The 115557-nt window shown below is 49.6% G+C and overlaps 3 protein-coding genes and 1 pseudogene across 5 annotated transcripts; 2 read left to right on the plus strand and 2 right to left on the minus strand.

Annotated features, from left to right (window-relative positions):
- Positions 1-1641: 1641 nt before the first annotated feature.
- LOC127576403 (zinc finger protein 850-like) lies at positions 1642-86500 on the minus strand. The gene is made up of 10 exons (XM_052026914.1): positions 86220-86500; positions 83303-85316; positions 78113-78226; positions 64759-64931; positions 43762-44033; positions 42620-42702; positions 40030-40911; positions 9399-9526; positions 7088-7354; positions 1642-3231 (listed from the first exon to the last, which is right to left on the minus strand). The coding sequence occupies exons 2-10, from the start codon at positions 84791-84793 to the stop codon at positions 2166-2168; spliced, it is 4476 nt and encodes a 1491-aa protein (XP_051882874.1). The 5' UTR covers positions 84794-85316; positions 86220-86500; the 3' UTR covers positions 1642-2165.
- LOC127576598 (zinc finger protein 383-like) lies at positions 10835-13523 on the plus strand (annotated as a pseudogene).
- Positions 55454-62763, plus strand: LOC127576543 (gastrula zinc finger protein XlCGF57.1-like). Of its 2 annotated transcripts, none has more exons than XM_052027063.1 (2): positions 55454-55500; positions 59929-62763. In XM_052027063.1, exon 2 carries the CDS (start codon positions 60169-60171, stop codon positions 62146-62148), a length of 1980 nt encoding a protein of 659 aa, XP_051883023.1. In that variant the 5' UTR covers positions 55454-55500; positions 59929-60168; the 3' UTR covers positions 62149-62763. The 2 variants fall into 2 exon arrangements, with proteins under 2 accessions (XP_051883023.1, XP_051883024.1); XM_052027064.1 differs by lacking the exon at positions 55454-55500 and adding an exon at positions 56325-56529.
- Positions 86501-93336: 6836 nt separating the features above from the next.
- LOC127576590 (zinc finger protein 239-like) lies at positions 93337-106942 on the minus strand. 2 transcript variants are annotated; one of them, XM_052027161.1, is made up of 4 exons: positions 106922-106942; positions 103240-104485; positions 99560-99701; positions 93337-94638 (listed from the first exon to the last, which is right to left on the minus strand). In XM_052027161.1, the coding sequence occupies exons 2-3, from the start codon at positions 103911-103913 to the stop codon at positions 99635-99637; spliced, it is 741 nt and encodes a 246-aa protein (XP_051883121.1). In that variant the 5' UTR covers positions 103914-104485; positions 106922-106942; the 3' UTR covers positions 93337-94638; positions 99560-99634. The 2 variants fall into 2 exon arrangements, with proteins under 2 accessions (XP_051883121.1, XP_051883122.1); XM_052027162.1 differs by lacking the exon at positions 93337-94638 and adding an exon at positions 101905-102041 and having other exon boundaries at positions 99576-99701; positions 103020-104485.
- Positions 106943-115557: the final 8615 nt, after the last annotated feature.

Consider the following 115557-nt stretch of genomic DNA (forward strand, 5'->3'; position numbering starts at 1 on the left):
AATGGAGGCATGTGGGCATTGTACAGGCAGAAGGGACTCTTTCAGAAGGCTTTTAATTCCTGGTTCAATTAGTTGGCACAGCCTGGCAGGCCGAAGGGCCTGTTGCTGTGCTGTACTGTTCTATGTCTAGGGTGAGTCTCATTGCCGCACTGGCCCCTTCCCTGAACCAAAGCACATGAGCATCCGTTGTTTCCCATCCGAAGGTCGGTGACCTCAGGATCTGGTGAACCCTGCGCAGTGCGTCCATTGCGATCAACAAACAGCGGCCGAGCGGCATCTGGGGGGGGGGGGGGGGGAAACGGAATTTGTCGAACGTTCGGGTTGAAACCCCGCGTCGGGGTGAGCGGGGAGACGGCCGGCACCGAGGGCAGGGGGTGAGACACGAGCCTGATGCGACTGGTGGTCCGAGGCAGGGTGAGGGGCGGGCTGGGCTGGGGAGGGGCGGAGCTTGCAGACAGAGGCAGACCAATAGGAGAGGCAGGTGGAGCGAGGGGGGTGGGGGTTGTGGAGATGGCTGCGGGAGGGAGGCACACATGAACACAAGGGGCTGCCAGTGCTGGACTCTGATGGAGGAGGTGGGCGTGATACTGGGAATCATTGGGGGTGGGTGGGGGCAGTGGGTGAGCTGTGTGTGTGCGGGGGGTGGGGGGGGAGGTGGGGGTTGGGATGATGGGTGATTGGGAGCTGGGTGGGGAACGAGACCGACACGGAAGGTCGGCAGGAGGATTGGGAAACCACACCGGAGGTGAGGTTCGCCGACGCCGGGAAATGTTCGACATTCACGCCGTTGGGTTGGAGACGACCCAGGTGGAGGCGTTTGGTTCCTCCCGTGTGCGAGAGGCCTCGAGCCCAGCGGACTGCAGCGGAGAAGGCCGAGGGTTTGGAGCAGGTCGGTGTGGGGAACGGGAAAGGGGAGTTGAAATGGCGGGTTCAATCCCGGATGTGAGGAACGGGGTTAACAACAGTGAGATCCAACCCCTGGAGTTACCTGTGAACTCACTGGTGCCTGTGCAGACTGGATGAACAGCAGAATCCCCTCCCACACACGGAGCAGGTGAACAGCCCCTCTACAGAGCAGTGAACACACAAAATAGGAGGAATCGGCCCGCCTCGTCCCTCAAGACTCCCCACCCACCCCTCACTGACCCTCCCCTGGCGCTTTCCCCTGAAACCCCAGGAGGTGTGACACTTGTCCCTCACCACCATCCCGGGACCGAAACAGCCCTCCCCTGTGAGGCAACGGTTCATCTGCACCCTCTCCAACACCACCCCCCCCCCCCCCCCGACAATCCGGTGCCCCCGACGTGGCCTCCTCTACGTGGGCGAGGCCAGGCGGGGACTGGGCGATCGTTTTGCAGAGCACCTCCGCTTGCTCTGCGGTGGCCGCCCCAAGCTCCCAGTTGCCCTCAACTTGTCTGACAGATATCCCTTTCGTCCCATCCGCCCCTCCCTCACAACCCCTGCAACTTGAAACTAATGACTTTATTTCTCATCCCCAGTTCAGATGAAGGATTTTCTCCCTGAAACATCAATAGATTCTGCCTGTCAAGTTACCTTCAAGAAAAGCCACAAACACGACAGTCAAATCTTCCATTAAATATCTAAGTATAACACCAGCCATTAAATAGACAAAACACTGTGTTCAAGATCAAGATGATTTATTTATTGTTAGTCAAGAACATTAAATCTACCCCAGTTATAGGGACTATAGACATCAGCAGAAGGAGCCCAGGCTGGGCCAGTGAACACAGTCCAACCCTGGATATATTATCAGAAGTAACAACAGGAGAATCCAGCTCCTGCAGTCACTTGTGGGCTCGCTGGTGATTCCACAGACCGGCTGACAGAGAGAATCCCTCCCCGCACTCGGAGCGGGTGAACGGCTTCGCCACTGAATGAATTTACTGGTGCGCCTTCCTGCTGGATGACCGAGCCGATCCCTTCCCACACCCAAGGGAACGATGCCTCCCGAGTGTGAACATGCTGGTGTTTTATTAGCACGTTAGACCGAATGAATCCCTTCCCGCACTCGGAGCAGGTGAATAACGTCTTTACAGGAGGAAGTTGCTGGTGCGTCATTAGGCTGGATGATCAAAAAATCCTTTCCCAAACCCAGAAGGGAAGAGCCCTCCTTGGTGTGAACTCATTGGTGTTCCATGAGGCTCTCAAGACTTCCCACACACAGAGCAGACAGGCGGCCTCTCCCCAGAGTGAACGAGCACGTGCTTCTTCAGGCCAGATGAATAAGCGAAACCTTTTCCGCACTTGGAGCAGGTGAACGGCCTCTCGTCAGTGTGAACTCGCTGGTGATTCCTCAGGCTGGAAACACGAGTGAAACACTTTCCGCACTTGGAGCAGGTGAACAGCTCCTCCCCGGTGTGAACTACCTGGTGCTTCCTCAGGCCGGATGAATAAGCAAAACATTTTCCGCACTCGGAGCAGGTGAACGGCCTCTCGTCGGTGTGAACTCGCTGGTGATTTCTCAGGCTGGAAGCACGAGTGAAACATTTTCCGCACTCGGAGCAGGTGAACAGCTTCTCCCTGGTGTGAACTACCTGGTGCTTCCTCAGGCCGGATGAAAGAGCGAAACATTTTCCGCACTCGGAGCAGGTGAACGGCCTCTCCTTAGTATGAACGAACTTGTGCTTCCTCAGGCTGGAACGGCAAGCAAAACCTTTTCCACACTCGGAGCAGGTGAACGGCTTCTCCCCGGTGTGAATGAACTTGTGCTCCTTCAGGCTGGAACGGCAAGTAAAACCTTTTCCACACTCGGAGCAGGTGAACGGCTTCTCCCTGGTGTGAACGAACGTGTGCTCCTTCAGGCTGGAACGGCAAGTAAAACCTTTTCCACACTCGGAGCAGGTGAACGGCTTCTCCCTGGTGTGAACGAACCTGTGCTCCTTCAGGCTGGAACGGCAAGCAAAACCTTTTCCACACTCGGAGCAGGTGAACGGCTTCTCCCCGGTGTGAACGAACTTGTGCTCCTTCAGGCCGCATGCGCGACTGAACCCCTTCCCGCACACACAGCAGACAAACGGCCTCTCCCCGGTGTGACTGCGGCGATGAATATCCAGCTGGCACGGGTAACTGAATCCCCTCCCGCAGTCTGCACATTCCCACCGCTTCTCCCCGACGTGCCGGCGTCTCCGCAGTCTGGGCGCTGGGCTGAAGCCTCGCCCACACTCAGGATCACGTGCTGTTTGGTTTGAAATTCCGATCATTGCTGAGATCCTGTGAAATGAATTTAGAACAGAAAGAGACGGGGCAAGAAAAAATGGAGGGAAAGGCAAAACAAGGAAGAAAGGCAGGTTGTGAAATTTGGAAAATTGTGTATCGGTGCATCAGCATACAGCCCAACTGGTTCACTTTCGGGAGCAGCGACCTCACTCTGTGCAGGAGAGCCAAGTACGATCTCTGTAAAGCTATCAGGGACACCAGGTGAGAACACCAGAGCAAGACAGATGCTCCATTCAATCAGGCAGATGCCCTGTGGCAGGGCCTGAATAACATCACGGGCTAGAACCAAAATCAGGGCTGATCTCCAGTAATGATGCAGCTCCTCTGGATGTTCTGAAATCGTGCGCTAATCACCTGGCCTGACATCGTCAACCTCTCACTTCAACGGGCTACTGTCCCCATCTGCTTCAAGGGGACCTCCGTCATTCCAATCCCCAAGTATCCTCATTGACTACCAACTCTAATGTTGACTATGACGAAGTGCTTCGAGAAATCATCAATGGCCCACATCAGCCCCAGCTTCGCAAGTCAGAACACCTGCAATTTGCATATAGGGAAAATAAGTCTCTGGAGGACATCATGTCTCAAGGTGGGGGCTGCGGGGAGACCTGATAGAGGTTTACAAGATTACGCGAGGCATAGATAGGCAGCCGGGATCTTTCTCGCAGGGTTGAAGTGTCTAGTACCAGAGGGCATGCATTTAAGGTGAGGGGGGGTAAGTTCAAAGGAGATGTGTGGGGCATGATAGTTAACACAGGGAGGGGTGGGTGCCTAGAAACGTGCTGCCTGGGGTGGTGGTGGAGGCAGATACAAAGAGGTGTGCAAAAGGCTCTTAGATAGGCACATGAATGTGCAGAGAACGGAGGGATGTGGGCATTGTGTAGGCAGAAGGGATTAGTTTAGTTAGGCGTTTAATTATGTTTAATAAGTTCGGCACAACATCGTGGGCTGAAGGGCCTGTTTGTACTGTTCTGTGTTCTAGCACGGTCAGGGATGCCGACACCCTGGACATGCCTCTCACCCCCTTCTTGGAGAAGATACAGGAGCTTGGAAGCCCAAGACACCCAGACTCAAGAACAGCTTCTACCCCACTGCTGTCAGCCTTCTGAACCAGTCACCTCTTTCGCACCCCCCTTCCCGGAGGTGGTTCCACGTTCTTGGTTACTGTTATTGTCACGTTAGCGTGGCTTTTTGCACTACTTCAGATGGCAATGACTGCACTTCCCACCGTTCTGTTACTTTGCGCTCCCCATTATATTATTATTTATGCACCGTTTACTCTCTCACCTGCATTCAAGGAATTTCTTTGCACCCTGGTATATGTGATAGTAAACTAATCCAAAACTGAAACTAATCTGAATCTAATGTCCTTCAGGGAAGGGAGCTTGTCTCCTGGTCTGGCCCACACTGGACTCATCTCCTGTGGCAGAAGAGAGGAAGGTGGGTGGTTGGGGACGGAGCTGGTACAGTAGGGGCTTTCATCCTTATCATGGCTATTCTCGCTCTGGTTCACTGCCTCAATCCTTCTGCACATACAAACTCTCCGGCCCATATTCACCGGCACCCCCTCCATCACTCTCTGCTCATTTTCCCCTCCCGGTCCCCTCTAAACGTGACCTTTTTCTGGTGTCCGTCCCTGGAAAATCTCTCTGTGTGTCTCTCCCTCCCTCTGCCAACCTCTGTGCCCCTCTCCCTCCCTCTATCCCCCAGACCCCCCCTCTCTCCCCGAGACCCCCCTCTCTCTCCCCGCCCCCCTCTCCCCTTCTCTCTCCCCTGCCCCCCTCCCCTCACCCCCTTCCAGCCCCTCTCCCCCTCCTCCCCTACCCTGACTCTCTCCCCTCTCCCCCAGCCCCCCCTTTCCCCCTGGCCCTCTCTCTCCCCCTCTCTCCTCTCTCCCCACAGACCCCATTCTCTCTTCCCCCCCGACCCCCTCTCTCTCCCCGCCCCCCTCTCCCTACTCCCGCCCCCTCCCCTTCTCACCCCCTTCCAGCCCCTCTCCCCCCTCCTCCCCTACCCCCACTCTCTCCCCACTCCCCCCAGACTCCCCTCTCTCTCCCCGCCCCCTCTCCCCTGCCCCCCTCTCCCCTTCTCTCTCCCCTGCCCCCCTCTCCCCTTCTCACCCCCTTCCAGCCCCTCTCCCCACTCCCCCCAGACCCCCCTCTCTCTCCCTGCCCCCTCCCTACTCCCGCCCCCTCCCCTTCTCTCTCCCCTGCCCCCCCTCCCCTTACCCCCTTCCAGCCCCTCTCCCCCCTCCTCCCCTACCCCCACTCTCTCCCCACTCCCCCCAGACCCCCTCTCTCTCCCCGCCCCCCTCTCCCTACTCCCGCCCCCTCCCCTTCTCACCCCCTTCCAGCCCCTCTCCCCCCTCCTCCCCTACCCCCACTCTCTCCCCTCTCCCCCAGCCCCCCCTTTCCCCCTGGCCCTCTCCCTCCCCCTCTCTCCTCTCTCCCCCCAGACCCCATTCTCCCCCCCCCAGCCCACCCTCTCTCCCCCCCACCACCCCTTCTCTCTCCCTGGCCTCCCCCCTCCCACTGCCGCCCCCTCTCTCTCCCCCCGCCGCCCCCCTCTCTCCCCCCTCTCTGCCCCCCTTCCTCTCAAACTCCTAACCACCGCACTTTCAAATTTCCAAAGTCCTCCAGGGATTGATTTGTCCTGACGCTTCTGTGGCGACTGATCCGCGATATCGCACCTTTTCCAATATCTTTGGCCAGTGAAGCAACACACAAAGGTGCTGGAGTATGAAAAGGCGGTGGGGGGCAGTGCGGTGAAGCAAGAACTGGCAAATGATAGGATCCAGGTTTTTTTGGGGTAGGGGTTGATTGGCAGTTGGGTGGTGGGGGATGTGGGAGAGTGGGAACGATGCAAGCTGGGAGAGGACATTCTGGAAAAGAAAAGACATCTTGGACGTCCTGGAGTGGAAAGCCTCATCGTGAGAGCAACGCAGCCGAGCAAAGAAGGGGACGGCATCCTTGCAAGCGACGGGGTGGGAAGAGGTGTAGTCGAGGTCACTGTGAGAGTCAGTGGGTTTGTAGAAGATGTCAGTGTCTCCCTCTGTCCCCCGAGATGGAGGCAGAGAGATCAAGAGAGGGGAGAGAGATGTCGGAGATGGACAGAGTGAATCTGAGGGCGGGGTGGAAGTTGGAGGCCAAGTTGATGAAATTGATGAGCTCAGCATGGGTGCAGGAAGCAGCCCCAATGCAGTCGTCAATGCAGCGGAGAAAGAATTGGGGAGCATTACTGATGTAGGCTTGGAACCTGGACTGTTCCAGGTAGCCGACAAAGAGGCCGGCACAGCTGGGGCCCCATGCGAGTGCCCACGGCCACACCTTTAGTTTGGAGAAAGTGGGAGGTGTCAGAAGAGAAGTGGTTGAGGGCGAGAACCAGTTCTGCCAGACGGAGGAGGGTGGTGGGGGAGGGGAACTGGTTGGGTCTGGTCTCCAGAACAAAGCAGAGAGCCCCGAGGCCTTCCTGATGCGGGATAGGAGCGTACGGGGACTGGACGCCCACGGTGAAACTGAGGCGGTGGGGGCCACGGAACCAAAAGTTGTGGAAAGCACATGAAACGTCACGGACGTAGATGAGGAGTCACTGAACCAAAGTGGACCAGATGAAGCAGGCAGAAACATTGGGCTAAGTCCACCGCTGGCTGAACCCACCACTCTCACTGTCTCACACTAATCATTTCCCCCTCGTTTACCTTCATTGGATTCTGGGTTTTGTGCCAATTCACCCTCAAGTCCGAATCGATGTGATTTTAACCCACCTTGACGTTTTATTCAGAGCCACCACGTCCTGACACGTTCCAGTGTCCCAACCGCGGTGAACAAGAGCCCGGCGTGTGTTTCATTACCTGTGGTCCCGGGGTGGGAATGGTAATCTCCGCAGGACCACCCGCGGCCTCAGTGCCCCGGACAATTTTGGATTAGTCGGCATGTCCCGTGAGCACAATCTCCGCAGGACCACCCGCGGCCTCAGTGCCCCGGACAACTTTGGATCGGTCCCCGTTTCCCGGGAGATCCTCCAGCCGCCCATTTTCGCTTCAGCTGCTTTCTCGCTCTCACGACGTCTGCTGGCGTGTCCCAATCCCGTGTCTCTGCGCAGTTCCCTCCCCGGGACTCTGGTTTACTTCCACTCCTCGGCGGCAGGTCGCCGGGAAGACAGTTCACCCAATCAGAAGCTTCCATAACCATCCATGATTTTTCACTCTCCAATTACAGGGAGAAGCAGACCCCCCCACGCCCCGCCCACGCCAACCCTGTGACTCTGACCCCATCTGTTCCCGCCATCATCAGCATTTCAAAGAGGGTGTACCGACCCGGCGGGAACACATTGTCCTGGGTCACCAGCATTCCCCCCCCCCACCTCCCTCTCCCGTCCCCCCTCTCTCTCCCCACCTTTCCCTCCTCCCCTCCTCCCTCCTCCCCCCTCCCCTCTCTCCCCCTCCCTCATCTCCCTGCCCCCGCCCACTCCGCCCCTCTCCCTCCCCCCACCCCTCCCCCTCTCCCTCCTCTCCCCTCCCCATCTCCTTCCCCTCCTCTCCTCCTCCCCCTCTTCCCCACCCCCTCTCTCTCCCCCTTTCCCCCTCTCTCTCCTCCCCTCCCTCCCCATCTCCCTGCCCCCACCCCCTCCTCTCCCCACCCCCATCTCCCCCTCCCCTCTCCTCCCCCTCCCTCCTCCCCTCTCTCCCCCACCCTCTCTCTCTCCCCCACCCCCTCTCCCTCCTCCCCTTCCCTCTCCCTCCTCCCCTTCCGCTCCCTCCTCCGCCTCTCCCCCTCCCTCCCCCATCTCCCTGCCTCCCACCCCCTCCGCCCCTCTCCCTCCCCTCCCTCCTCCCCTCTCCCTCCTCTCCCCTCCCCTCCCCTCCCCTTCTCTCCTCCTCCCCCTCCCTCCCCATCTCCCTGCCCCCCCTCCTCCCCCTCTCCCCCTCCCTCCCCCACCCCGTCTCTCTCCCCCGCCCCTCTCCCTCCTCCCCTTCCCCTCCCTCCTCCCCCTCTCCCCCATCTCCCTGCCCTCCACCCCCTCAGCCCCTCTCCCTCCCCCCACCCCTCCCCCTCTCCCTCCTCCCCCTCTCCCTCCTCTCCACTCCCCCTCTCCTCCCCCTCCCCTCCTCCCCCTCCCTCCTCCCCCTCTCCCTCCTCCCCGCCCCCATCTCTCCCCCTCTCTCCCCTGCCCCCCTCCCTCCCCCCTCCTCCCCCCTCCCTAGCCCCTCCCTCCACCCTCCTCACCCACCCGGACCCCGGGAAACCTCCCGTTTCCCACCGCAGGCGCGAGTCCCATCGCCGGGCCGCGGCCACACCTCCGTACATCAAACTTGGCAGAAGTGGCCTCGATGTAAGGAGAGGGGAAAGGACGTAGAGGGAACTGAGAGGAAACTTTTCCACACAGGGGGCGGCGAGTTTATGGAACGAGCTGCCAGAGGAAGTGGTAGAGGCGGGTACAATTACAGTGTTTGCAAGACATTTGGACAGGCACATGGATGGGAAAGATTTCAGAATCATTGTCTTATCTGACGTGAAATCTGTTGTTTTGCAGCAGCAGTACAGTGCAAAGGCATAAAAAGCTATTAATTACAAACTACATACATTACGGAAAAAAAAGAATAATGAGGTAGTGTTCTTGGGTTCATGGACCGTTCAGAAATCTGATGGCAGAGGGGAAGAAGCTGTTCCCGAATCGCTGAGTGTGGGTCTTCAGGCTCCTGTACCCCCTCCCCGATGGTGGTAGCGAGAAGAGGGCATGTCCCGCATTTAGTGAGAAACGGACTAAATGCAGGCAAATGGGACTGATTTAGGTAGGCAACTTGGCGGGCATGGACGAGTTGGGCCGAAGGGCCTGATTCTGCGCTTCATAACTCTATTAACGGGGAAAGAGTTTGATGTTCTGGGTACTGGGTGTATAAACGTCGGGGGAAAGGACCGAGAGTTGTGAGATTGCGAGTGTGATCTCTGTAAAGCAACCAGGGACGCCAGGGGATGACCAGAGCAAGAGGCTCGATTCTATCAGGCAGATGCCAGGCGACTGTGGCGAGATTATCTCCAGTGGCTTGCCGCAGGACTCGCATGTGGAGACAGATCGAGGGAGAGTCGGAAGCACCGAACGATGGAGAGATAGAAGTGGCAAAGGTTGAAATCCCCAGACATGAGCCCCCTTTTTTTTCTTACAAGCTCTTTCCCCACCCTCGGAAGCCTCTTTCACTGTTCGCATAGCGCCGATAGGGCGCTTTCTGAGGCCCAGGGGCTTCTGGGTAACGCTGGACGCCATGGGCGGTCTTATGGCGAAGCAGAAGATCCTGCAGATGCCGGAATCTGGAGCAACGCACACAAAATGCTGGAGGAACTCAGCAGGTCGGACAGCATCTATAGACGCTGTCTGATCTGCTGAGGTTCCTCCAGCATCGACGGTATTATAAAGTTTTTTTAATGCTCTTTTTGCCGTCTGATAGTATCTCTACTTGTTTTATAGCTGACGAAGAACCTTTCAATTCTGGGCACTGATTCCGCTGTTATCACTGCTCCTCGTTCTATCCAGATTTCTGTGCACTGCTGCGGTTTATTTCTGCTGGTGTCAACAACACGTATCTGTGTCAAGTAAATCAGTTCTGCTTTAAATTCAGTGTGTTCAAAGCCCTTCGTGTGTTCATTGCCACCAGCTATTTCCAAAGTTCTCGGCCGTCTTCTGCCTCTGGACCACGAGTCCAGTCACAGCCCCAGTGAACCAGCGCTCCTTCGTCTTGTGAACTTCGATTCTGCTGCGGGCTCGGACTGGCGTTGACTGAGTGCTGCACTTGGCCTCAGTTTAGCCGGGCAGACTCAGTCCGGGGCGACCGCCGTGCATTGACCAACAGCTGTCGGCGCGCCCTATCGGCCAACAACCCGGTTGGCTCCCAGCACGGGGTCCGGACTGGGGCCGAACACCCACGGTCGGAGCCGAACCCGGATTTCAAATGGCCGAGGCTGTGGGGAGGCAGAGGGTGCGAGGGGCGGGGGGTGGGGGGGGGTGGTGCGGGTTAAACTCCAGTGGGGCGGTAGGCAGGAACGTCCCGGAACCGGTCTGTAGAATCCCGGGAGACGTGATAAACAGGGGAGAGTCCAGCTTCAGACGAGCTCGCCAGCGTCCCGTGTCTGTCCCTGGATCCCCCCTGTTGACCCAGGACAGTGTGTTCCCGCCGGGTCGCTGCACCCCCCTTTGGTTTGCTGATTGCAGCGGGAACAGACGGGGGTCAGGGTCACAGGGTTTACCCGGCCTGGGTGGGCGGGGTCAGTGTCCCCACTGTAATTGGTCGATGTAAATCACGGATGGGTTATGGAAGCTTCTGATTGGCTGAACTCGAGATCTGCCACCGAGGGTCCCGGGTGAGGGAGGTGCACAGGGCAGCAGGTTTGGGACGCTGCGAAGGACTTCGCCAGAAAGAAGCGGGGAGGTTGGACGGCTGGAGGTTCTGACGGGACACCCCGACTGATCCAAAAGTTGTGCGGGGCACAGCAGCCGCGGGTGGTCCTGCGGAGATTGAGATTCCCACCCCGGGACCACAGGTAATGAAACAGACGCCGGGCTCCTGGTCACCGCGGCTCGGCCCATCACAAGGGGCGGGGTGACTGCACTGTCTATTTCCCAGGGAAAGGAAACCAATAACGAGAGGGCACAGGTTTAAGGTGAGAGGGGAAAAATTTAAAAGGGAGCGGAGGGGCAACTTTTTCACGCAAGGAGGGTGGCGTGTATAAGAAATGAGCTGCCAGAGGAGGTGGTTGAGGCAGGTACCTTAACAACACTTAGAAGACATTCGGACCGGGAAATGGATCGAAAAAGGCTGAGAGGGATATGGGCCGAATGCGGGCAAATGGGACCATCTTCGGATCTTGGTCGGCACGGATGAATTGGACGGAAGGGCCAGTTTCCAGGCTGCGTTACTCTATTTGGAGAGAAACTGAGGGGTGATTTGAGGCAGTGGACTGAAAGAGGGTGGGGAAGGAGAGAAAGAGAGAGTTGAGTTGTGATGAAGGTTGAAATCGCCCTTCGTTTTCAAGCCCACCCGCTCACCCCTCATGCGGCACGGTAGCGTAGCGGTTAGCGCAACGTTATTACAGCGCCAGCGATCGGGGTTCTATTCCCGCCGCTGTCTGTAAGGAGTTTGTACGTTCTCCCCGTGTGTCTGCGTGGGTTTCCTCCGGGTGCTCCGGTTTCATCCCACATTCCAAAGACGTATGGGGAGGTTAATTTGGGGGGTTAAAATGGGCGGTGCGGACTCGTTGGGCCGGAAGGGCCTGTTACCGCGCTGTAAATAAAATTTAAAAAACATACAGAAGTTTATTCACTAAAAGCACTAAAAAATGACATCCAGTGTCAAAACTACAGCAAATTACACAAGAAAAAAAAACTACATACACTCCAAAGCAGACATACATTAACTACATAGCTACAGCAGAGAATGCTAACTAAGCCCGCCGCTAAACGCACTGGGTCAGATAAGAATCTAGTCCACACTGTCCATGACACACGCGATCTCCCGCGCCCGCGGATACCATGTGCTCCCTCTCCAAGGGCACCCGGGTGTGGACGTGAGCCCGGGAGAGGGGCGGGCAGGCAGACAGACCGGAACCCTCGTCCGTCCGCCCACACCCACCACCCCCAACCGGACCCACGGATGACCAGCTTGGCCAGGCCCAGGGGAAGAGCCACCAGGAGATGCCCCAAACGACCCGGGGGTCAGAGTGTGAAAGTCAACCCATGCTGTAATAAAGCAGACAACAGCAGAACCAAGGAAAGTACAATTAGTGCTTTATTGTTTAACACTAGTGGGAGTCGCTAGCGGGAGTGAGGGATACAGAGAAAGAGTAAACAGTGTAACCTGAGCTCTGTACTGATCCCCACTCAGATTTACATGTTTGTGTCCCTCCTTTTATACTTAATTTAAAGATGCCTACGTGTGGAGCTGCACATACTTGGGCAGTTGCTTACGGCAAACTTTTAGCAAAACAAGATCTGCCCTAAACACACCCAAGCACCTGCACATCTTGCAGTCATAACTATAGTCACGCCCTTGTTGAAGCAATAACAGCCATACATTATTAACCCTTACATATCCAGTTACTTTTACAAGAGTCCAGTGTGGGCCAACCCACATGACAATCTCCCTTCCCTGAAGGATATCAGTGATCCAGTTGGGATGTAGGACGAACCGTTAGTTTTAGCTTTACTTTACTCTCGGGCTGGACTCACAATTTTCCAAATTTCACAACCTGATTTACTTTCCCTCTCCCCGTTTTAAAATTATTTGGCAGTGTCTCCGCAGTGAAAGGAAGTTCAAACCAAGCAGCACGTCAAGGTCGGCCAGAGTCACTCGACCCACCGGGATCGGAACATCAGCAGCTTTTGGACGTGGTAGCAAAAAGCCCCATGCACAGTGGCGAGAGATGGTTCATGGGTCCAGAGTGCGGGCAAGGCTTCAGCTGGGGTTCCAATCTGTCAAGACGCTGGCGCACTTGTGCCGGGGAGAAACGGTGGGAGTGCGGGGACTGCGGGAAGGGGTTCAGTTACCTGTCCCAGCTGATCATCCACTGCTGCAGTCACACTGGGGAGAGGCCATTCACCTGCCCCGTGTGCGGGCAAGGGTTTTTGAAGTCATCCACGCTGGTGACCCACCAGTGGGCTCACACCGGGGAGAGGCTGTTTGTCTGCTCCCTGTGCGGGAAGGGGTTCACCCAGACATCCAACCTGCAGAATCACTGATGGGTCCACAGCGGGGAGAGGCCGTTCACCTGCTCCGAGTGCGGGAAAGAATTCTGTCAGCCGTCCAACCTGCTGACGCACCAGCGGTTTCACACCAGTGAGAGGCCATTCACCTGCCCTGAGTGCGGGAAAGGTTTCATTCAAACCTCCAGCCTGATGAAACACCAGCGGATTCACTCTGGGGAGAAGCCGTTTGTCTGCACTCGGTGTGGGAAGAGATCCACCCAATCTGACGTGCTAGTGACACACCAGCGAGTTCACACCAGGGAGAGACCTTCCCTGTAGGAAGGGATTAACCCACCAGCAAATTCACTTGATAGAGGAACCATTCACCTGCTCTGAGTGCGGGGAGGGATTCTCTCCGTCAGCCGGTCTGTGGAATCACCAGCGAGCCCACAAGTGACCGCAGCAGCTGGATTCTCCTGCCATTGCTTCTGATAATATATCCAGGGTTGGACTGTGGTCACTGGCCCAGCCTGGGCTCCTTCTGCTGATATTTACAGTCACTGTAGCTGGGCTGGAGTTTAATGTTCTTCACAAATGCTGAATAAATCATCTTGATCTTGAACACCCAGTGTGACATCTATTTATTGGTTGTACTCTTCAGAATATAGATATCTAATGGAAAATTTTTTGAAATGTTTAAGGGTAGTGTAGCGGTTAGCGTAAAGCTATTACAGTGCCAGCAACCCAGGTTCAATTCCAGCCACTGTCTGTAAGGAGTTTGTACGTTCTCCCCATGTGTCTGTGTGGGTTTCCTCCGGATGCTCCAGTTTCCTAACACATTTCAAAGACGTACGGTTTAGGAAGTTGTGGGCATGCTATGTTGGCGCCGGAAGTGTGGCGACACTTGCGGGCTGCACACCAGCACATTCTTAGTGATGCAAAAGGATGTGATTTCACTGTGTGTCGTGATGTACATGTGACTAATAAAAAAATCTTATAACCAAAAGGCAGAATCTGTTCTGCTGGTGTGGTCAGGACCAGGGAGGCGGACCTTTCAGGAGCAGAGTGGTGAAAAATTGGTATCGGTTTATTATTGCCACTCGTACAGTGAAAAACTTGTCTTGCATACTGTTCAAACAGATCATTACACAGTGCATTGAGGTAGTACAGGGTAAAACAATACAGAATACAGAGTGAAGTGTCACAGCTACAGAGGAAGTGCATTGCAGGTAGACAATAAGATGTAAAGTAAATACTTAGTGACATAGAATTTAAATTTGAACGGGTAGAACGATTACCGTAAAAGTAATGCGTAGATCTGCAGAGAGCAGCTTGCAATGAATCGCCACACTTCACACTCCTGTGTGATACAAGTCTGGCAGTCTTCCAGAAGTAGGAATTACGTTGGGCAGTGTACATTTGGAAGGCAAGATTTAGGAAATGACAGAAATTAAATTCTCCAGATGCTGGAACTCTCAGAAGCAGGACTTTGAATATTTGGACAGACTGCAGAAGTTGAGTCGTTCCTGTCTGTGCTGATGTTCAGGGGAATTCTGACCAAGGAGTTAAATGTCATGAAGAATGGGAACAAAGGAGATGAGGAGAAGAGTTTCCATCGGCAGGAGAGCCAAGAACCAGAGGACCTGGAATGACGGTGGTTTGGAGACAAAATGATGCAGGGGAGGGGCTGTGACTGTCCCGGGGGAGGGGTTGTGACGGTCCCGGGGGAGGGGCAGTGAGGGTCCCGAGGAGGGGGTGTGAGGGTCCCGGGGAGAGGGAGTGAGGGTCCCGGGGAGGGGGTGTTGACGGTCCCGGGGGAGAGGCAGTGAGGGTCCCGAGGAGGGGGTGTGAGGGTCCCGGGGAGGGGGTGTTGACGGTCCCGGGGGAGGGGCAGTGAGGGTCCCGAGGAGGGGGTGTGAGGGTCCCGGGGAGGGGGAGTGAGGGTCCCGGGGAGGGGGTGTTGACATTCCCGGGGGAGGGGGTGTGACGGTCCCGGGGGAAGGGCAGTGAGGGTCCCGAGGAGGGGGTGTGAGGGTCCCGGGGAGAGGGAGTGAGGGTCCCGGGGAGGGGGTGTTGACGGTCCCGGGGGAGAGGCAGTGAGGGTCCCGAGGAGGGGGTGTGAGGGTCCCGGGGAGGGGGTGTTGACGGTCCCGGGGGAGGGGCAGTGAGGGTCCCGAGGAGGGGGTGTGAGGGTCCCGGGGAGGGGGAGTGAGGGTCCCGGGGAGGGGGTGTTGACATTCCCGGGGGAGGGGGTGTGACGGTCCCGGGGGAAGGGCAGTGAGGGTCCCGAGGAGGGGGTGTGAGGGTCCCGGGGAGGGGGAGTGAGGGTCCCAGGGAGGGGGTGTTGACGGTCCCGGGGGAGAGGCAGTGAGGGTCCCGAGGAGGGGGTGTGAGGGTCCCGGGGAGGGGGTGTGAGGGTCCCGGGGAGGGGGTGTTGACATTCCCGGGGGAGGGGGTGTGACGGTCCCGGGGGAAGGGCAGTGAGGGTCCTGAGGAGGGGGTGTGAGGGTCCCGGGGAGGGGGTGTGAGGGTCCCGGGGAGGGGCAGTGAGGGTCCCGGGGAGGGGGTGTTGACGGTCCCGGGGGAGGGGGTGTGACGGTCCCGGGGGAAGGGCAGTGAGGGTCCTGAGGAGGGGGTGTGAGGGTCCCGGGGAGGGGGTGTGAGGGTCCCGGGGAGGGGGAGTGAGGGTCCCGGGGAGGGGGTGTTGACGGTCCCGGGGGAGGGGGTGTGACGGTCCCGGGGGAAGGGCAGTGAGGGTCCTGAGGAGGGGGTGTGAGGGTCCCGGGGAGGGGGAGTGAGGGTCCCGGGGAGGGGGTGTTGACGGTCCCGGGGGGGCAGTGACGGTCCCGGGGAGGGGCAGTGTCTCGGGGGAGGGGCTGTGATAGTCCCGGGGAGGGGCAGTGAGGGTCTCGGGGGAGGGGCAGTGAGGGTCCCGGGGGAGGGGCAGTGAGGGTCTCGGGGAGGGGCAGTGAGGGTCTCGGGGGAGGGGGTGTGAGGGTCCCGGGGGAAGGGCAGTGAGGGTCTCGGGGAGGGGCAGTGAGGGTCCCGGGGGAGGGGCAGTGAGGGTCCCGGGGAGGGGCAGTGAGGGTCTCGGGGGAGGGGGTGTGAGGGTCCCGGGGGAGGGGCAGTGAGGGTCTCGGGGGAGGGGCAGTGAGGGTCCCGGGGGAGGGGCAGTGAGGGTCTCGGGGAGGGGCAGTGAGGGTCTCGGGGGAGGGGGTGTGAGGGTCCCGGGGGAGGGGCAGTGAGGGTCCCGGGGAGGGGCAGTGAGGGTCCCGGGGGAGGGGCAGTGAGGGTCCCGGGGAGGGGCAGTGAGGGTCTCGGGGGAGGGGGTGTGAGGGTCCCGGGGGAGGGGCAGTGAGGGTCTCGGGGGAGGGGCAGTGAGGGTCCCGGGGTGGGGCAGTGAGGGTCTCGGGGGAGGGCCAGTGACTGTCCCAGGAAACTTCCACGTTGCGTAGTTTTGCCTTACGTCGTTACGTCCAAAAGATTGGCCCATAATATTTGGAGTAATGGTCACCTTGGGGCATTTTCCTGATGTCCGGTCACATTTCTCGTCCTGTCGTGAAATGCCCTCGCCCCACAGCCCGGAGGTGGGATGGGACGAGCGAAATGTTGGCTGTGCCCCGATCGAAGGGCGGCCACACCACTTGCAGACACCGAGGCCGTTGCCCTTTCTAGACACCAGAGGTTAACCCGGTCAGTGGAATGACACCAGAAAACGCTGGAAATACTCAGCAGGTCCGTTAGTATCTGTGTGTGTGTGGTGGTGGGGGGGGGGGGGGGGGGGGGAGAGAGGGACAGAGAGCCGGTCTGTGGAACCACTGGAGGTGACATTGAAAACAAAGGAAGGGTCCAGTTTCGGGCAAGGCTGGCGAAGGGCCTGCGCCGCATTCACTCTGGAAATGCCCACGTCCACGCAGGGTCACGGCAGCCGCTCTGAGCTGCTAAATGAACGCACAGGGGGGTGGTGGAGGCAGAGGTCGCAGCCGGCCTGGGGGTTACTCGGTCTGGCTGGGTGGGGAATGGTGTGTCCTTCCCCTGCAATCGGATAAAGGAGGAATTGGAGACAAACTTCTCATTGGATCAAGCCCCTCACCACAGAACTTGCAGGTGAAGGAATATATTGGTCTTGGTTTATTATTGTCACTTGTACTGAGGTACAGTGAAAAACTTGTCTTGCAAACCGATCGTACAGGTCAATTCATTACACAGTGCAGTTACATTGAGTTAGTACAGAGTGCATTGATGTAGTACAGGTAAAAACAATAACAGTACAGAGTAAAGTGTCACAGCTACAGAGAAAGTGCAGTGCAATAAGGTGCAAGGTCACAACAAGGTAGATCGTGAGGTCAGAGTCCATCTCATCGTAGAAGGGAACCGTTCAATAGTCTTATCACAGTGGGGTAGAAGCTGTCCTTGAGCCTGTGGTACGTGCCCTCAGGCTCCTGTATCTTCTACCTGATGGGAGAAGAGAGAATAACCCGGGTGGGTGAGTTCTTCAATTATGACAGACGACTCGGGGCAGGGGGGAGAGGTCCAAGGTGTAGGCGGGGGCATGGGACCATCTGATGGACTTTGAGAGAGAGAGAGAGAGAGCGAGAGAGACAGAGAGAAAGTAAATGGGCAGCTGTCAGGTCACATCCGATAAAGTGACTACCCGGCTAAATCAATACAACATAAGCAAACGTAATTGGCGCAGGTTTTTTTTTTGTAATTTGAGTTAGTCTTCATATTAAAAGTAACATTTATTTACGATTTCGCTTGTCTGTTTCATTGCAAATATTTCACCAGGCTTCTTATTGCCGCTCATCTCCGTGTAACGAAACCATCTAAAAGCATGAATGTGAATGTTAGTTGCCTTTTTTTTGGTTGGGTGACAAGTGCAGCGGTTAGCGTAACGCTATCACAGCGCCAGCGACTCGGGTTCAATTCCCGCCACTGTCTGTACGTTCTCCCCGTATCTGCGTGGGTTTCCTCCGGGTGCTCCGGTTTCCTCCCACATTGTAAAGACGTACGGGTTGGGAAGCTGTGGGCGTGCTGTGTTGGCGCTGGAAACGTGGCGACACTTGCGGGCTGCCCCCCAGCACACTCTACGCAAAGGATGCATTTCACTGTGTGTTTCGCTGTCCATCAAATCTTATGCAATTAGTCAGTCTGAGAGATAAATGGGGAAAGGGCCAGTGGGTGGGTGCTCACTGGGGACCAGTGATGAGAACGGGTAGACTGGGAGGTACCGGCCCGTGAAGCTGACAAGCGGGAACGTGTCAGCAAACGCGAGGGGAGGCCAGAAATGCCCATCAGGATGGCACCTGTCGTGGTCAGACAACGGCAGAGCCTGCCTCTGACACTGACTACGGCAATCCGGCACTTTTTGTGTATAGCGTCTGAAGACAGCCTGCATGGGAGTCAACGCAAATGAGCTGCATCCTTTCAGTGGTTGGGTCAGTCAGCGACAGGACAGTCCAGGAAGTTGGTGGTGGGGGTGGGGGGAGGGAACCATTGGAGTGAGGTCCTTACAGCCATTCAGATAGAGACCACTCTAAACCCTCCTGTGGACGGACCAGAGAGACTTGTATTGGTCTATTATTGTCACATGTACCGAGGTACAGTGAAAAACTTGTCCTGCATACCGATCGTACAGGTCAATTCATTACACAGTGCAGTTACATTGAGTTAGTACAGAGTGCATTGATGTAGTACAGGTAAAAACAATAACAGTACAGAGGAAAGTGTCACAGCTACAGAGAAAGGGCAGTGCAATAAGGTGCAAGGTCACAACAAGGTAGATCATGAGGTCAGAGAGTCCATCTCATCGTATAAGGGAACCATTCAGTAGTCTTATCACAGTGGGGTAGAAGCTGTCCTTGAGCCTGGTGGTACGTGCCCTCAGGCTCCTGTATCTTCTGCCCAATGGAAGAGGGGAGAAGAGAGAATGACCCGGGTGGGTGGGGTCTCTGATTATGCTGGCTGCTTTGCCAAGGCAGCGAGAGGTAAAGACAAGAGTCCAAGGAGGGGAGGCTGTTGTCCGTGACGCGCTGGGCTGTGTCCACAACTCTCTGCAGTTTCTTGCGGTCCTGGTTATTCTTACAATCTCCTGTCACAGCAGGGAACATGAACTGTTGCCGGTGATACTGAGATGAGTTAAGTTACTCAGCTGGTGCCCCTTGCCCACACAGTAACTACTGGTGGCCACGCCTGGGCAAGGGTAATGATGTGATGCATACTACAGTGGGGCCAGCGGGGAAGGAGGCAGCAAGCAAAGTGTCACGAACAACAAAGCCACGTTTTTAAACATGGGTTGAAATCATCGAGGATAAATGTATCCAAGAAGAGAATATAGTCAAACGTCTGGCACGTTTTATTGCCATCACTGCTAACATCTTGCAGAGAGCCGTTCCGGGATGATAGATAGTTTAGGTGTATATCCACATGTGATAGCTGAGTAACTAAGCAGCCAACATCATTGAGGACCCCACCCAACTGGGTCATTCTCTCTTCTCTCCTCTCCCATCAGGCAGAAGATACAGGAGCCTGAGGGCACGTACCACCAGGCTCAAGGACAGCTTCTATAACATGGTGATAAGACTATTGAATGGTTTGCTTATATGAAGAGATGGACTCTGACCTCACGATCTACCTTGTTGTGACCTCGCACCTTATTGTCTACCTGCAATGCACTTCATCTGTAGCTGCGACACTTTACTCAGTACTGTTATTGTTTTTACCTGTACTACCTCAATGCACTCTGTACTAACCCAATGTAACTGCACTGTGTAATGAATTGACCTGTACGATCGGTATGCAAGACAAGTTTTTCGCTGTACCTCTGTACAAGTGACAATAATAAACCAATACCAATCGGATGGGATTCTTAGCGAAGGGCATTTTGGCTGCCCTACATAATCAGAACCTCCTTAAAGTTTGGCCTTCCGGGGACCGATTTCTGTCCAGAGTCCATCAGCGTGGTATGGAACATAGAACACTACAGCACAGCACAGGCCCTTCAGTCCACGATGTAGTGCCAACATTTTATCCTGCTAAAATCTATCTAACCCTTCCCTCCCACATAACCCCCTCCCCCATTTCTCTATCATTCGTGTGGCTATCTAAGAGTCTCTTAAATGTCCTTAGTGTATGTTTGGGATTATTCTGGAGTTATGAAATTACGGGTAGCAGATATTAATTAAAATGAGAACCAGTCTTCGGGGAACAAAACCTGTTCACAATTTAACTGATGCTTTGGGGTCATTGAAACCAATCATTGGGTGTGGGACATTCTGACTGTGCACCATTGAAACTATGCAGGGGAAGACAATCGATGAATGATCCTGTTAATTGTTGCTCATTGAAGACTTCAGGATGAGATCAGGAAAGGTATTAAGTGGCCATCCCCTGTTAAAGGTGTATCCCTGCCACTGAATGCACAGTTCAGCACAGGTCTGTTTTGTTACTTAATCTTCTGGCTTGTTGTATAGTTAAGGAGCCGCCCCCCAACGCGGTAACAAAAGAGGTGTATTTTGGATGTCTGCAGTTTGTGCTCAGAAGCTTTTGGACCAACTGCCCGTACTGAATAGTCAAGGTCTGCTAATTGCGACGTGCTCCCATTGTAAATATATAATTCTGCACAGTTACTTGTCTATAATTCAAAATGTTAAAGTTAAGTAGGTGATTATAACCATTGAAACTGTCGTTAAAAACACGATGATACTGGAGGAACTCAGCAGGCCAGGCAACATCCGAGGAGGAAAGCAGGTGGTCAACCTTTCGGGTCAGGGCCCTTCTTCAGGACCCTTCAGAAACTGTAGTTAATTGTTCATTGGAGACACAAGAGATTCTGCAGATGCTGGGATCTGGAGCAACACACACACACCAAATGCTGGAGGAACTCAGCAGGTCAGGCAGCATCCATGGAGGGAAGTAAACAGTCGATGTTTCGGGCCGAGACCCTTCATCAGGACCGGAAAGGAAGAGGGCAGAAGCCAGAATAAGAAGGTGGGGGGACGGGGCAGACAGGGGAGAGGTAAGTTCAGGTGAGAGGGGGGAAGGTAGTGGGTGGGGGTGAGGGAGGGGGAGAAGATGTAATAAGCTGAGAGGTGAGAGGTAAAAAAGGCAAAGTGCTGAAGAAGGGGGAATCCGATAGGAGAGGGCAGCGGACCATGGAATAAAGGATGGAAGACGGAAGGAGAATTTATTGTTGTTTAGAGTTTGTTGTTGACTTTGTGTAAAACATTGTCTGAGGAGACCATCACCGCAGTCAGACCGGGGAGAAACCGTTCACCTGCTCAGTGTGTGGGAGAGAATTCTCCCAGTCATACAACCTTCGTAAATACCTGGAGGTTCACAGTGGGGAGAGGCCGTTCACCTGCTCCTCGTGTGGAGAGAGGGTCAATCATGCACCCAATCTTCAGTGGCATCAGTGCATGTGTTGTGACTGACAAAACGGAGTCATACTGAAGCCGAGTCACAGAGCAGATCTATTGGATTGTACAAACTCCTTACAGACAGCGGCCGGAACTGAACCCGGGTCGCTGGCTCTGTAAAGCGCTACCCTACCGTGCCTGCCCGGACCCATATCTCCTAGCAGACGGCTCAAAACCACGGATGTAAATTTAGAATAATTAGTGGAAGAATGAGAGGCAAGATGGGAGAGGGGTTTTTGACCCAGAGGGTAATAGGGTCTTGGGAGTCACTGCCTGAGAGTGCGGTTGAGGCAGCAACTCACTGGACAGTCAGAGACTTTTTCCCAGGGCGACAATGGCTAACAGGAGGGGGCATAATTTTAAGGTGATTGGAGGAAGGGGGATGTCAGAGGTAAGTTCTTTACACAGAGAGTGGTGGGTGCGTGGAACGCACTGCCGGTAGAGGTTGTGGGGGCAGATACATTGGGGGCATTTAAGAGATTCTTAAACACATGAATGATAGAGAAATTGGGGGGGGGGCGATGTGGGAGGGAAGGGTTAGATAGATCTTAGAGCAGGATAAAATGTCGGCACAACATTGTGGGCTGAAGGGCCTGTACTGTGCTGCAGTGTTCTATGTTCTATATTTTAACAGTACTCAGATGTGTCCTTGAAGAACTGTAACCTGCAGCGTTGGGGGGGGGGGGGGGGGGGGTGGATATGAACCTAATGTTGGAATCTTCCTTTTTTCAATGATTTATACGTGCAAGGTAACACAATTGTGTGGGACGGGCCGTATGGGCCAGAGGTCTTTTATATTTCTCTCGTTTTTTTACTTTCTCCCTGTTTCTTAATACTGTATCCAAAACGATTGCATACAATTGGACAAATCAGCTGCGGCATGGAAACTGGGTTTGCTTCAGTCACGTTGCTCTCCTTTGTTCCCTCTCCCTCGCAAAGGCATCAAGAAGCTGTCCACCATTGCTTTGGCTCTGGGTGTCGAGCAGAACACGAGACAAACTTTGAACCATTTGAAGCTCCAGAGGAAACAGGAAGGTTCCCTGGGGGCCCTGTGTTTCAAATATCAAACGCTTTGCTTTGAGTTGATTCCCATCTATGATGGTGGAATGGTTCAAGGCAGCATGTAAGAACGTAAGAAATAGGGGCAGGAGTCGGCCATCTGGCCCGTCGATCCTGCTCTGCCATTCAATAAGGTCACGGCTGATCTGGCCGTGGACTCAGATCCATCGACCTGCCTTTTCCCCATAACCCTTAATTTGCCTACTGTGCAAAAATCTAACTGTGTCTTAACTATATTTAATGATGTAGCCTCCGCTGCTTCCCTGGGCAGAGAATTCCACAGGTTCACTCCTCTCTGAGAAAAGCAGTTTCTTCATCTATTGCCCTGAATCTTGAGGCCATGTCCCCTGGTCCTACCAGTGGAAACAACCTTCCTGCCTCCATCTTATCTATCCCTTTCATAGTTTTATATAAGATTCCCTCTCATTCTTCTGAATTCCAGCGAGTATAGTCCCAGGTGACCATCTCTCCTCATAGGCTGATCCCCTCATCTCCGGAATCAACCTGGTGACCTCCTCTGCACCACCTCCAAAACCAGTACATCTTTCCTCAGGTCAGGAGGCCAGAACTGCACGCAGTACTCCGGGTGCAGCCTCACCAGTACCCTGTACAGTTGCAGCGTAACCTCCCTGCTCTTAAATTCAATCCCTCTGGCAATGAGGGCCAACATTCCATTTGCGTTCTTGATAACTCGTTGCACCTGCAGACCAATCTTTTGCGATTCATGCACAAGCACTCCCAAGTCCCTCTGCACAACAGCATGCTGCAATCTTTCTTAAAAAGAAGACGGCCATAACCAGCGGGCAGCGTTTGGAGCGGGCAGTGGAGTAAGAGGTAGCAGAGTGATTGGGTTTTGGCTCAACGGGCTTAGGCAGAAATGGGGCGAGGCAGGATCCACTTACCTATTATTCTCTTCGGCATCAAGAGGCGCAGGCCATCTGTGACAGGACTGGTGAGTAGCTGGTAAGTAAAGGTAAGGTTTACTGTTATTGTTATACCTTTTAAGTAGAAAACAACTAGGTAGGGAAAAAATAGTTCAGATGGAGGGCAAGGTGATGTGCTGCAGCTGCTTGATGTGGGAGCTAGTGGACCCTGCTGTGGTGCACGGTGACCACGTCTGCAGTAAGTGCTTGAGGTTGGAGGAACTTCGGCTCAGAGTTGATGAGCTGGAGTCAACAGCTTCAAACGCTGCGGAGCATCAGGGAGGGAGAGAGATATGTAGATGCTGTGCTTCAGGAGGCAGTCACCCCCCCCCCCCCTACCAACTTAGACCAGGTACTTCTATGGTCCAGGTGTTGAATCCGGTCGGAGAGAAGCCTCAAAAGACCACTGCTCTCGTTCAATCTCTTTATTATTTGATCCGAGGAGAGAGCACCAAGCCAAGCACCTACATTGATCTACATACATTCTTATACTTTTTCAGAGGTGCAAACAATTACCATTCAAGGAATGATCATGCATTAGTCAGGCAGCATGGCACTTACTGTCTACATTGTGATTGGTTACAGACAAAGGAATTTACTTAAAGAAAAGTTACTAAAGCTATGTTCCTTAATCTTTTCAGACCATCTTGTTCCACCGGTTATCTTTGTATACATAAGGTTTCTCATGGTGGCCTCAGGGTCAGTTTAGTGGAGCAAGAGTCAATTGTGCAGACTTGTTGAGACAGGAACTGATTGCACTTGGTATTATCACCCCTCGAGGCTGAAGAAAACGAGCTGAAGCTGCAAAATCTCTGAAGAAAGGCACTGCAAAGCAAAGCACAGCTATTTCAAGCAGTCTATGACGGCCAGAGTGATGTACCCTTTAATTCTCGTTTCAGGGCTCACAATCTTTTACTCTCCTAACCTTTCATTATACACATTCTCACAGGAAGCAAAAGGGTGGTCAGGGGAGAGAAGAAGAAAAGTAGACAGTGCAGAGGACCCCGGAGGCTGTTACCCTCAGTAAAAGGTTTTCTACTTTCCGCTCTGGCACTGGGACTGGTCCTGCTGCTCAGAAGGGAAGGGAGGAGAAGAGGAGGGCAATAATGATAGGGGACTCGATAGTGAGGGGAACAGACAGGAGGTTCTGTGGACGTGAGCAAGAATCCCGGATGGTATGTTGCCTCCCAGGTGCCAGGGTCCGGGATGTCACTGATCGGGTCCACAGAATTCTTGAGCAGGAGGGAACGCAGCCAGAAGTCGTGGTACATGTTGGTACCAACGACATAGGTAGGAAGGGGGGATGAGGTCCTGAGAAGGGAGTTTAGGGAGCTAGGTAGAAGGCTGAAGAACAGGACCTCAAGAGTAGCAATCTCAGGATTGCTGCCAGTGCCACGTGATAGTGAAGGTAAGAATAGGAGGAGATGGCAGATGAATGTGTGGCTGAGGAGTTGGTGCAGGGGGCAAAGATTTAGATTTTTGGATCATTGGGATCTCTTCTGGGGAAGGTGGGACCTGTACAGAGTGGATGGGTTACACCTGAACTCGAGGGGGACCAATATCCTTGCAGGCAGGTTTGCTAGTGTGGTTCGGGAGGGTTTAAACTAGTTTGCAAGGGGGATGGGAACCAGAGGGATAGGTCAGTGGAAAAAATGCATGGAGTAAAGTCAGATCTAACATATGGAGAGGCTTTGAGGAAGGAGAAGCAGAGTATAGGGTATAAAAGTAGTAAGGTAGATGGGCTAAAGTGCATTTACTTAAATGCAAGAAGTATCAGGAGTAAGGGTTATGAACTGAGAGCTTGGATAAATATATGGAACTATGATATTGTGGCTGTTGCAGAGACTTGGCTGTCACCAGGGCAGGAATGGATACTGAATATTCCCAGATTTCAGTGTTTTAAAAGGGATGGGGGGGGGGGGAGAAGAGGAGGAGGGGTGGCGATACTGGTCAGGGACACTAATACAGCTGCAGAAAGGGTGGATAATGTAGAAGGATTTTCTCTAGAGTCAGTATGGGTGGAAGTTAGGAACAAGAAAGGAGCAGTTACTCTACTGGGAGTTTTCTATAGGCCCCCAGGTAGCAGTAAGGATACTGAGGAGCAGATTGGGAGGCAGCTTTTGGAAAGGTGCAAGAATAACAGGGTTGTTATCATGGGAGACTTCAACTTCCCAAATATTGATTGGCACCTGCTTAGTGCCAAAGGTTTAGATGGGGCAGAGTTTGTTAAGTGTGTCCAGGACGGATTCCTGCCACAGTATGTTGACAGGCTGACGAGAGGTAATGCCATATTAGATCTAGTATTAGGTAATGAACTGGGTCAGGTTACAGATCTATCAGTGGGTGAGCATTTGGGGGACAGTGACCACTGCTCCCTAACCTTTAGCATTGTCATAGACAAGGATAGGAGCAAAGAGGACAGGAGGATATTTAATTGGGGAAGGGCAAATTACAAGGCTATAAGGCTAGGACTCGCGAGTGTAAATTGGGATGACATTTTTGAAGGGAAATGTACTATGGAGATGTGGTCAATGTTCAGGGATCTCTCGCAGGATGTTAGGGATAAGTTTGTCCCGGTGAGGCAGAGGAGGAATGGCAGGGTGCAGGAACCATGGGTGACGAGAGAGGTGGAACATCTAGTTAGGAGGAAGAAGGCAGCATACATGAGGTGTAGGGAGCAGGGATCAGATGGGGCTCATGAGGAATATGGGGTAGCAAGGAAGGAACTTCAGAAGGGGCTGAGGAGAGCAAGAAGGGGACATGAAAAGGCCTTGGCGAGGAAAATCCCACGGCATTTTTCACTTATGTGAAGAGCAGAAGGATGACAAGCGTAAAGGTAGGACCGACTAGAGACATGGGAAGATGTGCCTGGAAGCTGTGGCAGTGGGTGAGGTCCTCAATGAATACTTCTCTTCAGTATTCACCAAGGAGAGGGGCCTTGATGCTGAGGACAGTGTTGGTAAGGTTAATGTTCTAGAGCATGTTGATATCAAGAGAGAGGATGTGTTGGAGCTGTTAGAAAATATTAGGACAGATAAGTCCCCGGAGCCTGACGGAATATTCCCCAGGCTGCTCCGCGAGGTGAGGGAGGAGATTGCTGAGCCTTTGGCTATGATCTTTGAGTCCTCGTTATCCACAGGAGTGGTACCGGAGGATTGGAGGGTGGCAAATGCTGTCCCCTTATTCAAAAAAAGTAGTAGGGGTAGTCCAGGGAATTATAGACCAGTGAGCCTTATGTCTGTCGTGGGCAAGCTGTTGGAAAGAATTCTTAGCGATAGGATCTATAGGCATTTAGAGAATCATGAACTGATCAGGGACAGCCAGCATGGCTTTGTAAAGGACAGATCATGTCTCACAAGCCTGATAGTGTTCTTTGAGGAGGTGATCAAGCAGATTGATGAAGATAGTGCAGTAGATGTGGTCTACATGGATTTTAGTAAGGCATTTAACAAGGTTCCACATGGTAGGCTTCTTCAGAAGGTCAGAGGGCATGGGATCCAGGGAAACTTGGCCGTGTAGATTCAGAATTAGCTTGCCTGTAGAAAGCGGAGGGTTGTGGTGGAGGGAGTGCATTCAGATTGGAGGGCTGTGACTAGCGGTGTCCCACAAGGATCGGTTCTGGGACCTCTGCTTTTCGTGATTTTTATTAATGACTTGGATGAGGGGGTAGAAGGGTGGGTTGGCAAGTTTGCAGACGACATAAAGGTTGGTGGTGTTGTGGGTAGTGTAGAGGATTGTCAAAGATTGCAGAAGGACATTGATAGGATGCAGAGCTGGGCTGAGAAGTGGCAGATGGAGTTCAATCCGGAGAAGCGTGAGGTGGTACACTTTGGAAGGACGAACTCCAAGGCGGAGTACAAAGTTAATGGCAGGATTCTGGGTAGTGGGGAGGAGCAGAGGGATTTGGGGGTCCATATCCACAGATCACTGAAAGTTGCCTCACAGGTGGATAGGGTAGTTAAGAAAACGTATGGGGTGTTAGCTTTCATAAGTCGTGGGATCGTGTTTAGGAGCCGCGAGGTAATGATGCAGCTCTATAAACCTCTGGTTAGACCACACTTAGAGTACTGTGTCCAGTTTTGCCTCATTATAAGAAGGATGTGGAAGCGTTGGAGAGGGTGCAGAGGAGATTTACCAGGATGCTGCCTGGTTTGGAGAGTATGGATTATGAGGAGAGACTAAGGGAGCTAGGGCTTTACTCTTTGGAGAGGAGGAGGATGAGGGGAGACATCATAGAGGTGTACAAAATATTAAGAGGAATAGATAGAGTGGACAGCCAGTGCCTCTTTCCCAGGGCACCAACACTCAATACAAGAGGGCATGGCTTTAAAGTAATGTGTGGGAGGTTCAAGGGAGATATCAGAGGAAGGTTTTTTTACCCGGACAGTGGTTAGGGCATAGAATGCACTGCCTGGGGTGCTGGTAGAGGCAGGTACATTGGTCAAATTCAAGAGATTGCTAGATAAGCATATGGAGGAATTTAAAATAGAGGGATATGGGGGAGGTAGAGGTTAGATAGTCTTAGGCGAGGTTTAAAGGTCGGCGCAAAATTGTGGGCCGAAGGGCCTGTATTGTGCTGCTATGATTCTATGATTTAAATAATAATCTGAATTTCCACTCTGTGTTGCAACATTTGTGGGTGAATAGATGCAGGATATAATACAAAGAAGTGAGCAAAGCCAGTAAGTAATCTTCACCTCTGTGTTGCACAATTAATCAGAATCGGTGACTTTTTGTGAATGTGAAAATAATTTCAATCTAATGGTGTCCACTGTAGTAGCAAGAAATAAAGACGCTGAACTGTTTTACATGGTGAGGGACTGGCAAATGATAATGGCACAAGAGACAGCAAATGCTGGAGTCTGGAGCGAGGAATCAAACCGCTGGAGGGACTCAGCAGCAACTGTGGGGGCAAATGAATTAAGAGCATAGAACAGTACAGCACAGGAACAGGCACTTCAGCCCACCATGTCTGACCTAAACACGATATCAAATTAAACGGGGCAGGCACGGTAGTGTAGCGGTTAGCAAGACGCTATTACAGCGCCAGAGACCCGGGTTCAACTCTGGCCACTGTCTGTAAGGAGTTTGTATGTTCTCCCCGTGTCTGCGTGGGTTTCCTCCGGGTGCTCCGGTTTCCTCCCACATTTCAGAGACGTACGGGTTAGGGAGTTGTGGGTGTGCTCTGTTGGCGCTGGAAACGTGGCGACACCTGCGGGCTGCCCCCCAGAACACTCTACGCAAAAGATGCATTTCACTGTGTGTTTCAATGTATGTGTGACTAATAAAGAGATCTTATCTTACATGACTCATATCCCTCCACTCTAAAAGCCTCTTAAACGTCACTATTGTATCTGCTTCCACCATTACCCCTGGCAGCTTGTTCCAGGCACCCACCACTCTCTGTGTTTAAAAAAAATTGCCCTGCACATCTCCCTCCAACCTTCCCCCCTCTCACCTTGAATTCATGTCCTCCAGTACTTGAATTAGTGTATTAATTTTGTCTTTTATTGTCTCAAAACGTCTGAACTGCGAACGCTTAAGAGGCCAGGGTTGGAGGAATGCCAAGATCTGAAAGGGGTTACAGAGGTAGAGACAGAAATGCAGCGATGGAGGGATTTCAAAACAAGGGTTAGAACTTTGAAATCAAGCTAACATTGGACCCTGTGGATTAGCAGATTGGGAATTGATTGCTGGATGAGACTTGGTGTTTGTTAGGATTCAGTTAGTAAAGATCCTTACAGGAAAGTAGATGATAGGGAGACCAACCAGAGGTGCAACATCAAGCCTAGTCCTGTATAACAAGGATAGGGGTTAGGTTGGCCAAAGCAGTGCTTTGTGGTGCATCGAACACGTCCATGCATTGAGCGGATGTTGTCAACGCTTCCGGTCGAGATCGCACACCGCGCCTGAGAGTGGGGAGGGAAGGTACCCAGTATAAAGTGGAGAGGACGAGGAGGGAGACAGGGGGCCAGTGTTAAGTGATGAGGTGGGCCCAGGAGGGGTGAAGGATGACGGGCAGATGGAGCCAGGTGTGGGGAGGGGAGGCCTGATGTGGGGACACAAAGGATTTGGAAATGATAATGTTCCTGGCTGTCCTTGATCTACATGTCACTGAAAACTAGTGTGCAGGTTTGGGAGGCAATTGAAAAGGCAAATGGTACTTGGCCTTGTTTGGTGGAGGATTTGAGTACAAGAGGCATACAACACTCCCTGCGGCACACCACTTGTTACAAATCGCCAACCAGAAAATGAAACATTTATGCCTTCCGTCTGTTCTCTGTTAGCTAGCCAGCCTTCTATCCATGCCGATATATTACCTCCCATACCATGAGCTCTTAATTTGTCCTTTGGAAAGCTAAATGTCCATTGATTTCCTTTTATTCACAGCACATAGCTTTGTTCACAGCGCACAGGCACGGTAGTGTAGCGGTTAGTGTAACACTTTACAGCGCCAGCGACCCAGGTTCAAATCCGCCCGCTGTCTGTAAGGAGCTTGTACATTCTCCCTGTGTCTGTGTGGGTTTCCTCCGGGTGCTCCGGTTTCCTCCCACATCCCAGTGACGTACGAGTTAGGAAGTTGTGGGCTTGCTATGTTGGCGCCGGAAGCGTGGCGACACTTGCGGGCTGCCCCCATAACACTCTGCGCGAAAGATGCATTTCACTGTGTGTTTCGATGTACATGTGACTAATAAAGAGATCAGATCTTATCTACATGCAGGGAATGAGAGATCATAGTGTAAGATTGCCACCAATACATCGAACAAGGAACTCAGGGTAAACTTCTCTGAAGGAACTAAAACAGGGCTCAGGCAGCACCTTGGAAAGAGAACAGTTAACGTTTCAGATCAGGACCCATCCTCCAGACTGGAAAGGAGATAAAACAAGTCCAGTTTCGGCAGAGAGGAGGAGAGGGGCAGAACAGGGGGAACATCACTGGAAAGGGAAGGCTTAATGTGGCAGTTCAGAGAGGTGAGAGGGGAAAGACTTAAAAGAGGACCCAAGGGAAAAGCTTTCCCACACAGAAGGTGGTGAGTGTATGAGAAAGTGGTACATGTGAGTAATGTAACAATACAGAGGCAGGTACACGTATAAGAAAGTTTTGGGGGCATATGGGCCAAACACAAGCATATGGGACTAGCTCAGGTCGGCAGCTTGGTCAGCATGGATGAGTTGGGCCGAAGGGCCTGTTTCAAGGCTGTATAACTCTATAGCTCTAACATTTATATCGGGTGAAATAAGGTATTGTGTACAACTTTGGTCTCCTTAGTTAAAAAGATTTTTTTTCTCTGTTTTTTTTTGGAATTTTTTTTTCTTTAGCTTAGTTTGGTTTGATATATTGTTTATAATTTTTCATATTGTTTTGGGGATTTTTTTCTTTTATATTTTATAATAAACCTTTTTCTTTTATATTATATTCATTCACAAACAGATCGTTGGATCTACAGATTTTTTTTATACTTTATTGTTCTTTATGATTATCCATGTCATGATTGTTCTCCTGATCTCTTCGTATTACTTGTATTAACATTGATATATTAATCTGTATTAATTTGAAAATTAATAAAAAGATTGAAAAAGAAAGAAAAAGAGATATATGCCGTGTGGGGAGCGCAGCAAAGGGGAAACAGAATGGTTCTTGTGGGGAAACAAATAACATCTTGGGCAGGTTGGCGTTTTACCCAGTGATGTTTACAGGAATGAGAGGTGATCTTACTGAAACTTATGAGATTCTGAAGGAGATTGACAGGGTGGATGGGTGAGTGGATATTTCTCCTCGTGGAGAGGGGCTAAGTTCAAAGGAGGTGTGCAGGGCACGTTTTGTTTTTCCATTGACAACGGATCAATTATCATCCTGCAGCCCATGAATATCCTCACAATCAATTGATTTCTATGTCATCTGCACACTCTTGCATTCATCCTCACAATCAATTGATTTCTGTGTCATCTGCACACTCTTGCATTCAGTCCCAAATTGTTATCATATGGATCTGTCGGCAAGAGTCTCGGCAACGATTCCTGTGGCACACCACTGGTCACAGGCTCCCATTCACAAAAACATCCCTCTGCCTTCTCCCTGTGTCTCCTATTACCATGCCAATTTGAGACACCTTTATTAGTCACATGTGCATCGAAACACACGGTGAAGTGCATCTTTTGCGTAGAGTGTTCAGGGGGCAGCCCGCCAAGTGTCGCCACGCTTCCGGCGCCAACATAGAACGCCCACAACTCCCTAACCCGTACGCCTTTGGAATGTGGGAGGAAACCGGAGCACCCTGAGGAAACCCACGCAGACACACGGGGAGAACGTACAAACTCCTTACAGACAGTGGCCAGAATTGAACCCGGGTTGCTGGTGCTGTAATAGCGTCATGCTAACTGCTACACTACCGTGCCTTTGCAAGTGGATTCAACTTGCTAACTTGCCTCGTATCCCAGGGGTTCTTGCCTTTTGAATCAGTTTCCCATGTGGGAGACCCCGCTGAAGTCCATGTAGGTTACATCCATTACACTGTCCCCATCAACACGCACAAAGTGCTGGAGGAACTCAGCAGGTCAGGCAGCGTCTATGGAGGGAAACAAACAGTCGACCTTTCGGGTCGAGACCCTTCATCATTCCGACCCTCCATAGACGCTGCCTGACCTGCTGAGATCCCCCAGCACTTTGTGTGTGTTGCTCCAGATTTCAGCATCTGCAGAATCTCGTGTCATTGTCCTCATCAACACACTTTGTCACCTCTTCGAAAAATTCAATCAAATCAGTCACAAACGACCTCCACTAACAAGGCCATGCCGACTATCCTTGATTGGCTTTCCAAGTGTGCATTAATTCCCCCACCCCAGACAGGCCATCGCCCTACAGGTTGTGGCTCTTCGAGGGCCCATCGGGGCAGGTTTGAAGTGTAGTCAGTACGCCCGCCTTGGCCAGCCCATCAGACAGTGAGCGCCAGACCCACACCCCACACCCTCCGCCACCACCATCTGGGTGAGAACAATTGGCACATTAGTACCCCACAGCCCCAGCAACCTGGAGTCAATCCTGACCTCTGTGCTATATGTGTGACGCTGTGTGGGTGTCCTCCACGTGCTCCCTTCCAAAAATGTGTGGGTTGATATGTTAATTGATGACTACAAATTCCCCCTACTGTGTAGCCGAGTGGTAAAATCTGGTGTGGGGGGTGGGGGGGGGGGAGGGAAAGTTGTGGAGTGAATGGGTTAGGATATGATTAGTGCAAAAATGGGTGCTTGATGGTCAGTACAGACTTGGTAGCCATTACAGAAACTGTATTATAACCACTAAAGAAACTTGGTTAAGAGAAGGGCAGGACTGGCAGCTCGATGTTCCACGGTATAGGTGTTTTAAGATGCGACAGAGGTGGGGGAGTTGCACTACTGATTAGGGAGAATGCCATGGCTGCATTAAGATAGGACATCTTGGAGGGCTTATCCAGCGAGGCCACATGTGTAGAACCCTATCATATCATAGGGCTGTACTGCAGGCCTCCCAACAGCCAGCAGAAGCTAGAGGAACAGATACGCAGGCGGATCACGGAAAGATGTAAAAATGACAGGATTATTATAGTGGGCGATCTTAACTTCCTCCAATGTTGATTGGGACTCCCTTAGCGCCACGGGCTTAGATGGTTCATAAGTTTTTAGGTGCATCCTGGAGAGGGTTTCTTGAAAAAAAAATGTAGATAGCCCAACGAGGAATGAGGCATACTAGACCTTATAATGGGGAATAAGCCTGGCCAGGTGATTGAAGTTTCAGTGGGGGAGCATTTTGGGAACACTGACCATAATTCGAAGGTAGTTATGCATAACACTTATCCTCGGGTGGAACTGCTAAACCGGGGAAGGCTAGTTACAACAGTATTAAGCATGAACTGGAGAAAGTTGATTGGGAGTGGCTGTTTGAGGGTAAATTCACATCAACATATGGCAGTCTTTCAAAGGCCAGTTGATAAGAGTTCAGCACAGCATGTTCCTATGAGGATAAAAGATAAAGATGGCACGGTTCAGGAACCTCGAGGAACAAGGGATATTGTAATTATAGGAAAAGGAAGCATAAGTAAGGATTAAGAAGCTGAAGTCAAAGTCTTGAGGAATATAAAGAAAACAGGTAAGAACTTAAACAAGATATTAGGAGGGCTAAAATGGACTGTGAAATGTCCTTGGCTATCGTTTGGGATACTTTCAAAGCCTTTATTAGAGGTCAAATTATTTCTTATACAGCAAACATCAGGAAAAAAGCTAACAGAGAAAGAGCTGATCTAGTTGATCAACTGAAACTATTAGATCAAAAATATGCTTTGGATCCAGATCCAGCTTTATATAAAAGGCGAGTTGAAATTAAAACTAAATATTATCATCTTTTAACATATCCAATTGAAAGTCAAGTTTTAAAAGATAAAAGTCAATTTTATATTCATGGAGATAAAACGGGTAAATTACTGGCTAACCAATTAAAAATCTCCAGAGCTAGACAGCAAATTAAAGAAATTTTGAAAGCCAATGGCGAGAGGGCAACTGATCTTTTAGCAATAAATGATACTTCTAGAGAATTCTATTCTAATCTTTACAGTTCTAATTTTCTCAAAGATAATACATTAATGGATAATTTCTTTGACCAATTAAACATTCCTATACTTTCCACTGAAAATTGAACAGTTGGATCAACTTATTACATACGAGGAAATCGCTGAGGTTGTGCGATCTTTACATTCTGGAAAGACTCTGGGTCCTGATGGATTTCCTGGAGAATTCTATAAGGCCTTTTCCTCTTTGCTTATACCTCATTTATGTGCTGTCTTTTCAGATCCTTTTAAATCGGGTAGATTACCACAATCTTTTTATGAAGCCTTATTTCACTTATTCTTAAGAAAAATAAGAACCCAACAGAATGAGCTTCGTACAGACCAATTTCACTACTTAATGTGGATGTTAAAATTTTATCTAAAGTTCTAGCTCGTAGATTGGAAAATATTTTACCTTCAATTATATCCAACGATCAGACTGATTTTATCAAAAATCGATATTCTCATTTTAATATTTGTCATTTATTGAATATTATCTATTCCCCCTCTAAGGAAATATCAGAATGTATGATATCTCTAGATGCTGAGAAGGCCTTTGATCTGTTGAGAAATGTGCAGTTGTACACTTTGGAAGCAGAAATAAGTGGGCAAGTTATTATCTAGGAGGAGAGAAAATTCAAAGTACAGAAGTACAAAGGGACTTGGGGGTACTCGTGCAGGATACCTTAAAGGTTAACCACCAGGTCGTATCGGTGGTAAAGAAAGCGAATGCTATGTTGGCATTCATTTCGAGAGGTATAGTGTATAAAAGTAAGGAAGTGTTGATGAGGCTCTATGGGGCACTAGTGAGGCCTCATTTGGAATATTGTGCACAGTTTTGGGCCCCACATCTTAGGAAGGATGTGCTGACATCGGAGAGGGTTCAGAGGAGATTTACGAGGATGATTCCAGGAATGAAAGGGCTTACGTATGAGGAGCATTTGTCAGCTCTTGGACTGTACTCACTGGAGTACAGAAGAATGAGAGGGGACCTCATAGCGACATTTAAAATATTGATAGGAAAGGACAGAGTAGATGTGGCTAGGCTGTTTCCCTTGGTGGGCGAGTCCAGGACCAGAGGGCACAATCTTAGAATTAGAGGGTACAGTTTCAAAACAGAGATGAGGAAAAATTTCTTTAGCCAGAGGGTGGTGAATTTGTGGAACTCCTTGCCACGTACAGCAGTGGAGGCCAGATCAGTGGGGGCGTTCAAGGAGGAGATAGACAGATATCTAAATAGTCAGGATATCAAGGGATATGGGGATAAGGCCGGAAATTGGGATTAGAATAGGTGATTGTTTTTTTTTTCCCCATTCCCCATTTCTATTTCCCTTTTCCTTGGAGCAGACTCGATGGGCCAAATGGCCTGCTTCTGCTCCCTTGTCTTGTGATCTTGTGATCGGATTGAATGGAATTACCTATTTAAAACCTTAGAGAAATTTAATTTTGGGCCTGATTTTATCCAATGGACTAAATTACTTCATTTATCCCCTTCTGCTCGAGTTCTTACTAATTTTCAAAATTCTAAATCTTTTAAACTTCAACGTGGAACCAGACAGGGATGTACCTTGAGCCCTTTGCTCTTTGATTTGGCCTTAGAACCTTTAGCTATTTCTCTCCGAGAATCTACAGATATCCTTGGTATCGCCAGAAGAGGTATTAACCATAGAGTTTCTTTATATGCTAATGATTTATTACTCTTTATATCTAATGTTAAAGCCTAGTTACCTCCTATGCTTTCTTTACTTTCTCGCTTTAGTCATTTTTCAGGCTACAAATTGGACTTATACAAAAAGTGAACTTTTTCCCCTGAATAACTTGGTACCAGTTAATATTAACATTCCTTTTAAAATTGTAAGAAATCATTTTACCTATCTGGGGTTGTCAATTACTAAAAATTATAAGCATTTATTTAAAGAAATTTTTTTCACTTTACTGCACTATGTGAAAAGGGTTTTATCAAGTTGGTCTCCCCTTTCTATATCATTGATTGGCTGAATTAATGTTATTAAAATGAATATTTTACCTAAATTTATATATCTATTTCAGGCTTTACCTGTTTTTATTCCTAGATCTTTCTTTGACTCTCTTGAGTCAATTATTTCTTCCTGTATATGGAATAATAAACATCCTAGACTAAATAAAGTTCACCTTCAGAAGGTTAAAAAGAACGGAGGTTTAGCCTTACCTAATTTTAGATTTTATTACTGGGCAGTCAATATACAAAATCTTACGTTTTGGTTACATTACATTAATCAAGAGGCTTGCCCAGTATGGGTCTCTTCGGAAATTAACTCTGTTAAAAAATTTTCTATTATCTCTTTGCTTGGTTCTTCACTTCCAATATCATTAAATAAACTAACAGATAAGTTAGTAGTTAAACACGTTTTGAGGATTTGGTTACAATTTAGAAAATATTTTGGTTTATTGAGTTTTTCTTTGTCCAATCCCATTTTCTCTAATTACTTTTTTAAACCTTCTATGACTGATGTAGTTTTTAAAGAGTGGGACAAGTTAGGTATTACTTGTTTTCAAGATCTGTTTGTTGGAGGAAACCTTTTTTCGTTTGGACAATTGTCCACCAAGTATAATTTACCAAAAACTCATTTTTTTAGATATTTACAAATTAGAGATTTTCTTCGATCTCAATTACATTCTTTTCCTTTGAATCCTGATAAGAATTTATTAGATGTAATTTTTAATTTGGAACCTTTTCAGGATGGTTCAATATCTAATATTTATGACAGATTACTAGGAATGAGTAAGGTGCCACTAGATAAAATAAGAGGTACCAATAGAGGTGCCACTAGATAAAATAAGAGGTAAAATGAGATCTCATCTGGAGTACTACGTACAGTACCGGTCTGCTTATCTAAGGATGTTAATACTTTGGAAGTAGTTCCGAAAAGTTTACTACACAAAGACCTGGAATGAGCAGGTTGCAATATGAAAGAAGCTCAGACAGATTGGGCTCGTATACACAGAGGTTTAAAGAAGTGAGAGGGGAATTGATTGAAACACAAGATGCCAAGATACCCTCACTGGGTGGATGTGAAGAGGGAACTTCCTCGAGGGAGAATCTAGAACTTGAGATTCCAACTTAAAAATACAGAGTCATCCATTTAAGAGAGAGAAGGTGAAATCTTTTAGAGGGTGCGAGTCTTATGAGGTCTCTTTCTGAAAGAGCAATGGGATTTTTTTTTACATAAGCGAATTAATTCCTGATTAGTGAGGTGGCGAATGCAACACACAAAGGCGCTGGGGGAGCTCAGCAGGTCAGGCAGCATCTATTGGAGGGAAACGGACAGTCGACGTTTCGGATCTGTGGATCACCAGGAATGCAGCATTAAGAACATAGCACGATACAGGCCCTTCGGCCCACAATGTTGTGCCGACCTTTAAACCTTGCCTAAGACTATCTAACCCCTTCCTCCCACATATCCCTCTATTTTAAATTCCTCCATATGCTTATCTAGCAATCTCTTGAATTTGCCAATTTACCTGCCTCCACCACAGCCCCAGGCAGCGCATTCCATGCCTCAACCACTCTCTGGGTAAAAAACCTCCCTCTGATATCTCCCTTGAACTTTCCGCCCATTACTTTAAAGCCATGCCCTCTTGTATTGAGCATCGGTGCCCTGGGAAAGAGGCGCTGGCTGTCCACTCTACCTATTCCTCTCAATATCTTGTACACCTCTATCATGTCTCCTCTCATCCTCCTCCTCTCCAAAGAGTAAAGCTCTAGCTCCCTCAGTCTCTCCTCATAATGCATACTCTCTAAACCAGGCAGCATCCTGGTAAATCTCCTCTGCACCCTTTCCAACGCTTCCACATACTTTCCTATAATGAGGCGACCAGAACAGGATACAGTAAGTGTTAGACATTAAGGTTAAAGTCAGATCTGCGGTGATCTTGTTAAATGGTAGAGCTTCAGGTGCTTCACTGAGGTGAACCGCACGGATGCCTGGTAGTTGAAGCTCAATGAACACAGAGGGGAGAAAGATAGGCAAGAATATTCCCACAGGGTGAGCTGGGAGGAGACTGGTGTGGGGCAGGAACACCAGCAGGAGGGGATGTCCCAGCTTGATCCCAGTGTAGCCCCAGCTGGGCTGAATGGCCTGTCTTTGCACCGAGCATTTCTTGTAAATTATAGGGACAGTATGGGCCTGAAACACAATGTTTAAAACAGCACTGCTTTATTTAGCATCGATCAAGAATATCAAACTCCAACCCAGTTACAGCGGTCACTAACAACCAGCAGAAACAAACCCCGGCCGTGCCCAGGGTTCAGTCCTGGGGATGATGAGCAGCAGCAAGGTCTGCAGAAGCCAACACCTCGCTGGTGTCTCAGAGGCCGCGATGCTTAGACATTCCACGTCTGAAACCTATCAAAACATGCTCCCTGCTGGATGACCGAGTGAATCCCTGCCACAATCCGGGCAGGTGAATCGCCACTCACTGGTGTGTCACCAGGCTGGGGGACTGAGTGAACCCTTGCCCCATTGTACAGAGAGTGGCCTCTCCCTGGTGTGAACTGACCGGTGTGTCACCAGGCTGGGGGACTGAGTGAACCCTTGCCCCATTGTACAGACAGTGGCCTCCCCCTGGTGTGAACTGACCGGTGTGTCACCAGGCTGGGGGACTGAGTGAACCCTTGCCCCATTGTACAGAGAGTGGTCTCTCCCTGGTGTGAACTGACCGGTGTGTCACCAGGCTGGGGGACTGAGTGAACCCTTGCCCCATTGTACAGAGAGTGGCCTCTCCCTGGTGTGAACTGACCGGTGTGTCACCAGGCTGGGGGACTGAGTGAACCCCCTCCCACGCGCGGGGCAGGCGAGTGATCTTCCTGCCAATGGAAACGGTTTCTCTCCATCTCCTCATTGAAATCCCCTTGGCCATTTGAACGTGTATCAAACCTGCCCCTAATCTCTTCTCCAAGAATGATTCTAGCTTCTCCAGAATGGTCCTCTGTACCAGTCCTTCAGATCCTTTTGGGCTTCTTAGAAAGTGGCACCCAAAATCAGGCCCAATGCCCTCACTGAGGTCTAACCAGTGCCTTTCTCATCCTTGCTTTTGTGCTCTTGTGACCCAGTACAGGGAGCTCTCTTCCCTCTGTGTCAGAAGGCCGCACCGCCAAAGCACACTTGCACTGAATACATGACAAACCCAGCTGGAAATTTCTCCGGTGTTGAGGGGTTGCTGCAGTTTCAGTTGGGAGGCTGGGCTCAAATCACACGGGGGGTGAGCTGACAGCTCTGTCAAGAACCTCCGATTGGCTACAGTGAACTTGCATTTGGTCTCGGTGTTTGCATATTGAATGGGTCCTCCCCAGATTACGACAGGGTTCTGTTCCTGAGAACTGTTTGCAATTTGAACTGTTTGCAATTTGAACAGTTCGCAAGTCAGAAATGTGACCATCCATCAACATATGAAATCATAAAAGAATTGTGGACACAGCCCAGCGCATCACAGAAACCAGCCTCCCCTCCTTGGACTCTGTTTTGGCTGTCTTGGCGAAGCAGCCAGAATAATCAAAGACCTCACCCACCCGAGTCATTCTCTCTTCTCTCCTCTTCCATTAGGAAGATGATACAGGAGCCTGAGGGCACATATCACCGGGCTCAAGGACAGCTTCTACCCCACTGTAATAAGACTATTGAACGTTTCCCTGATACGATGAGATGGACTCTGACCTCACGATCTACCTTGTTGTGACCTTGCACCTTATTGCACTGCACTTTCTCTGTAGCTGTGACACTTTGTACTCTTATTGTTTTTACCTGTACTACATCAATGCACTCTGTACTAACTCAATGTAACTGCACTGTGTAATGAATTGACCTGTACGATCGGTACGCAAGACAAGTTTTTCACTGTACCTCGGTACAAGTGACAATAATGAACCAACACCAATACGAGCTAAGGGCAACATGTAGTTAAACCATGGTGTTTAATTCAACTATTCCGATTTCACTGCAAGATGCATTGATATTGCCACAGACTGAGTTCCCACATGGTAGAAGATGTCTGCAGCCCCGCAGCAGTTGGCAAATCCATCCTGCCAGTCTCCCAGAAACTTATTTGTATCTACAGGCTATCCATAAGTCCGGGCGTTGATAACCCAGGGAGGACCTGCACTTAAACTTTCTCCTCAGTGTGAATTTGCTGATGCTTCAGCAAATTGGAGGACTTAGTGTACCCCTTCCCACACTCGGAGCAGGTGAATGGCCTCTCCCCGGTGTGAACCCGCTGGTGAGCCAGCATGTTGGACGCCCGAGTGAACCTCTTCCCACATTGTGAGCAGGTGAACGGCCTCTCCCCGGTGTGGATGCGCTGGTGATTCTCCAGGTAGGTTGAATGAGTGAATCCCTTCCCGCACTCGGCGCAGGTGAACGGCCGCTCCCCGGTGTGGATGCGCTGGTGCCTCATGAGCATGCAGGCCCGAATGAATCCCCTCCCGCAGTCCGGGCAGGAGAATGGCCTCTCCTCATCGTGAACTTGCCGGTGGATCTGCAGGTCAGACGACCGGGTGAATCCCTTCCCGCACACGGAGCAGCGAAATGGCCTCTCCCCAGTGTGGACCCGCTGGTGTATCAACAGGTTGGATGACTGGGTGTATCCCCTCCCGCACACATAGCAGGTGAACGGCCTCTCCCCACTGTGAACCCGCTGGTGGATGAGCAGGAAGGACGACCGAGTGAACCCCTTCCCACACTCAGAGCAGGTGAACGGCTTCTCCCCGGTGTGAACTCGCTGGTGCATCAGTAGGTGGGATAACTGAATGAAACCCTTCCCACACACAGAGCAGGTGAACGGTCTTTCCCCGGAGTGAACCCGCTGGTGCGTCAGCAGGTTGAATGCCCGATTGAATGCCCTTCCACACTCGGAGCAGGTGAACGATTTCTCCCCTGTGTGAACTTGTTGGTCTGTCATCAGATTGGATGGCAAAGTGAATCCCTTCCCACGCTCGGAGCAGTTATTCCCCCTATCCCCTGTAAGGAGGTGACGGTGCGCTCTCAGGGTCCTGCATCAATAGTCTCTCCGCAAGAAGCTGAAACACTGAACTTCAACACAAGTTTCCAGCTTGGATGAGGGAATTGCTTCTTTTCCAACTCGTCTAATGTATCACCTTCATCAAGTAGTGTTTGTCCTCTCCTTCAGAGATGACGGAAATTCCTGAGGTTTCTCGACAGGTCAATTCATCAAAGGCTCACCCCACACACACACACACAAACAACACGTTTGGTTTCTCTCTGCTGTGACGGGCAGGCGTCTCCTCTTGCTGTTGGTCTGGCAGAGTTGGTGGTCGTGAACACTCTCATTCAGAGCCACGAGTCTCACCGCCTTCCCGGTCGTTTCCCTGAAACAAGACTGACAATCATCCCCTGTTCCACGTTCAAAGGTCAGTCACATGCAGGTGCTGATGAACTGATAAGATACTGCCGAGAAGGTTCTGGATTTGAGATTCCTGAACATAAATTTTCTGCTTTTGTAAAGCAGTTTCCAAAAGTCACCAATAGGCGGAGAAGATTGCGTGCAGTTCTGGTCACCCACCTACAGGGAGGGCAGCAATAAGCTTGAAAGAATGCAGAAAAAATTTACATGGATGTTGCCGGGACTTGAGGACCTGAGTTATAGGGAAAGGTTGAATAGGTCAGGACTTTATTCCCTGGAGCTCAGGAGAATGAGGGGAGATCTTACAGAGGTATACAAAATGATGAGGGGTATAGATAGGGTGAATGCATGCAGGCTTTTTCCCCTCAGGTTGGGTGAGACTAGAACTAGAGGACATTGGTTTAGAGTGAAAGGTGAACTATTTAAGGGGAATCTGAGGGGAAACTTCTCCACTGAGAGGGTGATACGAGTGTGGAATGAGCTGCCAGTAGAGTTGGTGGATGTGCGTTCAAATGTAACATTCAAGAGCAGTTTGGATAGGGACGTGGATGGGAGGGTTTTGGAGGGATATGGTCCAAGTGCAGGTAGATGGGATAACAGGTAGAATCACAGAAGATCGGGCGGCATGGACTGGATGGGCCAAAGGGCCTGTTTCTGTGCTGTAGTACTCTATGACTCTAAGAGATAACTGTAATGGTGAGATGTGACTTGGTTGATTGCACTCTCGCTTCTGTCGGAAGGTTGGGGCTTTGATTTCGACTCCAGGGACAAGCACAAACCTCAAGCCCAGTTCTTCAGCGCAGTGCCGGGAGACTGCTGCAGAGTTGGAGGTGACGCCTTGCACAAGTCTCTGTACTCATCTCTCTGAGGTAGACGTGGAGTTGGGAAATGCAACCCCCGAATCCCAAAATGACTCCAGAGGTGAAAGGGAATTTTGGGTTTGTGAACAGACTGGAGGAGTTTGTCTCGGAACAGAGGAGGTGAAGGGGAAATCCAAATAAGGAGTTAAGTATCATTAAGAGTGGAGACGGAATTGATGTGGAGACCAGTTTGCCATTGACAGAAGGGCTAAGAGCCAGAGGACATGGAACGAAGGTGGTTTAGAGTTGAACCAGAAATGACACCAGGAAAAACCCATTTATTTTATATATTTAGTTAACTGATGTAATGTGGTTCATATGAACAAAAATCAGAGGTTTTTTATTCACAGGGAGTTGATCCTTGACTTTCAGTCACAGTCCCAACCAGGACTGGGATGTTAGCAGGGTCTGGGGACTCAGCCAGATCTCAATTTGCCAGTCTGTATTTGGAGCCTGTGGGTCAGTGACAGAGCACTTACTGCAGAGGGATTAGTGGCTGTGGACGTAGTCGCAGTCCCCAGCGCTCCTAGAACCGCTGTGCTAACAGGAGTCGCAGTGAACCCTGAGCACGGGAGCCAGGACCGAGCCACTGGGGACTTCAACGACCCGCAGATGCCACAATGAAGTCAGGAAATGCTGTTCATACTCAGCGGGTCAGGCGGCATCTGTGGAGAGAGTTAGGGTTTCAGGTTGAAGGCCCAACATCAGAAGTGGGACAACGACCAAACAAGTTAGCATTGAGATGCAGAGAGAGTGGGGAGGGAGGGATAAATGACAAGGGGCATCCCTCTGTGACTGGGATCACCACCACAACCCTGACCCCTCCCCTGTCAGAGACATCCCCTTTGTCCCAGCGACCCCTCCTGCACCTTCCTTTGGTGTCTCACTTTCTCAGTTCTCATGAGAATTCGTCGACCTGAAACCTTAACTCTGTTCCTCCTTCCACAAATACTTTATTCCTGTGTTCATTAAAGCAGGAAAAGTCCCGGGGGGGGGGGCGGAAGGAGGGGGGAGGGAGGGGGGAGGGAGGGGGGAGGGAGAGGGAGGAGAGGGGGGAGAGGGGGGAGAGGGGGGAGAGGAGGGAGGAGGGAGAGGGAGAGGGGGGAGGAGGGAGAGGGGGGAGGAGGGAGAGGGGGGAGGAGGGAGAGGGGGGAGGAGGGAGAGGGGGGAGAGAGGGGGAGGAGGGAGGGGGAGGGGGGAGGGGAGGGGGGAGGGGAGGCGGGAGGGGGAGGGAGGGAGAGGAGGGAGGGAGAGGGAGGGAGGAGGGAGGGAGGAGGGAGGGAGGAGGGAGGGGGAGGAGGGAGAGGGACGGGGGGAGTGGGAGAGGGAGGAGGGAGGGGGAGAGGGAGGAGGGAGGGGGAGGAGGGAGGGGGAGGAGGGAGAGGAGGGGGAGAGGGAGGAGGGAGGAGGGAGGGGGAGGAGGGAGGAGGGAGAGGAGGGAGGGAGGAGGGAGGGGGAGGAGGGAGAGGGACGGGGGGAGTGGGAGGGTTGTAGGGTTCAGGCTGTTCCCAGTGCAGTGGCCCGCGGTGTTTCTCGAAGGCACACCGATCCTCTCCCAGCCTGGTGATGTTACCCAGACTTGACCTGGGTAGTGACCGAACCCGTGGCCCTCGGCTCCTACCTGCCGCCGACCTCACGGCCACTCCCCCGGCTTGCAGACGAACCTTCACCCGCTGTGTTGCCGCCTCTTCCCCCCGGGCCCCTCGCTCTCCAGGGACCGCTTCCGGTCTCCAGCGCCTGCCGTCCCGTCTCCCACAACACGGATAGGGCGCTTTCTGCGGCGTTGGCGCTTCTGGGTAACGACAGACGCCATGAATTCTGGCCGCAGGAGTTACACCGGCAGCTTCGTAACCGATTGACAGACAACGAGCTTCATAAAAACAGCACGGAAATCTGAAAAAAAGATCACGGGAAAATGTTACGAACACTTGCGTAGTTTAAAATAGATTCAAGGATTCAGGTCCAAACCTCTTCATTGGAACGGGAAAGGACTGTCTAACTTGAATGTTTGCAGAGCTTTCCGTTTTTAATTCCATCTTTATTGTGGCGTTGACCAAGGACTAAATATTCACCCAGTCTGGAAATTAAGATTAAACTAGATTAAGGTATCTTTATTAGTCACATGTACATCGAAACACACAGTGAACTGCATCTTTTGCATCTTTCCCACAAGTGTCACCAAGCTTCCAGCGCTAACTTAGCATGCCCACAACTTCCTAACCCATACGTCTTTGGAATGTGGGAGGAAACTGGAGAACCCGGAGGAAACCCAAGGCAGAAACACGGGGAGAGCGTACAAACTCCTCACAGACAGCGGCCGGAATTGAACCTGGGTCTCTGGCGCTGTAATAGTGTTACGCTAACCGCTGCACTACCATGCACGCCCAGTTCTGCTTAGTTCTTCAATATCTTACAGATTAAGATACATGGGATCCACAGTGAATTGGTAGTTTGGATTCAGAATTGGCTTGTCCATAGAAGATGGGGTAGTGATGGGAGGGTGTTAGTCCGGCTGGAGGTCCATTACCAGTGGTGTTCTGCAGGTATCAGTGTTCAGACCTCTGTTGTTTGTGATATATAAATGACTTGGATGAAAGTATAGATGGATGGGTTAGACGACACAAAGATTGGTGTTGTGGACATTGAAGGTTGTTAAAGGATACAGCAGGAGATAGATCAGTTACAGATATGGGAGGAGAAATGGCAGATGGTGTTTAATTTGGACAAGGGTGAGGTGTTGCACTTTGGGAGTGTTGTGAGAAATCCACATGGCTGTCACATGACAGTAACGACACTGAGCCCCGCTGACCAGAGGACAGCATTGCTCCTCTGATTGGAAGTGATACTACTGTCAATCAAGGTGCGGCTCCACCCACCCCTCAGGTGTGAGAATACCTTTTGCATCTGAACCTGTCTAACTATTGGCTGTGGCAGGAACCTTTGTCTTTGACTCCCACACCATTGGCTCATTTAAATCACAACAGTGAGGCTCCACCCAGCCTCCTAGCACCATAAAAAGGACTGCTTCCGCTAAACCTTCCTCTTTCGATGGCCCCAGGAGTAGTGAGACAATGCTGCAGAGATCATTGGTAAGAGTGCATCACTACATGGTCAGGGAGCATTTCACTCAGACTCAGGGAGCGTTAAGGGCCAATGCTAGTGTGGGACAGGCATTAAAGTGTTATATCCTGAAGCTGTACATTGTTATTGTGTGCTTGTGTGTTGTGTGTGAGTGTACCTTACCCCAGTTGCACTTTCCCTCTCGTGTTCACGGTATCCTGTCCGTGAGTGAGCGTGTGTCTGTTCCCATCCATTCTGTCCTGTGTTTGCCTTTGTGATTAAACTATTTTTGGTCTACAAAGCTCGAGTCCAGAGTCCTTGATCCTTAAGACAGTTAAGAGAACAATTTCACACAACAGGGAGATCAAATATAGGGGAACAGTATACAGTTAATGGCAGAACCTTTAACGGCAATGATGTACTGAGTCCAAGTCAATAATTCCCTGAAAGTGGCCATGCAAGTAGATAGGGTGGTAAAGAAGGTGTATGGCATGCTAGCCTTCATTGGTTGTGGCAAATGAGGATAAGAATAAGGAAGTCATGTTGCAGCTTTATAAAACTTTGGTTAGGCCACACTTGGAGTACTGCGTGCAATTCTGGCCACCGCATTACAGGAAGGATGCGGAGGCTTTGGAAAGGGTACAGAAGAGGTTTACCAGGAAGATGCCTGGATTAGAGGGTATGAGCTATAAGAAGAGGCGGGACAAATGGGTTGTTTTCTCTGGAGCATCAGAGGTTGAAGAGAGAACTAACTGAAGTTTATAAAATTATGAGAGACGTAGACGGGGTGGACAGTCAGAATCTGTTCCCAGAGTAGAAACATCAGATACTAGAGCACATACTGTTAAGGTTAGAGGGGAAAAGTTTAAAGGAGATATTTTGTGCAAGTTTTTTTACACAGAAGGTGGCGGGTGCCTGGAACAGGGTGCCGGGGTGGTTGTGGAAGCAAATATGATTGTGGTGTTCAAGAGGCTTTGAGATAGACACATGTATCTTGCAGAGAAAGGAGGGATGTGGATCATGTGCAGGCAGAAGAGATTTAGTTTAATTTGGCATCATGTTCAGGACACAGCATAGGCGAAAGGTCCTGTTCCTGTGCTGTCCTGTTCTACGTTCTATGTGAAATAATGTCAGTGACTTGTGCCTATTTGAGGGAGCAGATTCTCAATTTAAAAAACTGTTACAAAACCGAAGCAACAAACAATCTGCTCAAAGAACTCAGCGGGTCGGGCAGCATCTGCCCCTGTGGTGTACCCGGCAGGGTACTGAAAATTTGCGCCAACCAACCGGCTGGAGTGTTCAAGGACATCTTCAACCTCTCACTGCTGCAGTCGGAGGTTCCCACCTGCTTCAAAAAGGCAGCAATCATACCGGTGCCCTGGAAGAGCAGGGTGAACTGCCTCAATGACTACCACCTGGCAGCACTCACATCTACGGTGATGAAGTGCTTTGGGAGGTTGGTTATGGCTGGAATTAACTGCTGTCTGAACAAGGACCTGGATCCATTGCAATTTGCCTGCTGCCACAACAGGCCTACAGCACATGCAATCTCACTGGCTCTCAGCTCTGCTTTGGAGCACCTAGACAACAGCAAAACATACATCAGGCTGCTGTTTATCGATTACAGCTCGGCGTTCAGCATCATCATCCCCTCAGTAATAATCAACAAGCTTCAAAACCCCGGCCTTTGTACCTCCCTCTGCAACTGGATCCTCAATTTCCTTATGAGACCACAGTCAGTATGGATCAGGAATAACATCTCCTCCTCGCTGACAATCAACACAGGCGAACCCCAAGGATGCGAGCTTAGCCCACTGATCTACTCTCTCTACAGTCATGACTGTGTGGCTAAGCACAGCTCAAACGCCATCTATAAATTTGCAGATGACACCACCGTTGTTGGCAGAATCTCAGATGGCGATGAGGCGGCATACAGGAGTGAGGTAGATCAGCTGGTTGAGTGGTGTCGCTACAACAACCTCGCACAATGTCAGCAAGACCAAGGGATTGATTGTGGACTTCAGGAAGGGGAAGTCGGGGGAACACACACCAGTCCTCATTGAGGGGTCAGTGGTGGGAAGGGTGAGCAGCTTCAAGTTCCTGGGTGTCAATATCTCAAAGAGGATCTATCCTGGGCCCAACACATTGATGCAATCACGAAGAAGGCACGCCAGTGGCTCTACTTCATTAGGAGCTTGAGGAGATTTTGCATGTCAGCAAAGACTCTTGCAAATTTCTACAGGTATATGGTGGAGAGCATTCTGACTGGTTGCATCACCACCTGGTATGGAAGCTCCAATGCACAGGATCAAAAAAGGCTGCAGAGGGTGTAGACTCAGCCGACTCCATCATGGGCACAACCCTCCCCGCCGTCGAGGACATCTTCAAGGGGCAGTGCCTCAGGAAGGTGGCACCCATCACTAAGGACCCTCACCACCTGGGACATGCCCTCTTCTTGTTACTACCATCAGGGAGGAGGTACAGGAGCCTGAAGACCCACACTCAACGTTTCAGGAACAGATTCTTCCCATTCGCCATCAGATTTCTGAACGGTCCATGAACACGACCTCGTTATTCCTCTTTTGCCCTATTTATTTATTTTTGTAACAAGAGTAATTTTTCCGTCTTGTACAGTGCTGCTGCCGCAAAACAACAAGTGTCACGACATATGTCAGTGATAATAAACCTGATTCTGTGTGTCCTGGGCCTTCTCTATCGCCAGAGTGAGACCTTGAGTAGCCAACAAAACTTCAGTTAACCTGCCTGCCGTGACCCCTTCCCAGTCCCACCAGTCCGCCCAAATTCACAGTGAGGGGAAAGTACATATGTTGGATACTTAACCATCACGAGCCGTGAGTTGCCAAGGGTGGGCATTTGGAGTTGGGTCACAGATCGGCCTTGATGCCATTAAATGGAGGAACAGGCTGGAGGGGGTGAATCACTGAATCGTTACTGTGCAGGAGGACGTCACTAAGCCGGCACCAATTCTCTGCATGAACCATCCTGTCAGTCTCATTCTCAGCTCTTTCTCCATAGCCCTATGATTTACTGACCTCAGTTATCTGTTCAAATCACATTAGAAAGTGACAATTGAATCTCTTTCCACTCCCCTTTCACCTTAACCAGTTAAAGGTGAGCTTCATTCACCTTTAACTGTTTAGACCAAGCTCTTTGCACTATTAAGGGATATAACACGGTGACCCATGAAGGTCTGGGGAACACAGGCATTGAGAAAGGGAGAAACCTGCTCTGATTGTAGAGTGAGTCAAACATTTGCTCAGTGGAACTGAGTCAGAAACCAGAAGGGAATAAGAATGGGGAGGGGTGTGGGGGGGTGGGGACCGAGGGAGGGGCTCAGCCATTGTCCACCAGCTACCACACGTTTCACAGAGTAAGGTCTTGATCCAGTGGCATCTGGATAAGGTCTTGATCGGAGGGGAAGAAGCTTTTCCTGAATCACTGAATCAGGAAAAGTCTTCAGGCTCCTGTACCTCCTCCCTGATGGCAGTAACATGAAGAGGGCATGTCCCGGGTGGTGAGGGTCCTTAATGATGGATGCTGCCTTCTTGAGGCACCGCCTCTTGAAGATGTCCTCGATGGTGGGGAGGATTGTGCCCATGATGGAGCTGGCCGAGTCAAAGCAACTGGAGACCAGGCTCTGCTGCATGGTATTGAGGCTCACACATAAGTGGGGATATTCAAAGTCAAAGTCGAGTTTATTGTCATCTGCACAAGTCCATGTGCACACAGGTGCAATGAAAAACTTACTTGCAGCAGCATCACAGGCACATAACATCAGATAAGCACCATTCACAAGAAAAATATAAACATAAATTATACACAATTTTTACAAGGAAGAACACAATTAGAACAAAAGAAAACAAAGTCCATTTTACTGCTAAGTGGTCACAGTGTTTCTAAACTCTACTGATTAGGTTGTACCGGTTGGTTCAAGAACTGAATAGCTGAAGGGAAGTAGCTGTTCCCGAACCTGGTGGTGAGGGACTTCAGGCTTCTGTACCTCCTGCCCGATGGGAACTGTGAGAAAGTGGCATGTCCCGGATGGTGGGGATCTTTGATGATGGATGTTGCCTTCTTGAGGCAACGCCTCCTGTAGATACTCCCGATGGTGGGGAGGGATGTGCCTGTAATGTCCATGACTCTTTGCAGCTTCTTACGTTCCTGTACATTGGAATTACTGTACCAGACCATGATGCAACCAGTCAAGATATTTTCAACAGTACGTCTGCAGAAGTTTGGTAGAGTGTTCGGTGACAAGCTGAACCTCCTGAGTCTTCCCTATGATTGCATCTACGTGCTGGGCCCAGGACAAATCATCTGATACATTAGTGCCCAGGAATTTAAAGCTGCTGGCTCTCTCCACCACCGATCCCCCAATGTAGACTGGCAGATGTTCACCCTCCTTCCCCTTCTTGAAGTCCACAATCAGCTCTTTAGTTTTGCTGACATTGAGCGAGAGGTTGTCATTGTGGCACCACTTAACCAAGTGTCCTATTTCGCTCCAGTAAGCTGACTCGTCACCACCTGTGATTCATCCAACAATAATAGTGTCATCAGTGAATTTGAAGATGGCATGGGAGCTGTGCTTAGCCACACAATCGGGTATGTAGATCAGGGGACTCAGCACGCAGACTTGAGGTGCAGCTGTGCTGGTGGTCAGTGAGGAGGAGATGTTGTTACCAATCCTCACTGACTGAGGTTGGCCGATGAGGAAGTCAAGGATCCTGTTGCAGAGGGAGGTGCAGAGCCCCAGTTCTTGCAGCTTGATGATGAGTTTGGATGGGATGATTGTGTTGAACGTTGGGCTGCAGACATACAAATTCCTGTTGTCCAGAGCAGAGTGAAGAGCCAGAGAAATCGAATATGCTGTTGACCTGCTGTGGCTGTAGACAAACTGGAGCGGATCCAGGTCACCTCTCAGGCAGGGGTTGATCCACGCCATAACCAACCTCTCGAAGCACTTCATTACCGTCGATGTAAGTGATACCGGACAGTAGTCATTGAGACAGATCACCAAGCTCCTGTTGGGCATCGGTACAATAGATGCCTTTTTGAAGCAGATGGGAACCTCAGACTGCAGAAGCGAGAGGTTGAATATGTCCGTAAATACTCCAGCCAGTTGGTCCACACAGATCTTCAGTACTTGGCCAGGTATGCTGTCTGGACCAGACACCTTTTGTGGATTCACCCTCTTGAAGGATGCCCAGACATCGGCCTCAGAGACTGAGGTTACAGGGTCATCTGGAGATGTTGGGGCCCGTGAGCATGTGTCATAGTTCTCACTATCAAAGCGTGGATAAAGGGCATTGAACTCATCCGGGAGCAATGGGTCATTACCACCTGATCTCGCCTTGTAGGAAGTTATATTGTGCAAGCCCTGCCACAGCTGTCGAGCGTCCACCTGCAATTCCTGAATCGGTTATTGCCCGGTCTGGGCTCGCTCACTCACACACACACACACACACACACACACACACACACACACACACACACACACACACACACACACACACACACACACACACACACACACACACACACACACACACACAATGGAGTACCGAACTAATTAAACTAGTCCTTTCTGCTTACACAAGGTCCATATCCTTCCTTTCTCTGCACATTCATGTGCCTATCTACGAGCCTCTGAAACACCTTTATCGTATTTGCCTCCACTATCATCCCTGGCAGTGCGTTCCAGGCGCCCACAACTCTCTGTGCCAAATACCTGTCCCCACCCCCCACCCACCATCCTTTTTGAACTTACCCCCTCTCACCTTAAATGCATGACCTCTTGTATCAGATATTTTGACGCTGGGAAATAAGATACTGGCTGTCTACCCTATCTATGCCTCTCTTATAAACTTCTGTCAGGTCTCCTCTCAACCTCTCGGCTCTGCTCCTCCAGTTCCTGAGCTTGGCTACACACAATGCCCGCTCCTGATCCCTGAATCCACTTTGCATCTAATTGTGTGTTTCCTGCTCCTGCTTCTGGTATTGGGATTGGTTTATTATTGTCACCTGTACTGAGGTACAGTGAAAAACTTGTCTTGCATACTGATCGTACAGGTCAATTCATTACACAGTGCAGTTACATTGAGTTAATAGAGAGTATATTGATGTAGTGCGGGTAAAAACAGTAACAGTACAGAGTAAAGCGTCACAGCTACAGAGAAAGTGCAGTGCAATAAGGTGCAAGGTCACAACAAGGTAGATCATGAGGTCATCGTATAAGGGAACCGTTCAATAGTCTTATCACAGTGGGGTAGTAGCTGTCCTTGAGCCTGGTGGTACGTGCCCTCAGGCTCCTGTATCTTCTACCCGATGGGAGAGAAGAGAGAATGACCCGGGTGGGTGGGGCCTTTGATTATGCTGGCTGCTTCACCAAGGCAGCGAGAGGTAAAGACAGAGTCCAAGGAGGGGAGACTGGTTTCCGTGACACCCTGGGCTGTGTCCACAACTCTCTGCAGTTTCTTGCGGTCCTGGGCAGAGCAGTTGCCATACCAAGCCGTGATGCATCCGGATAGGATGCTTTCTATGGTACATCGATGAAAGTTGGTGAGTGTCATGCACCGTGTGGGCATCCCCTGGAAGGAGTGGGGGGGGGGAGGGGGGGAGGGAATAGGCCCAGGGGAAGGCCCAGGCTTTGCTCACTAGGATATGTGGCCAAGCAGCTCCTCAGAACAAGGAGCAGGGAATCATGAAAGTTGGCCAAGCTGTCCTTATGTGGAAGATCCAAAGGCACAGAAGTAGCTGGGTCAGACATATAGTCTGATCTTACAGGTTAGTGATACTATGGCAAGAATAGTGCTGCTGACCACATTCAGGTCCGTTGATTAGCGATTATTTAACATGTGTCTGTCCAGTAGAAGAGAGACGGAGACAAAATGTGGGCATAGATTAAAAACTCAGGTCCCTGCCAGATACAGCATCAAGGCTACAAACTATCTGGCCCAGCGTCAGACAATCTCCTAGGAATGGGGGACAAGGAGCTGAACTTGTGGCAGGGTTCAAAGACAACAACCTCAGTCTTCACATGGTTCACTTGTGGGTTGGGTGTTGGCTAAACAGAGTGCCATATCCGGGACATAGGAGTGGTCCAGAGACTTTGGTCAGTGGAGCTGTTTCATCAGTGGACGGGTGGACACTGATACCGGGTCTCCTGAGGAGATCACCTAGGGTTTATAAATCAGAAACAGAGAAGCAACAAGGATAGATCTCTGGAGGAACTCAGCAGGTCAGGCAGCACCTATGGAGGGAACCAGAGTCAACGACACCCCCTTCATAAAAGGTTATTGGCCCAAAACTCCAACCCTGTCCCCACTTGCAACGAATGCCACCCAACCCATCAGACACTCCCAGCATTGGTCTGGTATTGGTATTGGTTTATTATTGTCACTTGTACCGAGGTACAGTGAAAAACTTGTCTTGCATACCGATCGTACAGGTCAATTCATTACACAGTGCAGTTACATTGAGTTAGTACAGAGTGCATTGATGTAGTACAGGCAAAAACAATAGTTGGTGACATAGAGTTTAAATTTAAAAGTGTAGAACGATTGTAGTAAGGGTAATGAGTAGATCTGTAGAGAGCAGCTTGCAACGAGTCGCTACGCTCCGGCACCATCTTGCTTATAGGATGAGGCAGGTCATTTCTGCAGACACAAGAGACTGCAGATGCTGGAATCCGGAGCATCACACAGGATGCTGGAGGATCCCAGCGGGGTCAGGCAGCATCCACAGAGGGAAATGGACAGTCGACATTTCGGGTCAAGACCCTTTGAAATGCTAATGAACTGACAGGGCTGGAGAGAACAGATGGTGTCAGAGTCATGGGATTCATCTCGTCTGGATGGGCAGCAGGTAGGCGCCTCCCTTGTAACTGGATAACGGAAATTAGGGGCAAAAAACATTCTTCCCCAACCAGAAGCCCTGGATGAACCAGTGGATTCGTAATCTGCTGAGGGCTAGATCTGTGGCGTTCAGGGCTGGCGATCCAGAATTGTATAAGAAATCCAGGTACAACCTCTGGAAGGCTATTGTGAGTGCAGAGAGGCAATTTTGGACTAAACTGGAATCACAGATGGACACTTGACAGCTGTGGCAGGGGTTGCCCAATATAAATTCCTACAAGGCGAGATCGGGTAGCATAAGTGACAACGACCCATCCCTCCTGGATGAGCTCAATGCCCTTTATCCACGCTTTGATAGTGAGAACTATGACACACTCGCACGAGCCTCCACATCTCCAGATGACCCTGTAATCTCAGTCTCTGAGCCCAACGTCCTGGCATCCTTCAAGAGGGCGAACCCACAAAAAGACATCTGGTCCAGACAGCGTACCTGGCCGAATACTAAAGATCTGTGCGGACCGAATGACTGGAGTATTTATGGACATATTCAACCTCTCGCTTCTGCAGTCTGAGGTTCCTACCTGCTTCAAAAAGGCATCTTTTGTACCTCTGCCCAAGAAGAGCACGGTGAACTGCCTCAATGACTACCATCCGGTAGAGTTTACACCAACCGTAATGAAGTCCTTCAAGAGGTTAGTTCTGGCACAAATCAACTCCTACCTCAGAGGTGAACTGGATCTGCTCCAAATTGCCTCCTGCCACAAGAGGTCAACAGCAGAAACAATTTCTCTGGCTCTTCACTCTGCTCTGGACTATCTGGAAGCAGGAACTCATATGTCAGGCTGCTGTTCATCGACTACAGCTCAGCGTTCAACACAATCATCCCATCCAAACTAACTATCAAGCTTCAAGACCTGGGCATCTGTGCCTCCCTCTGCAACTGGATCCTCGACTTGCTCATCGGCAGACAGTCAGTGAAAATTGGTAACAACATCTCCACTTCGCTGGTCATCAACACAGGTACACCTCAAGGATGTGTGCTTAGTCCCCTGTTTTACTCTTGATACACACATGACCATGTGGCTAAGCACAGCTCAAATCTCCAATACAAACTCACCGACGACACCACTGTTGTTGGATGAATCACAGGTGGTGATGAGTCAGTGTACAGGAGCCAGATAGGACACCTGGTTGAATGGTGCCACAACTACAATCTCTCGCTTAATGTCAGCAAAACTAAAGAGCTGATTGTGAACTTCAGGAAGGGGAAGGGGGGTGAACATGCACCAGCCTACACTGGGGGATCGATGGTGGAGAGAGTCAGCAGCTTTAAATTCCTGGGTGTTAGCATATTGGATGACCTGTCCTGGGCCCAGCACATAGATGCCATAACAAGCGTCCTTAGTTTCATAGGAGATTAAGGAGGTTTGGCTTGTCACTGAACACTCTAACAAACTTCTACTGATGTACTGTTGAAAGATTCCCTGACTGGTTGCATCATGGTCTGGTACAGCAATTCAAATGCGCAGGAACGTAAGAAACTGTAGAGAGTAGCGGACTCTGCCCAATACATCACCGGCACATCCCTCCCCAGCATTGGTAGCATTACAGGAGGTGCTGCCTCAAGAAGGCAACATCCAACACCTAAGATCCCCACCACCCAGGGCATGCCATCTTCTCGTAGCTACCATTGGGCAGGAGGTACAGAAGCCTTAAGTCTCACACCACCAGGTTCAACAACAGCTACTTCCCTTCAACCATTTGGTTCTTGAACCAAAGGGCACAACCCTAATCACTGGAGTTTAGCAACACTATGACCACTTTACACTAAAATGCCCTTTTTTTTTGTTCTAATTATTTTCTTGTAAAAATTGTTAATGATTTCTTGTGAATGCTGCTTAGATGATGCTATGTGCCTGTGGTGCTGTTGCAAATAAGTTTTTCATCGCACCTGTGCACACATGGACGTGTATTTGACAATAAACTCGACTTTGACTTTGAATAACAAACTGCTGAAGGAACTCGGTAATTCAGGCAGCATCTGTAAGCGGGAGATGGGCGGTCGACCCTTCATGAAGGTTCTCGACCCGAAACGTCGACGGTGCATTTCCCTCCATCGACGCTGCCTGACCCGCTGAGTTCCTCCAGCATGTTGCGCGCCTTGCTCCACATCGCCGGCATCTGCACCATCTTTTGCATCTCCAAGGATGGATCCCTGGCTCTTCCTGCGCACGGATTGACAACTGCACATCCACGGTGACCGAGGGCAGAATGATTGACGGCTTCGAGGTCGAGAGACTGGGAGGGAGGGGGGGGGAGCTGGTTGACGTGGCAGCCAATCGGCAGCGAGAATCGCCGCGGCGGAGGTGACGTCAGGCCAGCATGACCACGCCCCCCCCCAGATGTTTGCGGGACCCCGGTAGCAGGTAGGAGCGGGGCAGCGCTGGGGGGGTTCATCAGCCCCGGGGGTCCGGGTCCGGGATCGGGATCGGGATGCAGGCCACCGGTGGGACGGGAAACAAGGGCGACTGCCTCAGCTCCCCAGACCCTTCGCCGAAACCGGGAGTGTTAGGAATATTTTTTTCCCTGCAGAGGCAATGGGGGGGGGGGGGGTTTGATGGAACAAAGGGAATCTCTCTGGTGGGGCGAGGCTAGTGGGTTGTCCGAGGGCACCCAGTGTCTGGGGACTCTCCTGGCGAACAGATTAACCAAGGTGGCCAGAGACGAGATGAAAGAACCAACGTTGAAGCTGTGCAATGTGGAGCCAGAGCTGCTCCCGAGGCCTGTGGTTCCCGCTCAAGCTCTGTGGCATGGGCTTGCACAGGTTTAACGTTTCCCTTTTGTTCGCTCTTGATCTGTCTTCGTTCATTTCTCAGCTGGACGGCTTGTTAAGCAAAGCGTGAGACTAGGATTTCCCAGAGACATTGCCTTTGTCCTGTTTTTGACCAAAAAAAAACAAAACTGCGGGTGCTGGAGATCATATAAGAACAGAAATGTTGATAAACTCAGCAGGTCAGGTGGCGTCTGTGAGAAAGAGAAACAGATTTAATATTTCAGGTTGGAGACCCTTTCCTTTGATTGTTTGGGGGTAAAAATCATTTTTAATTGAACAGCATCAGCATGAAAGAGAAATTGTGTCTGATGAATTTCTTAGGGTTTTGAGGGGAGGTCTTGGCCGGAGTGAATAGAAGGGAACCTTCAGATGTATTTGGACTTCCAGAAGGTGGTTGACAAGATGCCTCATGAAAGGTTACATCTCAAGAGTCCATGATGTTGGAACTCATACACTGGAGGATTGGCGAGCAGGCAGGAAGCAGCAAGTAGGATTCAGGGGTTATTTTCAGAATGCCAATCTGGTGATCAGTAGTTTTCCAAAGGGGTCAGTGTGGGAGCCAAATTTGCAGATGGCACTAAATAGGCGGGAAGGCAAGTTGCACAGAAGATGCAAACAGTTGGTAAGTAGAGTGTAAAGTATTGAAATGTCAAATTATTCATTTTGGAAAGAAGAACAAAATAACTGTTATTTCAATGGCAAAAAGCTGTAGCAGAAACATTGTGCAAGAAATATTTAAAAAAAACAACAAGCACACTGGTGCCGCAGGTAACAAGGAACTAATGGAATTTTTGCCCTATTTTCGGGGGGGGGGGGTGTTGTTTAAAAAGTAGGGAGGTCTTAACTGCAACTATGCAAAGCATAAGTGAGAGCAATCAAGTGTACTGCAAACAGTTTTAGTGCCCCTATTTAAGGGAAGGTGTTTTGTTGGAGGTAAACTGATTGGGGTTCAACTCACTGAAGTGTAGAAGAATGACAGGTGATCTTCTTGAAACTAATAAGAATCTTACTATTTTCAAGATCATCTGTCATTCTTCCACACTTGGGGGACTCAAAAGGGTTCAGCTAAGAGAACGTTTCCTTTGCAACAAACAGTGCTGGAAAAATTCAGCAGGTCAAGCAGCATCTGTGAGAGGAAAGGAATTGTTGGGGTTTCGGGTCGAAAACCTGCATCGTTTCTTTTCATGGTACAGGCCAGAAGCAGTGGGCATGGTCTCTTTCCACAGAATCTGCTTGACCTGCTGAGTGTTTCCAGCATACTTGCTTTTTATTTCAGGCTTCAAGGTCTTCAGACCCTCCTGACGTCCAAATCTTAGTAAGTAATTAAGGTAGTTCTGAGGCCGAAAAGGAGACTAACTCCCACTGAGTAAATATTTTCTTATATTGTGATCACATGATCCATTTGGGTAAATTATGCCAATTAACACTGTAGAAAAAACAAAAATCCTTGTCACTTTTGGTTCTTTTGCAAATCATTTTCATTCAACATCCTGTGGTTCTGGGCCCTTCTGCCACTGAGAACATGTTCTATTCTGTCCGGACACAATGGTATCTAACGCCTCCATCATGGACTAACAGGTGGCAAGTAACATTTGCACCATGAAAGTGCCACACAATGCCCATCTCCGCTGAGAGATTCTGATTACCTACCCTTGGCATTCAATGGCATTACCATCGCTGATTTCACCACCGTCAGTCTCCCAGGGGTCTCCAGTGACCTGAAGCTACTGGAGCAGCCAGATAAATACCATGGCTACAGGGGTAGGTCAGAGACAGGGTGTCCTTTGGGGAGTAATAAAACCAAAACTGCTGGAGACAGCAGGGGAGGTGGCATCTGCAGAAAGAAAAACAGGGTTAACATTTTAAGATAAGAGAAGATCTTTATTAGTCACATGTACACCGAAACACACAGTGAAATACATCTTTTGCGTAGTGAATTTTTTTGGGGGGCAGCCCGCAAGTGTCGCCACGCTTCCGGCACCAACATAGCATGCCCATAACTTCCTAACCTGTACGTCTTTGGAATGTGGGAGGAAACCGGAGCACCCGGAGGAAACCCACGCAGATGCGGGGAGAACGTACAAACTCCTTACAGACAGTGGCTGGATTTGAACCAGGGTCTCTTGCACTGTAAAGCATTATGCTAACCACTATGCTATTGGCCCTTGTTTCAAGTGAAAAAGAGAGGAAAAATAGTTAGTTATCAGTGGCAGAGAAGGTGAGAGAAGCTGAGGTAGAACAAAGGGAATACATCTAGGCTGAGACCAAATGGATTAACATGATATTTGGAAACACATTATTGCTTTGTCGACTGTGTTACAAGTTGCTAATAGTAGAACTGGCAGGTCAGGTGGTACTAACAGAGAAGAATAACTGAGCCAAAACACAACTGGATGACTGGCAGAAATGGCCCATTCTGGTATTGACAGAAAGAAAGTTAGAGATTTCAAGGTTGAGTCCAGAAGACTGGAATATGCCCAGGTAGAAGGTGAGATGCTGTTTGCTGCTCAATTGCTCCTCGAGGTTGGGCTTCGTTTTAACAAGTGCAATGTCACAGCTCACCTGAGAGACTAAATCTATCTCGTCTGAAATGCTGCTGTTAACCAAAGCGGAAAAAAAAACTGCTGAAGGAATTTAGCGGGCACCTATGAAGGCAGAGGGAGAGTCCGTGTTTTGGGTCGAGATCGTGAATCAGGACAGTGTGTGGTGGGGAGATGGCCCAGTATAAAGAGCTGAGAGGGAGGGGTGAGGCAGGAGCTGTCAGGCGATAAGTGAAATCGGGTGAGGAGGTGGAGGTGGGGAGAGGGGTGGGTGGAAGTAGACAGAGGATCAGATAACTTTATTAGTCACATGTACATCGAAACACACAGTGAAATGCATCTTTTGCATAGAGTGTTCTGAGGGCAGCCCGCAAGTGTTGGCACATTTCCGGTGCCAACATAGCATGTCCACAACTTCCTAACCTGTACGTCTTTGGTATGTGGGAAGAAACCCACGCAGTCACGGGGAGAATGTACAAACTCCTTACAGACAGCGGCTGGAATTAAACCCGGGTCACTAGCGCTGTAAAGCGTTACGCTAACTGGTGGATCTCCATTTTATCATTGTTCTTTACCTATTGATGACTTTTGTAAACTCCTTCTACAGGGTAGAATAAGCAGAGAATTTGTTTATGGGAATCTGAAACTCAAAGTGACACCAGTTAAGCTCTGTCAGTTCACCAACACTTAAATGTGGGTGGGGGGAGGGAGATAGAATGCTCTGAATGAGTGTTCAAGATCACTGACTGTGGAAAGAGCTTTAGCCAGTTACATAGTAAGAGGGGACACACACAGAGACGGACATCAACTGCTGCTAGGAGGTCATCAACTCGGTGAAAGACGCCCTTTGGTCTGCCTGAAAATTGTTGGTCTCCCAGCACTGTGAGATGTCCGTAGGGGAATGCTGCCGACTGACACATTCCAGGCTGCAGGAGGATGTGCTGAGGGACGCACTGAAGCTGGGTGCAGCCAACGCAAGAGCTCGGTGGGGAAGGACTACAGTTTAGGGTTCTTCTGCCACTGGAGAGGGAGGGGCAGGGTCAGGCGAGGAAGCCCCTTAAATATTGTAAAGATGGGATTGGGGTAGCACCCCAGAGAGCCACATGGTGTGGCTTCGGTGCTGTTTTTGTTTTATATAAAAAGGTAACACTAATGATTGATCCATACACGAATGTAAAGGTTTGCACTGTTTTATTGTTGTATATAGTTTGTTTTTTATGATGAATAGTTTATTTTGGAATAAAAAAAAGAGGGAGAAACCAAACACTTACGTGTGAAGTTTTGATGAACCATCTCAGAGAGAAACCAGAAATATTTTCAAATCTGTGAAGGAGTGGGCAAATATTTCCTTGCCAAAAGCTATATATCAGTGTAGGTTGTTGATCCTCGGAAAGGAAACAATTCCCTATCCCAGCTAGAAACTTGTGCCTCTGCATTATGTATGGAATGAAGTTCACTGTTTTATGCTCTCATTGAAACAGCACTAATCCAGGTTCCTAGGAGCAGTCCAGCACATACTCACTGGAGATAGAACGAGTGTGGGAAAGGATTCACCCATCGTACCTGATTCTACACCAGCCAATTCACGGTGGGGAGAGGACGTTCACCTGCTCTGAATGTGGAAAGGAATTCGCTCGGTCATCCAACCAATGAGTTCATACCGGGGACAGACCATTTATCTGCTTTAGTGTGGAAAGAGATTCACTCAGTCATCCAAACTGATGGCACACCAGCAAGTTCATACTGAGGAGAGGCCGTTCTCCTGCTCAAAATGCGGGAAGAGATTCACTCGGTCATCCAGCCTGATGGTACACCAGCGAATTCACACAGGAGAGAGGCCGTTCACCTGCTCCGAGTGTGGGAAAGGATTTACTCATTCATCCAGCCTGAACTTGCACAAGAAAATGCACACTGGGGAGAGGCCATTTACCTGCTCTGAATGTGGAAAGAGGTTCATTAATTCGTCCAGCCTGCTGAGACACCAGCAAGTTCACACTGGGGAGAGGCCGTTCTCCTGCTCTGAATGTGGGAAGAGATTCACTCAGTCGTCTGAGCTGTTTTTACACCAGCGAATTCACACTGGGGAGAGGCCATTCACCTGCACCGAGTGTGGGAAGAGATTCGTTCAGTCATCCAGCCTGAGAACACACCAGCGAATTCACACTGGGGAGAGGCCCTTCGCCTGCACTGAGTGTGGAAAAAGATTCACTCGGTCATCCAACCTGCAGTCACACCAGCAAATTCACACTGGGGAGAAGGCCTTCACCTGTTCTGAGTGTGGGAAGGGATTCACTCGGTCATCTGAGCTGCTTTTACACCAAGGAGTTCACACTGGGGAGAAGCCGTTCAACTGCTCTGAATGTGGGAAGGGATTCACTCGGTCATCTGAGCTGCTTTTACACCAGCGAATTCACACTGGGGAGAGGCCGTTCACCTGCTCCGAGTGCGGGAAGGGATTCACTCGGTCATCTGAGCTGCTCTTACACCAACGGGTTCACACCGGGGAGAGGCCGTTCACCTGCACCGAGTGCGGGCAGAGATTCGCTCGGTCATCCAGCATGAGGAGACATCAGAGAATTCACACAGGGGAGAGGCCCTTCACATGTACTGAGTGTGGGCAGAGATTTGTACGGTCATCCAGCCTGAGGACACACCAGCGAATTCACACCGGGGAGAGGCCCTTCGCCTGCACTGAGTGTGGAAAGAGATTCACTCAGTCATCCAACCTGCAGTCACACCAGCGAATTCACAATGGGGAGAGGGCCTTCATCTGCTCTGAGTGTGGAAAGAGGTTCACTCGGTCGTCTGAGCTGTGTTTACACCAGCGAATTCACACAGGGGAGAGGCCGTTCACCTGCTCTGAATGCGGGAAGGGATTCACTCGGTCATCTGAGCTGCTTTTACACCAGCGAACTCACACCGGGGAGAGGCCGTTCACTTGCACTAAGTGCGGAAAGAGATTCACTCAGTCGTCCAACCTGCGGACACACCAGCGAATACACGATGGGGAGAGATCCTTCGTCTGCTCCGACTGCGGGAAGGGATTCGCCCGGTCATCTGAGCTGCTTTTACACCAGCGGGTTCACACTGGAGGGAGACCCTTCACCTGCTCTGTATGTGGGGAGGGATTCACTCTGTCATCTGAACTGCTTTTACACCAGAGGGTTCACACTGGAGAGAGTCCATTCACCTGCACTGAGTGTGGGCAGAGATTCGTTCAGTCATCTAGCCTGCGGATGCACCAGCAAATTCACACTGGGGAGAGGCCCTTCACCTGCGCCGAGTGTGGGAAGGGATTCACTCGTTCATCCCACCTGCGGACACACCAGCGAATTCACACTGGAGAGAAACCCTTCATTTGCACTGAGTGTGGAAGGAGATTCACTCAGTCATCCACCCTGCGGACGCATCAGCAAATTCACAAAGGGGAGAGGTCCTTCACTTGCACCGAGTGTGGAAAGAGATTCACTCGTTCGTCCAGCCTGAGAACACACCAGCAAATTCACACTGGAGAGAGGCCCTTCGTCTGCACTGAGTGTGGGAGGAGATTCATTCAGTTATCCAACCTGCGGACACACCAGCGAATTCACACCGGGGAGAAGCCGTTCACCTGCTCCGTGTGTGGGAAGGGATTCACTCGGTCATCCCACCTACTGAAACACCAATGCATACACACTGAGGAGAAACATGACATGTGCTGAATATTCAACCATCAGTGCTGCTGAAAGCAAATGCAAGTTCTCGAGTGACCGAAGATGTTGGATTGTATATCTTTATTAGTCACATGTACGTACATCGGAACACACAGTGAAATGCATCTTTTGCGTAGAGTGTTCTGGGGGCAGCCCGCAAGGGTCGCCACGCTTCCGGTGCCAACATAGCACGCCCACAACTTCCTAATCCGTACGTCTTTGGAATATGGGATGAAACCGGAGCACCCGGATTCAGTCGCTATTGCTGCTGCTCATTTCTCCCAGGATTAAACCCCAGTCATTTGGGTACAGTTGTTTTATTTTACTGATGGTGGTAACTCCTATAACTGGGCTAGAGTTTAATATTCTGGAACCACGATGAATAAATCAGTTCTGTTCTAAACGCATTGTCTCAGGCCCTTTTGTGTCTCTCTACTGTACATTGTGTGGTTTGCAAAGGGGCCATTTGGCCCAGCTTGTCCCTTCTAGTGTTTCTGCTCCACACCAGCCTCTTCCCATCTCAGCCACCATGAATCACAGTGTAATGTTGATGTAGCATGGAAACAAGCTCTTTGGCTCACCAAGTCTGTACCAATCGTCAATCACCCATTTACTCTAATTCTCCATTAATCTCATTCTTATTTCATTTTCCCCACATTTCCACTGACCATCTGTTGTGAAACAGATTCAGGGTCTCAGAGGCCAAGGACTCCGAACAGAGTCTGGCAGGAAGTGATTGAATTACAAAAGACAAACAAGGGAAAATGGTAACAGGAATAACACACATGCGCGCATGGTTTATTGCAAGCGTGGGAAAATCGCAATGGGGGTAAAATACACACACACACACACACACACACAACAGACTAGGTACATACAATCAAGGAAAAGCAATATGATACCTACCACCCCTTGACTCAGTGCAGGCACGGCTTGATGCTACTAGGGACTCTAACTAAAATGCTCCCAACCCTTTAAGAGTGCACACCTCACCAATGATTTCTCCAGCACCGTTTCACAGTGCTCGGCCTGGAGCGATCCCTCGAAGCAGACAAAGAGGAAGAGCCGAGCACATGTGGTGCTCGTTATGGTGCTGGAGGTTTCTATTGCTCTATAACTCTAAGAATATTAAGATAACCTGAGGAAACTAAAGAACTGAGTGAAATCGCCAAGGATTTGTGAAGAAAGGAGGTTAAATGGTTTATGAATGGGGAAAATTGTATCAAATAGCTAAGGAAGAGACAGACCTTAGTGCACCACTGGTGAGGTATTTTCGAGGACTGGTCCCCTAAGGTCAATATATTTTTGAAATTAGTTATTCATCCTGTATTTGTTTGTTTTAATGTTGGAATTTGTATGTTATGTGCAGAAGGTTATATGTTGTACAACAGGAAATTGAGATTCTGTATCCTGTAAGAAAACCTTTGTTAGGGTAATCCCTACAATGTTAATAACTTCAGTAACAAAGCAAGGAATTGTGATAATAAAGCTGTATTTAGCATATCCATATATATGATTCAGTGTGTTAGTATTGTTTAATGTGGTAATCACATTAACCCTTAAAACCCCAGTTAGAGATGTAGTATATTGCCTAATCAAGGAATGGTCACTGTGACCAATATGTGTGGGACGAACTGTGGAGCTGAACTGAGCAATGGTACAAAGAGAAAATAAAGATGACACCGTTACTGAACAAATGTATAACATGATTGGATTTGTCAGGTAGTGGCCAGATTCCAACATTAATTGAAGGGATAAACAAAATACATTAAGCACACTTGTGGAATCTACAGTGCCACAAAGTTGTGACTTGATAGAGGTGTACAAGAATGATAAGAGGCATAGGTCGAGTGGACAGTCAGCGACTTTTCCCCAGGGCGACAATGGCCAACACAAAGGGACATCATTTTAAGGTGATTGGAGGAAGTTATAAGGGGGATGTCAGGGGTAAGTTCTTTTTACACCAAGAGTGGTGGGTGCGTGGAACGCACTGCTGGCAGAGGTTGTGGGGGCAGGTACATTGGGGACATTTAAGAGACTCTTAGATAGACACACGAATGATAGAGAAATGGGGGGGCGATGCGGGAGTGAAGGGTTAGATGGATCTTAGAGCAAGGATAAAATGTCGACACAACATTATGGGCCGAAGGGCCTGTACTGTGCTGTGGTGTTCTATGTTTTTGGGCTTTGCAGGAAATATGAACGTTGGGCTTTGCTGGAAATATGAACGTTGGGCTTTGCTGGGGAGAGTCAAGGAAGGAACTGGGGCTTGAGCCCGGCCTGCTTGTTTGCACCAGCCTGCTTGCCTGTTTCAGAAGTGGCCAGGGACTCTCGGAAGTCAGGAGCTTCGATCAGCATCAACGCCCGCACTCCACAAGCAACAAAAACCGAGGAGCCCAGCGGGCCGGGCAGCGCCTGCGGAGGGAGAATCCAGCAGACCAGATGAGGTTCAAGCTCAGGTGTTGCATCTCCCTTCAATGCGCCACTTCCCTCGTTCTCCAAACATGATGAATTATTTTGAACCCCCGCCCCGGCCCCAGTCAGTTCTGCGGGGCGCGGATCCAGGGGGCGAGGCTTTAACATCCCGGAGGCTCCGGGACACCGGAGCGCGGGGCTCACTGAGGGGCGGCTGCGGATTCAGCCCAGGTGCGCAGGCGCGGCCCCTCCAGCCGGCTCCTGACGGAGGGCGCATGTCTGGGAGCCGGCTCTCCGGGCGCCCGCGTCGCGCCTTCAACGGCAGCCAGCGCCGTCAACGTTCCCGGTGGCGGCGGTAGTGCGCAGGCGCGTTGGTTCTGCCGGCCGGTGCCGGCAGCGCGAGCGGGGACGGTTGGGGTTGATGGGGGGGAGGGGAGGGGATGGGGGGGAGGGGAGGGGATGGGAGGGAGGAGGGGAGGGGGAGGGGGAGGGGAGAGGAGGGGAGAGGAGGGGAGAGGAGGGGAGGGAGGGGGGGAGAGGAGGGGAGGGAGGGGGGAGAGGAGGGGAGGGAGGGGGGGAGAGGAGGGGAGAGGAGGGGAGGGAGGGGGGGAGAGGAGGGGAGGGAGGGGGGGAGGGGAGGGAGGGAGGGGGGGAGAGGAGGGGAGGGAGGGGGGGAGAGGAGGGGAGGGAGGGGGGGAGAGGAGGGGAGGGAGGGGGGGAGAGGAGGGGAGAGGAGGGGAGGGAGGGGGGGAGAGGAGGGGAGGGAGGGAGGGAGGGGAGGGAGGGGGGGAGGGGAGGGGGGGGAGGGGGGGGAGGGAGGGAGGGAGGGGGGGAGGGGAGGGAGGGGGAGGGAGGGGGGAGGGGGGAGGGAGGGGGGGGAGGGGAGGGGAGGGAGGGGGGAGGGGGGGGAGGGGAGGGAGGGGGAGGGAGGGGGGAGGGAGGGGGGGAGGGGAGGGGAGGGAGGGGGGGGAGGGGAGGGGAGGGAGGGAGGGGAGGGGAGGGAGGGGGGGGAGGGGAGGGGAGGGAGGGGGGGGAGGGGAGGGAGGGGGGGGAGGGGAGGGGAGGGAGGGGGAGGGAGGGGAGGGGGGGGAGGGAGGGGGGGGAGGGAGGGGGGGGAGGGAGGGAGGGGGGGGAGGGGGGGGAGGGAGGGGGGGGAGGGGGGGGAGGGAGGGGGAGGGGGGGGAGGGGAGGGAGGGAGGGGGAGGGGGGGGAGGGAGGGGGGAGGGAGGGGGGAGGGGAGGGAGGGGGAGGGAGGGGGGGGAGGGGAGGGGGGGGAGGGAGGGAGGGGAGGGGGGGGAGGGGGGGGAGGGGAGGGGGGGGAGGGAGGGGGGGGGGGGGGAGGGGAGGGGGGGGAGGGAGGGGGGAGGGGGGGGAGGGAGGGGGGAGGGGGGGAGGGGGGAGGGAGGGGGGGAGGGGAGGGGGGGAGGGGAGGGGAGGGGGGAGGGGGGGAGGGGGGAGGGAGGGGGGGAGGGGAGGGGGGGAGGGGAGGGGAGGGGGGAGGGGGGGGAGGGAGGGGGGAGGGGAGGGGGGAGGGGGGGAGGGGGGGGGGAGGGGGGGAGGGAGGGGGGAGGGAGGGGGAGGGGAGGAGGGGAGGGGGGGAGGGAGGAGGGGGAGGGGAGGGGGGGGAGGGAGGGGGGGAGGGAGGAGGGGGGAGGGGAGGGGGGGGAGGGAGGAGGGGGGAGGGGAGGGAGGGAGGAGGGGGGGGAGGGAGGAGGGGGGAGGGAGGGAGGAGGGGGGAGGAGGGAGGGGGGAAGGGGGAGGGGAAGGGGGGAGGGGGGAGGGGAGGAGGGGAGGAGGGGGGGAGGGGAGGGAGGAGGGGGGAGGGGGAGGGGGGGAGGGGAGGGGGAGGGGAGGGGAAGGGGGGAGGGGGAGGGGGGAAGAGGGAGGGGGAAGGGGGAGGGGGAGGGGGGAGGGAGGGGGAAGGGGGGAAGGGGGAGGGGGGAGGGAGGGGGAGGGGGAAGGGGAAGGGGGGAAGGGGGAGGGGGGGGAGGGGGAAGGGGAGAGGGAGGGAGGGGGGGAAGGGGGAGAGGGAGGGAGGGGGGGAAGGGGGAGAGGGAGGGAGGGGGGAAGGGGGAGGGGAGAGGGAGGGAGGGGGGAAGGGGGAGGGGAGAGGGAGGGAGGGGAGAGGGAGGGAGGGGAGGAGGGGAGGGGGGGAGGGGAAGAGGGAGGGAGGGGGAAGTGGGGAGGGGGGAGGGGAGGGAAGGGAGTGAGGGGAGGGGATGGGGGAGTGGGGAGGGAGAGGGGGGAGGGAGGGGGAAGTGGGGAGGGGGGAGGGGAGGGAAGGGAGTGAGGGGAGGGGATGGGGGAGTGGGGAGGGAGAGGGGGGATGGAGGGGGGGTAGGGAGGAGGGGAGGAAGGAGGGAGGAGGAGGGAGTGGGGGGAGGATTGGGAGGGGGAGGAAGGAGGAGGGAGGGAGGGTCTGAGGGGGAGGAGGAGGGGGGGAGGGTCTGAGGGAGGAAGGGGAGGGAGGAGGGAGGGCAGGCAGAGTGGGGGAGGGTCTGAGGGAGGGGGAGGGTGGGGTTGGTGGGGGAACATGGTTTGTGTTGGGAGCTGGTGGGAGGGTCTGCGGGAGAGTCTGGGGGAGAATGGGGAGGTGTTGGGGGTGGATGGGTGGGGTGAAGGGTGGGGGTGGATGGGTGGGGTGGTGAGGGGGAGGGGAGGGTGGTGGGAGGGGTGGAGGGTGGTGAGGTGAGGGGAGGGGTGGAGGGTGGTCTGAGGGGAGGGAGTGATGTGATAATCTGAGGGAGAGGGTGGGAGAGAATTGGAGGGTCTGATGGTTGGAAGAGGATGTGAGGGGAGGAGGGGGTTTCTGAGGAGACCGGGGTTGGGGTTCACCATTGCTGTGGGAAAAGGGCAAAGATAAAATTGGAGTCAATGTCTTTCACTGAGGTGAGGAAGATTTTATGAGGCTGAGCAGTGATTTAGCAAAAATGAACTGGAAACAGCTACTTGAAGGTAAATGGGTGTCAAAGCAACAGGAGGCAGTCAGGGAGCAGGTTCAGGGTAAAGATGTTCCCCCAAAGAGAAAGGACGGAGACCTGGATGACAGGAGGCAAAGTGGATGTGAGAAAGTGAGAGGGAAGGTTATGTCGGTCACTGAGAACTCAATGCTGCAGAAAGTCTGGAGGGTTGTGGAAAGTGTCAGATTGCAATTCAAAAGGATATTAGGACCAAATCGGCTCACCTGTGTGTGGAGGCAGAGGATGTAGGGAAGGTGGTTCGTGAAAACCTTATCCATTTCGCTTGTGAAGAAAACAACAGTGGTTCAGGAAAATGAGTGTCAAAGATAAATACACTAAGACAGGAGGTATTATGTTTTAGCATCTTTGAAATTCAGTAAATCTCCAGACCCAAATAAATTTATCCAAGGCTGTTAAAAGAAGCCAGGGAAGGGATTGTGGAGGCACTGAGCATTTATAAAACATCTTATATCGATGGCGGTTGCTTACATTATACAGTTCTTTAACAAGGGAGAAAGGGATACACGGAGTAATGAGAGGCTGTTTACTGGTGCACACATTATTGGAATCAATTCTGTGGGACAGCTTCCCCCCTCGTTTATCAAGGCACAGATGAACTGAGGACAGTCTGCATACATCTGATTAATGGTTTTAGTCCTGAGTGTTTCTCCTTCCACAGATGCTGCCTGACTTGTTTCCATTTCAGATTTCCAGCATCTGCAGTTTTTAAAATTTTCGTTCACCATTGTTTCTCATTACACTGATTGAATTTTGTGATGAGTGAGCATGGGGTTCTGTGAGGGCAGTGCATTTGTTGCCTCTGGATCTCAGCAAAGCTGTTGACCAGGATTCATGTGACAGGCTGTTCGAAAAATATCAAAGCCAATGGGATCCAAGGAAAAGTGAATTGGCTCCAAAATGACTCAGTGGCAGGAATCAAAGGATAACAGTTAGGTTGTTTTTGTGACTGGAAGTCTGTTTCCAATGCAGTTCTATGTGGCACAGAATGCCCCTTGCTTTTGTAATACATTATTACGAAGACTCAGTGTAGGTAACATGATCAAGAAGTTTGCAGATGATACAAAAATTGACCACATGGTTGACAATGTGGAGGCAAGCTTTCGACTGCAGAAGGGTATCGATGGGCTCGTCAGTTGGGCAGCAAGGAGTGACTGGAATTCAGTTCAGAAAAGTGTGAGGGAATGAATTTTAGGTGGTGCAACGAGGCAGAGGAATGTACATTAGTTGAGAGGGTACTGAGGTGTGGAGGAACTGAAGACCCTTTGACAACAGATCTTAATGTAGCACCATCAATAATGCCTACCATTCCATCTCTTGCCTGCACTTTGGTAAATCCAACCACCTGGCTGTGCTGCTTCTGCCTGCGTACAGCCAGAGACTCAAGAGCACAGCACCAGTGAAGAGGACTATGAAGAGCTGGATGGGAGAGGCAGAGGAGCACTTAGAGACGGTGGACTGGACCATGTTCAAGGATTCATCAGCGGACCTAAGTGAATATGCCACCGTCATCACTGACTTCATAAGGACATGCATGGATGAGTGTGAACCCACAAAAACATTCCAAGTCTTCCCCAACCATAAGCCCTGGATGAACCAGGAGATGCGTAAACTAGTGAGGGCTAGATCTGTCTAGGGCTGGCAACCCAGAGTCATGTAAGAAGTCCAGGTACGGCTTCCGGAAGGCAATCACAAGTGCAAAGAGGCCATTTTGGACTAAACTGGAATCACAGATGGACATTTGAGGGCTTGGACAATATTCATTTCTACAAGGTGGGATTGGTTAGCATAAGTGACCAACGACCCATCACTCCTGGATGAGCTCAATGCCTTTTATTCACACTTTGATAGGGAAAACTACGACACACTCACACGAGCCTCCGCATCTCCAGATGACCCTGTAATCTCAGTTTCTGAGGCCAACGTCTGGACATCCTTCAAGAGGGTGAACCCACTAAAGGTGTCTGGTTCAGACAGCATACCTGGCCGAGTACTAAAGATCTGCGAGGACCAATTTACGGACATATTCAACCTCTCTCTTCTGAGGTTCCCACCTGTTTCAAAAAGGCATCTATTGTACCGATGCTCAAGAATAGCATGGTGACTTGCCTCAATGACTATCGTCTGGTGGCACTTACATCAACCATAATGAAGTGCTTCGAGAGAGTGGTTTTGGTGCAAATCAGCTCCTGCCTCAGAGATGATCTGGATCCACTTCAATTTGCTTGCTGCTACAAGAGGTCAACAGCAGATCAGATGCAATTCCTCTGGCTCTTCACTCTGCTCTGGACCATCTGGACAACAAAAACCCATTCATCAAGCTGCTGATCATTGACTACAGCTCAGCGTTCAAGACAATCATCCCCTCCAAACATTACCAATCTTCAAGACCTGGGCCTCTGTATTTCCCTCTGAAACTGGACTTTCTTATCAGCAGACCTCTATTGGTGAAGATTGGTAACAAAATCTCCTCCTTATTGACCATCAACACAGGTGTACCTGAAGGCTGTGTGCTCATCCCCTTGCTTTACTTCCTATGCACACGTGACTGTATGGCTAAGCACAGCTCCAAAGCCATATACAAAATCACCAACGACACCACTGTTGTTGGACAAATCCAGAGGTGGTTAAGAACGAACATGTACCAGTCTACATTGGTGGATCAGCAGTGGAGAGGGTCAGTAGCTGTAAGTCCTGGCATTAGCATATTGGATGCCCCAGAACATAGACGCAATCACAAGGAAGGTGCGCCAGTGTCTTTACTATCTTAGGAAGTTAAGGAGATTCAGCTTGTCACTGAACACTCTAACAAACTTCTACAGATGTACTGTTGGAAGTATCCCTACTGGTTGCATCATGGTCTGGTACGGTATTTTGAATGTGCAGGAACGTAAGAAACTACAGAGAGTAGTGGACTCTGCCCAATACATCACAGGCAATGCCTCCCCACCATCAATAGTATCTATGTGAGGCGCTGCCTCAAGAAGGCATCATCCATCATCGAAGATCCCCACCGTCTGGGCCATGCCATCTCGCAGCTACCATCAGGCAGGAGGTACAGAAGTCTGAAGTCCCACACCACCAGGTTCAACAACATCTATTTCCCTTCAACCATTGGGTTCTTGAACCAACCTGCACGACCCTAATCACTGCCTCAGTACAGCAACACTATGACCACTTTGCATTACAATGGACTTCGTTTTTTTTTTCTAATTGCATTCTTTCTTGTATAATTTATGTTATGTTTTTCTTGTGACTGTTGTGTATCTGATTCTATTGGTGGTGTTGCTGCAAACCAGGTTTTCATTGCACCTGTGTATACACGTACTTGTACATATGACAATAAACTCGACTTTGACTTTGGGTATTGAAATAAAAATAGAAAATGCTGAAAACACTCAGCAGGTTTCAGGTAGAAGATCAGATGACCTTTTCTCTTTGACCTAAAGCATTAACTCTGTTTCTCTTTCCATAGATGCTGCTTATATTTATTTCAGATTTCCAGCATCTACAATTTTTTGATTTTCACTTAATGGTAGCACAGTAATGGTAGTTGGTTTATTAAGATGTATGGGATGCTTCTTAGCAGACATAAAACATAAGAGCATTAAGGTTATGCCAGAACTATACAACATCAGTTATGTACAGTTTAATCTGTATATTATTGGAGAGATATGGTTGCACTGGAGAGGATGCAGGGGAGATATTACAAGGGTATTACTGGGATTGGAAATTTTTAACTAATGAGAGAATAGATAGGTTGTTTTTATTGGAATAGAGGAGGGTACAGGCAGGGTTTAATTGAGGTGTAGAAAATTGGTCCTCTAGAGGAAACTGAAAGGATGTGTTTCTTTAGCAGAGGGCTCAAAACCAGGACATGAAGATTTAGAACAATTGGGGAAAGGGTTTTTGTTGCGGAGAGGGTGGTAGGTGTCTGGAAGTCACTACCTGAGAGAACAGTTGAGGCAGCAACACTCTATTTTAACAGTACTTACATGTATCCTTGATGAACTTTAACCTGCAGGGCAGTATGAACCTAATGTTGGAAGGTGGCATTTGGCTGGTTAGCTCTTTTAGAACAAAATGTACATAGGCCGAATGGCTTCCTTTTATGTCATAGCATTTTAATGATTTGTATGTGCAAGGTAACACAATTGTGTGGGACAGGCCATATGGACCAACTGTCTTATATTTATCCCATTTTTTTTTACTTTCTCCCTGTTTCTTACTACTGTATCCAAAATGATTGCATACAGTTTTTCAAATCAGCTGTGGCATGGAAACTGGGTTTGCTTCAGTCACGTTGCTCTTTTTCTGCTCTGTCTCAAAGGCATCAAGAAGCTGTCCACCATTGCTTTGGCTCTGGGTGTCGAGCAAACAAGCAACAAACTTTGAACAGTTGAGCACCAAAGGAAACAGGAATGTTCCCTGGGGGCCCTGTGTTTCGATATCAAATGCTTTGTGATCAATGACGGCGGAATGATTCAAGGCAGCATTTCCACTGTGTTGCCACATTTGTAGGTGAATAGATGCAGGATATAATGTAAAGCTCTGTGCAAAACCAGTAAATAATGTTTACCTCAGTGAACCACATTTTAATCAGAATGTGTTTTTTGTGAATATGAAAATAATTTCAACCTAATGGTGTTTTTGGAGAATATAAGCTGGAGAAAGCGTTCCCTGAGTGAGTGTGTTCTACATTCCCTTCAATCTCTGGGAAAACAATGTCCTTCAGAATTTCTGATCGGACTTCTGTATCATGTCCACCTTGGTTGAGTAAACAAAAAGTGTTTTTTGTTTGAATGATGAGCGATTGGGAAATGTTGATGTTCGAAGGGACCTGGCTGTTTTTGTACATGTCACTAAAAGCTAGTATATAGGTATGGAGGGTAATTGGCAAGGCAGATAGCACTTGGCCTTTTTTGCTGGAGGGTTTAAGAGTAAATACGTTGTGCAACATTTACATAAGGTGTCAATGAAACGACATCTGGGATATTGTGTACAACTTTGATCTTTCCAGCTAAAAAGGGAGATGCTTGCTATAAAAGGAGCGCAACAAAGATTAAACAGAGTCTTGGGCTGAAGGAAATGACATGTAGAGACATTGGGCAGATTGAGCATATACCCATTGAAGTTTAGAAGGATGTAACCTGATTGAAATTTAAGATTCTGATGGAGATTGATGATGGATATTGAGTGAATATTTCTCCTTATGGAGATATCTAGAACATGCATAGCTTTAGAATAAGTATTTTCTCATTAAGACAATGATGAAGAAATTTCTTCTCTTGGGGGACTGAGACTCTTGGCCTTCTCTGTCCCAGAGAGCTGTGAAACTGGAATCATTAAATATATTCAAAGTAGAGACTGGCAGACATTTGAAGTGCTTGGGAGTAGAAGCATATGGGAAGGAGTGGCAAGATGGTGTTGAGGCCTGGATTGGATTGGTGGTGATCTTGGGTGGTGGAGCTGACTCGTGGCCTATCCACCTCCTCCTGTGAGTTGTATTCTTATTCTGCTGCTTACAACCTAAAAAAATTATTAGTCAAACACAATTTCTCTTCCATAAATCTATATTGACTATCCCCAAGCCTATGGGCACCACTTTCTAATTTAATAAATTTTAACACTTTCCCTCTGACTGATGTCAGGCTAACTGGCCTGTAGTTTTTTGTGATCTCTCTCTCCTTCCTTAAATAGTGGGATCATAGTTGTTATCTGCTAACCTGTGGGAAATGGACTAATACAGTCATATTACATAGAAGTAGGCCTTTGGGCCCACCATGTCCATGCTTGTCATGAAGTACTTATCTACACTAATCCCTTTTGCCAGCACTTGCTCCCTGGCCATTTATGCCTTGGCAATTCAAATGCTCGTGAGAGTACCTGCCTCTATCACCCACTAGGATTTCAACCACCCTCTGGGTGAAAAAGTTCTTTCTCAGATCTGTATAAACTTCTTGCCATGAACCCCTGTCCTCTAGTTTTTGACACCCCTGTTATGGGGAAAAGTTTCCTATCTGCCCTACCTATGCCCCTCGTAACGTTGTGTGCCTCTGTCAGGTCCCAACCCCTCAGCTTCCTCCATTCCAAAAGAAACAGCCAATCCAGTCTGTCCTCCTAACTGAAATGCTCGATCCCAGGCAACATCTTGGTAAATCTACTCTGCACCCTCTCCAGGACAATCACATCCTTCCCACAGTGTGGTGAACAGTATCCAGATGTGGCCGACTCAAAGTTTTATAAAGTAGTATCATAACCTCTCTGCTCTTCCATGCCCTGGCTAACAAAGATGCTTAGGAGGTAAGCTTGCAGGTAACACAAAAATTGATGGTATGGTTGATAGTAAAGGATGACAACCATAATGCTATTTTCATCGAGTTCTTTGTCCGTTCAAGATCTTTAGTTCTCCGCTATTTCTGGGAGTTGTTTTGTCTCTTTTGTGAAGATGGACTCATAAATATTTTGTTATTTTCTCTTCCATTTCCTTATTATTATCATTAATTTTTCCTATTTATCTGTAAAGAACCAATATTGAGCTAATCTTTTCCTTTATGCACATGTACGGAAGCTCTGACAATCCACTTGCATCTTTCACGCTTGTTCAACTTTCTCTTCATTTTCCTAATCCACGTTTACTGCTTTTTTAGCATTTCCTGTTAGCTATATAAGAAAAGATATTTATTTATTAGTCATATGTACATTGAAACACACAGTGAAATGGATCTTTTGTGCAGTGTGTTCTGGGGGCAGCCCGCAAGTGTCACCACGCTTCCGGCGCCAACATAGCACGCCCACAACTTCCTAACCCGTACATCTTTGGAATGTGGGAGGAAACTGGAGCACCCGGAGGAAACCCACACAGACACACAGGGAGAACGTACCAATTCCTTACAGACTTTGGCTGGAATTGAACCTGGGTCACTGGCGCTGTAATAGCATTATGCTAACCGCTACACTACCGTACCATTCCTATGTTTAACTTCCCTTGTTAGTCGTAGCCAGATCACTTTCCTCTTAATATTTTTATTGCCTGAAAGGATATACATCACTTTTGAAGAATTAAAACTTAGTTCACATGTTATACTTGCTTATTTACCCTCATTCTTTTTGATATATCATACCTAACTCATGCCTCTTGCTTCAGTAGTTTTCATTATATAGATGTAAGACCCTAATTTCAGATTGAACTGAGTCATTTGGATGCTTGCATAAATCTGTCATATTAATCTGCTGCAGGGATCAGTGCTAGGTCCGTTATTGTTTATTATCTATGTTAATGATTTAGATGATAACGTGATAAACTGGATCAGCAAATTTGCAGATGACACCAAGATTAGGGGCGTAGTGGACAGTGAGGAAAGCTATCCAGCTAGGTAAATTGGTTGAAAAATGGCTGATGGAATTTAATGCAGACAAGTGTGAGGTGTTGTACTTTGGGAGGACAAACCAGGGTCAGACTTACACAGTGAATGATAGGGCTCTGAGGTGTGTGGTAGAACAAAGACCTGGGAATACAGATCCATAGTTCCTTGAAAGTGGTGTCACAGGTAGTTAGGGTCGTAAAGAGAGCTTTTGGCACTTTGGCCTTCATAAGTCAGGGCACTGAGTGCAGGAGTTGGGATGTCATGTTAAAGTTGTACAAGACGTTGGTGAGGCTGAATTTAGAGTACTGTGTGCAGTTCTGGTCACCAATCTACAGGAAAGATATAAATAAGTTTGAAAAAGTGCAGAAAAAATTTACAAGGATGTTGCCGGGACTTGAAGTCCTGAGTTACAGGGAAAGGTTGAATAAGTTAGGACTTTATTCCCTGGAACGCAGGAGAATGAGGGGGAATCTTATAGACATATACAAAATGATGAAGGGTATAGATAGGTTGAATGCATGCAGGTATTTTCCCCCTATGGTTGGGTGAGACGAGAATGAGAGGACATAAGTGTAGGGTCAAAGGTGAAATATTTAAGGGAAATCTGAGGGGAAACTTCTTCATTCAGAAGGGTGGAACGAGCTGCCAGCAGAAGTGGTAGATGTGGGTTCAATTGTAACATTAAAGAAAAGTTTGGATAGGTGTGTGGATGGGAGGGGTTTGGAGGGATATGGTCCGGGTGCAGGTAGGTGGGACTGGGCAGAAGATCAGGTGACATGGACTAGATGGGCTGAAGAGCCTGTTTCTGTGTATATTATATACCTGACTATTACTAATAATGTTTCCTTAAAAAAAACGATTAACCACCAGGTCATCAATTTGCCTTTGGTCATTACACAGTGAAGAATGTTCTCTCAATCTACTGGTCTAGAAAACTAATTATTATTCAGCCTGTGAATTCATTCTCCAAACTTGATGCTCATTTGGTTTGGCCAATCTCTAATTAGATTAAAGACCCAATGGTTGTTGTATTATCCTTCACACAGGCACCTCTAATTTCCTGATTTATACCATGCCCTGCATTACCGCTACTGTTCAGGACCATTGTACAACTCTCACCAGTGTCTTCTGCCCTTGATGATTTGAGACTTTCCGAGCCAGCTTTGTGATTTTTCTGAGTCAAGTTCCTTCCTCTCTACTGCCTTTATCTCATTTGTTAGTATCATAATATAGAGACCAGAACTATTCAAATTCCTACTAATGTGGCCAAATCAACTGGTCAGGAGACTAGAACTGTGCACAGTACTTCCAGTATGTGTTAACTGAGATATATGGAGACCAGAGATGTACACAGCGCTCCCAATGTGAGCTGACCAAGGTTGAAAACAAGTTAGATCCCTATTTTTTCCTCTTCTTTCTCTGGATACAAGTGGATGATTAAACAATAACAAAGCATTTTTTTGTGGTGTTCTAGACATAATCTACAACACAGGTACTGCTTGCCCTGGCTGAGCAGCTGGAATTGTTTACTGGACTACAGGGAAGCTCAGCATATGTTTGCTGCTTGCTGGTAGGTCGAATGCGTTCTTTTTATTACACTTGTGTGTACTTTGCTAGTCTCTGCCAAATAGCTCCCCCCCCCCCCCCCCCCGCTCCTGTGGTCTCGTGATGTAGATGTTTGACAGTGAGCAAGCCCAGACCGTGGCTCCCCCTCCGGTCCTCCAGACTTCACAACAATCGTTGGCCAGGTTTGGATAGAGATTCGGTGTGTTCTTGGTGCATAGTGAAAATGGTATACAGGGGAAGCTGGATAAAAGGACAAGGGTGAGAGGAAGGAAAGGATGTGGGGAGAAGGAAAAGTGGCGGTTGGGAGGCTGGCATTGAGCAGGAGCACAGGCAGGCAGTGAATGGCCCTTTTCTACATTGCAGACTCTAACTGTAAGAGAAAGTACATCTGGGCTTCACAGGGTAACTTCCACTGGGCACACCTGCTCTTTCACTCTGATATCCTGCACTACCAACTTTGTTATAGAAGCATAAAGTCACACAAAATTTACAGCAGGCAAGACCATTCGGCCCATCATGTCTGTGCTTACCACCTTGATCTTATCTTCCCCGAACAAGCCAGTTGCTCCATGGGTCACTGTGCTTCAATTACACATTCGTGTGTTGTATAAATGTGGTGAGGGCTTCTGCCAACAGTGAGTTCCAGACACCTACCACCCTCTGGGTGCAAACCTTTTCTTCATCACCCCCTCTAATTCTCCTGTTAATAATTTTATACACACCCTCCCCTGGTTCTCTACCTCTCTGTTAAGAGAAATGGGTCTTTTACTTTGTCTGGGCCCCTTAAAAATTATATAGAACCATACAGCACAAGCCATTCGACCCTTCTAGTCTGTGCCGAAACGTTATTCCGCTAGTCCCACTTCCCTGCACCCAGTCCATAACCCTCCAGACCTCTCCCATCCATATATCTATCCAATTTATTCTTGAAGCTTAAGAGTGAGCCTGCATTAACTACATCAGATGGCAGCCCATTCCACACTCCCACCACTCTCTGACTGAGGAAGATCCCTCTAATGTTCCCCCTAAACCTTTCCCCTTTCACCGTAAAACCATGTCCTCTCGTACTTATCTCTCCTAATCTAGGTGGAAAGAGCCAAATCACATTAACTCTGTCTATGCCCCTTAATTTTGTAAACCTCTATCAAATCTCCCCTCATTCTTCTACGCTCCAAGGAATAAAGTCCTAATCTGTTCAATCTTTCCCTGTAACTCAACTCCTGAAGACCCGGCAACATTCTAGTGAATCTCCTCTGCACTCTTTCAATCTTACAGTCAATTAAATCGCCTCTTGATCTCCATGCTCCATAGTAAAACAATGCCAGTGTATCCACGTATTCCTCATGTCTAGTCCCAGCAACAACCTTAAATCTCATCTGCACCCTCTCCAATGCAATAGCACCTCCCCTATAATGTGGTGACCAGAACTGTTCACGGTACTCAGAGGGGTGTTCCTAACAAGTATAGTATATGGTTCCAGCATAACCTCCCTGCTCTTGTAATTTACACCTTATGTAACAGGGAGAAGCATCTCATTGGCACCCTAACAGTTTATTGACCTGCCTTACTACTAATAAGGGTCTGTGGACGTAGAGTCTGTTCCCCCACATTACTCTATATCCTTCTGCTTCTTGTATGTTCCCTTGCCTTGGTGACCTCTCCAAATATGTAATCCCACACCTCCGGATCAAATTCAGTTTGCCACTTTTCTGGCCATCCTTGACTGTCGTCAGGAGGCAGTGGGAATCTGGCAATCTCTGCCTGGGAGAAAAAAAGACATAAACAGGGCTAAAAGGCAGCAAGGAGACATGCCAGCCAAGGTGCCTGCCTGAATTAGCCCCCATTTGCCTGCATTTGGCCATTTTCCTCTAAACTTTTCTTATCCGTGTACCTGTCTAAATGTCTTTTAAATGTTGGGATTGTACCCCCCTCTACCACTCCCTCTGGCAGCTTGGTCCATATACCACCCACTGTGTAGAAAAATATGACTTCAGTCATTAACTGCATACAAAACAGAGACCCATCGATGTGTTGAGGGAAGGAGCATAACACTGAGGTGGAAGATCAGCCATGATCTTGACAGACAGTGGAACAGACTGAAAGGCCGGATTACTTAATCCTGTTCCTAATTCTTGTCTGTTTAAATTCTTACGATAAGCAGCAGTCACTTTTGCTGTCCCAGGTCACAAACCCCTCAACCTTTACAGAAGCTGCCAGCAATATTTTACTGAAGGGTGTCTGTAACATAAACGAGATAAATTTTATGGATAGGGTATTGGTTAAATAGCAGGAAGCAGTGAAAGAGATAACTAATGTTTCTGCTCGATGGCCTTAGGATATTGGTTAAATAGCAGGAAGCAGTGAAAGAGATAACTAATGTTTCTGCTCGATGGCCTTAGGATATTGGTTAAATAGCAGGAAGCAGTGAAAGAGATAACTAATGTTTCTGCTCGATGGCCTTAGGATATTGGTTAAATAGCAGGAAGCAGTGAAAGAGATAACTAATGTTTCTGCTCGATGGCCTTAGGATATTGGTTAAATAGCAGGAAGCAGTGAAAGAGATAACTAATGTTTCTGCTCGATGGCCTTAGGATATTGGTTAAATAGCAGGAAGCAGTGAAAGAGATAACTAATGTTTCTGCTCGATGGCCTTAGGATATTGGTTAAATAGCAGGAAGCAGTGAAAGAGATAACTAATGTTTCTGCTCGATGGCCTTTCAACAGAACGTGTGGAAAACAGATGTGTTTCAAAGCGCAGAGAAGGGGAAGGGTTGGAGAGATTAAAAAAAACGCTGCTTGTGATGTGGTGGAGGCCAGAGGCGACTGGGTGACACAGACTGGTACTGGCCACAGTGGGAGGGTGGTGAAGGCTTGTTAATAGCAGCGGCTCTGTCTGGGGGAGGTGTAAGAGAGAGAAACAAAAAAAAGCAAAGAATGCTGGATGGGGGGGGGAAACAAAATGCAGCACCTGCTGAAAATCTGAAGTAAAGGAGAATGCTGAAAAAAAAAGGCCACGAGATCAGGCAGCATTCAGAAGAGAGAAAAACAGTTAGCCTTGCAGGTTGGTGAGCTTGCATCAGAGCTGGCCAGAGATTTAATAAAAAAAGACCAAAATAACTGCAGATGCTGGAAATCTGAAACAAAACCAGAAGGTGCAGGACACACTCAGCAGACAAGGCAGCATCCTGCAGAGAGAACTAGACCCTCCTCATAAAGAGTTATTGGCCCAAAACTCCAACCCTGCTCCCTTTGATCACTGCACTAAAATGGACTTTTTTTTGTTCTTATTGTGTTACTTCTTGTAAAAATTGTTTAATTCATGTTTCTCTTGTTAATGCTGCTTGTGTGATGCTATATGCCCGTGATGCTGCTGTAAGTTTATCACTGCAGCTATGCATACATGTACGTGTGCATTTGACAATAAACTTGACTTTGAACAAACGCCACCCGCCATCAGACACTCCCAGCAATCTCAAAGGATGAGGCCCTTCATTTATACAGTTTGGCTGGAGAAACTGGGGTTGTTCTCCTTGGAACAGACACATTTGCAAGGGATCTGATAGGGATAGTTGTTTCTGCCGATGTTAACATGCTCCACGACTGGACGAGAGTTTAATGTTCTGGATTAAGGTCAGATAAACCACCATGGTAGAGTGGTACAAGGAGAAGAACTGCTCTCACTGTCTGGGGAGCCTGGGACCAGGGAGCAGAGTCTGAATACTGGAGCCAGGGCTCGGGAGCAAAGTCAAGAAACACTTCAACACGTGCAGGATGGTAGAAGGTTGAATTCTGTTCCAGAAAAAAACAGTTACTAATTGGTCAGTTATTGATCTTGAACCTGAGACTCCTGGATTTTTGGTAATTAAAAGGATTGAGAGAGCACAGAGGAAGGCTGTTTGGCAACTGTGACCATATTGGTCAAACTGGGTCTGACTTGCCTGATCCCTCTTCCCAGCAGGTTGTGGCTCTTTAAGGACCCATCTGTTGTGAAACAGATTCGGTGTCTCAGAAGGCAAGGGCTCTGAAAACAGTCTGGCAGGAAATGATTTATTGACAAAAGTCAAACAAGGGAAAATGGTAATGGGAATAGCACACACACACACGGTTTATAGCAAGCGTGGGAAAATTGCAATGGGGATAAAATACACACACACACCAAACTAGGTACATACAATCAAGGAAAAGCAATACAATACCCACCACCCCTTGACTCAGTACAGGCATGGCTCTACGCTACTAGGGACTCTAACTAAGACGTTCCCAACCCTTAAACAGTGCCACCTCACCAATGATTTCTCCAGCGCCGTTCCACAGTCCTCAGCCTGGAGTGAAGTAGGGTGGTCCCTTGAAGCTGGCAAAGAGAAAGATCTGAGCACATGTGGGCGCTCTTTATAGTGCTGGAGGGCTGGGGGGGTCCGGCCCAGGTAATTTACAAAGGCCAATGGCCTGGTGCCAGCAAGGACTAATCAATTACAAAAGCCAATGGTCAGGTGTGTGCTGATGGGGGGGGGATGGGGGGGGGATGGGCCGAGCCGGGCCGAGCCGAGCCGAGCCGAGCCGAGCCGAGCCTCGATTGGCAGTGGTATGTCTTCTGACCAGGTCGGAGGCAGTGCTGTCACGTGACAGCCACAACCCTCCACAATACACCGTCCAGGCAATTTTGTAATGTAGTGTGTCTGCTTTCACCAGCCCTTTGGGCAGTGAGCTCCAGACTAAAGTCTCCCACCCTTCCCCACCACTCTCAGGTTGAAAACGATTGGCACAGTAGCACATCACAGCTCCCACAGCCTGGGTTCACTCCTGACCTCCGGTGACATTTGCACATTTTCCAATGTGACCACGTGGGTTTCCTCCAGGTGCTCAGTTTTCTCCCACGTCTCAAAAAATGTGTTGGTTGTGGGGTCGGGGGGGGGGGTGGTAAAATGGCTACCGTAAATTGCCCCAGTGTGCAGATGAGTGGTAGGATCTGGAGAAGTTGTGAAGACAATTAAATGGGTTAGGGTCTGTTTAGTGTAAAAGTGGGTGCTCGATGGTCAGTGCAGCCTTGGTGGGCTGCAAGGCCAGTTTCTGTGTAGTATCTCTCTCTGACTCGATCCCTGTGATCTAAATCTACCTGCACCATTTATTTCCTGCTGCCGAGCAACATTGGTCCTCCCTGCTCACTCTGTCCAGAATACCCATAGTTTTATCATCCTTGAATGAATCCTGCCTTGCATCCTTTATTTCAAGAGGGAAACTCTCCCAGCTAAACCAGTATCGCCTCTGAACCATAATTCCCCAAATCCAGCCAAATCCACCTAAATTTCCTCTGCACCCTCTCCAATGGTGTCATCTCCTTTGTGTACTGTGATGACCAGAACCATACACTGTTTTCTAGCTGGGGCCTAACAAGTGAACTAAAAGCAGAAAATGCTGGAAACGTCCAGCAGGTGGACAGAAAAACAGTTAACGTTTCAAGTTGAAGACCCATCTTTGACCTGAAACGTTCGCTCTGTTTCTCTTTCCACAGATGTTGCCTGACCTGCTTAGTGTTTCGAACACTTTGTTTTTTTTTCAGATTTCCATTATCAGCAGTTTTTTAATACCAAATTAATAACCTGCTTTATCTATTTATGTACTTTAATTAATTAAGCTACATAGTTAACATTTGATGCATTGATTTTCCCTACATTGGGTTACTTAGTGAGTCAATCAAGTCATCATCCTTTGATGCACTTAAGCTGCAGATTCCAGGTTCGAGCCTCGTGGATCCTGTGATAACCGTGGTGACTGTTTCCACTGCATGGAGATTTTTTTTTCAAAAATAAGGGAAGAAGTTTCAATTCATGGCCCTGCATTGATTTTATTCTGAGAAAATATTGGATATACCAAGCAGGTCACATAATATCTGTGGGGAGAATGTCCACCACTTTACTCCATCTCCCCTCATCCCAGACCACGAACAAAGGAACCAACGCTGTACTGACTCCAAGAATGTCCTCGGCCGAGGGACTAAATTGCACACCAGACAATAAAGGCCTGAGCAATCTCAGCAAGTGCTCTGAGCCAAGATATTTCAGAGGACCTGACTGTCTGTCCTCAAGGGCTGGGCAGGCTGTGCCAATGGAATATTTACGATAAGGTATCTTTATTAGTCACGTGTACATCAAAACACAAAGTGAAATGCATCTTTTGCGTAGTGTGCTGGGGGCAGCCTACAAGTGTCACCACGCTTCCGGCACCAACATAACATGCCCACAACTTCCTAACCAGTACATCTTTGGAATGTGGGAGGAAACCGGAGCACCCGGAGGAAACCCACGCAGACACGGGGAGAACGTACAGACTCCTTACAGACAGTGGCTGGAATTGAACCCGGGTCGCTGGCGCTGTAATAGCATTACGCTAACCGCAACACTACCGTGCCTGCCCTTAGGAATAGTAAAGAGAAAAAATAACTGGTAAGAGTTGTCTATAATAACATTCCAGTGGCACAGGCAATAAACCAAGAAATAGATGGAGCGGAATATTCAACAGAGTGAGATGGGAGGAGGCTGGTGTGGAGCAGAAACACTGACACTGACGATACCCCTCTTTCTGTTGTACATCGTTTCTATTGCAGAGACATTAAAAACCTGAGACACTGGGTTTAAAACAGAACTGATTTATTTCTCACAGATCCAGAATATTAAACTCCAGGCCAGTTTTAAGAGTTCCTAACATCAGCAGAAAAAAACTCCAGTTGTGCCCAATAGCCAGGGTATGACAACCAACAGCAGTAACCATAGAATCCAACACCGGCAGTCCCTTGCAAAGTTCCCTTTGGTTTCAGCAGCTACCGCTGGTAAATATTCAATGTACAGTGTTTTTAACTTTCTGTCCAGAATGAACTCGCTGATGTTTCAGCAGGTGGGACGACTGAATGAATCTCTTCCCACATTCAGAGCAGGTAAACGGCCTCTCCCCAGTGTGAACTCGCTGGTGTGTCACGAGGTAGGCTGATCGAGTGAATTCCTTCCCGCATTCGGAGCAGGTGAATAGCTTCTCTCCACTGTGAACTATCTGATGTGTCAGCAAATTGGATAATTGTTTAAATCCCTTCCCACACTCGGAGCAAGTGAACGGCCTCTCTCCAGTGTGAACTCGCTGATGATTGACCAAGTATGATGACTGGGTGAATCCCTTCCCACACTCGGAGCAGGTGTACGGCCTCTCTCCGGTGTGAACTCGCTGGTGTGTCAGCAGGTGAGATGAATGAATGAATCCTTTCCCACACTCGAGACAAGTGAAAGGTCTCTCCCCGGTGTGAACTCGCTGGTGTATCTGCAGGTGTGATGACCAAGTGAAACCCTTCCCACACACTGAACAGATGAAAGGCCTCTCCCCAGTGTGAATCCGCTGATGCGTCAACAGGTGAGATGAGTGAATGAATCTCTTCCCACATTCCAAGCAGGTGAAGGCCCTCTCTCCAGTGTGAGATACCTGGTGTATCAGCAGTTGGGATGACTCCGTGAATCCCTTCCCACACTCAAAGCAGATGAACGGCCTCTCCCCAGTGTGAACTTGCTGGTGTCTCGTCAGGCTGTATGACCGAGTGAATCCCTTCCCACACTCGGAACAAGTGAATGGCTTTTCCCCAGTGTGAACCCGCTGGTGTATCAGCAGGTCGGATGACCGAATGAATCCCTTCCCACATTCTAAGCAAGTGAACGGCCTCTCCTTAGTATGAACTTGCTGGTGCCTCATCAGCTTGTAAGAATAAGTAAACCCCTTTCCACACTCAGAGCAGGTGAAAGGCTTCTCCCCAGTGTGAACTCTCTGGTGTGTCAGCAGCTCGGATGACCGAATGAATCCCTTCCCGCATTCTGAGCAAGTGAATGGCTTCTCCTTGGTGTGAATTTGTTGGTGCCTCATCAGCTTGGATGAATAAGTGAACCCCTTCCCACACTCGGAGCAGGTGAATAGCTTCTCCCCAGTGTGAACTCTCTGGTGTGCCAGCAGATCAGATGACCGGATGAATCCCTTCCCACACTTTAAGCAAGTGAACGGCCTCTCCTTAGTGTGAATTTGCTGGTGTCTCTTTAGCTTGGATAAATAAGTGAACCCCTTCCCACACTCAGAGCAGGTGAATACCCTCTCCCCAGTGTGAACTCGCTGGTGTATCAGCAGGTCGGATGACCGAACGAATCCCTGCCCACATTCTAAGCAAGTGAATGGCCTCTCCTTGGTGTGAACTTGCTGGTGTCTCACCAGCTTGGATGAATGAGCGAACCCCTTCCCACACTCAGAGCAGGTGAATGGCCTTTTCTCGCTGTGAACTTGCTGATGTGTTACCACGTCAGATGACATAGCGGATCCTTCCCACACTTGGAGCAGTTGAACGTCCTATCTCCACTGAGGACGGGCTGGTGTGTTCTCAGGGCGCTGGATCAACGTTGGACACAATGAGTTTCAATGAGAAGATAAAAATGAGAACTTCATCTCACCCACAAAGCAGATTCACAAGTTTCCAGTTGGGATGGGGGATTGTTTCTTTTCCAAGGATCAACAAGTGACTTTTTTTTTCACGAAAGTAGTTGTTCACCCCTTCAGAGACTTGAAGATAATTTACAAGGTTTCTCTCCAGGTTGGTTCGTCCAAGTCTCACCCTCCACACAGAACACGTGTTTGGTTTCTCCTTGCTGTCTTCTCTGGCTGCTGTAGTTGGTGCTCTTAAACACCTTCACCAGGGGTGTGAATCTCACTGTTGTAATGGTCACGCTGTGGTTCTTATCTCGTCTCAGAAATCTCGTCTCTGGTAAACTGACACTGCAGATCTGATGTGATGCTGGAGTTTGAGATTCCCATACACAAATGATCTGCTTATTCTACCCTGTAGATGGAATTTACAAAAAATCAATAGGTACAGGACAGCAATCTAGAAGAGAGAATTTTACGTTTTTATTAAAATTTTATTTACAGCGTGGTAACAGGCCCTTCCGGCCCAACGAGTCCGCCCCGCCCATTTTAAACCCAAATTAACCTACCCGTACTTCTTTGCAATGTGGGAGGAAACCGGAGCACCCGGAGAAAACCCACGCAGACGCGGGGAGAACGTACAAACTCCTTACAGACAGCGAGGGGAATCGAACCCCGATCGCTGGCGTTTGCAAGTTCAGATTGAAGTCCTGCCACATTGCATTTTTGATTGAACTCCAGAAATTTGAACGCAACGATCAAGCCTAATGCCCCAGTGCAGTGCCGAGAGATTGCTGCGCTACTGGACGTGGCCCCTTTCCTTAAGAGTCTGAAAACTCAGATCTCTCAGGTGGACACAGAGTTGGGAATTTCTCTCCAGGGAAACATCATGATTCCAGAAATGGGGGAGACACAGGAGACTGCAGATGCAAGACAGAGATGGGGGACTGCAGTTACACAGACTTCCTGTACGGTTGAGAGGAAATCTGAACGAGGTTGTTAAATAACACTGTGTATCCAGGGCAATGAAGCCAAATAACCAAAGGTGGTATCAGGAAAATATCTTTTAACACTGAATGACATCAGGACTTCAGCTACAGCTTCTGAGCTGCACTTCACAGTTTCAACACCTAGGTTTGTCTGTTTCCCCTCTCCCTCCAAATACTCTCAGCCTGAAACCTTGTGGCTGCAGATTGAGCAGCTTATCTCCGCGGCAACGCTGGCCTCCAGCATCAGAGAAATTCCCTTTGTCCCAATCACCCCTCCCCACGCTCGCAACAACAAGACTAACTTGTTTTCTCGTCGTCCCGGTTCTGACCTGGAAATGTCACACACTTTCTCTTCCCGTGTTCCCTGCTGGACCTGCCGAGGATCTCCAGCATGTTCTGCAGTCCCCAGGCTCCGTATCGCGGAGGGCAGGGCAGGAGGGGTGAAGAGGGCCGGGGACTGTCCCAAGCTGACGGCCCGCAGAGCTCTGGAGGTCACACTGACCCTCCTCCCAGCCAAAGGCTGCACCCCGGGCCCAAGGGTCCGGCCTGGGTGTTGGCCGAACCTCGCACCGCTCCGGTCGGGTCCCCCCACCCCCGCCGCCGAGCTCCCGGAAACCTCCGCAAGGCAGGTCATGTGGTTGGAAGCGAAAGGCTGGGTGTGGGCCTGCGCACTTGGCTGCTTCAACAGTTGATAGGGCGCTTTCTCGGTCGCTGCGATTTCTGGTTCATCGTTGCCGCCATGAACCGCATTGAAATGTTTGTAAGTGTTGGTCTTGGTTTATTATTTCCACTTGTACCGAGGTCCAGTGAAAAACGTGTCTGGTATACCGTTCATACAGGTCAATTCATTACACAGTGCAGTTACATTGAGTTAGTACAGAGTGCATTGAGGTAGTGCAGGTAAAAACAATAACAGTACAGAGTAAAGTGTCACAGCGACAGAGAAAGTGCAGTGCAATAAGGTGCAAGGTCACAACAAGGTAGATCGTGAGGTCAGAGTCCATCTCATCGTATAAGGGAACCGTTCAATAGTCTTATCACAGTGGGGTAGAAGCTGTCCTTAAGTCTGGTGGTACGTGCCCTCAGGATCCTGTATCTTTCACCCAATGGAAGAGGAGAGAAGAGAGAATGACCCTGGTGGGTGGGGTCTCTGATTATGCTGGCTGCTTCACCAAGGCAGCAAGAGGTAAAGACAGAGTCCAAGGAGGGGAGTTCTGTGACGCGCTGGGCTGTGTCCACAACTCTCTGCAGTTTCTTGCGGTCCTGGGCAGAGCAGTTGCCGTACCAAGCCATGATACATCCGGATAGGATGCTTTCTATGGTGCATCGATAAAAGTTGGTGAGTGTCAAAGGGGACATACCGAATTTCTTTAGCCTCCTGAGGAAGTAGAGGCGCTGGTGAGCTTTCCTGGCCGTGGCATCTATGTGATTTGACCAGGACCACCAATACCTCATCCTTGGTAAGTCATATATGGTCCAAGACATCATAACTCATTTGTCTCAAATTCTTAGCTTCCATGATCTTCTCCGCCATAAAAAAATGATGAGAAATATTCATTAAAAACTTCGCCCATCTCCTGTGGCTCCACCTCTCCCTAACCTCTCCCTAGCCACCCTTTTACTGTTAACTGTTGATCAAGATCCTGATGAAATCTTAGATAACCTTCTTCACTGACCACTATACCACCAATTTTAGTGTCGTCCAATAACTTACTAACGCCCAGAAATTTAAAGTTAGACCACATCCGTAAACTTGCTAACCATGCCACCTCCAATCTCATCCAAATCGTTAATATAAATAACGGACAACAGTGGATCCAGCTCCAATCCCACTGGCCACAGGCCTCCAGTCTGAAAAACAATCCTCTACCACCACCCTCTGTCTCCAACCATCAAGCCTATTTTATAAGATAAGATATCCTTATTAGTCACATGTACACAGAAACACACAGTGAAATACATCTTTTTGCGTTGAGTGTTCTGGGGGGCAGCCCGCAAGTGTCGCCACGCTTCCGGCGCCAACTTCCTAACCCGTATGTCTTTGGAATGTGGGAGGACTCGGAGGAAACCCACGCAGACACGAGGAGAACATACAAACTCCTTACAGACAGTGGACGGAATTGAACCCGGTCACTGGCGCTGTAATGGCGTTATGCTAACCACCACACTGCTTGCCCCAGATCCCATGTGATCTAACTTTAAATTCATGGGCGTTAACATATCAGATGACCTGCCCTTGCCCCAGCACATAGTTGCAATCACAAGGAAGGTGTGCTAGCATCTTTACTTTCTTAGAAGGTTAAGGAGGTTTGGCAATGTCACCAAACACTCTAACAAACTTCTACAGATGTACTGTTGAAAGTATCCTGACTGGTTGCATCATGGTTTGGTACAGCAATTCAAATGTGCAGGAACACATGAAGCCGCAGAGAGTAGTGGACTCAACCACCTTTCTTGTAAAAATTATGCATAATTTCTGCTTCATTTATGTTCTTCTTGTTACTGTTCCTTGTCTGATGCTATGTGCCTGTGATGCTATTGCATAAGTTTTTTATTTCACCTGTGCATATGACAGTAAACTCGACTCTGACTTTCCAGACTCACCTACCTTGCAGTACCTTGTCAAAGGCCTTGTTAAAGTCCAAGTAGACAATGTCTACCACACTTCCCTCATCTACGTTCTTGGTCACTTTTTCAAGAAACTCAGTCAAATCTGAGAGACACAATCACCCTTGCAGAAAGCCATGTTGATTATCCCTAATCAGTCCTTGCCTGTAAACACATGTAGATCCTGTCTCTGAGAACCCACTCCAATAACTTACCCACCACTGACGCGGCAGGGAAACTATTGGAGAAGATTATCATGGACAGGATTTGCTCACATTTGGAAAAGCGTGGACTTATTGGGAACGTCCAGCATGGCTTTGCCTGCGGGAGGTCCTGTCTCACAAATTTGATCGAGTTCTTTGAAGAAGTGACAAAGGTTATTGATGAGGGTAGGGCAATGAATGTTGTCCACATGGACTTTAGTAAAGCATTTGACAAGGTCCCCTTATGGTTGGCCGGTCCAGAAGATTAGGTCATGTGGGATAAACGGTGAGTTGGTAAATTGGATACATAATTAGCTTGGTCGCAGAAGAGGTGGAGAGGTGATTTTCTGATTGGAAGTCGGTGACCAGTGGTGTTCCACAAAGGTCAGTGCTGAGACTTCTGTTGTTTGTAGGATGACAGCTTCAGGTTTCTGGGAGTGAACATCACCAATAACCTGTCCTGGTCAAATCACATAGATGCCATGACCAAGAAAGCTCACCAGTGCCTCTGCTTCCTCGGGAGGCTAAAGAAATTCAGTATGTCCCCTTTGACACTCACCAACTTTTATTGATGCACCACAGAAAGCATCCTATCTGGAGGCATCGCAGCTTGGTACAGCAACTGCTCTGCCCAAGATCACAAGAAACTTCAGAGAGTTGTGGACACAGCTCAGCATATCAGAGAAACCAGCCTCCCCTCTTCGGACTCTTGTCTTTACCTCTCACTGCCTTGGTGAAGCAGCCAGCATAATCAAAGACCCCACCCACCCGGGTCATTCTCTCTTCTCTCTTCTTCCATCAGGTAGAAGATACAGGAGCCTGAGGGCACGTACCACCAGGCTCAAGGACAGTTACTACCCCACTGTGTTAAGACTATTGAACGGTTCCGGCACAGACTAGAAGGGCTGAATGGCCTGTTTTCTGTGCTGTATTGTTCTATAGTTGCCTTATATGATGAGATGGACTGACCTCACGACCTACCTTGCTGTGACCTTGCACCTTATTGCACTGCACTTTCTCTGCAGCTGTGACACTTGACTCTGCACTGTTATTGTTTTTACCTGCACTACCTCAATGCACTCTACTAACTCAATGTAACTGCACTGTGTAATGAATTGACCTGCATGATCAGTATGCAAGACAAGTTTTTCACTGTACCTCAGTACAAGTGACAATAATAAATCAATATCAATACCAATAATAATTTGAATGAAAGAGTAGGTGATTAATAAGTTTGCAGATGACAGGAAAATTGGTGGCGCTGTGGATAGTGAGGAAGGATACAGATCGATTTAAAATGTGAGCCGAGAAGTGGCAGGTGGAGTTTAATCCGGACAAGTGTGAGGTGATGCACTTTTGAGGGTCAAATGCAAGAGCAAAGTATACAGTAAATGGCAGGACCCTCAGGAGCATCGATGTACAGGGGGATCATAGGGTGCAAGTCCATAGCTCCCTGAAAGTGGCAACACAAGTGGATAGGGTAGAAAAGAAGGCGTACAGCATACTCGCCTTCATGTGTCAGGGCAGTGAGCACAAAAGTTGGGAAGTCATGTTGCAGCTGTACATAAAACTTTGGTTAGGCTACATATGGAATATTGTGCGCAGTTCTAGCTGCCACAGTGTGGAAGCTTTGCAGAGGTTCACCTGGATGTTGCCTCGACTGGAGTGTTTAGCTATAAGCAGAGGTAACTTGGATGGTTTTCTTTGCAGTGTCGGAGACTGAGGGGTGACCTAAAAGGATATAAAGTTATGTCAGGCATAGATAGGGCAGTCTTTTTCCTAGGGTGAGAATGTTAACTACTACACGGCATAGTTTTAAGGTGAGAGGGGGAAAGCTTGAAGGAGATTTGTGAGGCATGTTTGTTTTTTTACACAGGAAGTGGTGAGTGCCTGGAACGTGTTGCCAAGGTAGGTGGTAGGAGCAGATACGATAGCTTCTAGACAGAAACACGAACAGGTAGGGAGTAGAAGGATAAGGCATCATGGTCAGCACAGATGTGGTGGGCTGAAGGGCCTGTTCCTGTGGGGGTTTTTTTGCGTGTAAATGATAGAGCACAGAAGGGGCTCAAATTAAAAATTTCTCTGGCATTCACCTCTGGCAGTCCATGCTCTTTTCAAAACTGTACCCTCTAAACACGCCAGTCCTCATTGAGGGCTCAGCGGTGGGAAGGGCGAGCAGCTTCAAGTTCCTGGGCGTCAACATCTCAGAGGATCTGTCCTGGGACCGACACACAGACGCAATCACGAAGGCACGCCAGCGGCTCTACTTCATTAGGAGCTTGAGGAGATTTGGGGTGTCACCAAGGACTCTTACAAGTTTCCACAGATGTGCAGTGGAGAGCATTCTGACTGGTTGCATCACTGCCTGGTACGGAGGCTCCAACGCGCAGGATCGCAAGAGGTTGCAGAGGGTTGTAGACAGCCAGCTCCATCACGGGCAAAACCCTCCCTGCCGTCGAGGACGTCTTCAAGAAAAAGAGGCGGCATCCATCATTAAGGACCCTCACCACCCGGGACCTGCCCTCTTCTCATTACTACCAGCGGGGAGGAGGTACAGGAGCCTGAAGACCCGCACTCAGTGATTCAGGAACAGCTTCTTCCCCTCCGCCATCAGATTTCTGAACGGTCCATGAACCCATGAACACTACCTCGTTATTCCTTTTCTTTTTGCACTATCTGTTTATTCTTGTAATTTATAGATTTTTATGTCTTTGAAGTGCACTTCTGCCGCAAAACAACACATGTCATGTCATACAAGTCAGTGATGATAAACCTGATTTTAAAGTGTCAGGCCAGTGTTGTGACCATGCCTTAGAAAATGCACATTAAATCCCAAACATATGACTCAACAGTATGAATTATCCCACTCGGTCAAAGCTGACCAAACAGAAAAAAGGTCTTTTGAATTCCGATGTTACACATAGTCGTCATCTCTTTTTCAAGATGATGAGAAGGGGAGGTCATGAAGACAGGGTCAAACCCTGACAGTCACTTTGATTCATCAGTGTCTGAACATCATGGGAGGAAAAATGTTTGTTCTGTCCCTGGGCGAAGGTTACAAAAACCTTGCCAGCCGGTCACACACACACAGTTGGTGGCGGTGGACCATCTTCTGCTGAATGTTCTCCCACGATGTGTTGGAAAGGGAGTTTCATGAATTAGACTCAAGAATGCTGAAGGAACTGTACTGCACTGTGACTTGGTGGTGGTGTTCTCATGTGCCCGCTGGCCTTGTAGTTCTTGGCAGAAGTTGTGCGTTTTTGAAGCGGCAGCAGAGCAGCCCAGGTGAATAACTGCGGAGCATTTTGTAAATGTGCCTGGAACGTGGAAAAACGAATGTTTGGGGTGAGAGATGGGGGTGCTGACCAAGAAGGCTACTTTGTCCCAGATGGCATTAAACCTCTTGCATGTCATCTGAGCTGTGCTCATGCAGGGCAAGTGCAGAGACTTCCATCAGCGTCCTGACTTTTAGACTGGGGTGGGAGCGGGTGCAGGACACCGAGAGTGGGACCTGCTCTTATCAGCACTGTATTTATGTGAGTGATCCGGTTGAATTTCTGGTCAATAACGAACCCCATGTTACCGGTGCGGGGTCTGCAACAGCAATACCATTGGCAGTCAAGGGTAGGTCAGACTCTCTTTGAAAGGAAATAGCCATTGGGCTTGGAATTGTGTGGCTACACTGTTACACAGGCGTGCAAGTTGCTCAGTCCCGATCCTGACTTCATATTGGAAGGAATGTCATTGAGGAAGCCACTGAAGACGGCTGGACATGAGACACTGCTCTGAGGAGCTCCCACATGATGTCCTGGGACTGAGATTATTAACCCCTAAGCAACCACAGCCAGCAGAGCGGAGCAGAGATGACTCCAGACGGCAGAGAGTTTCCCCAGTGACCGCCATCAACGTCAGCTTTACCAAGGATGTCTGTACTTGCTGAAATGCTGCCTTGATATGACGGTCCATCACTTCCACCGCACCTCCGAGCCCAATTCTCAAATGATATTGTTAATGTGGTTCCTTCTCCGCCCTCAACCCATTTCCAGATGTGCCATGTCCAGGCTCCTCGGGAAACTGAACCCGGAGCCCAGCGTCCTTCTAAATCATTCCTCTACTCCAACCTCCCTTCCTGATCCGAAGGCCTGGAATTCTGTTGTCCACGCTGAAATCCCACCGCCCACAGCCTCCCTCCAATCCTTCAGTTCTGTGCTCGAAGCCTTCCGATCTGTTTTGTTTGCCCCAGTTCAGGATGGAAACAGCCCCTTGTCAAAGTTTCAAGTGACATTATTTGCAGCCTTGACTGTGGTCTACTTCCCCCTTCTCCCTTTCCTCTAACAGCTGATTGGACCTGTGCTTCTGGGTTGAAATCTTAATGATGGTATCATCTCCTCAGGACCACCTGCAACAGTTTCTCTCGCCGCTCCGACACCATCACTCTGGAGTTCTGCAGAGATCCACATTTCTCCCTCCTCTGCTTCCAATCCACACGCTGCTCCTGAGCGACCGCATCAGAAGACACAAAAACCAGGTTCCACGTGTCCCCTGATGACTCTCGGCTCTACCCCTCCAACATCTCTGGACCACTTCACTGTCCCGGATCTGTCACACTGTTCAGCCAACGCCCAATGTCAGATCAGTAGAGACTTTGTACAATCGAATCAAGGGAAAGACTGAAGCCGTCGTCTTTAGTTCCCAACAGAAGCTCGGCTCCCTGACCCCCCATTCCCAGGAGAGTGAATGAAGCCGAGCCAGACCATGCGCTGCCTCGTTGCTGGGTTTGGTATTGGTGTTGGTTTATTATTGTCACTTGTACCGAGGTCCAGTGAAAAACGGGTCTTGCACACTGATTGTACAGGTCAATTCATTACACAGTGCAGTTACATTGAGTTAGTACAGAGTTCATGGAGGTAGCACAGGTAAAAACAATAACAGTACAGAGTAAAGTGTCACAGCTACAGAGAAAGTGCAGTGCAATAAGGTGCAAGGTCACAACAAGGTAGATCGTGAGGTCAGAGTCCATCTCATCGTATAAGGGAACCGTTCAACAGTCTTATCACAGTGGGGTAGAAGCTGTCCTTGAGCCTGGTGGTACGTGCCCTCAGGCTCCTATATCTTCTACCAGATGGGAGACGGGAGAAGAGAGAATGGGAAACTGGCCAGGGACTGACCATCGATTCCGTAATTTACTCCCCCCAAGGGACTCAATACAATTTACACTGATCTAACGTGGTCTAATTCCAAAAGACCATAAGGCATAGGAGTAGAATTAGGCCATTCGGCCCATCGAGTCTGTTCCGCCATTCGATCATGGCTGATTTATTTTTCTTCTCAACCCTATTGCCCTGCCTTCTCCCCATAACCTTTGACGCCCTTACTGATCAAGAACCTATCAACCTCCGCTTTAAATATACCCAATGACTTGGCCTCCACAGCTGTCTGTGGCAATGAATTCCACAGATTCACCACCCTCTGGCTAAAGAAATTCCTCCTCATCTCTGTTCTAAAGGGACGTCCTTCTATTCTGAGGCTGTGCCCCCTGGTCCTAGACTCTCTCACTACTGGAAACATCCTCTCCATGTCCACTCTATCCAGGCCTTTCAATATTCGGTAGGTTTCAATGAGATCCCCCCTGATCTTTCTAAACCCCAGGAGTACAGGCCCAGAGCCATCAAACGCTCCTTTCATCCTCCAGATCATTCTCATAGGCAAACACGGTAGTGTAGCGGTTAGCGTAACGCTATTACAGCGCCAGCGACCCGGGTTCAATTCCAGCCGCTGTCTGTAAGGAGTTTGTACGTTCTCCCCGTGTCTGCGTGGGTTTCCTCCGGGTGCTCCGGCTTCCTCCCACATCCCAAAGACGTACGGGTTAGGAAGTTGTGGGTGTGCTCTGTTGGTGCCGGAAGCGTGGCGACACTTGCGGGCTGCCCCCCAGCACACTCTACACAAAAAGATGTATTTCACTGTGTGTTTCGATGCACATGTGACCAATATAGAAATCTTATCACCTCTGGACCCTCTCCAATGCCAGCACATCCTTCCTCAGATATGGGGCCCAAAACTGCTCACAATACTCCAAATGTGGTCTGACCAACGCCTTATAAAGCCTCAGCATTACATCCTTGCTTTTATATTCTAGTCCTCTCAAAGTGAATACTAACATTGCATTTGCCTTCCTTACTACTGACGCAACAAATCAGTTTGAAATAATTCAATGAAATTAGGTCACAACATTAAAAAGTGACGCTTAGCTAAGGTTTTATCCTTTTTTAAAAAAAACTTCACTGAATATTTACATTTTTGATTAGTTGGTAGCAGTTTAATGTGGCTTTAACTGGATTTTTTTTTTACTAATTAATATGTTTGAACAAAAACTTGCTGCCATGATTTTTACATTCCTGCAACTTTCCTTCACTCAGCAACCCCGAAGCAGGTTGCCTGGTTACAGTCACAATGCTGTTGTGAGATCTTGCTGTGCACAGACTCACTGCCTCCCTTCCCGCTGCGACCACACCTCGGAAGGATTTTTACCAGCTGCAAGGTGTCGTACAGCATCCTGAGGTGGTGAAGGGATCTTCATAAACGCAAGACCTTTACATTTCCTAAAGCCAAGGATCACGACTGGCTGTGTCAGCCCCCACCCTCCCGTTACCTTGCCCCGGCACCTTCAGAGATTTGTGGAGATTGCCCCCCCCCCCCCCCAGGTCTCTCTGGTCTTGAGATACCGTTTAACAGGGCACCACTGGGTGCACCTTTATTCTCAGACCACTCCCCTCGGATTCTGGACTCTCCCTTCAGAGTACAAGGTTAATGGCAGGATTCTGGGCAGTGTAGAGGAGCAGGGGGATCTGGGGGTTCATATCCACAGATCACTGAAAGTTGCCTCACAGGTGGATAGGGTAGTTAAGAAAGCTTATGGGATGTTAGCTTTCATAAGTCGTGGGATCGAGTTTAGGAGCCGCGAGGTAATGATGCAGCTTTACAAAACTCTGGTTAGACCACACTTAGAGTACTGTGTCCAGTTCTGGCCACCTCATTATAGGAAGGATGTGGAAGCTTTGGAAAGGGTGCAGAGGAGATTTACCAGGATGCTGCCTGGTTTGGAGAGACTGAGGGAGCTTGGGCTTTACTCTTTGGAGAGGGGGATGAGGGGAGACATGATAGAGGAGTACAAGATATTAAGAGGAATAGATAGAGTGGACAGCCAGCACCTCTTTCCCAGGGCACCAACGCTCAATACAAGAGGGCATGGCTTTAAGGTGATGGGTGGGAAGTTCAAGGGAGATATCAGAGTAAGGTTTTTTACCCAGAGAGTGGTTGGGGCATGGAATGTGCTGCCTGGGGTGGTGGTGGAGGTAGGTACATTGGTCAAATTCAAGAGATCGCTAGATAAGCATATGGAGGAATTTAAAATAGAGGGATATGTGGGAGGAAGGGGTTAGATAGTCTTCGGCGAGGTTTAAAGGTCGGCGCAACATTGTGGGCTGAAGGTCCTGTATCGTGCTGTACTGTTCTATGATTCTATGATCAGAAGAAATATCCTCTCAGCATTTACCCCACTGAGTCTCCCAAAGTTCAGAGATGTTTCAATTAGATCTACCTCTCATTCTTCGCAACTTTAATAAGGAGGGTGCCAACCGGTTTCTTTCCTCATAGGGCAACCCTTACACACCGGGATCATCCCAGTGAACCTTCTCTGAATCACCTCCAATGATCTTTCCTGTTGTAGGGGGAACCAGAATTATTCACAGTACTCCGGGCATGTCCTCACTGTGGCCCAGCAAGATTTCCCACTTCTGTACCCCAACCCCATTGCAATCAGGGCAAACATTCCATTGGCCTTCTCTAAATCACCTCTGAACCTGCCGCAGTTCAGTGATTTAAAATTTTCATAGAATCATAGAACAGTACAGCACAATACAGGCCCTTCGGCCCACAATGTTGTGCCGACCTTTAAGCCTCGCCTAAGACTATCTAACCCCTTCCCCCCCACATATCCCTTCATTTTAAATTCCTCCATATGCTTATCTAGCAATCTCTTGACTTTGACTGATGCACCCGCCTCCACCACCGCCCCGGGCAGCACATTCCATGCACCAACCACTCTCTGGGTAAAAAATCTTCTTCTGATGTCTCCCTTGAACTTCCCACCCATTACTTTAAAGCCATGCCCTCTTGTATTGAGCATTGGTGCCCTGGGAAAGAGGCGCTGGCTGTTCACTCTACTTATTCCTCTTAATATTTTGTACACCTCTATCATGTCCCCTCTCATCCTCCTCTCCAAAGAGTAAAGCCTTAGCTACCTTAGTCTCTCCTCATAATGCATACTCTCTAAACCAGGCAGCATCCTGGTAAATCTCCTCTGCACCCTTTCCAAAGCTTCCACATCCTTCCTATAATGAGGCGACCAGAACTGGACACAGTACTCCAAGTGTGGTCTAACCAGTGTTTTGTAAAGCTGCATCATGAACTCGGGGGCCTTAAACTCGATCCCACGACTTATGAAAGCTAACATCCCATAAGCTTTCTTAACCACCCTATCCACCTGTGTGGCAACTTCCAGTGATCTGGGGATATGGACCCCCAGATCCCTCTGCTCCTCCACACTACCCAGAATCCTGCCATCAACTTTGTACTCTGCCTTGGAGTTTGTCCTTCCAAAGTGTACCGTTAATTTTAATTTGACTTCGAATATTGAGGAAAAACACCAGGGAGACTGAGGAGAGCTGCTTTGCACTCAGTGAGTTGTGAGCTGGGACGCCTTGTCTGGTGGGACAGTGGAAGCAGATTCGACGGGAAGGTTCGGAAGAAAATTGGACACAAAAGGAAATGGTCACAAGACAAATTAAGAAAGAGCGTGGAGTGGGACTGATCGGACTTTTCTTCATCAGGATCACAGAGACTAGAGGAGCGGATTTGAAGACATCTTAACGCTCTTTGTTCATCGAGAAATATCAGTCCAATTTTGTTTTCTTTTGAAATGTTTTTTTTAGTTTGTTTCGTTTTATTACTTAAAATTTTTTTCGATTTGGTTTTTTTATATAATAAATCTTCTTTTTCTGTTTGATTTTTTTCATAATATATTCGTTTACTAAGAAACCATGGGGCCTAGAATATATTTTTTATTCTTTATGACCATATATATGTCATGATTGTCCTCCTGATCTCTTTATATTACGTGTATAATTACCGATGTTATGTGTATTAATCTGTATTAATTTGAAAATTAATAAAAAGATTGAAACAGAACGGATCACAGAGACTAGATGCAGTTCCAGAGTGTTGAAGGGGGCCAGGCTCTCAGGATAAGGGAGACGCAGGAGACTCCAGACGCTGGAATCTGGAGCAACAAACGATCTGCTGGGGGAACTCAGCGGGTCGGGCAGCATCCGTGGGAGGAAAGGAACTGTCGACGTTTCGGGTCGAAACCCTGCAGCAGGACTGAGAAGTGGAGAGAGGAGCTGGCTGGTATAGAGAGGAGAGGGGGGAGGGGCGAGACTGGAGTCCAAGGTGATTGGTGGACGGAGGAGGGGTGAAAGATGACAGGCAGGTTGCGCCGGGGGGGTGGTGGTGAAGTTGGGAGACAGTGGCAGGTGGATGATGGAGAGCGAGAGAGAGAGAGAGAGAGAGAGAATGAGAGCAAGAGAGAGCGAGAGAGAGAGCGAGAGAGAGAGAGAGAGAAAATGAGAGCGAGAGAGAGAGCAAGAGAGAACGAGAGAGAGAGAGAAAATGAGAGCGAGAGAGAGAGCGAGAGAGAATGAGAGAGAGAGAGAGAAAATGAGAGCAAGAGAGAGAGAGAGCGAGAGAGAATGAGAGCGAGAGAGAGAGAAAATGAGAGCGAGAGAGAGAGAGCGAGAGAGAATGAGAGCGAGAGAGAGAGAGAAAATGAGAGCGAGAGAGAGAGAGAAAGAAAATGAGAGCGAGAGAGGGGGAGAGAGAGAGAGAGAAAATGAGAGCGAGAGAGGGGGAGAGAGAGAGAGAGAGAGAGAGAACAGAGAACGTTACAGCACAGTACAGGCCCTTCAGCCCACAATGTTGTGCTGACATTTTATCCTCCTCTAAGATCTAACCCTTCCCTCCCACATCGCCCTCCATTGCTCTATCCTTCATGTGTCTATCTAAGTCTCTTAAATGTTCCACGTACCCACCACTCTCTGTGTGAAAAAAAACCTCTGACATCCCCCCTTGTACCTAGAGAGAGACACAGAGAGAGAGAGAGACAGAGACAGACAGAGAGACCGAGAGAGAGACAGAGAGAGAGAGACAGAGAGAGAGAGAGAGACAGAGAGAGAGAGACAGAGAGAGAGAGACAGAGAGACATGAGAGACAGAGACAGACATGAGGGAGAAAGAGACATAGAGAGACATAGACAGAGAGAGAGAGGAAGAAAATGAGAGGCAGAAGGAGTGAGGTGAGGGGAAGGGAGAGTGAAGGTTGGAGAGCTGCTGGGGGGAGATGAGCAGAGACAAAGAAGATCGCAAACCTTTGGAACTCTCAACTGAGTGTACGCAGGGAGAAAATGGAGGTATTCTTGGACATTGTGAAATGGGGGACGTGGGGATCAGGCAGACAATGGATGAGGTACAGGATCAGTCGGGGCCTTCCTGAATTGGGGAACTGGCCTCAATGGGCTGCACGTCTTGTTGCTATGGTCACAACTCCCTCCCCAGTCATGGGCCCTCCCTCCCACCGTTCGCCCCAGACCCCGACCCCTGCCATGTGCTGATCCCCCTCTGGTTTCTGACCACGGTCCATTGTGCAGACACCTGACGGGCCCTCCCCCTGCTCTCAGACGTCACATCCATCAGAGCAGACCCCACCCCCACCGCCCTGTTTAATGTCCCCGTAATGCTGTGACCCACCAGCTTGCTTTCTCCAGCCTTTTCGACCTCCAGTGTTGGGAGTAAACAGTTGCGCCTGCAGTTCCCACCTTGCCCTCATGATCCACCCCGGAACTCGTAAAACTGGAGTGGAAACAAGTCATTCTCAGTCCTAAGGGACTGCCTGCAAAGAAAACAAGAAAACAGGAGCAGGAGTCAGCCATCAGGCACCTCAAGCCTGCCCCACCATTCAATAAGATCACGGCTGATCTGTGCCGGCCTCAACTCTGTAAAGGGTGCAGAAAGATTCACGGGGATGTTACCGTGACTGGAGGGCTTGAGTTACAAGGAGAGCTGAGTAGGCTGGGACTGTTTTCCCTGGAGCGCAGGAGGCTGAGAGGTGACTACGTGAAGGTGTACAGGCTCATGGGGTGCAGATAAGGTGGATAGTCACAGGTAGGGGAGTCTGAAACTAGAGAACAGAGATTGAAGGTGAGAGGGGAAAGATTTAAAAGGCACTGTGGGGGATCTTTTTCCATACAGAGGTGGTGGATATATGGTACAAGCTGCCAGAGGAAGCTGCAGAGGAGGGGACCATTATATTGTTTAAAAGACATTTGGACAGGAACATGGATAGAACAGTTTGAGAGGGATATGGGGGCAGACACAGGCAAATCTCTCCTCTCCTCTTCCATTGGGTAGAAGATACAGGAGCCTGAGGGCACGTACCACCAGACTTAAGGACAGCTTCTACCCCACTGTGATAAGACTATTGAACAGTTCCCTTATACAATGAGATGGACTCTGACCTCACGATCTACCTTGTTGTGACCTTGCACCTTATTGCACTGCCCTTTCTCTGTAGCTGTGACACTTTACTCTGTACTGTTATTGTTTTTACCTGTACTACCTCAATGCACTCTGTACTAACTCAATGTAACTGCACTGTGTAATGAATTGACCTGTACGATCAGTATGCAAGACAGGTTTTTCACTGTACCTCGGTACAAGTGACAATAATAAACCAATACCAATACCAAATGCGACCAGCTCAGATAGACATCTTGGTCAGTATGGTGGAGTTGGGCCGAAGGGCCTGTTTCTGTGCTGTGCAACTCTCTGACTCTGTGTCTGAACTCCTCCTACTGTGCCGTTTGCCAATTGCTTTTAATACCTTGATCTTTCAAATATACTGTATAATCAATCTCCACCTAAGATGTATCTAATGATCCGGCCTCCTTCGAGGCAGAGAATTCCAGAGATTCACTGCCCTCTGAGAGAACAAATTTCTACACACCTCAGTTTTAAATGACCGGCCCCTTATCCTGTAAGAAGAGGAAGGAGGAGAAACAGCTGAAAACTCACTCAACTCTCCCCTGTCCCCAGAGAGTTGAGGAATACAGACCGCGGTGATCTCTCGTCTTGTTCTTCAGTGTACAGAAAGTCCCACGGGGAATTCAGGGGAAACCTCTTCACCCACAGAGCAGGGACAGTGTGGAACCTGTCACCACGGGGAGTGGTGGGCTACTACTTATTGACTACAGCTCCGCCTTCAGTACCATAATTCCAAGAAAACTCATCTCCAAACTCCTAGATCTAGGACCCAACACCTCCATTTGCAACTGGATCCTTGACTTCCTGACCAGCAGACCGCAATCAGTGAGGATAGGCAGCAATACCTCTGGCACGATTATTCTCAACACTGGTGCCCCACGAGGCTGCGTCCTCAGCCCTCTACTCTACTCCCTGTACGCTCACAGCTGTGTGGCCAGATTCTGCTCTAACTCCATCTGCAAGTTTGCAGATGATACCACCGTAGTGGGCCATATCACAAATGGCTAACATGAGGGGACATCATTTTAAGGTGATTGGAGGAAGGTATAAGGGGGATGTCAGGGGTAGTTTTTTTTTTACACAGAGAGTGGTTGGTGCGTGGAACGCACTGCCGGCAGAGGTTGTGGGGGCAGATACATCAGGGACATTTAAGAGATTCTTCGATAGACACATGAATGATAGAAAAATAGGGGGCTATGTGGGAGGGAAGGGTTAGAGAGATCTTAGAGCAGGATAAAATGTCGGCACAACATTGTGGGCCAAAGGGCCTGTAGTGTGTTGGAGTGTTCTATGTTCTAAATAATGATGAGTTGGAGTACAGGCAGGAGATAGAGAGCTCAGTGGAATGGTGTCATGACAACAACCTTTTCCTCAATGTCAGCAAATCAAAAGAGCTGGTCATTGACTTCAGGAGAGGGGGTGGTGCACATGCACCTGTCTACATCAATGGTACTGAGGTCGAGAGTGTTGAGAGCTTCAGGTTACCAGGAGTCAACATTACCAACAGCCTGTCCTGGTCCAACCACGTAGACGCCACAGCAAAGAAAGCTCACCAGCGCCTCTACTTCCTCAGGAGGCTAAAGAGATTCGGCACGTCCTCATTGACCCTCACCAACTTTTATCGATGCATCATAGAAAGCATCCTATCTGGATGCATCACGGCTTGGTACAGCAACTGCTCTGCCCAGGGCTGCAAGAAACTGCAGAGAGTTATGGACACAGCCCAGCACATCACAGAAAACAGCCTCCCATCCCCGGACTCCACCTACACCTCTCGCTGCCTCGGTGAAGCAGCCGGCATAATCAAAGACCTCACCCACCCGGGTCATCCTCTTTTCTCCCCCCTCCTATCAAGCAGAAGATATCAAAGCCTGAAAGCGCGTACGACCAGGCTCAGGGACGGCTTCTATCCCGCTGTTGAACTGTCCCCAAGTACAATAAAATGGACTCTTCACCTCACAATCTACCTTGCACCTTATTGTCTGCCTGCACTTTCTCCGTAACTGTAATACTATATTCTGCACAGCTGTTGTTTTCCTTTGTACTACTTTGATGCACTGATGTGATGAAATGACCTGTATGGACGGCATGCAAAACAAAGTTTTTCACTGTACCTCAGTGCATGTGACAATAATAAACTGACTTACGCTTTGAGGTGAACAGCAGGGATGGATTTAATGGGAAGCGGAGTGAACAGAGGGGGAAAAGAGATACAATAATACTCCTTCAGGGTGTGAGGGCAGGAGTCTGGTGTGGAGCAGGGAGCAGCTGGGCCGAATGGCCTCTCTGCGTGAAGCGGAGACACTGAGGGCCTGAAACACTGTCTGTCAAAGAGAGCAGATCCAGAATATTACACTCCAGCCCAGCTACAACGGCCTGTAAGAACTTTGGCTGCTGCTGAGCATGTTTATACATTCAGTGCAACACACTGAGTTCTGGATTTTCTTCGTCCAACTCGGTTTTGCACTCACCCTGCACTAATTTTGTATCCTGTAAACACCATTTTTTGCAGTATTTGTGCTTGCGCAACTTTTCTGTCTGTATTTATTGTACGTCCTCTGTTCTATGTATGTCCTCTGTTGTGAGAGTCTGGGGGAAATTACATTTCGTCCCTCCATGTGTTTTACAGCATATGGGTGACTGACAATAAAGTAGAACTTGAACTTACAGGGGTCACTAACGTCAGCAGAACAATCCCCAGCCGTGCCCATTCCCCAGGGTTCAGTCCTGGGTGTGATCGGCAGCAGCGTCCAATGCCTGCAGTCACTCACTGCTGTTTCTGCAATGCAACAATGAAAATTTCAACAAGTATTTAAATATTCAGTGTACGACAGATTTAAATATTCTCCTCGGTGTGAACCCGCTGGTGTGTCATCAGGTTGGCTGACCGAGTGAATCCCTTCCCGCACACGGAGCAGGTGTACGGCTTCTCCCCGGTGTGAACTCGCTGGTGCCTCATCAGACTGGACGACCGAGTGAATCCCCTCCCGCACTCAGAGCAGGTGAACTGCCACTCCCCGGTGTGAACCTGCTGGTGAGTCAGGAAGTCGGAAGATCGATTGAATCCCTTCCCACACTCAGGGCAGGTGAACGGCCTCTCGCCGGTGTGAAGGCGCTGGTGTGTTATCAGGTGGGATGACTGAGTGAATCCTCTGCCACAGTCAGAGCAGATGAACGGCCTCTCCCCAGTGTGGACTCGCTGGTGCGTCATCAGGCTGGACGACCGAGTGAATCCCTTTCCGCACTCGGAGCAGGTGAACGGTCTCTCCCCAGTGTGAACTTGCTGGTGTCTCCTCAGATGAGCTGACAGAGTGAATCGCCTCCCACACTCGGAGCAGGTGAATGGCCTCTCCCCAGTGTGAAGTTGCTGATGTGTCCTCAGGCTGGACGATAGCGTGAATCCATTGCCACACATGGAGCAGGTGAACGGCCTCTCCCCAGTGTGGACCCGATGGTGTCTCAGCAAGTTAGACGACTGAGTGAATCCCCTCCCACACTCGGAGCAGATGAACAGCCTCTCCCCGGTGTGAACCCGCTGGTGTGGACTCATTTCAGAAGACATAGTGAATCCCTTCACTCCCTCACAGCAGGTGAACAGCCAGTCTCCAGTGCTAGTGTGTTCTCAACGCACCAGATCATTGGTGGGCTGACTACAGTATTTTCACCAGGATGACCAATCAGTGAACTAATTCCCAGACAAAAACCAAGTAAGGTCCCTCTCATCCTGATTTATATTTCCACCTGGAACTGGGGAACTGTTTCCATTCCCAGCATCAACAACCCACATTGATGTATCACTTTTATCAGGGAAATATTTGCTCACTCCTTCAGAGACTTGAAGAAAACTTATCTGGCTTCACTCCAAGTTTCACCTCTCGGAGCATGTGTTTGTATTTTCCCTGGTGTCTCCTGCTGTGTAACTGGCCAAAGCTCTTCCACAGTCAGTGCTGTAGAACACTCTCATTTAGGGGTGAAGTTTTACTGCCTCTTATCAGAAATAAAATGGGCAAGCATCTCCTCTTCCATATTTGAAGATCGGTGACATTTAGTTGCGGATGCACTGACTGACACTGCAGATCTGGGATGATGTTTGGTTTGAAATTCCTATGCACAAACCCTGTGCTTTATACTGCCCTGCAAAGGGAGTTTACAGAAGTCAGCATTAAGTACAGGATAGCAATTCAGAAGAGATAACTTGAGTCTCTGTGGTCAGCTGTGAGTAATTGGCAGCACTCTTGCCTCTGTCAGAAAGTTGGGACTTTATAGGGTGTTAATTGAGACAAGAACCCACAGGGCTCATTGAATTAATAAATCAGAGGGCTTTATTCACTGGGAATTAAATTTAGCTCCTTGATATTGATCGCAGTCCCAACTAAACCCATTTCCTCAAAGATTGTGTGCAGTTCTGGTCACCTACCTACAGGAAAGATATCGGTAAGTTTCAAAGACTGCAGAGAAAATTTACAAGGATGTTGACGGGACTTGAGGACCTGAGTTATAGGGAAAGGTTGAATAGGTTCGGACTTAATTCCCTGAAGCGCAAGAGAATGAGAGGAGATCTTCTGGAGGTATACAGAATTATGAAGGCTATAGATAAGGTGAATGCATGCAGGCTTTTCCCCGGAAGTTTGGGTGAGACTGGAACTAGAGGACATAGGTTTAGGGTGAAAGGTGAAACATATGAGGGGAATGTGAGGAAAAACTACTTCACTCAGAGGGTGGTGGGAGTGGGGAACGAGCTGCCAGCGGAAGTGGTGGATGCGGGTTCAATTGTGATAGTTAAGAGAAGTTTGGATGGGTACGTGGATGGGAGGGATATGGTCCGGGTGCAGGTAGATGGGACCAGGCAGAAGATCAAGCTGGCATGGACTTAGATGGGCTGAAGGGCCTGTTTCTGTGCTGCAGTACTCTACGACTCCACTTGGATGTCAGCAAGGTCCGGAGAGACGATTGGCTCCCAATCCCCTGGGGTGCGTTTCCAGACCGGTCTGCGCACCGCCGGGGGAGAGCCGCTGGCAGCCGCGCCAATGGAGGCCTCCCTTACCCAGAATCCACCGCGCTCCCGCAACCGCTCCGCAGGCCGCTGAACCGGCGGCTGGCGGCTCCGCGGTGTCCCCTCCACAGCGGACGGGGCCGTTCGCCCGCTCCCGGGGCGGGAGGGGACCACCTGCCAATTCACACCGGGGGGCGACGGCCGCGGTGGGTCTGTTGCTCCCTCCCCACACCCTACCTCCCACAACCCCCCACCTCCATCCCACTCCCCACACCGCCTCACCTCCACCTCACCCCCCCACACCCCCACTACCCCCCAACCCACCCACCCCCCACACCCCCAACCCCACCCCACCCCCCACACCCCCAACCCCACCCCACCCCCACACACCCCAACCCCACCCCACCCCCCACACCGCCTCACCTCCACCTCACCCCCCACCCCCCCAACCCCACCTCACCCCACCCCCCCACTACCCCCCAACCCACCCCAACCCCCACACCCCCACCACCCCAACCCACCCACCCCCCACACCCCCAACCCCACCCCACCCCCCCAACCCACCCCACCCCCCACACCCCCAACCCACCCCCCCAACCCACCCCCAACCCACCCCACCCCCACACACCCCAACCCCACCCCCACCCCCCACACCCCCAACCCCACCCCACCCCCCACACCCCCAACCCCACCCCCACACACCCCAACCCCACCCCACCCCCCACACCGCCTCACCTCCACCTCACCCCCCCAACCCCACCTCACCCCACCCCCCCACTACCCCCCAACCCACCCCAACCCCCACACCCCCACCACCCCAACCCCCACCCCCCCACATCCACCTCCCCCACCCCCCCCCACTACCCCCCAACCCACCCCACCCCCACACCCCCCAACCACAACCCCACATCCCCCCAACCCACCCCACCCCCCCACACCCCCAACCCCACCCCACCCTCCACACCGCCTCACCTCCACCTCACCCCACCCCCCCACTACCCCCCAACCCACCCCACCCCACACCCCCAACCCCACCCCCCACCCCACCCCCCACACCGCCTCACCTCCACCTCACCCACCCCCCCACTACCCCCCACTACCCCCCAACCCACCCCACCCCACACCCCCACCCCACCCCCCACACCGCCTCACCTCCACCTCACCCCACCCCCCCCACTACCCCCCAACCCCACCCCCCACACCCCCACCCCACCCCCACACCGCCTCACCTCCACCTCACCCCACCCCCCCACTACCCCCCAACCCACCCCACACCCCCAACCCCACCCCCCACACCCCCACCTCCACCCCACCCCCCACACCGCCTCACCTCCACCTCACCCCCACCCCCCACTACCCCCCAACCCACCCCACCCCCCACACACCCAACCCCACCCCCCACATCCCCCCAACCCCCACACCCCCCGAACCCCACACCCCTCACCCACCCCCCAACACCCCCAACCCCACCCCACCCCCCCCCCGAACCCCACACCCACATCCCTTCCCCTCCCCGCCCCCCGAGCCGGAGGCTGCTCTGCGGCCTCGGCGTTGATTAAACCCTCGTCCCGACCTACCGCCGGCCCGGGAACAGCGACGGCGCCCACGCCGCCCACCTTGGTGAGGTCACTTCCAGACTCCGGCGCCTGCGTTCTCGGCTCCCCGCCACAACGATAGGGCGCTTTCTCCGCCGAGAGGTACCTGGGACATCACCGCCGCCATGCGTGCCACGCAGCGCCGAGCGGTCTGTGGCGAGCACCTGGTCAGGGCACAGCCCAGAGGAAGGGTCCCGACCCGGAACGTCGACTGTCCGCTTCCCTCCACAGCCTGAGGGCTTAGTTCAATTTGGCGCTTGCCGGCAGAGTACGGACAAGATTTAAAATCTGTCCCGGTCTATCGGTAAGTGAATTTCTTTGCTAGTAAAACATTTCAGTGTTTACGCCTCCATCCCATTTATTATGTTAAATGAAGAGAGGAATCTCAGCAAAACACAACATTATTTTATATTGAATCAAACTTTATGCCAAGAACCTAGATTCGGCAGATAGAATTATTTCAATGCTTATTCAGGCTTGTGGGATTCCCCTGTTAAAGAGAAAGATTTGTTAGCAGACTGACGGGTCACTGCATGCAAAAGTAATTTACTTGTATTTTCTCACATTTAGACTATTTTCTCGTATATAAGCGACCCGGTGAAGTACTTGCAATCAAACCAACACAAGATTAACTTTTGGGTAACTTCTCAAGGTCAGACACAGGAGGAGATATTATGAATGCTAACTGAAAACAAATCACCACTAAATGCCTTTGTTTTATTTATTTAGCCGGATAGTGTCACTGGGTTGCACATGGTTCTTCAGTCGTCCAGTCTTTCTCTCTCTTTTCACCTTGTGTAGTGTTTCTGTCTCTGCCCGTCCCCCCCCCCCCCCCCCACGTTTCTGCCCTCCCTGGATGAGTTGGGCCGAATGGCCTGTTTCCCTGCTGTATGATTCTATGATCAGTGCAGTTGGTGGTGGAAGGAAAGGAGACAATAACGTGTCCTAGCTGGAATCTTGTGGGTCGGGTGGGACCTTTACCCACGTCACATCTGGCAAGTGGTTCACTGATTTATCCTCCTGTTCACTGTGCTCACTCCAAAGTACCCACACAATTGTTCCACTTGTGGGAAAGGATTCATAGGAGGCAGCACAAGAACAGGTTATTCCGCCCGTGATGCCAATTTAAACTGCACGCCAGCCTTCACTCCTTCCCTGTCTCTCCACTCCCTGTCTGTTCATGTGTCTGTCTAAATGCCTTTTAAATACAGTCCTTCGTCCTCGAGTGGTCCTACCCTCTCCTTAGTGACCCTCTTATTTTTAATGCATGTATAAAGACGCCTTGGGGTTCTCTTCAGGGCTACTCACCAGGGACATTCCGCGGCCACTTTCGCCTGTTTTTTTCCCGTTCTCTCCTGCTTCCTTTTATTCCTCAAAGACCCTGTCCAATTTCTTCAACCTTACATCTGCTTCCTTTTTGATTAAATTTACATCTCTTGGCATTCCAAGGTTCCTGAATTCTGCCATCCTTGTCTCCCTTCCTCACGGGATCACCTCGGTCCTGAATCCCGACCCTCTGGCCTTTATACGACTCCCACAATGTCAGATGTCACCCAGCAGATTCCTATGTACTCTCCTCGGCTCCTGCCTAATACGGTTGCAGTTCGCCTCTCCCCAGTGCAGCACTTTCACCCAATGTCTATAACTATCTGTAAGCTTACAGAGTTATGATTATTGTTTCCAAAATGCTCTCCCACTGAAACTCCAATCACCTGGCCAAGCTCATTTCCCAATACAAGATCTAATAGGACCCTTTCTCTGGTTGGATTATCGATTATATTATGTCAATAAACCTGGACGCACCGAACAAATTCTGACCCACCCAAGCTTCTGGCACGGAGGGATTCAGTGGGTGATGTGACCGGGGAGCTCACATTGGGGGGGAGAGGCTGACGTCTTGCTCAGTGTGTGAGAAGGGATTCTCTGAGACACCAGAGCCCCGGCCGGATTTTGACTTTACTCTGGGGTCACGGACGACCCAGAAGGTTGCAGAATGACCGACGGTTTCCTGGGTCGTGGAGAGATGCCAATCGTCATCAGACTCACACACCGGCCGTACCAAGGGAAGCAGATCACGGGCCCCGGATTGGACAGAGAGCTGGTGGTGGAGGTTGGGGGTACGTTCCGGTTTCTGCGGCAAGTAAACGGACTCCTCCTGGCCTTGAGACCAGCCACTCGGGACATTCTCTCTTCTCTCCTCTTCCATCAGGTAGAAGATACAGGAGCCTGAGGGCACCTACCACCAGGCTTAAGGACAGCTTCTACCCCACTGTGATAAGACTATTGATTAGTCACGATGAGATGGACTCTGACCTCACGATCTACCTTGTTGTGACCTTGCACCTTATTGCCCTGCACTTTCTCTGTAGCTGTGACACTTTACTCTGTACTGTTATTGTTTTTACCTGTACTACCTCAATGCACTCTGTACTGACTCAATGTAACTGCACTGTGGTAATGAATTGACCTGTACGATCGATCTGCAGACAAGTTTTTCACTGTACCTTGGTACAAGTAACAATAATAAACCAATACCGATACCAACACGAGCCTGTGGAATCGTGTCTTCCCTAATCATTCGCGGGCGGCTCCTGCAAGGTTCTCCTCGGAAAAGCAATTCCGCCAGGAATTCGGAAACGGTGAAGCCCACAAAGGCCCGTTTCCGAACGATTCCCTGAAATGATCCTCCCTCCGGCATCCCAGAGCCAAAGATCTCCCTTGTTCTGTTCCACCAACACATCCGTCTTCTCACTCCGCGCTGATTCGATTTGAGGGAAGCTCATCACCAGCAGATTTTATTCCTAATGGATCCTGTTGCAAGATTTAATTCTTAAATTGGAAATTTCTCCTCTCCCACCGGACCCCCTTCCCCCCCTCCCCGCGTTACGGCTGTTTGGGGAATGGAAACTCTGCCCTTGCGGGATCGCAAGTCGCTGCCCAAAAATTTGAGCTACGGGACAAAAATTTGCTCTCGCAGAACTTGCGGTGGGGAAAAAAGATAAACACAGTATTTATTTGCTTTTCAACTTGCATTTCTTGACGCTTGCACGGATGACGCAGCTTTGCATTACGGTAAATCGCCATACGGACTGTTTCCTGGGAATGCAACCCCACCCCCAATATCGCGGGGATCGCCTGTGTACATCACCGTTGTCCCTCCTTCGGGCTCTTCTCCTTCCAGGTGGTAGTCAGGACACCTGTGGTGTAACTGCATGGATAATGTACTCCCTGTGTGTGCTCACACTGTGATCCTATTGGACAGGAGAGTCACATGGTGTACCTGTTAGTCAACCATGTGCCATTAACACTGAGACATCATTAATGCAAGGGCTACATTCATTCAAGATCCCTTAAAAGTTTTAAACTGGACAGAAAGTGTTTGAAAGCGTGCCATCGGACTTCTGGGCGCGTGTCGGACCGGGCATTCCCCAATGGGGGATGCATGGAAAGGCCACGGCTGCGGGATTACTCCAGCGATGATCGCTGGGAGAGGGGTCGAAGCTTAAAGGTGGAGAGGTAACGCCGTGCCGCAGCTGCCTCGTGGCTCCAGTCGTCCAGGTTCGATATGATGAGCAAGTTTGCGGGCGACGCAGAAATCGGTGGTGCTGTGGATAGTGAGGAAGATGGTGGGGTGGGGGCAGGCATGGTAGTGTAGCAGTTACCGTAACACTATTACAGCGTCAGCGACCCAGGTTCAATTTCCGCCGCTGTCTGTAAGGAGTTTGTACGTTCTCTCCCCGTGTGTCTGCGCGGGTTTCCTCCCACGTTCCAAAGACGTACGGGTTGGGAAGTTGTGGGCGGGCTACGTTGGCGCCGGAAACGTGGCGACACTTGAGGGCTGCCCCCAGAACGCTCGACGCAAAAGATGCATTTCACCGTGTGTTTCGATGTACAGGTGACAAATAAAGAAATCTTTAAGATTGTCCAGGGTCTAAGGCGGGACACAGATCAGCTGGAAAGCTGGGAGGAGTAACGGCAGAGGGAGTTTAATGCTGACAAGCACGGGGTGTGACGGATTCCGACAAGTCAGGTAGAGGTAGAATGTATACAGTAAGTGGTAAGAGAGACCTTGGGGTTCAAGTCCCTTAAAGTTGCAACACTGGTAGACAGGGCAGTGAAGAAGGCATATGAATGCCTGCCTCCAAGTTTTTCTTGTGAATGCTGCTTACCTGATGCTTTGTGCCTGCGATGCTGCTGCAAGTAAGTTTTTCGCTGCACCTGCACACACATGGACTTGTGCAGATGACAATAAACCCGACTTTGACTTCAGAGGTCGGGGCACAAGCTGGGAGATCATACCTGCAACTTCACAAGTCACTCGTGAGGCCGCACTTGCAGTTCCGATCGCTACGCTGACGGGATACGGTTGAGCTGGAGACTGTGCGGAGGGGATCCAGCAGGACATTGCCTGGTTTGGAGAACCTTAGACCTGGGAAGAGATTAGATCGACTGGGTTTGTTTCCCTGGAGCGGAGGAGGATGCGGGGTGACATTATGGAGCTATTTAAAATTAAATGAGGCATAAATAGAGCAGGCAGTCAAAAAAGGAGGATCAAAAACGAGAGGGCCACACGCACGGGTGTCCTTGCAGAGTGAGCACGCGGCACCCTGGTCGAGTTCCACGCTCGGTGGGCCCCTCAGGGGATTGCGTGTCGTGGACGGTGAAAATGCCTTCTTTTCTGCTGCGTTGCGTGTGCATTTAGCGGGTGTTTAGTTAGTGTTATTTTGCTGCAGTTATGTAGCTGCTTAGTTTGTTTTCTTCTTGTTCTGTATTAGTTGTAGTATTTTGACACTGGTTGTCCTTTTGTGCTGCTTTTAGCTGATAAATGTTTATATTAAACAAAACAAGACGGCGTAAGATTAAGGTAACACAAAGGAATTTTAAAGGGGATTTGAGGGGAAAGGCTTCTTTTTACACCTGACAGATGGATATAAAATAATGAGAGGCATAGATAGGGTCGTTAGAGTGTTTATCCCAGGGTGAAAATGTCAAATACTAGAGGTCGGGACACAAGATTCTGCAGGTTATAACAAGATCCAGATCAGAGACACAAGAAATTCTGCAGCTGCTGGAATCTGGAGCAACACACAAGTGCTGGAGGAACTCAGCAGGTCAGGCAGCATCTATGGAGGGAAATAAACAGTCGATGTTTCGGCCTGAGACCCTTCATCAGGACTGGAACGGAAGAGGGCGGAAGCTGGAATAAGAAAGGTGGGGGGGAGGGGGAGGAGGACACGCTGGCAGGGGAGAGGTGAGTCCAGGTGAGAGGGGGAATGTAGGTGGGTGGGGGAGGTCCTAGGTTTAAGGTGAGAGGGGGCCTTTTACCCTGAAGTGTAGCAGGTTGAGGTGGGACTTTATAGAGGTTCATAAAACTCATGAGGGGCAGAGATAAGCCGGATGTCATTTTTTCAGGGTAGGCGAGCGTAAAACTAGAGGGCATAGGTTTAAGGTGAGAGGGGAAAGATTTAATGGGCAGGTTTTTCCACACAGGGTGGTGGGTCTGTGGAGAGGGAGTTTAAAGGAGATTTGCGAGGCAAGTTTCTTTTTTTTTAAACACAGAGTTGGTATTGGTTTACTGTTATTGTCACGTGTACCAAGATACAGTGAAAAGCTTTTGATTTGCGTGTTATGTACCAGCAACAATAGAAACACAACGAGCCATGTTTAAATGTTAGAATCTATTTATTAGTAACTAATTGTAATAATGAGAAATAAAAGCATTAGATATCAGACACTGACCCCAAAATAACCCGAACAATGTGTGTGGCAAGTTCCCAAACCCCAAGTCTAGGAACAGTTCTCAAAGTTCAGTTCAGCAAGTCATGAAGCAAAACGATGAGCAAAGGCTTTTGAAAACCACGTTGGAATGTAGAGAGAATGTACAGAAAAGGAGTTTACAAATTCCACGAGTTCCACGATGGAACCAATACGACACCTCAATCGCCGAAGATCTCCGTTGCTTTTAGTCAGAAATATCTGCCACTCCGAGAGCACTCAGTATGTGGCTGCCCACAGATATACCTGATTCCTGGTACAGGTTAGTGACAAAATGGATTCCACAGATTGCTCCAAAAATCCATACATGGATTGTAAAGTGACAGTCACAACGATTGTGCTTCACTCGTAGATACAGAGACTGGCAGTCAGTGCTACCAACTCTCACGTCTCTCTCTCTCTCTCTCTCTTTTGTCAGTGTCTGCAGTTGCCAACACTTCAGTGAATCCGCTTTCAGACACTTGTATCATTCCAGTTATAGAAGCTTCTCACTCCCACTCGCAGTAGTCAGACAAAGCCACACACACTACCGTTCAGGTGCCTTAAAGGGACAGTCACCAAGTAGCAACCTGGCTTGTTACAACCTCCCCCCTAAAAGAAAAATCTTGATCTGCAAGAGCAAAATTTTAACCGCGGATTACAATGAGTAAAGCAATGCGTTTACAATTATCATGTTACATGATTATAGACAAGAAGAAAAAAATCCAGTATTAAAGATACATTTGAAACTTAACATCTGGAAAGGCAATTGGCAATTATATTATCTCCGTCCTTAATGTGAGTATCATGAGATCATACTCTGGCAAAATTAAACTCCAATTTAACAATCTTCTGTTGTTTTTCACTCTGCTCAGAAATACCAGTGGGTTATGATCTGTATACACAGCAAGTGGTTTCTGAGTTGTGCAAACATATACACCAAAATGCTGCAAAGTCAAAATAAGCGACAGTAATTCCTTCTCTATGGTGGAATAATTCTTTTGATGCTCATTAAATTTCTTTGAAAAGTAAGCTACAAGACGGTCAATATCATCACGGTCACCCTTCTGCAACAGCACAGCTCCCGCAGCTTCATCACTGGCATCGACTGCTAATGAAAATGGCTTTTCAAAGTCAGGTGATTTGAGTACAGGGTGGTGACGTAAAATGGCTTTCAGTTTCTCAAGTGCTTCCTGACAAGGCTCTGTCCAAAAAAAAAACTTCACACCTTTCTTCAGAAGATTAGTTAAAGAAAAGCAATATCAGCAAAATTCTTACAAAACTTGCGATAATATCCAACCATTCCCAGAAATCTTCTAACAGTCCTCGTACCCGTTGGAATGGGAAACTCAAGGGATTGCTTGAACTTTTGCCTGAACAGGAGCTAACTTGCCTTGACCTACAATGTAACCAAGATAAGTCACAGTGGCATGGCCAAATTCACTCTTGGCCAAGTTAACTGTAAGGTTGGCCTCGGAGAGTCTTTCAAATAATTTTACTAACGCAGAGATATGAGCTTCCCATGTGTCATTCCCGGTAACTAAGTCGTCAATGTAGGCATCTGTATGTTTTAACCCTTGAATTACAGAATTAATCATTCTCTGAAATGTTCCTGGAGCATTTTTCATTCCAAATGGCAAAACATTGTATTCATACAATCCAGAAGGGGTTACAAAGACAGAAATCTCTCTTCCTCTGTCAATGGGACACACCAGTACCCTTTTAATAGGTCATCTTGTGTAAGAAATTTAGCTTTTCCAACTCCGTCTACACAATCATCCACCCTAGGAATAGGGTAAGCATCTGTCTTGGTTATAGCATTCACTTTTCTATAATCAGTGCAAAACCTAACACTTCCATTTGGTTTAGGTAGGACACAAGGTGAACTCCAATCTGAAGTGGAAGGTCTAATAATCTCATCCTCTAACATATACTCAATCTTTTGTTCAACAAGTTTACACTTTTCCCCATTCATTTGATATGGGTGCTGTTTTATTGGTTCTGCATCCCCAACATCAACATCACGGTAAGCTACTGTGGTTCTTTTTGGAACATCAGGGAATAAATCTCAAAATTTGAAAATTAACTGTTTCATTTGCTGCTTTTGCTGGAGGCTGTAAATGAACCAATTTTGCTTCAAGGTTTTCCAAAATAACAATGTTTGGTCTGAAATGACTCAGTAGGGATCAACTAATGAGTTACCAGACAATTCAAATTCTTTGTCATCGGTTGCCATCAACACAGCGGTAGATAGTTTTTTTCAAAATAAGGTTTAAGCATATTTATATGACAGAGCTGTGTTTGTCTTCTTCTGTCAGGTGTTTTAACTACATAATCCACCTCACTAACCTTAGATTTAATTTCATAAGGACCAGGGAATCTCACTTGAAAAGGATTTGACTGAGTGGAGAAAAGTACCTCATCTCCTGGTTTGAAAGTCCTTGAGTGGGCGTGTTTATCATACCATGTTTTCATCTTACTCTGAGTATCTTTTAAATTTTCCCTTGCTAACTGGCAAGCCCTCTGCAATCAGTTTTTAAATGTCAGAACATTATCCAACAAATTCATATGCATGTCTTCATTAATCCACTGTTCCTTTAATAATACTGAGAGGTCCTCTCACCTGACGTTCAAACACAAGTTCAAAGGGACTGAAACCTAAGGATTCTTGCACCAACTCCCTTACTGCAAACAGAAGCAAATGAACTCCTTCATCCCAATCCTTCACATTTTCAAAACAAAATGTCTTAATCATGTTTTTGAGAGTGGAATGGAACCTTTCTAAGGCCTCTTGGGATTCCGGATGATACGCAGACGATATAATCTGCTTAGCTTCCAGCTCCCTGTTGAAATAGTCCTGACAT

This window comes from Pristis pectinata, chromosome 12, assembly GCF_009764475.1.
Source record: "Pristis pectinata isolate sPriPec2 chromosome 12, sPriPec2.1.pri, whole genome shotgun sequence".
Classification (NCBI taxonomy): domain Eukaryota; kingdom Metazoa; phylum Chordata; class Chondrichthyes; order Rhinopristiformes; family Pristidae; genus Pristis; species Pristis pectinata.

Coding starts and splice junctions, on each gene's coding strand:
- LOC127576543 (XM_052027063.1), top strand. CDS start 60,169: ATGGCACACCAGCAAGTTCATACTGAGGAGAGGCCGTTCTCCTGCTCA.
- LOC127576403 (XM_052026914.1), bottom strand. CDS start 84,793: ATGTCATCTGACGTGGTAACACATCAGCAAGTTCACAGCGAGAAAAGG. Junction 42,703..43,761: donor GGCCGTGAGGTCGGCGGCAG/GTAGGAGCCGAG, acceptor TCCCGTGCTCAG/GGTTCACTGCGACTCCTGTT. Junction 3,232..7,087: donor TTCCCACCCCGGGACCACAG/GTAATGAAACAC, acceptor TTCATTTCACAG/GATCTCAGCAATGATCGGAA.
- LOC127576590 (XM_052027161.1), bottom strand. CDS start 103,913: ATGTCTTCTGAAATGAGTCCACACCAGCGGGTTCACACCGGGGAGAGG. Junction 99,702..103,239: donor TGCGGGAAGGGATTCACTCG/GTCAGCCAACCT, acceptor TTTTCTTTGCAG/GCAGTCCCTTAGGACTGAGA.